Source organism: Rhopilema esculentum, chromosome 10 (assembly GCF_057945365.1).
Source record: "Rhopilema esculentum isolate cy_ngs chromosome 10, ASM5794536v1, whole genome shotgun sequence".
Taxonomy (NCBI): domain Eukaryota; kingdom Metazoa; phylum Cnidaria; class Scyphozoa; order Rhizostomeae; family Rhizostomatidae; genus Rhopilema; species Rhopilema esculentum.
The window spans coordinates 704,094-846,793 of record NC_142824.1 but is presented as its reverse complement, the minus strand read 5'-3'; the positions used below and the strand labels follow the sequence as shown (position 1 = coordinate 846,793).

At 36.8% G+C, this 142,700-nt stretch overlaps 12 protein-coding genes across 14 annotated transcripts; 4 read left to right on the top strand and 8 right to left on the bottom strand.

Annotated features, from left to right (window-relative positions):
* Nucleotides 1-3,215: 3,215 nt before the first annotated feature.
* Nucleotides 3,216-5,226, bottom strand: LOC148959186 (TNF receptor-associated factor 3-like). Its single transcript, XM_089110583.1, has 2 exons — nucleotides 5,009-5,226; nucleotides 3,216-4,584 (listed from the first exon to the last, which is right to left on the bottom strand). The coding sequence occupies exons 1-2, from the start codon at nucleotides 5,155-5,157 to the stop codon at nucleotides 3,285-3,287; spliced, it is 1,449 nt and encodes a 482-aa protein (XP_088966709.1). The 5' UTR covers nucleotides 5,158-5,226; the 3' UTR covers nucleotides 3,216-3,284.
* An 8,605-nt stretch (nucleotides 5,227-13,831) lies between these two features.
* LOC135687766 (eukaryotic translation initiation factor 5) lies at nucleotides 13,832-20,908 on the top strand. Its single transcript, XM_065204408.2, has 11 exons — nucleotides 13,832-13,949; nucleotides 14,253-14,328; nucleotides 15,722-15,995; nucleotides 16,231-16,312; nucleotides 16,898-17,070; nucleotides 17,524-17,669; nucleotides 17,935-18,067; nucleotides 18,192-18,344; nucleotides 19,017-19,175; nucleotides 19,537-19,704; nucleotides 20,585-20,908. Exons 3-11 carry the CDS (start codon nucleotides 15,921-15,923, stop codon nucleotides 20,798-20,800), a joined length of 1,305 nt encoding a protein of 434 aa, XP_065060480.1. The 5' UTR covers nucleotides 13,832-13,949; nucleotides 14,253-14,328; nucleotides 15,722-15,920; the 3' UTR covers nucleotides 20,801-20,908.
* Nucleotides 20,909-24,651: 3,743 nt separating this feature from the next.
* On the bottom strand, nucleotides 24,652-37,974 carry LOC135687767 (elongation factor 1-gamma). Its single transcript, XM_065204409.2, has 7 exons — nucleotides 37,891-37,974; nucleotides 37,636-37,785; nucleotides 28,459-28,522; nucleotides 27,609-28,025; nucleotides 26,177-26,449; nucleotides 25,324-25,526; nucleotides 24,652-24,900 (listed from the first exon to the last, which is right to left on the bottom strand). Exons 1-7 carry the CDS (start codon nucleotides 37,900-37,902, stop codon nucleotides 24,745-24,747), a joined length of 1,275 nt encoding a protein of 424 aa, XP_065060481.2. The 5' UTR covers nucleotides 37,903-37,974; the 3' UTR covers nucleotides 24,652-24,744.
* LOC148959185 (uncharacterized) lies at nucleotides 32,773-36,082 on the top strand. The gene has a single exon (XM_089110466.1). The coding sequence runs from the start codon at nucleotides 32,773-32,775 to the stop codon at nucleotides 34,654-34,656; it is 1,884 nt and encodes a 627-aa protein (XP_088966592.1). The 3' UTR covers nucleotides 34,657-36,082.
* LOC135691031 (uncharacterized) lies at nucleotides 35,337-37,308 on the bottom strand. The gene has a single exon (XM_065208761.2). It carries the CDS (start codon nucleotides 36,894-36,896, stop codon nucleotides 35,337-35,339), a length of 1,560 nt encoding a protein of 519 aa, XP_065064833.2. The 5' UTR covers nucleotides 36,897-37,308.
* Nucleotides 37,975-39,281: 1,307 nt separating the features above from the next.
* On the top strand, nucleotides 39,282-42,323 carry LOC135685841 (uncharacterized). The gene is made up of 2 exons (XM_065201930.2): nucleotides 39,282-39,762; nucleotides 41,033-42,323. The coding sequence occupies exons 1-2, from the start codon at nucleotides 39,375-39,377 to the stop codon at nucleotides 42,046-42,048; spliced, it is 1,404 nt and encodes a 467-aa protein (XP_065058002.2). The 5' UTR covers nucleotides 39,282-39,374; the 3' UTR covers nucleotides 42,049-42,323.
* Nucleotides 42,324-44,426: 2,103 nt separating this feature from the next.
* On the bottom strand, nucleotides 44,427-50,521 carry LOC148959184 (transmembrane protein 53-B-like). Its single transcript, XM_089110467.1, has 2 exons — nucleotides 50,387-50,521; nucleotides 44,427-45,510 (listed from the first exon to the last, which is right to left on the bottom strand). Exon 2 carries the CDS (start codon nucleotides 45,491-45,493, stop codon nucleotides 44,606-44,608), a length of 888 nt encoding a protein of 295 aa, XP_088966593.1. The 5' UTR covers nucleotides 45,494-45,510; nucleotides 50,387-50,521; the 3' UTR covers nucleotides 44,427-44,605.
* Nucleotides 50,522-51,827: 1,306 nt separating this feature from the next.
* On the bottom strand, nucleotides 51,828-60,896 carry LOC148959183 (uncharacterized). The gene is made up of 2 exons (XM_089110681.1): nucleotides 60,308-60,896; nucleotides 51,828-56,145 (listed from the first exon to the last, which is right to left on the bottom strand). The coding sequence occupies exons 1-2, from the start codon at nucleotides 60,726-60,728 to the stop codon at nucleotides 54,770-54,772; spliced, it is 1,797 nt and encodes a 598-aa protein (XP_088966807.1). The 5' UTR covers nucleotides 60,729-60,896; the 3' UTR covers nucleotides 51,828-54,769.
* Nucleotides 60,897-61,265: 369 nt separating this feature from the next.
* Nucleotides 61,266-63,758, top strand: LOC135695746 (uncharacterized). Its single transcript, XM_065214928.2, has 3 exons — nucleotides 61,266-61,605; nucleotides 61,712-61,887; nucleotides 62,755-63,758. The coding sequence occupies exons 1-3, from the start codon at nucleotides 61,266-61,268 to the stop codon at nucleotides 63,235-63,237; spliced, it is 999 nt and encodes a 332-aa protein (XP_065071000.2). The 3' UTR covers nucleotides 63,238-63,758.
* Nucleotides 63,759-70,526: 6,768 nt separating this feature from the next.
* Nucleotides 70,527-91,570, bottom strand: LOC148959182 (protein Smaug homolog 2-like). 3 transcript variants are annotated; one of them, XM_089110575.1, is made up of 14 exons: nucleotides 91,272-91,570; nucleotides 83,738-83,800; nucleotides 79,070-79,316; nucleotides 77,902-78,435; nucleotides 77,488-77,688; nucleotides 77,048-77,157; nucleotides 76,412-76,498; nucleotides 75,663-75,864; nucleotides 74,877-74,962; nucleotides 74,595-74,710; nucleotides 73,997-74,162; nucleotides 73,617-73,695; nucleotides 73,218-73,301; nucleotides 70,527-72,127 (listed from the first exon to the last, which is right to left on the bottom strand). In XM_089110575.1, the coding sequence occupies exons 2-14, from the start codon at nucleotides 83,783-83,785 to the stop codon at nucleotides 72,096-72,098; spliced, it is 1,992 nt and encodes a 663-aa protein (XP_088966701.1). In that variant the 5' UTR covers nucleotides 83,786-83,800; nucleotides 91,272-91,570; the 3' UTR covers nucleotides 70,527-72,095. The 3 variants fall into 3 exon arrangements, with proteins under 3 accessions (XP_088966701.1, XP_088966702.1, XP_088966703.1); XM_089110576.1 differs by having other exon boundaries at nucleotides 73,221-73,301; XM_089110577.1 differs by lacking the exons at nucleotides 83,738-83,800; nucleotides 91,272-91,570 and adding an exon at nucleotides 80,783-81,388.
* A 20,792-nt stretch (nucleotides 91,571-112,362) lies between these two features.
* Nucleotides 112,363-135,773, bottom strand: LOC148959180 (GTP-binding protein 2-like). The gene is made up of 11 exons (XM_089110554.1): nucleotides 135,511-135,773; nucleotides 125,078-125,104; nucleotides 124,301-124,485; nucleotides 122,943-123,048; nucleotides 122,330-122,527; nucleotides 121,538-121,712; nucleotides 121,112-121,328; nucleotides 120,667-120,802; nucleotides 120,063-120,293; nucleotides 116,925-117,086; nucleotides 112,363-113,768 (listed from the first exon to the last, which is right to left on the bottom strand). Exons 1-11 carry the CDS (start codon nucleotides 135,613-135,615, stop codon nucleotides 113,583-113,585), a joined length of 1,728 nt encoding a protein of 575 aa, XP_088966680.1. The 5' UTR covers nucleotides 135,616-135,773; the 3' UTR covers nucleotides 112,363-113,582.
* LOC148959181 (uncharacterized) lies at nucleotides 125,131-135,503 on the bottom strand. Its single transcript, XM_089110553.1, has 2 exons — nucleotides 131,033-135,503; nucleotides 125,131-130,584 (listed from the first exon to the last, which is right to left on the bottom strand). Exon 1 carries the CDS (start codon nucleotides 133,703-133,705, stop codon nucleotides 131,540-131,542), a length of 2,166 nt encoding a protein of 721 aa, XP_088966679.1. The 5' UTR covers nucleotides 133,706-135,503; the 3' UTR covers nucleotides 125,131-130,584; nucleotides 131,033-131,539.
* Nucleotides 135,774-142,700: the final 6,927 nt, after the last annotated feature.

The following is a 142,700-nucleotide window of genomic DNA, read 5'->3' as shown; positions in this document are numbered from 1 at the left end:
GGAGTAGGAGTGGCAAACTCCCCGTGTTCAATGCAGGTGAAGTTTAAAGTGAAGGTTTTTGTAAGGGTTTGGGGGGAGTGCGGTGGCTAGAGTGAGTGGAAACAAAAACTGACACTGATAATATCGCTGCCAGTTCTGACAAATCATTTAAGTGCTTGGGAACAAAAGCCCTTCTTCCCTGAATGTTGCTGACAAAAGATTATTCCATTGGGTGTCTATATTATAGAATATTGTCCACAAAACTTCTTGTTCACATAGCTTGTGATTTCGAAATGCCCTGACCACTGTGAGGTTTTTGCTTGGCAGCGAAAGTTTTTTTGAGCGCCAGGCATAATCTGAAGTTCTACATGAGTAATAAGAGACACCCATAAGAATCTTTCCTTCCACCAGCATTAGCTTGAATCAAATTGTCACGGCAATCCAATGACAACGAAAAAAACTCCATTAAAAATGTAGAGACAAAACAAAATTCTCGGGAATGGCAAACAGCCGGCAATCTGGCATTGCCTCTCCATGCCACCCCTTGGCTACGGGCCTGTACCCAAATTTAGATAAAAGTCCCCTATAAGATGAGGGTATCTCAAGCCACTAGAAAGGACGTTAACAGCGATAATAAAAAGATGGAGCCAGACATGAAACATGAGGTATTCCAAAGCTAACTAACTGCCTCTTGTAATAATCAAAATTCAAAAACGAAGAATGTGCACAAAAACGTTTGACGATCTGACATCCGGAAAAAAGTTTGTCCAAAGCTTTGATGGTCCGAAATCTACTTTTGTCTTTGGTTTAAATTTTTATAAAATAACAACCAGCAAGAAAAATGTTAGCTTTTAACAAAAAATCAAGAATTGAACCAGTGATGTTTTCTTGCAGTTCTAACATCCCTAGCACAAAAATATTTTTAAAAAGTATGTATTCTGTAGGTGCCTCATGACAGTTAAATTCGTTACTTTAGATGCTATGGTCTGGGAGAAAACTCAGACATGTCGAAACTCGAAAACATTGACTTTTGAACGAAATGACTTGACTTCGTTCGATTCCAGAGGCGTTGTTGAAGATCGTGGTTTTTTTGTTTCGGACACTTTCTCCGGACACTTTTTCGAGAATTTTGGACCTTTAAACAGTATTTTAATGATAAAAAATAAATTTTTAAACCAACTGCTCAGATGGTTCAATAAATGTTCAAAGGAGAAATACTTCCCCTTTCATGAATCGGCAATTGCCAAAGGCAATTTATACTATATCAAGGCTAAAAAAAGATTAAATAAGAACCCTGCCGTAGAAAATAAAATTAATTTCAAGACGCAATGAAATAAATGTGTCTCTTTTAGATAAAAGGCAATTAAAAAAATTTTTAAGGAAGCAACTAGAAATGGGACTATTTCAAATAAGAATTCTGGGATTTTGGTAACTCATTCCTTCAAATTTGAGGATTAACAGATGACCAAGAACTGGCAGAAACTTTAAATGATCATTTTATAAATATAGTAGAGAAATCCAGCGGTAAGAAACCCATTAGCCTTGCGAAAAATACTAGAATTTGTGACGACCGCCAAATTGTTCGCTTGATTTTTGATAGGTATATAAACCACCCTAGTGCCCTAGCTATTATTCAAAGCCCAGAGCAAGTCCTGGCTGCTTTCACTTTTCAAAAGACAGGCAGTCATGAAGATGCAAAACTATTAAAATCCTTGGATGGCAGGAAGCCTACTGGTGAAGATCAAATTCCCACGAAGCTTGTATCCCTAGCTGCAAATGAACTTCCAAATACTCTAACTACGGCAATAAACTGTGGCATTCAAAATTTCCGTTTCCCAAACGATGCAAAAAAGCGGCACTTTGCCCACTAGATAAAAGGGGAATCAAATCGTACATTAGAAAGAAACTTCCGCCCAGTTAATGTTCTTAATACCTTTTCAAAGATATATGAAAAAGTCTTAAAAAATCAATTGGTTAAACATTTAGATTACACGCTTTCACTCTTCATTGCCGCGTATCGACAAACGTATGCAACCCAACATGTTTTAATACATTTAATAGAAGACTGTAAGACTAGCCTTGACAATGACTATCTCGTTGGTGCAGTTTTAATGGATCTTTCGTAAGTTTTCAGTTGTATTCCACAAAATTTGCTTATTGCCAAACTGCATGCGTATGGATTTAATGAAGATGCTCTAGTTCTAATTTATTCTTATCTCAAAAGACGGAAACAGTGTGTTCGGATCTATTCAAGAGGTTATGTTTGGTGTACCCCAGGGCTCTGTGCTAGGACCAGTCCTGCTCAACTTTTACATAAACGACTTATTTCTATTTCACAAAACAAGCAACGCTCTATAATTATGCAGACGGCAATACATTAGTTTATTTTTCTAAAAGTATGCCCGATGTTGTAGATACTTTGCAAAAAGAAACGGGGGTTGCCTTATCATGGTTAGAACGAAATGAAATGATTGCAAACCCTGAAACATTTCATACTTAATGCTTAGAAAAAAAAGACAAATACTAGTAAAGAACAAATAATTATTAATGGTAAAAATTAAATCTGAGGAGACAGTGGAACTTTTAGGTGTAACATTGGATTACAAACTTGATTTCGGCCCACATATTTCAAATCTTTGCAATAAAGCTGCAACACAATTAAATGTTCTTAAAAGATTAAAGTAGTTCATTGGTTTCCAAGAGAAATAGATTATTTTTCAGAACTTTGTATAATTCTAATTTCAGTTATTGTCCCTTGGTCTGGTATTTTTCATCGTCTAAATCATTACAGAAAATTGAACAGATACAAGAACGTGCCCTAAGATTTCTCTCTAATGATCATACAAGTTCGTATAACGATCTGCTTGTGATGGCAGACAAATGCAAGATGCTCGTCGCTCGTCAAAAAATTCTGTGCATTGAAATATTCAAAACAGTGAAACACCTTTTATGCAGAGTATTTTTAAATTACGTTCATCAAATTATTCATTAAGAAATCCAAATAACTTAGCCCATGTTAGACCTAATCAAACAACATTTGGATCCAAAAGTCTTATCTCAATCGGGCCACAGATTTTAAACGGCCTACCCAACGAACTGAAATCCGCAGAAAATTTTACATAAATCATATATATAGCAAATGCAGCATTCATAAGCATCATCGAAATTGTGTCACAGAATTGGGACTATTTTTGGTGAATTGCTTGAAGTGTTTGACCAGGCATTAAGAAATGTAATTGATGACCACAGAATAGAAAAAAATGCTACATCATCTTTGACAACAAATTCAAATCAACAAATGATACTCAGGAATAATATGAGAAGGATGGTGATTTGTGTGAAAAATCAATTTTGAAGAAGAGTGCATCATCCCACAGGTATTGACTGGTTGCCAAATCAACATGAGAGACAAACATGTTATATCCAACAGGAGTGTTCATTTCCTGTTTTGGCATTTGGAAGGGCTCAGTATTTGTAGGTTCAATTACCTTTTCTATGTTGTAGTTCTGATCTTTGGCAAGCAAGGTAGCATGCAAAATTCTTGGGAATGGAAATCGAAGCAAAGCATCAAATTCTCCTTTCATTAAAACCATGTAGAAAGCAACATGGGTGCCATAGCCGTCTTCAGAGGGTTTTCCATTGAGGTAAATCTTACAAGAAACCCGGTACCCAAAATTGTCACTAAATAATGGAGGTGAGAATAGCTCAATTATTTTCTTTTCTTTCGCTTCCTTCATTCGACGAATATAATTGTCAATTTTCCATACATATTTGCCATCATAAGTTGTTGCCTGATATAGACGAATCCTCAAATCTGTATCTGCTAGATTTTCCCTTCGTGTTTTTCTTTCCTTTTCAAGGTTCTTTAATTTTCCCACACTGTTGTGAGGTGAAATAGAATTTGGATAAATTTTTAATTGGCTAACTAACTTCTCATCTAATCCAGTCTCTACATGGCCTATATTCAACTTTAGTGCATCAAAATTTTTCCATAATTCTTTGATAACAATTAACATTGTGTCAAGGTTCATATCTTTTTGCATCAAACAAGATTTATCTTCAATTTTTTTTTGCTCTGTCATAACAGCATTTACTTGCAACCATACTTTTTTCAATGCATGGTCTAGCCCTTCCAAAGATGTTGCAATTGCTAGAATACTATCACTGTCTTCTTCAATCTTCTTTTGGCACTCTTTGTTGGTAAATAAAATGCCTTCTTCAAATGAGCTGGCCTGTACATTGACCAAATGCAGTTTTTTTAATACCTTTGCAAAATACTTCAAGTGAATTGCACAGTCTTTTTTATAATGCAAATAAATTTCTTCTTTGGATCCTTTCCTGTTGCAACCAATAATAGAGAATTCACATGTCTCCCAGTCACCAGCAAACATACAATCTCTTTCCTTGTGGACAATGAAATCGATTATCATGCCTACCCAATTACAGCCTTGCTTTTTAAAAGGGCAGAAAACTTTCAATTCTATTATTTGACGTAATGCAGATCTGTCTTGAAAAAAGAAAGCTATTTCCTCCAAGTCTTTAGGGCATAACTTCACATCAGGGCGTGGGCCATTGGCAAGGTTTTCAAAACAAGGTGTACATATTCTACAATGGACAATTTCAAAGAATGTTTACAATAAGGTCAAAAATAAAGATAATAAGTGAAGTGTACTAGTTTGTTAGTAATAGCTATAGCAAGGGCGTTTTTCATTTAGTTTTCTAAGACTATTTTCACACTTGCCCTACACCATAATTTCATATAATTATAAAGAAATTTACGTTGATACGGCCCCCCAAGATAGTTCAGGTTTCTCATGTGGCCGCCCCCTTGAAAAAATTGATTGCCCACCCCTTAAGAGGTATCGCCAGGCCAGGTTTTTGTCCAAATTCTAAAAAGCTTTTCTATGACGTCACACTTTCGCTGGAATTTTATGCAAATTTACTATTTACTTTACATAATAATTGGCAATTAGATGAGCGCAAGAAAATGGGAAAACGCCTGATCATGGGAAAATGGATTAGTTCTCACCTGTGGCCACATTCGAGTTGCAGTGGCGCGATCAGAAGCTTCATACAAATTGGACATTTCAACGATTCGCTGAGTTGTTCTTCAAATTCAAAGTCTCGAAAATAGTTATACGTCTTTGGATCAAAATTTCGAACGTTGACAACTGCCATTGGCTAAGAAACAGGTTTCTAGTTCTTCAATGCTACATTTTTGCCAATGATTCATCCTTAGGCCAAGGGGAAATCCAAATGATCTATGGTCATTCCCGCGGCATTTCCAAACGGTTAAACTTCCCGTCAAATCAAGCCAATCAAATTGCGAGAAATGAGGGATGATGTACACTCCCCTAGCATTCTTTTTTTTGATGACATTTTTTTAAACATTTATGAATTCATCACTGTTTATATACCGATAGGCTGCCGGTTTACAAAATGAAATGAACATACAATTAAGTAACAAACATAATGTTTATAATTAATGATGCTAGATAAATTGTTTCTAGTGTCAATGTCACCCATTTCACCAATAGGGACAACATGTTGTCGGGACTTAGGACCTCTTATACAAATTACTGCAGTTCTAAGTAAGCAAAAACTCAGCTCTCTTTTGATCCAAGCAGAGGTTTCACTAACATTTTGGTGATGTTTTTCAGCAATTAGTTCCGATACACGTTGGAAAAACTTCCTCGTTTCAATGCTCATACCACCATTGCATGAGAAAATCAAAGGGGTAAAAGTTCCGTTTTCTTGATTCATAACAACCTGGTTGTATTTTCTCTTTTTCGCCAGCTTCATAGATCTGAAGGTTGCAGCTAAGGTTTTACAGCGATAGCTAGGAGCGAAGGGGTAAAATACCCTCATATCAACAAATGCTCTTTGCATACGTTGCCAAAAACCTCTTGCACTTGTATCAGCACCCAATTCTACCCCATTCTCAGATTGTTGTAAACAAGGTTCCTTGCACGCATCCTTGCATACAGTTGACAACAAATCAACAGTGAGATCCCTCATTTCATTATGACAGAGTGTGACAAAGCTCCCAATCTTGCATGAAAGAGCATGATCGACATTAAACTTTGCCTTACAAACACATTCTGAAGGAAGATTCTTTAAGTCCCATGCATACCGCAAATGAATACCATCATAAAAATCGCGTTTTGATTGGCTGAGCGACCAAAATTCTGCATACCCCATTAGCCAATCACAATTCAAAAATATGACAACAAACGTGCCTTGCAGCAAAATTTAGGCCAATTTTGGACGTTTTTACCACTACCCACAAAAAATAATGGTGTAAAATGTGCTGAAAGATAACCTAAATTTTCTTTTAGAAATTGAATTTTTGATGAATTTAAGAAAAAACTGCCGTTATACGCAGCAAAAATTTTTCCGCGATCGTTAGTTACGAAGGCTTGAAACTGTCCCTTTCAAAACCTTTGTTCAAACAAGATAACACGTATTTGCTAATAATGCACCAATTCATGGCGACAGGACTCTATGTACACTACCAGGGCAAAAGTATTGCAACACCTGCGAAGGCGATTAATGGCGGATCATGCAATAACTTTTGTTGTTGTCTTAGTAAGCTATTGTTTAATCAGCCAATGGCACGCAAATAAAATTGCAAATTCAATGAAGCGTTAATTCGAATATTTCATTTTCATTTTTCAAAATTTTAAATCAGGAATTCAAGTAACTTTTAATTAAACAGACATTTTGTGGAGATGCTTCTGGCACTGATAAGTACGGAAAATTGCTTTGGATTTGATGCACAAAATTTGTTGATGAAATGCACTGGGATTCTGTTTTATTCTCAATAAACTCTCTAAGTCAGTTTTTGTTTGGACCTTAGAGAACCTTGTGGATTTCAAATCAGATCATTTTTATTGGCAACAATAAATATTCGCTTATTTAAGGTTAGGTCTTTGTGTTGGCCGAGGAAGGACATAGAGTTTGCAGATTTTCAGGTAAATTTGAGTAAAAATGGTCTTGTAAGGGGGATGTAATGCTTTTTATGATAAAAACTGCCTTCCTCATTTTCCTAGCATTGATTTGATTCCATCAAAGAAACTGTTTTGCATTATTTTGTCATGTTTCACTGCATTAACTCGCACGTCGCTAGTTTATGATTTACTAATTTATATGGGCCTAACTGTACCCAAAACAATTACCCAAGTTGAGTTGGAAAATTTCGGGGCTAAAGAAGTCGCAAATATTGACTTACATGTAAAAGACCAGTTACACGAAGTTTATCACAACTACTAACTCCTTATCCTCTCGATATTTTGATTTTACTACTGCAGATATTTTTTCTTATAACTGTAAGATTTCTTAGGTTAATATTGTAATTTTGAGCATTTCAAAATCCTCTATGAACTTCAAAGAATTTGACTACTGGCTTAGCCTGATTATTTTGCTATTTTAATAGGAATATTTCAGCGTAAAGATATTAGTTTACAAAACTTCAATTTCTTTGGATGCCATTTTCGTTTGGGTGTTGCAATACTTTTGTTCTGGTAGTGTATGTAAACTTAAAAAAAACAGACTATTGTAACATAACTCTGAGTTTCATGTGTAAACAATCATCAGGTGTATAAAAGAACACAAATTAACGGCAAGCAAGATATAACGTTGAAAACGAACAATAGAACACAATCAAACGAAGTTAATTGTGTAGAGTAATAAATCGCAACAACTACATTCTAAGATCGAAAATTGCCAATCAAAAGTTTGTTCTGGTGTCTACATTTGCTCAAAAATGCTCTTCCATTATTAAGTATTTTATTGTTCCCTATAGATAGAATGATATAAAAATTTTCTGTCAGGCAAAATTTACAAAAGTTACTCATAGCTTTGCTTTTTATTTTCTTGACAATTCTCCATTTAATACAGAATGATACATTTAATGTAGTTGGTATCTTTCTTGTTCCTTCAAATTCCAAACGTATTTTGAAAGTTCAGTACTCTTTTCATATCTTTCGTGTTTAAAATCTTTCTTTGATTGTGTTTTTGTTAAAGACTTTAGCCAGTTTTTCATCATCAGCGAAGTGTTTCTTCACAAGTTTCAACAAAATTTTGCCCACGTTGGTTTTAGCATTCCTCGAGTAGGGTGGATTAAGCCATTTAATTTTCTCGGTATCTTTGAGAATGTATGTATTTCAATAGATATACGGACATTTCCCTTCTATAAATTTCTTCGGTTGATGATAATTCTGTTTGTTAATGCCTTTAGGTAGTTCTTTTAATACTGTCGGCGGTTGATAAGATTGTTTGTTGATGTAGATAGGATTGTTATTTGGTTTTCGAAATGGCTGAATAGTATCGTTTTCTAGATCCAGTCGAATTTCTAAAAAATCTACTGTTTTGATATTTGTTTTAGTTGTAATAGATATCCTTGAATATTTAGATGATTATTTTTCTTCTGGTCAGTTTTTGATTCTGATAAATTCCTTATAATACCTAACCCATCATCTCTGTATAGCCCAACATTTCCGTTACCCATTACTGAATCTAATTTGTTTAAGATGTAGGTACCAACCAATTCACAAATTTCTGCTCCGTCAAAACAACCCATTGGTACATCAAAATCTTCGTCGCATGGCTTCTTTACCCACCGGAATCCCGAGTTGAATAGTAAAGTTTTCCCTGCTTGTGATATAATGTTTATTTCCTTGTTTGTAATATCTGTTAGGTTTTTGGCATAGTCTATAGCTTTGTTGAATAATTCGGCAGAAATCGATGGGTAAATTGATCCTATGTCAAAGGTTATAAACTTCACGTCTTTTTTATTTCCAATACTATTAAACCACTGGATAACTGTGTCTGTATTTTTCCATTGATGAACTTTTCTTGCTGTGATGATTTCTTTTTTAATTTTATCTAATATTGCTTTGTAAATTTTTCTGATGTCTGATTTGGTTGGGTTTATAAGTCTGCAGGATATCTTGTGAGGGAAGTTTTCTTTGTGATATTTGATGGTGATAAAGCTTCTTTCTCTTGTAAACATTCTGCTCTTTCTTCGATCGATAAATCTTACTTGATTTCTTGTAATCCTTGGTGACAGTTTCTTTCAATAGGAAAATTTAAAAAATTAAGAGAATACTTAAAAAATTCAAGAAAATGAAAAAAACAAAAACCAAAAAAACTGAAGAAATTAAAGAGTTCGAAAAAGTTAAAAAGATTGTAGAAAATTGAAAAAAATATAAGAGAGTCAAAAAATACGTTTACACGCTACCAGGACAAAGGTATTGCAACACCCAAGTGAAAATTGCACCAAGAAATTGGAGTTTTGTAAACTTATAACTTTACGCTGAAAAATTTCCCTTGAAAGAGAAAATAATCATGCTAAACCAGTGGTCAAATTCTTTGAAATTTATTAAGGATTTCGAGATACTTATAATTACAATATTAACGTAAGAAATTTCACAGTTGCAAGAAAAAATACCTGCAGTGGTGAAATCAAAATATCGATAGGATAAGCAGCTAGTACTTGTGATAAAACTTCGTGTAAATGGTCTTTTGATTTTAAAGATTTTGAAACTTTTTTCAGAAAATGATAGCAAAATAGTAAGGGATCAGGGAACAATAAACGAAATTATTACACGAGCACATGACTGTATAGGTTGACCAATCAGTGCCGCTTGCCTATTGAGAATGTTACCAATGGAGTCCTAAGGTGAAAACGAACTCCTTTTGTCTACACAGTAGCGGTTTTTTCGTGCTTATGTACACTTACGTTCAAAAAGTATTGGGACGAATTCGATAAACGAATTATGGCGTTCCGCTAGATTCGGTTTTGCAACGGAAACTTTTTCAGATTTAGGCAGTCTTTCTACAAATAATCTAGGCCCAAGTTTCCCCAAAATGGAATAAAAAGTTAACAAAATGCTTCAACTTATGAAGAATAACCAAGAAAACACAGGATTCTTTCGATTTTCCTGATTATAACAGCAAAATATGCAGAAGGGCTGAATGGCCTAACAATGGCAAAGTCACATGACCTTCCAAAAATTTTAGAGCTGTCCAAACAAATACAACTTTTTAATTTCACGTTTGCATAACAAAAGAAATTATTAAAGAAATTATAAAATCAAACTTTTAAGCTTCAAAAAAAGTTTACTTCATCGACGAAAATGCTACAAATTTATTAAATTATTGCATTTATTCAAGCTACTTTTAAAATTGCGTAACATTAAAGGAGAAGCCATTGTACTCATCGTCGATGAGTAATTTTTGCTTTGAGAGAGCATTTTCTTCTTATAACGCTGGAAAATTTGTATTTTTCATGACTTCTATAGCCATGTTTTTGCTTATGTTCCATTATTTAGCTTCTTTTACATGACAACATAATATCTAGTAAGGATTCAAACCTATTACTTCGCAGTTCCCTCAGTAAAGACCTGTCGTCCCTCGGTGTCGTAAACTTCTTTGGTCTGCAAACCCTTGGTAAATTTTTTTCTGTTCTTGTACGGAAAAACTTTTTACACACCAGAAAAGCTGCACTCATTGAGCAGCCGAGAATTGATGCTATATCGCAAAATCCATTTACTTTATTATAGTAGAAAGCACTTTGTAAGCGCTTCTCTTAACTCAATTCTTGAGTTTTCAGAGCTTCCATGTTTTCGTCTCGAGACCTATAGAAATTTTATGGTAGATGTATTTTTAATTTTTTGGCGTACATAAAAGGCTTCAAAATATCAACAATGTCTTGTGAAAATTTCATGCAAATAACTGCCGTTCTTTTTTAATGAGAAGGATTTTAAAAAAGTCTTTCCAAATTTGTTGCATAAAATGTCTTTGAAGTTTCGAAGTGTGTCCCAATACTTTTTGAACGTAAGTGTAGATAGATTCCAAAACTGCCAGGTGGAACGACGATCGGGCTTTACCAAATCTGATTGGCCTATTTCGATCCACAACTGGGTATATATATTTCCTAGCGTAAAGTTTTTGATCTATGTTCTGACGTTTTAAACTCTGAAGAGTGTCAGACCACTATGGTCAGACGAAAAGCTTTAGTTTACTAAATGTTTGCTTTTTTCAAAGCCATTTACAAGTTTTGTACCACCAAAAGATTGTTTGCTGTCTTTTTCATAAAAGGCAATACATTCCCCTTACAAGGCCTTTTTCACTAAAATTTACCTGAAAATCTGCAAACTCTATGTCCTTCCTCGGCAATCACAAAGGCCTAACCTTAAAATAAGCGAATATTTCTTATTGCCAATGAAAATGATCTGATTTGAAATCCACAAGGTTCTCTAAGGTCCAAACAAAAAGTGACTTTATTGAGAATGAAAAAGAATCCCAGCGCATTTCATCAACAAATTTTGAATTGCTGATTTAAAATTGTTAAAAAAGAAAATGGAATATTCGAATTTATGCTTCATTGAATTTGCAGTTTTATTTGCATGCCATTGGCTGATTAAACAATAGTTTAATCAGACAACAACAAAAGTTATTGCGTGATCCGCCATTAATCGCCTTTGCAGGTGTTTCAATACTTTTGTCCTGGTAGTGTAGATATATATATTGAATTCATATATACACACAATGCAGTTGTAGTGTATGTATGTAATCAATATATATATATATTATATTTATCCATTTCTTCTCACCTCTGGCTGGGCTTAGAAACTCTCATTATGTTATTTAATTAGCTACACTCTTTTTTTATAAGAAACTGGCTATAAGAAACGAGTACTGGACAGTCAGAAAAAACTAAGAAACTTCAGGACTCGAAGCAAAAGAATTAAGAAACTATTAAATCGTGATAAAACTAAGACCAACGAAATTTTGTAAAATCCAAGAACAAGATTGCCCTGTTAGCTGTTTACTTAAGACACAAGGGATGGGATAAAAATATACTTCCCACATCTAAATACAGCATCGGAAAAGAAGCGAATCTCTTGACTTAGGTCACGAACATTTCATTACATCATTCATGACATCATAATTAAGAAACTCTTAAGAAACAATGAGTATTGAAATTTCCAGAACATTAAGACCCCGTTTACACTGTGCCGGATAACATTTATCCGCATAAAACTTTTTCGGATTGATTTGCGTTTACACTGTGCCTCACAAATTTTGTCCACTTTGTCCTCCCGTTTACACTGTGCCGGATAACTGCAGTCACATGACCTAGATCATGCACAGAACGCCAAAAATGAAGTCTTCTCTGGGCAACAAAATAGTTACAAAATTCCCGCCAAGGTAAAAAGACTTCACTCTCTCTTCAGAATCATCTGCTTCTGCTTCTGGTCTAGTTTGTTTTAATAGTTTGTTCATGAAACAAAATGACACTGAACTAGCAACGAAAGTAGGGAAAGCTGACAAGGATGCCAATTTTACGTGGACTGGCAAGATACTGCACTTTTAACACGAGTATTTATCGACAACAAGGCAGCCAAGATGGCGAAAGGTCTTGATTGGGAGACAGTGAAAACTTGACTGGATTAAATAGCCAATCGCTTTTGAGCAAGGTACGATGTGGATAAAATTTATCCCGATAAAAGCGTTTACACTGTACCACATAGCTATCCGAACTAATTTAACCCACTTTCTTAGGTGAACTAATTTTGTTCGGATAGCCGCTCTCAAATTCGTGCGGATAGCGTGGGTCTAGTGTAAATGCGACGCTAAACCGACCTTTGTTTCTTATAAAAAAATGAGTGTATTACTGTTCTTGCTTGTAAAATGTGTTACCTTAGTTCTTTTGTTTCGTATTCCTTATTTTACGCTCCAAATGTACGTTTTAGTTATTCTGAAGAAGCTTACAGCTAAACGTCAAACAAGTTGTTTTTTTGTTGAGAATATATATATTTATATTTATAGTAAGTATATGATTGGTCTACCGAAGAAACATAGTAATTAAACATATATTTTAAACTCACATCCATTAATTATTTATATAGCTTGCTGTCACTACACACTTGTACAAAAATATGAATGCAAATGGGAATTTCTGAAACTTGAAGTGACTTTTGGTGCATATGTTTATATTTCTATAATGCCTATTCTGGGTAGCCTGTGCTCCAAACCTCTACTTTCAAGTTGGGGTTTGGAACACAGGCTAATTACCGGGAAGCCCCAAATGAATAATGAACTAAATTATCACATTTTTTTACAATAGGTCTAGTATTCATGACAAAAAATTGTTGTTTTTGGGTCATCAATCCTTTCCGAAAAAAGCTGACGGTTACAGAAATTTTGGGGCCCCTCTAACGCCAGGGACCCTGGACACAGTGCGACACTGGTTCCTGCATGCATATAACCCCGCCCAAAGAGAAAAACTCCTTAAAGAAATATTTTTTAAGTCCTAACATTCTTCTCCAGTATTTAAGATTATCATTAAACGTAACTCAGTTGTAAACGTGAATAAAAGATTTAATTTTTAAAAGTGAAGGCCAGGGACGCCGGAGAGGGAGGCGCGGTGGCCAACCGCTCCTGTTGCCTTCTTATGGGGGGGGGGGCAAGGAGGCTAAAGTGCCAATTTCATAGAAGTATTCTCGACGCCGGCCTATGGTAGGAAATCATAGAGATCCATATGAAATCCTGACTGTAGTACCTTATCCATGACAATAAACTTGTGAAGAAATTTCCTATGCCAAAAGTTAGCCGATTTTTAAGATACTGACAGAAAATCGAAATAAAATGATGGTTAAAAAGAATTGTTGGTAGCTGGGCATTATTTTTCGAATGCCCTTTTACTCTAGCCTGAGTTCCAGACCCCAAACTAGAAGTATTGGGGTACTGGAGTCTGGGGCTCAGGCTATTTTACTCAAGCCTGCCCTCCTTGCCCCTTGGTCGTTCCGGCGTCCTTGGTGAAAGGCTAAAGTAGCTGTGGTCATTGGTGATTTACTTGACTTTCGAAGCACATTGATAAGTAGCAACATCAAGCCTGCATTTATATCTGCACGGGACTCCAGTGAAAAGTTTGTCTATAGGGGACATAACGTGTCGGCAAGGTAGGTTCTGGGTCATTCTCAGGGAATTGAAACAGTGGTTTAGGTATCAAATTTTCTCATAACAAGTTGAATAGATGCATACAATGGCCCAGAAGTCTGTTTGTAGGTTTCTCTGATTATATTTTAAAAGATTGAACCCTCCGGCAACGAGACTTGGCGAGTTAGGCCATATCTTATCATTGATGCCATGCCACTAACGTGCCTGTGTGGTTGCGTTGTCTACATAACCTAAAATGATATGTGATAGCTAGTTTTGTAAGATTTACAGTTCTAGAGGTTCTGAGGGAATTTTTTTTTCCACAGGTGTGGCTTTTCAAAACTTGAATTATTTTTGGACGAATTAGTCCAAGAAACAGGTGGATGATTTCGTTTGAAACAGGTGAGTGAGAATAACTTCGTGACTTGGAACAGCCATTAGATGATTTGCTCTACTTACGTAGTTTATCAAGTTAAAACTTTCTTTAATTGACGTACTTCTTTTTTCACGTTAGTTATTTGTCGTAAGTCCATTTTGAGCTGTAAAATGATTTTCACAAAACGGGTGCCAGTCCAATCGCCATCGGCCTATTCATCCCAAAACAACCAGCAACAACCTGAAAATTTAACTACGTTTCATTCAGTATTATGCAATTGTTATTCTCCCTAATCGGATACTTTTCAGGATACTGGTGTCATTATTTAATTGGTATTTAGCTAATAAATGCTGTTTTGGCTAAGCTCTTAAAATTTCCCTCACTGCAAATTTAGGCCAGTTCGGGATAATTTCTATATCCATCGGAAAGAAAGTGTGTGTAAAACTTGTTTGAATTATTTTGTAGAAAATAAAAATTAAGATGAATTAAACATAAAGTACTGTTTCTCTTGTCCATAAACAAATTTTGTGAATCTGGACCTAACTTACCTAACTTCCAAACCTAACTTATTTCATTCTGTCGGTGAACTCCTTATGTTGTTTATTTTTCAGAATTTATTTTTCATTGTTAAAAAAAGTTATTAAAAATAGAAGAGAGCAGCAATCTAGTTTTTCATTATCTCAGTCTTTAATATGAGAGAAATATAGTAAAAAATTTTTGACCAAACGGTGTGGGCCATTTAACTTGAAAAACTCTTTTTGGAAAGAGAAGTTTGACATTGAATCCTTATTTCCATTACTCCATTTTGTATGTCTTCATTCCCAAGTAATCTGTTTCCATATTTTTATGAACAGTTTTGATTGCTCTGGCCCACACCGTTTGGTCAAAAGGAAAATGAAGGGGTTCCCATTACTCTGTATTTGTCCGTTTTCATATCCTTTCTAAAGTCACTGTAACCTCATATGTCGCACAGTCCCCTAAATGATAATTTGATCATTTGTGGAAATCGCTCTCTTCGGAATACAGATGAATGGGAAGATATAATTGAGAGAGCTGATGATAAATGCCTCAAGTTGATACAGAGAATGAAAAAAATTATCAAAAAAGCATTCAAACTTTGTCAGAGTCAGACTGTGATAATAAAATCTAGAAACCTGTTCTCCTTGAAGGGACACAAACATAACTATAGAATGAAGCAGTTAGTTCATTATGAAAGTTTTGTCAAGCTTCAGTAGAAAAAACTTTATTGTTCTATTCTATCAAATAAATTTAATTTGTGTAGCCCACTCTTACCACGCAAGTTTTTGGCAGTGTGCATTAATTTCTGAACGTGAAACCCTTGACATTCACTTCTAAAAGCCCTGTTCACATCTGATACTAGATTGCCAGCATATTTTTATCATTTGCCTTTATTCCTAGGCTGTTTTCCAAAGATTTACCACTCAGCCAAAATTGATTCAAAAGACAGAAAGCTTGAGTTTGGCCCTTATCAGTGGCCTTATAGAGTTTGTATGGTTGGAAAAGATTCAAGAACTTCATATAATCTGGAAAATTATTCAAAAAGAACTTTATTATTTAGTAGAAATTGTAAGCATCGGAAACAAGAACACAACTCAAAATGGCTATGGTCAATGTCAACAGGAAAGTTACAGATCAATTCTACCGATATAAGATGCCCAAACTCATAGCAAAGGTATTTTCAGATAGGTTACAGTTCAATTTTTAGACACATATACTTTCAAATCTTAAACTATGTTTGATCATAAGATTTGTAATCAATTTTTTTCACCAAAGGATGACACACATTTACTGTTGGGAAGCAATACTTACTGTTGTTGCCTGTCTTTTAAAAACCAGTCTTTGAAATATGAAGATTTATCTTGTGTGGTGTAAAATTTGTGTTAATTTATTAACTTTAACTAAAACAGGTTGAAGGCAAAGGAAATGGTATCAAAACCGTTGTTGTGAACATGGTTGATGTTGCCAAGGCTTTGAACAGGCCACCATTGTGTAAGTAATGAAACCTTTCTGAATGTTTTATTCAGTTTTCAGGTTCTTATATGTAGTTATTCTCTGTGCATGTTAAAAATAAGCCATGCCTTAAGTTATTCTAAAAGACAATTATTCTAAGGTTTTTTTTCCAGCCAAGTACTTTTTCAGTCTAAATATTCTTTAGAACCAACTTAAAGTTTTTTATGTATAAATTTGAAAGAAACAAATATTTACTAACAAATTTTTGAAGCAGACTAAATTTCCCATCAAAATCCTCGTTTAAGAAATCTCTCTTTTTTTTCTGTACATTTTTTTAAGGTCAGTCTATGCTATTATTTGCTATGATATTGTATGATTTGTAATGATTTGCTAAGTCAGTAAACATGAAAATTGATAATCTGTGAATGCTGTGAAATTGATTTTTTTAACTGGCGTATTGCACAAGAACTGCAAAAGTTATGCATGTAATTGCAAATTGTGTGAACTTCAAATGAAAGAATGTTTTTATGAATCAAATTGTCTTTAAAAAATGCTTGCTTTGGTTATGCTTTCATGATAGTTGTTTTTTGAAATGCTAGCATTTTGGCCAAAATTTATTCCTAGATCCAACCAAGTATTTTGGATGTGAACTTGGTGCAAATACTCAGTTTGATAAGAAGAATGACCGCTACATAGTAAATGGGTCCCATGATGCTGATAAGCTTCAAGAGTTACTTGACAGTTTCATTGAAAGATATGTGTTATGCCCTGAGTGTGAAAACCCAGAGACTAATCTTGTAAGTTGAATATTTTGGGAATGTTTTTAAGTAAAAGATGCTTGACAAGCTTCTGCATATTTTTTATTCATTTACAACATAATTTTCATTGAGATTTCAGATGGCTGATTTTTCTTATGAGTTGATTCTTAACCATGAATAAAAGGACTGTAAAACATATGAAAGTTTTTCACTAAAATGATCCACTGAAATTTTGTTCCTTTCGGTACTTTTGTATAACTGAACTGCACTTAATGGTACAATTTTGTTATATTGAGCTTAGTTGTTTATTCAAATTTTCTTATAAGTCCTTTGAATCATATCACAAAAGTTGTTTTAGAATTATTACTTTCAACAGAATTTTAAGCTTCTCCATTTTTAGCAGATGAAAATCCATAAGATGCACTTGCCAAGGCTAACTAGAAAAATTTTCTCTGTAAATACTGTAAAGTTAACATTTCCTCTCCTTTTTAGTCAGTTAAGGTGAAGTCTGAAAAAATCAGTCAGCAATGCATTGCTTGTGGCTACACTGGATTAATCGATACAAAACACCGTGTTGCCCAGTTCATACTAAAAAATCCACCAGCATCAGAGACTGAAACAGTAACACCTCAAAAAGGGTAGGTTAAGATTTATCAACTGTAAATAAAGTTAAGGCCAAGATTCCTGTTTGGTTATGTTTAATTCCCTATTAGGTAAATTATTTGAGTTTGGTTAGGAATCAATAGCTTCTCATTCAAAATAAAAAAGCTACCAAAGATTTCTGCAAGACATAGGTATAAGCATAGTAAGTATTGGTTTTATATTTGTAGTTTGTTTTCGTATCTTAAGTTTATATTTCAACTTATTGTTCTTCAATTTTGTGTCTTGCTTCTTCTTATGCAGGAAGAAAGGAAAAAATAAGAAGGAACAGAAGACCAATGGAGAACTGCACAGTCCTACAGCCGAAGAACCAGATTCAGTTGACAAACACTTGTTTGGTGAAAAAAGCATGGCCCCACCTTCAGTAGTATGCTCAGTGAGTTCTTTTTTGTTGTTTTCCTGTAAAAAGGTAAGCAAAGTTTGATCATTAGTTGCTAAGTTATGTTATTTTGTGTACTAATGCTTGTAGCACCAAGTGATGGAAACCTCTGTATCATTAGGATGGTTTTGGAGATTGGAGTGAAGATGTTACAGATGAAGCAGTTAAGAAGAGAATGGAGGGCCTTTCTGAGAGTGTCAAAGGACTTATTATGAATGATGATTTGGAAAAGACACCAGAAGAAAGAATCAATATATTTTTTCAGTTTGTAAAGGTAAGTCCGTTTCATTCCAAATGGCTTTGTCAGCTGGCTGTGTCATGTAGTTTCTGTTCCTTCACTTGCAATTTGAAGACTTTGAGAAGGCTGTTACAGTTGCATGTCATGTTTGCTGTTTTTTAATTTTGGACAGCTGCTTCTACACTCAAGGTTTGATGGAGGAGTGCTTGTGAAGTTGTGATATGATCGGGATTGTGATTCTCTTCAATTGTTTGGTGTGCAAATGCACAATAAATGCAAGCCTCATCCTGGTTCTCATCTTTGTCAATAGATTATTAGTCTCTTATATAGTAGATTTCCTATTGTTGTTAAATGGAAACTGTTAGAGAGTGTTAACCAGGATTATTTATATTTCATCATTATTTGTTTGGCAGAAAGCCATTTAAATTCCTGAATTTTTTAAACGGTTTTTAAACATACCATCGATCAAACTAATTTTGTTATTTTTTCAAACATTGATTTATCATATCTTAAAGTATCCATCAGTAAAAATTGTGTTAAACACACAAATAATGTTAGCCTTTTGACTTTAGATAAAGTTTATATATTAATGAATGAAGGACAGAATGGATGACATGGAGGCCCCTCTTAAACAAAAACTTGTGCAAAAAATACAAAATCCCAGAAGCATGTGGTCTCAGGTTATTAATTTATTTTCATTATTTGTAGAGTCAAACAGCAAATGGGTTAGAAGGTCACGACAAGGATATACTTGCTGAAGCAGAGCGCCTTGATATCAAAGACAAAGCTGTTCTTGTTTTGGCGGAAATATTTTTCACTGATAATATGTTGCAGGAGATCAAGAAGTACAGGAAAATGTTTCTTAAAGTAAGTTTCTGGAATTCAGTGGTTCTTTTAAGTGTTCTATTAATATTCAGTGACCTATCTAATCTTAATGTTATATCTAATCTTCAGGGGTTCTGTCCATTCTAATTATATAATAGACTTATCATGGCTTTTGATTCATCTTTCAACAGGGATGAAAAGTTCTTGCTTTTCTACAAGACATACAAAAGCTATTTTATTATCTTATTGTGCTTGCCCAGCTATTGTACTGTTAACCAGAATTTAATGCCTCAATAATCATAGTCAGTATGTAAACATAATCCTAAATTTAATTTCCTTTGTGCTGCTGGTAAGCGACTTTATTGCACTGTAATTAAAACAAACCTTTCTTTTTCTGGACCAGTTGCTAAATAATAACCAGAAAGCACAAAAGTACTTGATGGGAGCAGTGGAGATGCTTATTGGCAAATCATACAAAACACAGCTGATGCCCAAGGTACCACATGTCCTGAAATGCCTCTATGACTCTGATTATGTAGAGGAAGAAGTGTTTTTGCAGTGGGGTTCAAAGGTAATTCAATTTTTATTCTTTCAAGTTTTTAGCATGTGTCAATATGTCAGCCATGAGTAACAGTCAAGAAAGGCAATGTTTTTCGTTTATAAGCCAGTGTGCAATTTGCTCCCTTTGTGAAACTTAATGTTAATGTAAAAAGTTGAGAAACATCAAACAAGAGCTGCACAAGTATGCAGAATACACTGTGCAATCCATGTGAAAAGGAACTTGTAATCCATCATAACAAGAAACGTCTTACATTTTCTTGCTTTTGAAACACTTATAGATCTAGTATATATGCAGCAAAAACCATCTCTTATCCACCATACTTGCACGAATGACTGCTCCAGATGCCAAGTAAATGCTTGCTTTTTGGGCGGGGGGGAATTCAAAAGGATTGCTTATCTGAGAGAAGTTGCTCGTGAAATTTTCACGATTGCTTTAGCTGGTTAGAATTCAGTGCAAATGTCGATTTTTGTATTCTCTTATTAGCTAGACAAACAGGACTTTAATTCATTGTTTGAACTTGATATAAAGTTCAAATGAAGAAAGTAAAATCAAAATACTTACATTTGAAATTCACCCTTGAAATTAAATCATAAATATACTACATTTCAATTAACTGATAATCTGGGACAGGTTACTAAAATATTACAAAAAATGCAGTGAACTTTCTTCGTGAGAACCATGTCAGTGAATCTGGTGGTGGCGCAACAAAAACAACAATTGCCAAAAATTTTCCTTTAGAAGTGTAAAATTAAAGTATACCAGATTTCAAGGTGCAGTTGCTTTTATGTTGAGTTATCGTTGATTAAGCTTTTAATGTATCTGATATAAAGTTAAATTTTCAGTGTCAATGTTCACGTATAAAGTTCAGATTGATTCTGTTTTTGTACAGGTATCAAAACGATATGTTTCAAAAGACATCGCTGAAGCTATTCACAAGAAAGCAGAACCATTTTTGAAATGGTTGAAAGAAGCAGAAGAGGAAAGTGACGAAGACGATGAAGAAAACGATGCAGGAGTTGATGTTGTTTATTCCAGCAAGTCTGTTCCAGCTGATCCAGAGCCTGCTGCAGTGGAAGAAGATGAATCATATATTGATGATATTTGAGTTACATAAATTAATTGTTTAGTTAAAGCTATGCATTAAAGACTGACACATTTTGTTAGAGTTCCTACTTGTGTTTTGTTTTCGTACACTATCGGAAGCTATTTGGAATCAGAGTTTCTTTTTGATTTTACCATCTTTAAATCTCTACATTGGATTTGACCGTATCGCTTCTTTGACCATAACTACAATTTTTCTAGTTCTGGACGAAAATATTTGTCAAGTAAAATATTTTTCAATAAGATATAACTTCAGTGAATCAACCTTCAGTGAACTTTTCGACATCCTCAAATGTTATTGTGTTGATGATTATTTTCAAGGACGAGAAACCTTAGACTTTGGAACTGCCGTTTCTTGTTAATGGTTGTCTTGCTTGATTCACCAACTTGATGTGGATCTGTTCAAGGAAACTATCTAGGAGCTTGCCTTTACCCAAACACCATAATACCAGTTGAAAAAACAATAGGAAACTCAGACGATTTGCTCCCCGTAACTAATTTTCCAGACTGCAGTTTGCATCCTTCACTAAGCAAGCAAAATAGAGGGAAAGGTCCACAATCATTTGGGGGAAAGGTCCACATCATTTGGCTTGTTGGGGTTGGGGTGTTAAACACTTGCAGTGTCCTGTGGAAAACCTTTTGAGTACAGAATTGGTTTTCGCCAAAGAAACCTCAAGAATCAGCTCATTGGAGAGAGCTTAGAGTCCTTTTTTGTTTCTATTTTTTTGAAACCAAAATCTTTGCACGCTTCCTCAAAGGTCAAGACATACATTTTCAGCTCAAAAGTCAAAATAGCTCCATTCCCATTTCTTTCTTTTCCTTCTTAAACACTCAAAAAGCTTAGGCTACTGGGTCTCTAAAGTCAAATCCTTTATTTTGGACTTGATAGCTTGATCTTTTGGTGGCAATAAAATTGTTGAGACAAACCGGGCAAGCAAAGTTATGAAGATGAGATGGGGTCAACTGTGATGACGATAAGGGTGTGGCAAGCATCATGCTCAATTTGCTCAAAATTACCCCGGAAATGGACACACGAGACGCACGCATTGACACTGTATTTCCAGTATGAGCTTGCCTCGCCCCATACCCAGTGTCTTTTAACAAGAGTCAATCCTTGTGCCATTTAAAGATAGCTTTGTTGGCACATGCACAATTTTTTGTTGCCAAAGATGTCACAAATGTTGATTAGACCCGTGAAATCTTCCATTCCAACCGTGATAATAAGAACTCATTAAAACATTAACAGGATAATTAAAGCCTGTTTCACACGTGAAGCAAGAGCTGAAGCAAACGAAGTAGGCATGCGCAGTCAAAACTTGTTGGATGAAGCAAGGAATGAAGCAAAATGTGAAGTAAGCCGTTTACACGCGCAAGCAAATTAAAAAAATCTGATGTAAAAGTATAGACTGCCTTGATCGGCTTCAGACAATCATAAATAAACAGTTACGTGGTCAGAGATATAAACAGGATTGGACGCAGAAGTTTTACTTTCATTAAGATCTTGAAACTAGAACGTAAAATACGTAGACGAAGCAGCTACAGACGAAAACAGCCCCGGCGGGCTCAATGGGTTGGTCCAATGTATACCATGTATTCCTGAAAGTAGAAACTGGCTGGACCCTAACCTTTGATTCTGGGTTGCGTAAAATGTGCTCTTTTCTCAGACTTTCTAACCCTATTCACTGGGAATGTTCAAGCTCGAGCAAGTAATTTCGAAACCAATTCCTGTAAGAACCATTCTATTTCTTAAACTTAGTCGAAAGGTATATTTAAGAGCAGAGTTCACTAAATTTGATTTCAAAAACGATCCCTTGTGACAGCTGTACAACTATAAATGCAACATACATTTGGAACTCAGAAGTGGCTTACTTGCGTGCAAAGCCAAGAAATACCAATTGATGTCTTTTCATCGTTAATTTTTTGGAACCACTATGAAATGAAAATCAAAGATTGCACATTTTCAGGTGGTAAGAATTCACAAATCCTGACAGTGCTTACAAAGGTAAAGGTAGAAAAATATCGATAAAATTAAACCTTGGAATATGTCCAGGGAACATTCTTGTTTTGTGTACCTACAAGTGGTTCACTTTGATCAGCACTAAGAACCAAGATCCATCCATGAATTAAATGTGTCAGAATCTCCGGATCCGCGACGAATAGGGCGTAATTAAGGTTGACAACCGATTCCCGTCGATTGAAGGGTGCTCTTCCTAGTGGGCTGGGTCCAACTTCTTGCAATGTTGGGAAAAAGGCAGGAAGGGGGCTTGTCCGAAATTTCTCCCACTTTAATATACTTGAAATTTGGTAGTGAATACAATAATTTGCACCAAACCACCAAATAGTTTACAAGTTATCCAAATGAACACGTATCAGTTGGTCTTTATATTGCGGATTATATATAAAGGTCCTTGGTGTTCTCCAGACATTCGCGATAAAATACTAACTTCCTTTAACAACACTGAGGCTTAATGTTGTTGAAATTCGAAAAAAAATATGAATAATTGCCAGGCTGTGTATTCAGAGCAAAAAAGGTTGTATGGTGCTAGCATTTTTCGCTTTCAAATATATTTTCATAAAAAAGAAATAGCAAGAATTTGCACTTTCCTTCTCGATTCTTCTCAAATTTAAGAAATATGGCTCAGAAAACAAAGGGGCCCATGCTATTTACAAACTACTCAAAGCCTTATACTAATGTCGATAGATTTCTTTCGCTCCTAGGAAATTGGACTTAGTGTGAACCATTTGATGCTGTTTATTATTTTTAGATATTTGCTTACAACTTACAACAGTTTTTACACGGAGAGTGTTGGGAACGTGCACTCAACAGTTACGTAATTGCTGCGTTTGTAAGTAAACTAATGACCTTCGTAATTAGTAGCTAGTGTAGGACACGTGTTAGAGTAGATTGCTTGCTGCTCTATTGTCAGCTAATTAGAAGCTTCTAGAAAGTTCTAATGATCGCTGAGGTAGAACTTTTTAGCACGCGTCACGTAGAGTTTAGATAGTTGCATGTTTCGCAGTGAACAAGTCGATAGAATCTCAAATACAACATGTTTCGCAGTGAACAAGTCGATAGAATCTCAAATACAACAGAGAGCTTCCTCACCTGACAAGATTCAGAGTGTAAAAGGCGAGAAGAATTGTGAAGTAAAGTTGTAGAATGGAAAGGGCCAGCCACAAAAAGCAACAAATGACTGTTACTGTTTTTGATTAAAATCACTATAACCTTTCAGTCAACAGTTCAACGTTAACAACAGACTTTGAAACGCGTTTATGATAAAAAACATCGAGAAGCAGCCGATTGAATTGAGCTGAACCGATTAAGTTACTTATTATAACAATGTTCTGTTTGTTCCGTTGCGCTAGCCGGCAATTTACATTAACGATATTTACAGTAAAATTAGGACTGGGACCGACCTAGAGGCCATGTTAGTTTTTCGTGATCGAGTGTTGTGTTATCGTTAGAAATAGAGAAGTAATGGAACTTTTTGCGTTTTTACTCAAGTGACGGTGTGCCTTGACAATTTCGGTACATCTGGTGACCCTGCAATCGATTAGAGAAGGTGTACCTTGACAAGCTTTAACAAATTCGGTACAGAGCCTCCTGAAGAAAAAACATAATATTTGCAAGTAAGTGAACAGGAGCAATGCAAACCGACGAAACACGGTAAAACAGAAACAGAAAATGACTCACAGAATGAAAATATCAAAATGAAAAAAGGCAGTGAGAAATGGACATCTTTCCTGCTTGCCTTTTTTTGTATGTGTGTGTGCAAAGTATAGAGAATCTTGGGTAGGGCTTACAAAGTGATGTTCCTTCAGGCACAATTGACAATAAAAAATTCACTGACAGGATAAAGAACTGAATTTCATTGCATTCTCATTTAGCTTACAGCTTTACTTCTGCTTCTTTTACAGGATTATCAACTATTTCAATGCTTGAGAGTCCTATCCGAAAAATTTTGCTTGGTTCACTGGGGGTTTGCCAGGGAAATCTCCATCTTGCTTGAAATACAAATTGATCATTTTTTTGTCTTCTTCGTTATCCCAGTCAAGTTTACGGAATGAATATGATCCAGCATCAATATTCCAATCCTCGTTTAACTGCAACAGAGGGATAAGAAACATACAACAAGATTAGTTTAAGTACATTTTTTGGTTGTCTTCATCATTTCAGAACAGAAAAATGAAAAAAAAACAATACAGGTGTCAGTGCTTGAGTAAAAAAATACACTTTAGGAAGAAAATTTAAAAAAACCATGATAGTATAGCACTCTTGAAAGGCTACAATGCAAGAAACAGTAAACAACTATTTGTCCGAAACAGGTATTATCTCATAATATCTGGAAATGTTAAGTAGAGCATAGGTACTGCTTCAAACCTTTTGTGAGATTGCAATAAATTCTTATTCGGAAAACACATATTTCAAGCTTGCAACTAAACTCTGAAGCCTCCAACTAGACTTTTAAACACTAAGAGTCCTAAAATCTGAAAACATGAGAAGACCAAAAGAACAAACAGTCTTACGCTGAATGCAAGTTCCTGGCCCCTGAAAATCCAAAGACCGCCAATCATGATATTACCATCTTTACCGAATACACACATACTTCCAAAGGCATTTTTATGGAGCTTGTCAAGACGCTGCAACATTCCTGACACAAGGTTGCAAGCCATGAAAATTTTTTTCAGTTCGTCGTTGTAATTATACTCAGCAATCCATGCACTGTAACCTAAATTACAAAATATTTTTAGCACAAGAAACTCGCAGCACAAAATGAAAAAAGGATGTGGAACGATTATTTGCCAACTCATTTCTTTTTTCACATGGGAATGGAATCGTTCTGTTCCACTTTTTGTGTTCGAAATTCTTACTATATGAACAATGCAAGAACTTAGCCAAATTTATAATTGTTCCATTTTTCAAACCAGTTTATCTGTTTACACTGAACGAGAACTGAACAGAAAGATTGCCCACAGTTCCACTTTTTGCATTACTTTAGAGATTGTTCCAATTTTTTGTATTAAAAGGCCTAGTCAAATGATTATCAATATGAAATGTTTTTAAGATTACTAACTGGAAATGTCTGAATGAAATTTAACTGTCTTTGCTATTTGAAATAAAGATGGTGGTCACATTTTACATGGTTCTAATTCAAAACTTTGAAATAAAGCTGTGCTCCCTGGCTAAAGTTCTAGGTGGGTAGGAAAATTTTTCAAAAATTGACGAGCTGTTGGCAACATTCATTGTGAGCACAAAAGTAACTGATGATGATGCACAAGGTATACATTACGGCTAGAGGTGGCGTTGAAAAAACGAAGTAAATGCAAACTGGAGTGTCTAGTGATAAAAAGATTTCAAAATGCCCAGCAGCATAATTACCTTGTTTGTCAATATTCTGCCAAAACCAAGGGATAGCTTCCTTTTCAGTGTCAGTATTTCTATACTTCTTCTTCCATTCATCAAAAACCATGGTAGGTGGGGGAAGGTCAGCAAATGGATCTTTTTTCTTCTCTTCTTTTGGTTTCTCTGGTGCCTTCTCTGCTGGCTCAGCTTTAGCTTTTGGTTCTGCCTTTTTGGGTTCTTGTTTGGGTTCTTTCGCCTTTTCCTTCCCTTTTTTACCTTGCTTTGGATTTAACTCTTCAAATTTCTTGGCTAAAAATGATTTTGATAGTAAAACCAAATCAATGGAGCAATCACATCCTATCATCCCATTATGCTATTAAAAATAAAGAAAAGTGGTAATCCAAAACATTACATCTGGTCATTTTATTATGTTATTAGTCCTGGCAATAATGCATTCGATCACATGTCTCTACACATGCCTAAGAGTCCCTGAAATTTTTTTATCACACATGCAGCATCAGGTTTTGACTGCCTTTCTTGTGCCTCCTTTCTTCTTTTAATTTCTTATTAATTTTCTACAAACTAATATTTTGATTTTGATTTCCTTTGCATGCGTTATTTTGAGAGCATTTCAGGAGGGCAAAATCACTCTTTAAAAAACTTGTATCATTTTCGCCAAAATATTTTGTTTTCCAAATATTCATCCAGAATTCTGTAAACTTTTTTGATTCACAAAAACCTAATATGCTTTTTCAAATAGTAGTACACCCCTCAAGCATATTCACAAGATTATATATAATAAATTTAAACTGTCGAAAGGTCTTCATAAAAATTTTGAAGATTGCACACTATCATAGATTGCACACCATCACATGCCCCAACTTTTAAAGGTCATGCTATCATCGCATGCTAGCAAAATTCATAAAACCAGGACTGGACACTCAAGATATAATTATCTGAGGTTAGAGATCTGTGCCAACCATAGACTTGCTTGGTCTTTCATAAGATTAGCTGTCTAGCTTTGCCCTTAACTTAAAGCATATGCACCAAACTCAATCATATACTTCTAACTTAAAGCATAAGCATCAAATGCAAGGTCCACAGGCCACATCCAGCCTGCTGTGTTATTATGTCTGGCCAGCAAAATCACTTCATTTTATATTTTAGTGTTTATATATATATAAAGTGTGTTCAATTTATAAATGTTTATCCTGTTCAGCCTGAGACTTCAAGTGTGTTTTGGCCCCCTGTGCAATTGAGTTTGACACCCCTGACTTAAAAGGTATTAAGAAACATTCAGAAAAAAATATTCACATTGAAGAAAAAAGCATTCCTTAAAAGATTGTTAGGCTGCTGGGTTATTCACAAACAGTATTACATTTTTGTGAATCTAAGGCAACTGACCACAGTATTTTATGTCATTCAAGGGTGAAATGTCTTAGCTTATCATCAAAAAAGCTTAACTTACCATCAAAAGTAGCAGCTCTAACACACAAAGTTACATCTCCAATCACTTTCTTGAACTGTGGCTGATTGATGCAAGTTAGAAACCATCTGTTCACATTTCCATACTGGGATCGGGTTGCTGGGTCAAGAACTTGCTTATACAGCAAAAGAAGGTTGCAGCAAACACTAATATCTGCAAGGGTGACACGTTCACCAACCAAAAATGTCCTTGTCAGAAGAGCATTGTTCAGAAGTTCAAGGCATTTCTTGATATGTGCTACAGCCTTTTCATGCTCCTGTTTGTTGAATTGTCTCAGACCAAGTGTTGGAAATGTCCAAGCACAAGCAGATGGCAGGATTTCATTATCGGCAAAGTTAATATACTGCTGAACAAGACAGGCATCTAGTGTGTTTGTTCCAAGAAGTGTCTCATTCGAAACTAGAGAAAATGGTACAGTCGTCATCATAGGACAATAGTTATTTCTCAAAGATACTGCATGATTGGCTACATCAAACATAAATTGTGTTATGACAGTTTTGAGGATTATTCAACTGGCAATTTTGGGTCAGTATCTATTTCATGGTAACTTATAAAAGACAAATTACTTTTACATTCAATATCAATTTACAGTTAGATTTCTGCTGTATTTGAAATCATTTTCGTATAAAATGTTTTCATTTGAAATAATAGTTATATACAAGTTATTTGAGGAAAACATTGGTGTATTCTTTTGCCTCATTTCAGCTTCTTTGTTCTAGAAAGAACAAAGGGGTGAAAAGGAAGTAATGAAGGAGGAAGTGTAAAAAAATTTACTATTACATAAAAATTATTATAATTAAAACCATTTATGATAATTTCACAATTAACTCACCACATTGAGCAATAGCATTACTTTCATAAATGCAGTTACCATCTTTGTCTTCAAATGCTGGGACCTTGGGAGACAAAATGGAAAATATAGAATGATTCCTCAATAAAGAACATAAGAAAATAAAAATATGAGAAGCAAAAATATGAGTTCATGATCATTAGCTTTCGTTGAATAAAAAATCTTTCACATTGAAGCATGTGGAAGTCTTTGGATGCATAATTTTGATTTGATTAAATACATAATATTTTTTCTAGATTAGAAGGGGGCAACATAAGATATTTTTTGTGGCAGAATTCTTTGCTTCAGCTTTCTAATTCCTCTAGAAATTCTGCAAAGGTAAAGTTTATGGAATTTCAACTATATGTTCATGAGTATCAAAAACAAGATGAAAATAATTGAAAATTGATTCCATCAATCAGTGGGTTGTTTCTTTAAATTTGCTCAAATTTGCCACAGTCCAATTGTTACCCAAAAAAATTGAAAAGCCCCACCCTTGAATAAGCCCTCGCCTTTACATTTGTCATTGAAAGACATGATTTTTGTCAAGGATAAATCATGTTTTCAATGAAAATAGGAATTGAAAAATAAAGCATTTGAAAGGAAAAAAGCTACAAAAACATACTATTGTCAGGTAATTTGGGAGAAAACTCTTAGGAGCCCTTCAAGGCTTGCATTAGCTCTCCTTCAAATCATGATAAAAGAGATCAAGGAAAACCAATATGCAAAATACCAACATAATAAGCAGACAAAATATTAGCCTTGGAGCATTTTGAAGAAAGAAGTATCCCAAGTATACATAGTAATTTCATCAAAAAAGAGTCACTACTGTCAATCCTCAAATTTGCGCCCTGAGACCTTAACTCACATGGCAAATTCCGCTACACTAATTCCATACAGTTCTCAGAATGCATAAATTTTGATTTAGTGATAAGTTAACTTGTAGGTACGAGCATGCAAGATGAATTTTGACCTGTTATTAGTTTCAGAGGTGGAAAACGATACCCTAAGAACTGTAAGAGGGATTTTACTACTAATTACTGAGCAGAAGTCACAGAAACAATGCAGTCACAAAGGTTACTCCCTAAAATTTCCATAATTTTCAGATAATTAAAAGGGACTATAAAATGGAAATTTTTTTAAGAACTAGAAATTAGTCCAAAGCTCAAGCAGAACAAAACATTCCAAACAAAGATTAGATTTGATACAAAAAAGATCAAATGAGATGTTTTTTTAGGGTCATTTAGCAGTCCTCTAGTTTTGTTTATTAGATATATTCCCAATCTCCTGTTTTCTCAATGCCTTATTGCCAGTGCTAAAGGATACATTTTGAAATTATTATATTCTGATCTTTGGCCAAGAGGGGTGACCTTAAAACAAAACTGTTAAACTGAAGGAGCGGAACACCAAAGCGATATCCATAATAAAGAAGTCCATGCGCACTTTGACAGTAGTTGTCAATATGAACAAGAAATATTTGTGTAAGCAAAACCAAGCAAGCTAAGAAAAGCTGTCAATGAGAGCACAGCCTAACGCTTTTTGTAACTTCTTTACAATTTTCAAGTTCATTTCGTTTGCATTTATATAAAAAAATTCTATTCACCATGTTACCAATTATAGCCTAAAATGGGATACCTTTTGTTCATTAAAGCCCCCATGGAGTTGACTAATAGCCAAAAGTTGTCATATAAGGGTGGGGTCATTCAAAATGAGCTTACTAACAACTTTTTCTTCAAAGATAAGAGCTTATTCAGGTGGGGAGCCGGGGCTTATACGAGGAGGCAATTCGAGAAATTACAGCAAATTAGCAAATTACATTTAAATTCTAGCTACTCAAAACATCAGGCCCGTCAGAACCAGGGGGCTGGAGCCCCCCAATAATTGTCAAACTGTAGTATGTTTCCTTTGTAACAGGGTACTGAATGAGAAGGAATACAATGGAGCCCCCCAATAATTGTCAAACTGTAGTATGTTTCCTTTGTAACTGAATGAGAAGGAATACAACACAGCTGTTACGCCTATTGTTCTCGGGGAAATGAGGACAGCGAATATTTTGCCTTTTAACAGACCGCAACACGCAAATTTCGAAAATTGAGTGATTTTCAATATTCAGTAATAAATCGTACACTTACTCCATAAAGTTGCGAATAATTTTAAAAGATAAATCTACTTTTGCTTCCTTTATAACATAAATTCATTGTTTGCATGATTGTTTCTGGTTTCCGGGAAAAAAATCGAAAGGACGACCATTTTTGTGATTTTCCGATGCGATGGCGATTTTAGGCCAAAGTGTTCCTCATACTTTTCTCTGGCGCTTCCGAACGATAGACGATAAATACTTCATTTTTGTTGTATGAATTGGCCAGTTAACGAGGTTAAAAAACTATGGGGGTGCACAGGTCGGCATACAGTGCGAACCAGTCAAAAATAAGCTTTTCTTGCGTTTGCGTGAAATTTGAATCTCAACGGCTTTTCTGTCCGCTTGTGCAACCCAAAAATTTCATTCTCCTACGAATAAAGCATCAATTTGATACGTTTTTCTAGCAAAATTAGCCTGTCTGTGGAAGCGCGAGCGATTTTCGACCACCCGGTCGGCCTAAAACTTCATGTTTTTGTAGTGATTCTCCAAACTGCGAGGCTCCTTCGCAGCGTACTTCTCTTCGGCTTCTCCGTTAGGTGCGATGAAAATATAAACTTAAAGGTAGCATAGCCGTCAAATCTTTGATTGGCTGAGAGCTCTGTTCGCTACCATATTCTAAGCCAATCAGCACACAGGATTTTCACAACAAAATCGCTTCCAACTAGAATTAGGCCCATTTTCGCCATTTCAGCGTGTTTTTACCACACTATCTACAAAAAACATTGCACGCCTCTACAAAGCAAATTTCCACTTTATTTTTTGTCCAGTTCATCATCATGCGTTGCTATTTAACCTATATTGGTGCCACTGTTCGATCACAAAGAATAATATAAAAAACACCTCGCAAATGAACGATAAATTTTGTGTCGAGTTTCAGGTAAATTACGTTTTTACCTCTCCCCACCCAAAACGCTTTAGAATTTCACATTGAGACAAAATCAATTTTATACTTACCTTAAATCTAGGAATGGTTCATAATCCCGTCAAAGATGCACTCACTGTTCAGCCTTAGATTTGTGGTGATCGCCAATGTAATTATTACAACGGCAGGAAATCTTTCATATTCACCCTCGAACTCAATAAATGTATCTTTGTCCTCTGGAATCAAAATTGATTTCATAAAAGTGAAAAAATTTCAGCAATAGCCCAAAGTAATTTCAATCATGATTGTCCAAAGACAATTGACCATTATTACTAATTTTATGTGATGAAAATGGCGTATACACTCACGCGGTAAGACTGGGATCTAATAAAATTTGAAAACGGCGGGAAAATTTCGAGGGTGCGTTTTCGTCAATTTTTGCGCTGATATGAGCTGATATTTGCGTTTTCGTCATGATTGAAATTACTTTGGGCTATTGCTGAAATTTTTTCACTTTTATGAAATCAATTTTGATTCCAGAGGACAAAGATACATCTATTGATTTCGAGGGTGAATATGAAAGCCTTCCTGCCGTTGTAATAATTACATTGGCGATCACCATGAATCTAAGGCTGAACAGTGAGTGCATCTTTGACGGGATTATGAACCATTCCTAGATTTAAGGTAAGTATAAAATTGATTTTGTCTAAATGTGAAATTCTAAAGCGTTTTGGGTGGGGAGAGGTAAAATAGTAATTTACCTGAATCTCGACACGAAATTTATCGTTCATTTGCGAGGTGTTTTTTTATATTATTTTTTGCGATCGAACAGTGGCGCCAATATAGGTTAAATAGCAACGCATGATGATGAACTGGACAAAAAATAAAGTGGAAATTTGCTTTGTAGAGGCGTGCAATGTTTTTTGTAGACAATGTGGTAAAAACACGCTGAAATGGCGAAAATGGGCCTAATTCTAGCTGCCAAGCGATTTTGTTGTGAAAATCCTGTGTGCTGATTGGCTTAGAATATGGTAGCGAACAGAGCTCTCAGCCAATCAAAGATTTGACCGCTATGCTCTTAAAGGTAAAACAATTGAATAAAACTCTTTAAATGCTATATTCATACATTTCCTACCTTTTCAGAGTGTTTGATACAAAAATATTTCCAATAGACCAGTTTCACAATCCCTAATGAACTCGAGGCATGACATCGAAAGCGAGGATAACGATGATCTCTCTTCGCACTTCTCAGTTGAGTCAACAAGAAGTGCTTCGAAGTTGCCTAAAATTTTTGTTTTAAACGTATATATTTGCGATGGATCAATTTTCTAAATTGATTCCCGATGGTAAGTCAGTAAGCACCTTGGAAGATCTGGCTTCCTTGACAGTTAAGGAATTAAAGCGGATTTTGTTATCATACAGAGAAAAGGTATCAGGAACGAAGGCCGATCTAGTTCTTCGCACATACGCTATCTTATGCCGTGCTCTTCAAGCCGATTCAAAGAATTCCTCGGCAAGTGTTCCGACGACTCCCTCTTCTGAAACAGAAAAAAGTGCCTTGACATATGAGGAAATTTTCCGTTCAAGATGTGGACATTTACCTTGGGTTTCCGACTTAAGAAATACGCCGCCATTTTCTTTTATTCAGTTGTATGAATATCTTGTTGTTAAAACCTTCAAGTACAACCACATTGTGTTAAAAAATACTGCTTACAAGAAGCTAAAATCTTTTCAATTCTTTTACGAAGGATTCATTAAAAAGTTTTCAGTTGCTAAAGATAATGATTGCACTTATTTTGACATCCGGATGAAGGCATCAATGAAAACCACCCTTTACAAAGTGCTTGTTGTTCTTGATAACTCAACTGGAGACGTTTCTTGTGCAGCCTGTACTTGCCCAGCTGGTGTTGGATTGGGAGGTTTTGGTAAATGTAACCATGTTGGAGGTGTTCTTTTTGCATTGGAGGACTTTAACAGAAAAGGTTACCAAGAATGCCCAGAGCCTGTATCTTGTACATCAACATTGTCAGCATGGAATGTCCCTTCATCAACAAAGGTGGTTCCTTTGCCAATTGATGAAATGATTATTGCCAAAATCAGATTTGGTAAAAAAAATGATAAAAACAGTATGCCCCGATGCAAGGAATATGATCCTCGTTCAGCTAGTGACAAAGAAGTTGATGCAAGGAGTCTTGAAGATTTGAAGTTGAAACTTGCAGCATGTAATCCCAACAGCTGTTTCTTTTCATTTCATGATGCTCCTACAGAACTCACTGTTGATGAAGAAATGATATGCCATGAAGTGGTCCCTTCCTTAGATTCACCCTTTGGGAAGTCCAATGTTCAATTAAAACAATTGTTCGCTGTGCAATCCAATGCTCAAGATTCAATACCATTTAATGACTTTTATGACATTTCTTGCCAAAACTTTAAGGAGATGATGGATATATATTGCGAAAACAACTCTTTATTGAGCGAAGAAGAAATCCTAACAATAGAAAGGATGACCATTGGCCAATCTTTAAGCCAAAACTGGATTGAGCAGAGAATGTACAGAATAACTGCTTCAAGGTTTTATTCTGCTTCTGTCAACTCTGTTGAGCCAAGTTCAAAGTTGCAGACTTTCTTCTATTCCTCTTTTTCTTCTCCTGCCTTAGAGCATGGCAAAAAGTCAGAGAGCTTTGCAAGGTCCTTATATTTGCAAACAATGTCTGAGAAAGGATTTCAAGGCATTTGTGTTGAGGAGACTGGATTGAAAATTTCAAGCAAGTTTTCATTTCTTGGTGCTTCCCTTGATGGACTAGTTCATTTTAATGGAGAGAAGTGGGGCTTGGAAATCAAGTGTCCATATTCAAAGTCTTCTCTTTCCTCAGCTTTGGAGGATAAGAAATTCTTTTTAAAGAAAGGAAAAGTTATTTCATTGAAAAGAAGTCACCCTTACTTCTACCAGATTCAGGGCCAGATGTATTGCACTGGCTTAAAGAGAATTGATTTGGTTGTCTGGTTTGGCAGCAATGAGCCCCTATTTATCCAGTCTGTGCCATATGATGACAGCTTTATGGAGAGATCTGTCTTGCCAAAACTGAAATTTTTCTATTGTCGTGCAATCTTGCCTGAATACTTTACAAAGCGTGTAAAACGTGGCTTAAAGTTGTACTTGCAGGGTGGCTGGGAAAATTATGATGCTAAAGAACTCTAAATTGATAAGACATGAACTCATTTTCCTTTTCCATTTATCATATCATCTTTTATTGTATATCTTAGAATAATATTAGTAGTGTAAACATTTTTAATCGAAATTCTGTTAACATAGTTTGGCCAATTTGAAAGTGCTTCCCTCCCCTTGTACATGAAACAATTGAAGAAACAAGTAAGCATATTTTGTATCAATATTATACACTCTCCTCTTCTATATCTACATAATGGGATTAGCTTAGATGTCTTGTGTTTGTAGAGTATTGTTTGCTATTTCCACTCTCCCCCATTTGGTATTATAAACATTACACAAAATTAGTTGGGTAAGCCCCATTAAAGACTTAATTGTGACACATTTGTCTGCAGTTACCATACATATCAAGAGCTGTACATGCAGTTACCTCACAATGGCATTAAGATCAAACTCAGATCCATATATCTATATAAGCATGATCACTAGTGGCATTTTTTGTTGACCTGTGGTTTGTTATTATAATAAGGTAAATTTAAGGATCTTTTACATGATATTTGGACCTTAAAAATATTCAGTATTATTAAAAACGTATTACTTATGCTATCTACCAATAGGTTTTAAAAGAATTCTGACCCCATACAAATATTGGTTTATATACTATATAGCTTGTTAAAAAAAGTTTCATACAAAATAATACAGAAATGTGTTTATTAATCTTTATTATTTGCTGGCTTTACTAAGAAAGGCAAGAAGTTGGTAAGGTAGCAGCAAACAGTAAAAATCTGGTTGGCAACAGGATATAAACTGAGGGGTAATACTCCATCCAGAATGTGGTAGTTCTTAACTCTTCCAATGGCTCTTTCAACATGTATTCGAACAGCTGCGATATTTGCTGTTTCTTCAGCTTCTTGTGGAGTTAGTTGGCTACGTGAACCTTTGAAAGGGGGAATGTTCAAAGAAACTCCACATGGCAAGATATCAAAAATGTTAAATCCTCTGTCAGCCATTATGTTATCTCCAGGTTCCAAGAGAGAAAGTACTCCAGATTTCAGAGTTATCTCTCTGTCCGAAACTTTCCCAGACCAGAGCTTCGAGACAAATATGATAGCCCCATTAGGAGATACACCAATAAGACTTTTCCAGGTATTATGGTGCTTGTACTCAGACCATGTCTGTGACTGTGCTACCATGGAAGAAGGAACCTCTGTAAAGATTTCTGTGCAGTCCAGTATAATCCTTGTTGAAGGGTACATTCCAAATTCCCTAGGCATTAATTGCTGTGTTTTTTGTTTTGATGGGAATGGAAATAGCAAGGGAAGCTCTTTGGCAAGAAAATTTATCCATGTTGTAAATATTTTTGAAGCATGTCCTTTAGAAATACAAAATCTATCAGCAAGATCTGCAAGAAACAAGCCAACTTTCAATCTCATCAAAACAAAAACGAATTCCTCTAAAAGAGAGAGTTTTCTTTTGCGGCCTGGTCTTGAAACATTTGCGTTGGACTCTTGGGTGGATTCACTTGACTTTGAACCACGCCAGTATGACATACGCTCAAGCTTAGGCTGCAAATAGTCAAAAACAGCAACCAGACACGAATAATCTGGGAAGCCAGTATAAAATTTAACTGCAGAATCATCACTTTGCAGCTTCTCTAAAGAAAAGAACTTTTTCTTTAACTCTGTTGTAAGGTGGGTTAAAGATTGTACCTGGGCTTGCAATTCACTAACTTTTTGCTTGAGGCTTGTATGGTCGGACAAGAGACTGAGGAATTGTTCATCATCAACAACACCTCGAGCATAGTCACGTTCAGGCAACACAGCAGAATGATCATTTGCCTCATTGTTTGAAGAATCTTCCAAAATATCAGTGCTGGGTAGAAATTCGCAAGGAAAAGTGAAAGAAGTCGATGTGCGATCAAAAGGAACTTTACGTGCAGGACGCTGGGCAGGTTGAGCGTAAAGATTACGAGACGGGACGGCACCATGATTTAGTCTCCAACGACTGGGATTCCGTTTGATATCTTCATCTTTGAAGTGTTCTTCACAAAGACAAGTAGCGTCGGTTACACGAAAATCATCCATGCCATCAATTCTCTTTATCAAGTTACACCACAAACGCTTTTCCGGGTTCTTCTGGGGGAACTTGAAGAAATGGATGCCAGTTGATATTCCGTCCGAGTTGTAAAAAGTATTGCTGCATCCAAACGCGGCACACTCTCTGCCAAGAGATGGTTTCTTCTTCTTTACATCCGAAAATCGTTCTGCCATCATCCCAGAATATTTTTAGCTGCATCTAAGCCGTGTCGATTGTTAAAACTGAAAAGAGAATCGTTGTTTACCTCCCAACGGCACTTCCATAGAAACTGTTCTGTAAGGTTGATCATCGTTAACCTCGTTTTCGCTTTGTGACCTCAGCTTCAAAACGATTGTGAAACTAGGCTATTATCCTTGTTTGGTTGGCTTTGGCAGTGGTATTGATAGACAAATTCTGTTAAAGAATTTCGCGGGAAGCCGATTTTGGGAAACGAAAATTTCTTGCTGAAAACCGACAAACTCAATTACGATTCTATTCCAAGGTTCTAGTACAGAATTTAATGCTGAGTCCAAAACAAAAAACAGCTTTTTTATAGCTTTTTTAGATTATGAGATATTATCGATTTTCTCCGATGCGGTCAGAGAACGGGCCTATGCTGTCCTGACTTCCGCGGCGTAACAGCTGTGACAATGGCAGCCCCCCCCTCCCCCCCCCCCCCCCAATATGAATTTTGTTCCGACGGCACTGGAACTTATTTTCCTTGAATCAAAGAAATTAATTTAGAGCACTTGCTCAGCACTACAAAATTGTTCAATAATCATTTAAGAAAAATGAAAAAATTAAATGTAGAATCGTCAATCGAGGAAAGTCCACTGAAACTGAAAGCTTTCGAAGGCTTAATTTAAAATCCATATTACCTTCGACTGATAAGTGCAGGACAAACATAAACAAAAATTAGTGGAGTTTTTAACTTACCTTTCCAAGTGGAAACTTTTTCAAAAATTCTGGAGACTTATTGGTCTTGCCAAATTCAAAATTGGGGAAAACATTCACTTTAGCCCCGCTGTATTCAGCTGCTATCAGAGTCTTGAAAGCTCTGAAGCTATCCTTGTAAGTGTACAGTGTCTGAAATTGAAAGAATTTAATGAATTGGACGTAAAATTTGAGAAAAGCTGGCTAAAAAAGATTGCAAAGATTCCACGAGATCTTCTGAATCGATATGCAACGTACCCCAGAGGCCATTTTGATTTGAAAAGGAATATTTCTTGTCACTCCCCTGTGGTCAGCGGCGATTCCGCAGCGGTTATATCCAGAATAACTGCGCAGGAAAAGGGCGCTTTGATGTGTGACGTAAAAAACAAAATAAGAGATCTAGAGCGTATGGGCCAAGAAACGTTTGGGATGAAAGACTCGAGGCGAGAGCGAAAGTAAAGTGCGACTATGCGGAGAGAGCCGTTCAGACAGGTGATTGTGGGGGGGGGGGTCAGAAATTCAGGGGGTATGAGCAAGATAACTTGAAGTCACTGCAGCAGCGTTATTTAGTGGAGCCGGCTAGGGAAATCATCCTTCAGATGGTTGCCAAGTTATGACGAACATTCAAGAAAGAAGAAGCATTCTTGGTAAGAATGGAAGATGTTTTTATACTTACAGAAGCTGGCCATTTAGCCAAGGACTGAATCAATGGCTACAAGAATCCTAGGCAAAATCAATGGCAGGCTAAGATTTCTTTACAGAAAGCAACATTTTCTTGACTTCTCCCTTCCATTTTGACTATGCAAGCAGTGCTTGGTTTCCATACTTAAACAAAAGATTGACCAAAAGAATTCAGACAGCTCAATTGTATCAGGTTTTGTTTGAATCCAAATAACAGAGCACATATAGGAATCAAGGAATTCACAAATATCAATTGGCTCCCCACGAAAGAGATATGAACAGTGTATGACTGCAAGGTTTTCATTTTTTTTGATAATTCAGCCCCACCCTACATGTCAGAGATGTTCTTACCATTTGGCCATAACAGAATCACTCGAAGATTTAAAAACAAACTGAATCGACCTTTCCGAAAGAAAAACATAGGGCAAAATTGCCTCTCATATCTTGGTCCCAAAATTTGGAACAATCTACCGTCAAAACTAAAATCTGCAAAGAACGTCAATAGTTTCAAACACAAGATCAAAGATAAATTCTATGATGATCTACAAAGTCAGGAGGATAGCCCCTGCATATTATATTGAAAACCCAAATTCAGCCAACGAAAAGGTTCTAGCTAACATTTTTCCAGAATAACTTTTTTCCTAGTTTCGGATACAAATCAATTTTACATGTACACATTTTTTTTATAACACCTCTGGAGGGACCATTATGAAAACAAGATCGTATTGACCTTTTTAATGCTATCCCTGCCATTTTTAACCTGGGGTGTTTTAGTCTATGCTTTTAACTTCTATCTGTAAATTTTATATTTCTGTAATTAGATCTTTTTCTTTTTCTTGAGTTTAAATTGTAATTTATTTGATGGTAAAATTATACATACATACATACATTGTTGGATGACATTGAATGGGCAACGTTGCTGCGAAGGACAAGAGATCCTATGCCACACCTGCGCGTTGTGCTCGTGTTTTCTGCGCACACTGAAGGGAGCGACATTCAGACTTTCGAGGATCTACCCTTCTCTCGCGTTTACTCAAAAGTTTCACAGCTTCTCTCGGGTAATGGAAGATCAAACGCACCATGGCCTGCACGAGCATTTGGAGGCGATACAGATGCAAGCGGATGGGCATCCACTGCAAGATAACGAGCACGAGAGTATTGAAATTGCCGCAAACCATCATGCTAGTGTATCGGAGGAAGACATCAAGCCTAAAATTCGCGGCCATTCGCGTTTGTTTACTGTCTTGAGGTGCAGTAAATGTAACAAGAGATTTCGAAACCCCAGTTTGCTACAGCAACATGTCAAGTTGCATCGTGGGTCGACGGTTTACCGTTGTAGGCAATGTCGGGAGAACTTTCGAGAGTTGAACAAATTCCTAGAACATAGATTGGTTCATCCACCATCGAGAAAGCGTCGAAGGACACTGGAAAGTAATGGATTTCAGCTTGGTAAGTTCGGCTGTTTCTCGCTTTTTATAGTGTTTGTAGTTATGTATTGCAAGCAAACCCTGTGGCCTAAGCAAAAAAGGAACTGTTTCATTGCCTGTAAAGCGATCAATTGTTTTCGATTGGATTTCACATCCAGCCATCGTATAACATGCATATTACTTATTAGGCAGGCCATCGTGTCATGTGTTGATGTGACCACCAACGTATTTTAGGCCATGTGGTAAGAACCCCATATGCGCGGTCCCTGCTTGGAAAACATGGGTGGTCCACCGATTTGAGTGGTTTTCTGTCTTTACATTTTTAGAAGAGGTTTATTTCAATAATTCCAACAAAGGTATCAACATGCAGTTTTATCACATTTCTATTGAGCCATTGTGGCTTTATTCAGAGAAACATTTAATCACCAAGAACAATAATTTTTTTATGTATTTTCTGTATTTATTTTTTATGTAAGACTTTTGCCAAAGTATTTTGAGATCTTAGAAGAGGTGGAAGAAGGTTCCTACAACCAAATGGAGTATCAATCTATGTGAGTTTACATGCCAATGTGATTTTGGCTTCAAAGCTCAAAGACAACACCAAGATTTGGAAAAAGATAAAAACAACATGTTCCTTTCAACCTTTCCAAAAACTTTTCACTAAAAAAACAACCACCTCTGGCTTGCAAAGCAACAACTAAAACATGAAAACATGTTTTGTCATCTGGAAGCATTTACTAGAATAACTTAAAATTGACAAATTGACAAATTGACTGAATAACTTAATACAAAAGTGACAAATTGAGGCTAGACACCAGTGGCAAGGATTGATTTTTTTATGGATAAGTGAATTTTTACCAAAAGATGCTGTTATGAAATTTTACTATTATGAAATTTTTATACCATATTGATGTATGACATGACATGGTTATAAACAAAACACTTATAGTAGGGAAAATAAAATAATTTCAAAATAAAGAGCAAGTATATGGTTATGTTAGGCTAGTTGCAAAAGGGTTTGCCAAGCCAAATTTTGAGAATTTGATATCAAAACAATGACAGTTAGGGAAACCACCTTTGAATCCAGTTGGCTGACTTAACAATGGCTTGATCACGCAACTATAAAAATAATTGCCTGATTTGTCATTAATTTTCTTCACAACTGTTTTGATGCTTTTGTCTTGCTAATGTTCATTTACCTCAAATTTTAAAGTTTCTGGTTGATGATTAGAAATCACAATCACCTTGATTTGGATGTTTTAATTTCAAGATATATACTTTTGAATTTATAGTGCATAAAACAACAGAAAATCATCCTGGAGTGGCCGACTCGGTGTCTGCAGAAGCAGCACAGGGCATGGGTTTACCATCAACCTCATCAATCATGAATGCATTGTGCTCTGCGTTGAGCTCTCAAGCTGATGGTCAAAACCAGCCAACATCCACTGTTTCTGCAAAACCTGGAGGGTCAGAGGGTATACAAATTGAACTGCCCACTCAGGTAAAAGCAATTTATTTCAATCACCAGTCACCAAATTTTAGTGAACTTATGAACTTTATGATGATGGTTAATAACAAAATGGATGCAATCATTAAGCATTTTAATGTCCCTACAAATGCTCAGTCAACTGGTATTGAAATACAAACCCTGAAGCCGCAACCAGAAGAACAACAGCAACAGCATCAACCTGAGACCACAACAACACCAACGCCAACACCAACACCAACATCAAGTCAGCAAACACCTCCAGTTGTGCATACACCAACAACAAAGGAGCAGCAGCAACAGGAGTATTATGCCTCAACATTGATCTCATCAACACCCTCAAAACCTTGGTTAAATGTGTTGTCCTCTCCCTTCACATTGAACATTCCTCATATTGCTGAGCAAGCAGTAATTCAACCTGGAGTATTACAAACCTCTTTATCAGGTGCTGCTACAATGTCATATGTCATATCTGATTCTATCATCGAGAAGGTTTTTCTGGAGAGTCGATCACGTGGAAATTTTGCCAAAAATCTAACATTTCAAGTATTCAGTACTGAAGAGAGGAGGGGTCGTAACTGTACTGGACGTGTTTTTGGTCGTGCATTGCCCAAAGGTCCCCTTGATTCCGGAAAACTTAATGCTGTAAAAGAAGCCACTTTCAGGAAATATCCATGCCACCCATCTCTTATTGACATAACATGGAAAAAAGAATGCATAACAGCCATTGATTCAGGATTAAGAAACGAAACAAGAACCAGGGTGAAATCACTTGAAAACCAAGTCAATGTTCACTTTAACGGAGAGCCTAAGGTAGATTAGTCATTGACTGTATATTCAAAGGTTTTAAGTGTTTATGAATGTTGCATGTTTTATTATTAGCTGTTTGATGACAGCATGTAGAGCGTACTTGATAAGCAAACATATCATGTCCATTGTTATCAGCAAAGATAGCTTGAACTTAAATTTGCATATAACATTCTCATTTGAATATTTCCTGATTGCAGCAACAATGTAACTGTTGTCATAAGTTCATTTTTTGTAATGTTCTTCTCAGTTCAAATTATTTTACAAAACATACTTAAATCTTTCTTTCACATCAGAATTATTTTTTGTGAAAAATCTTATGAAAATCTGATTTGACAGAAGGCCTTTTCGTTTGACGCGTGGGATCACTCGTGATCGCGTCAGCACTCGCACAAGCCCAACCACGTGGGCATTTGATCGCTCGCTGCGCAAAACGGTAAATTGTGAGAAATAAATGTCTCATCAATTAACACAATTCTAGTCATCTTTTATCAAACAAAGCAAGTGATATAGACAATACAAAGCCCGTATATCAAAACACAGAAAAAATGCATTTGAAAATCAATCCCACGCGAATGCTTAGGAATACTATACTTACTTATACTATAGTATTTGAACTACAATGTCACTTATGACTTTCTCTGGGCAGTAAAAGCATTTTTAAAAAGGTATGGAACAACATTTTGCGATCATCTAGCAATAACGTCTTTTTTGACCTTCGTGATGTACATTAAGTTTGTAAAGGAAAACGCATTTATAAAGGGGATTTAGTCTTGGAGTGCATTACAGATCATTGTAACAGTTCTTTTTCATTTGATGTTACCTTAAACAAAAGGGTACCTTATAACAGGAACAATTTTTTCACTATCAGAGGGATAGCTCGCACAAGAGAAATCACACAAGCGATGGGCAACTCGCATGGGCTTTTTCTTACGAAAAGGCCTGTGACAGCTACACTTCTGTGATGAAAGTATTTTGATGACAAATAAGAACTTACAGCTCTAAATTTGTAATCCACATTGTTTTGAACATTCTTACAGTGAGGGAAAACCTGTTTGTAAGCTTGTCATTGGTAGGCAGAAATCACAAGAAATGTTGATTTAAGCAAGTCGCAACACACTAATTGTCCAATAACTTACAAAACATAAACAAATTGGATAAAATTTAAACAGGAGCTGGCTGACCAAGAAAAACTGTTTATCTGGGAAGAATTACAAGCAAGAAGTTGAAGAAGCAAACAAAACTTTGGTTGAGCTAAAATCAAATTTTAATCAGGCTTTACCAACAGCAACAGATTAAATTTTCTGTTTATTATCAGGCAAAGACTCAATTATTCGTAATTTTGACAAGAAATGTTAGCTTCTCAGCAGCGGGGTACAAACAAACTCGATTTCTCAAGATGCTAAGTATACAGCTTCCAGTGCACTAATTTCAACCATCTTCAAAAAATTTTCCAATATGTCTTATTGGCACTTTTATGGTTTTGTTGCCATGTTTAGCTTCTTTGCAAGCTCTTTCAAGCAATTTACCCTTTCTGTGTTTTCTTTTCATTTTGTATGACAAAATATACATTGAAAATGTTTGAAGGTCAAGAATGAATTGTATGTTGATGTTAGCTTGCCATGCTTGTGAGGCAATTGTGTTGTAGCAAGATTTTATCTTGGTTGTATACAAGGTTATGGTGATTATTTTGTGTGCGTCTAAATGCTAACAAGTACTGCTGATATGGGATTTGCAATTAAGAAATCCATTATGTGGTTTCCTCTCCAAGCTCCACTGCATCTAGCTGAATTTTCATTTTCTCTCCCAGTAGTTTTTAATTGTTTTTTTAAATTTCTATCTAAAAGCTCATCACCAAAACTGAGTGGTTCAATTATGATGGTTTCAAACGAAATCCTGTCATCACTTTGACATTGATAGGTGATAGGATTTAGCCAAGCAATTGTATGCCACCAGGATTCGAACATTCTTAAATATTTTGCTGCAAATTGTTTACTGTTTTTATCATCACCTAGAGTTCTAGATGTTTTCCTTGTAGACTTTTTAATTTTCTTGATTTATGCAAAATCTCTGAACATTTTAATGTTTTGCTGTTTAGCATGCAGAGGCTGATTTATGCTCAGGATGAGGGTGATTATATTAAAATTTCCTTGTTTTTGACCGTTTTCAAATAATTGCACACTATTAGTGATAAGGTTTTTCGCAATTTCTTTAGTTGCCTGTAAAGAAGTGTGCTTATTTTAATGTGTGCACTTATTTGAGAAAGTATGGTACATGGACCCTACCCCACTGACAGCCTGTCTGATTTTATTCTTTTGCAGTGTTTCCGTTAACACAGGCATGCGATGGGATAGATGCGTGAATCAGAAAAGTAGGCATAAAAACCACTGATGTAAGGAACTGATTAGAACCTTATGCTTATTAATTGAATTAAAACATCATTTCATAGCACTAGCATAAATTTTTCAATACATAAATAGGCAGGAGATCATTTCCATTACTTTTTTTACCACAGCAATTTATTTACAGTTCAAAGCCAGAAAATGATTATTGTTGAGACCATTGCAATCCTCTAGTGTTTCAGACTCTTTATGAACTCTTCCAATACCATAACATAATTTTCCTGGTCATACTTCATATGAGCCACATGTGGTGTGTTCTCCCACAATTTAGCTGATACTGGAACACCACAACTTTTACGGTATGCAATAAAGTCTGTGATGTCTTCATGTGGAGCAAGCTGATCATTCTTTGAGTACAGAAACAGCTGAGGTGACACAATTGGGGAATTTTTTAGACCATCCATGAATGATCTAACAACAGGATTTAGCCAAACTAGTGGGATTGATATAAATCTAATTCCATACCAAACAAAAGCTTTTAGAACTGGGCTCTTTATGTCTTGTGTGAATGCCTTTTGCGAAAGACTGATGCTCTCTTTACTTGGCACAACAGGGCAGCTATCAAACACACTCCCAATCACATTGATTTTACTTTGATAATTACTGTTCTTCTTGCAAAGTTCGTTACAAATAAAATAATACAAGCCACATCCTCCATTGCTAAACAAATAAAACACAACAGGTATTTTTTCAGCACCAAATTCTCTCAGCATTATCCTCAATACTTCTTCACTGATCTTCTTTCCCCTGGATTCTGGAAACACAAGTATATCTGCTAGATGTGGGGTGACTGTCATTGTACTGAATCCTTTTTGCTCAAATATTTCTTTATACTTGCTTAGATGACCTTGCTTTGAATTACCCCATCCAAGAATTACACAGAGTGGTTTTTGTCCTGACTTTTTGGTGCAATCTTGATGCTGATGAACTTTTATTTTTTTTCTCACAGCCCGTAAAGATATGCCAAAATGTCTAGATTGTTCATTGTATCTGAAGTATTCCTTGCAAGGATAAGCGTGCCTTCTTGCAAAAAGCTGTTTTAATCCATTAAATGCCATTGGACCAATTAAGATATCTAGCATGAAGATAACATTATACCAGCATTATACTTTTCCAGAAGGGACATTCACTACACATTCTAAATCTAGCTTCAAAACCTTTCTATGTTCATAAAGAGGCATTGTATTTCCAATAAAATTAGCATTAGATAAATCAGGATAACATAGAAATCAGGGTATTGTGGTACAATTTGGGCCATAAATCCTTTTTGTTTGGAAGTCATACACCCCAAATATTCCAGTGGTTCCTGCCAGATTCTGGAAGCTCATTCCTAAAGTAGCTACACATTATTTTGTGTGGACAACTGGCAGATCCAGACAGATTCCAAAGCAAAGGTGGCTGAGAGTAGAAAAATATTGGCATAAGCCTGCTTTGAGACATAAGCGACCCCCACACAAGGGGTGGAGTTTAAATTTTGATTTACAGGGGAAGGACAAAAAGAAAAAGACCATTTCAATGCGAGGGTTTGGATAACTTTCTGCAATAAAATATCTTACAAAATTATTTGAAGAGACAGGCTCCGTCCCCCAGTATCTGATGAAATTTTAAATTTTGTCACTGGTGTAACATATTCAACTAGATCTGGGTGAATGATGGCTCATACAAAATATACATGGATGATGGCTGTGGCATAATACAGTAGACCCACCAAATGCTGTTCAGAAGTTTATGACAGTAAGCAGAGTGTGACTGTTATGGAGCAATATTGTTTAGTTTTGCAAATTTGTGTCTAAATTTTATAGGACTGTAACTACTAGAGTGACTTTAATTGGATTGACTTTAAGTAGAGTTGACTGTATAGGAGCAAAATCGTCTTTTAATACAGGTGTTTTCTGCTTGGTAATCTAGTCCCAAGGTTTAACACAATAAGACTTTTACCCATGTGTAAAAGCTTCTGCTACTTTACACTGAGTGATACAACATTGAGACACGCAGCACAAATTTAAAACATATCATCTGATTAGAGAAAGAATATGAAAATATTGTCTGTTTCTTTCTGCATAGTTTTGATGCCAAACTATCTACCAGTTGAATCAAAATTAATCACATTTTATGTAGATTGTAAAATCAGCTGGCTTGAAATGATTTCATGACATTGCTTTTTACATCCAGTGTGTAAACTTTGTCAATCAAATTATCCATCAGAAGGCATGACTAGCAAAATTATAGCTAAACATTTTAAAAAATCCAAGAAGTTCAGGCCTGTCAAGTTTCAGTTTTGAAAAAGAATGAGTTTATTTGAAATGATGGGGAAAATTTTGGGGCTGCTATGTGACCTCTAACCTGCGTGCAGACGCCCAAAAAACAGGAGAAGAATGGGAATCCCTTCTAAAACACTTTCCGCAGGTTGTAGTAACCATTTGTCAATTACTAGATGCTTCCAAATTATTTTATATGTTATTAAAGGGAGATCATTGTCCTCTGTACATTTCACCAAAAATTACTGTCTTTCATAGTTGCAATAGAGCTTGCCTGTGATTCATGCAGGCAAGAGACGATGACAATGAACTAGATCTCCGATAAATATGGCACCACTTAACCTGTGGAGATTTGCTTTTATGTATTCATTTCATCTTCTGTAGCGAGGCCTTGTGTAGAGGATTTTTGCTAGGATTCGAAAAAAAGCTTATCAAAATTGAATAAATCAAAACTTTATTGTAGAATGCATTTTCTAGTTGAGCACGAGAACAGGCTGTAGTGCATGTGTTTCATGAAAATGTGTGAGACTTGGAAGGTCTGCAAGTCAATTTCCAGCAATGATTTGTCCTTAGGTGAGGCTCTGTCCACTATCTCTTTGGCTGATGGTATTAGAAAGGTATTAAAAATAAAAAAACTAAAACCTTCCTGCAGTGGCATGCTCCAACAGGACATGAATGGGGAATAAAAGCGTCCTTTCCCTCCACAAGCTTACAGGTCCAGCCTGACCCAAATGGTACCACCTGGCAGGGTTCCCTAGCTCAGGGCTACAAGCGATGGCCAACGGCTAACTTGGCAGGAGACCGACAAGGAGGGCGGAGGAGCTTAGACTTGAGGGGTCAACGGCTTCGGGCAGAAGAACTCCTGGAAAGAGGAATGGTGTCCCTTTAAAAACACTGTAGAGGTGGTTCTGGGGGCCCATCTCTACTATTAGTCTAACAAACCAAAACTCAGATTTTGGGATAGTTGGAGGGTCGTGGTAGCCAACCTTCTGATAGAAGATGGTACCTGATGATGATGATGATGAAAACCTTTCTGCTGTTACCCCATTCTTCTATCAAAGCTCCACAAAGAAAACTTACATCAAGCAGGCCATAAAAAACTAAGAACTTTTGGGACTAATATTCTCTAATAATCATTAGTCTTCAGAGGCTATAGACCAGGCAGAGAATAAGGGAATAGTTGTATGAAAGCGAAATTTATGGGACCAAGCGGTTTTGGTCAATTCGAGGGTGCTGATTTCGAAAATTGATGTTATATGGGATTTTTTTTGGGGGGGGGGGGGTCATCAGCCTCTTTATCGTGTTTGAACTCTTGTATTTGTGTATATTGTTTTTGAGAAGACAGATTAAATGGAAATAAACTGCAATTTTAAAGCTGATTAAACATATTTCTTGCGCATAAATGCTTAAAATTGAAGCTTAAAATAGAATTTCGGTCTGTTAAGGGAGGCCAAAAGCCTTGAAGCTGAAATTACACAAGGAAATTGCGTAATCTGAAAATTTTTATCACTGGAAAGACATCAAAAAATTTTTTTGCATTGTCGTCCATAGGAACTTTGCAGCAGTATTTATTACTAACTGATATATGCTTAATCATGCGCGAGAAATATGCTTAATCAACTTTAAAATTGTAATTTATTTCCGCTTAAGCTGTTTTCTCATTGATTATCTTCATATATGCAAATAGGGAATTCAAACAGGAAAAAGAGGCTGGTGGCCTCCCAAAATCCCTGCATAACATCAATTTTTGAAATCAGTACCCTCAATTTGACCACAAGCATTTGGTCCCATAAATTTTGCTCTCAGAGTTAAAGAATCACACTTTTCTATGAGCATTAGGAAAGATGTAATTTTATGAATAAGAAAAAAACTTGGCTCTTTGAATAGCTGGTCATATGGAAAAATTTTGGGAAAAAGTGGCTCTGTACAGGAAAGAGAAATCTATTGCAATTTTGGAGTGTCAAAGATTCCTTTCTGAAAATAAAAATGGTTTGAGACTCATACATTCAATACCAACCCAAGCTATCCCTGTTCCAAGGGTTCTGGAACCCTTTCAAATTGTCCTGAGACAGGAAACCTCAATCCTATTGACAATGGGACCTTTTACTACAGCCTTTGGTGCTCTTTAAGTATGATATTAAGACAAGAAGTAACTATATTATAGCCATGGTTCTCTTTTGTAACATATATTTCTCTAAAGAGAGGAACCCTGTTGTATTTTTAAAGAAAGGAACACTATCTAGGCTAGTTCAATCAATTGTTATTCATTGTTTTAAGCAGCAAACAAAGGTACCCTCTTGGAACCCATTTTGCAAAGACATTGGAACTGCTTACTTTACAGGTGTCCTGTTTTCACAATATCAAAATAACCACACTATGACAACAGCTTGCTTTCACCATTAAACATGAAATAATCAATTTAGAAAATCACGAAAAAAGTATTGAGGCTATGGATTTTTTATAACCAAGATAACTTTTCAAAAAAGTCTTGTAAACTGTTCTTTTGTTAATAAAAACAGGAATTTTGAAAACATTTTCATTTGGAGATGCAAAGTTTTTATAACTCTGAAACAACAAACTAGGACGAGTAACAACTTTATAAAATTAGAAATTTTAGAAAATGAGATAAGATGATTTGATTTGTCCTAGTTTGTACTTTGAATGCCTAGGCTCATTACTTTATAAGATAAGATGCTAAAACTATTGCTATCCTTTAATGACAAACTTGTTGAATATGTAATCATTATGCCTTGTTTACCAGTTTGCAGAGATCTCTTTTGTTTACCAGTTTGACAAGATCTCTGTTACACCAACAGCCCTGCACCACAAGTGTGGATGCCAAAACTTTGCCCAAGAATGCTGTGCCAAACTATCAACTTTTCTATGTTTGAATTCTATAAAGCTTGTTTTTAGGCGCATCCTCAAAGATTCAATGTCTGCATCTTGGGTGGGCCACCGCAACACTTCTGCATACTGGCCAGGGCCTCTGACGAAGGGGGGCAGGGGGCCATAGAGTTTTTTTCAAAATCTTTTGTTATGAGTGTTAAATTTTCCCTTGCCCCCCTCCCCACTTTTCAACCTTTGTCAGAGCCCATGCTGGCTTGTTTATTGTGCAATCCTTTGGAACAATATATAGCATGAAACTCTGGTTTATAGTGACTCTTGTCAAACGAGAAAATAGTTGTTGCCAACTTTGGGCAAAACAAAAGTCAGGGCATTGCCAGTAAATTTGGGACCATACCCATAAAGAAAGCTTTGTCAAATTCTTGTTTCTCAAATATCTGCCACTACACAAGGGGGTAGTGCTAGGGGGGCTGAGCATCCCTTGCTAATGTCGAAAATTGGAAAATTGCTACTCTTGATTATTGATATTGTTTTTCACAAAATTTTGTGCAAGAACCCCACTTGTTATTGTGACAGCACTACACACTGCACTACACTGTCTACAGTCACTCTCTTGTTGTCAATTGCGTAGTGAGAGGCAAGAGGAAGCAGACCTCCCCCAATGGCATCAAATCTCTTTGGGCGTTTCAAAGAGTGTGAACCCCCATTTATCCCTCGCTGAACTCTCCGTTGCCCTTTTGATTCTACCCTGGCTACGTTACTGTTCTCAATTTTTCCAAAAGGACTTTTCTCAATTTTCCTTAAAGAGTTGTTCTTAATTAAATCGTTACAGAACAAAAAAAATCAAACCTTCTTGCTCCTTCAAGCTTCAAGAGGCGGAAACTTAGCATCTAGCATCAACACACAGGTGATTCAAGCACAAAATTACTGTTCAGTGAACTAGGCCTGCCTAGATCTAGATACATATTATGCCTAGGCTCCTGCATAGCGTCAAAGGTCGGAATGGTCAGGGCCACCATACGGATGCAGGGTGAAAGGTTAATACGCCCACCTCGTCATTACGGCCACATTTCTTTGGTCCGGAAAAATGGCCATACATGCGATCCCCAACTGCCGGATTCTTTATAATTCCACCCCGTTAAAACGGTCATTTGTATCGTGAGGCGATATCTTGCCTTGAAGATGTATTGTGTTTCCTCGAGTCAAAAGGAAAAGGTAGGTATCCTGTCGCTGTGTCCGAAGAATACTGGTACTCTTAAAATGCTGTTGAAGACGGTTATGAATACGAAATATGTAAATTTTCTTTGTACACAAAATTCGTTTATTTGTTTAAAAAAAAGAGATGCGGTGAAATTCTTAATTGACAGGTCCGTCTAGAGTCAGTGATGAACTTTATCTGCCTGCTTTGTATTTTTTTAAGCACAGACTATATTTCAGAGCACTCGGACAACCCCCCTTCCCTTCCCAGGGAAGAGCTAGAGAGGCAAAATGGTTCCTAGAAAAATAAGGGCCTCCTCTACAAGTTTTAAGAGGGAACCAGTAAAACAATGTGCGCTTTACTAAAAATAGGACGTACCTCCCTTGACTCCGGTTCATTAACCCCTACGGTTACGTAATGCGTCAATATTTACAACTTTGACGCTTTAGAAAACAAAAACTATAAGTCCAATTGCGAAATAGTTTCGATTTACGTAATGTATGTCTAGAATCATTTCGATAAACGTCATAAAAGATTTCAGGTAGACAGGCACTTTAAGCTATTAGCCTGAGTTCCAGACCCCTGACTTTAGGTATCGGTAGTAAGTAAGGCTCGGGCTATTAAACTATTAGATAGCTTGTCTGTAAAAGTCCTCTACAGAGCTTTTGCTTTTTGAAGTCAAACCATAAAAGGTGCGTAATGTGGCTTTATTTTAGTTCTATTAACAGTATTACCTGGATGCATTTAGGATTCAGTTTGGATTTTCAGTAATTAGAGTGCGTGCGGAGGTAGCTTCAAGGTAGGCGCACAGGACCCTTATGTGCAAAGAAAAACAATGACAGAATTGACAATAGCAATACATTTCTACCAATCAAAACTTTCACTATATCCGTATCTTGAATTAAATGATGCCACAAAGGGTCGATTGTTTCTGCTAAAAGCTGTCCCAACTTCCCTTCTGGCAATTGGCTTGCTGACGATGTTGAGTCATCATCATTTCGTGGCCCCAAGCAATAGAAATCGGCACACTAATCACAGGGAAACGAGAAGGATCTCCAGTGTTGGCTTCGGAGATTCATCGATTCATCGCTCATTTCATTGGGCCGTTTGGCTCAATGGAATGAGCAGGGGCACAGAATAGCTGTGTGGCGGGGGTCTTTGAAGCAGCAAACTGGAATTCGATTCCGACCGAGAGTGGTTCGATACAATTGGGCAGCACCCTTGTGGAAAGAATTTTCCTCCTGTCAGCATTTGACTGGAACGCAGAACGAACCAGTCAAAAGTCACCAATTTTTTGCAAAATCACGAACATGACTTGGTGATCAAGGCCCAAGAACCCAGGACTTCCGTTTCATTTTGTTTGTGGACTAGTTATTTAACATATTTTTTTATAACTTTATCTGCATTTCCAGATGTCTATTTAGCAGAACAGTTCCAATTTCTGCCCTTTAAACTCCAAAATTTGACCCTTCCTCGTCAATACGGCCACCCCGTTAGTTTGGCCAACTTTTGGTGGCCCATTGGTGGCTATCCTCAAACTAACATCCTTGGGGGCTAATTTTTCAGGCAGTTTATAGATAAGGGCTTATTCGAAGGGGGGGCTTATAAAAATGCCTGGGATTCTACAACTCCATTTGTCTTCAATACCAGAGTGCCAACTCTTGATAGACTAAGATCCAAAATAAACACCCCATTATTCCTAAATAGTCTAAGAACTTAGACAAAGTTAGTTGCTCACCTCCTTCAACTAATTTCAATAATTATTACTTCCTCGTATTGGAGCAAGTGGAAGCCAACGGATGACAACATTAATTCAGTGCGCTACATATTAAGCCCGTTCAGCTGAAAGTTTTAACAATTTTGTTAACTTTCTCACGCCGGACACGATTGCAAAGATGCAAATATTTTACATGTAGCCAAAGTCTGAAAGGTGCATATTTTAAAGACCGAATTATGCTTTATTTCGTCGATAGTGGTGTTTTACTTGCGGCAGAAAGGTTTTTGTCTACGATCACTTTTACTTTCTTGCCTCGGTTTTTATACTTCTTTCATATTTCTTCGTTCTGGCAAATCTGATAATTAAAGGTGAGTTTTACAAAAGTTTTCGAGCTTATCAACAATTTAAAGTACAGAACAATCCCTTGACGAAAATGAGTGTCACATCCAATGCTATCTTAACATTGCACAATTTTCTAGAATAAGTAGCTTACAAAAAGCATGCCAAATAAAATGCAATTCAAAATGCAATTCAAAATGCAATTCAAAATGTAATCCACAATTAAACTCAAAAAACATAAACTACACTCTAGATGAATAAAATTCAAGTGAATAAATTCAATTAGCTACAAGTTAAATTTAGGGATGAAATGCGTGGCTTTTGTTGATAAATCAAGAAAAGGAATTTAAATTGATTTTTCTGGAGAAGAAAAGAATGATATAGACAGCTCATATAAAAGTAAGACTAGGTACAAACGTTACTGAAAATAAGCGTTCCATATTATAACAGATCTATGTGATCAATATAGAACAATCATAGTTATATCACCATAAGTAAACAACAGTTGTCGTTGATCAATTCTCTCAACTCTCGAAAAAACAGGATTAGGGCGCTTATTGAATTTTAATAAAGAGGAAGGGAAATTGTATTAACTTAAATGTTTAAACGTCTTACGTTCTTTGAATGCTCCTAGGATACTCATACAAAATACTGTCAATAAAGGAGAGCACCTCAATTTTTATAATTCTCAACCCAATTGGTTTTTAAATTTCTACCTAAAAGTCCAGCCACATTGCTTATTCTAAACCTCATTCTATCTTTCAATCAGGAATTCTTTAACCCACTAGAAGTATTCCAGCCTAAACGGACGTAAATTGAGGCAGTAGCGAAACAAAGGCTCATGAAGGCCTTATATCTAATTCCAACCATCCTGCCAATTCTGGAAATGACAGTATAAGAAAAACAACGCGTTAAAAATTGTGAACAAATTCGAAAACGACCCACTCTATCTCCTCCAACAAATATTCTGTTGATGGAAATATCTTAAGGCTTAACATAACAATCGAAATTGTTTGCAAACAACAACTAAATCTTTGATAAAGCAAAATAAAAAGATACAAAAATATAAATATACTTCCTACGTCACAATGATTACTTTCAGAAATACTAATGCTGGTTATAAACCAATGTTTATTTTAAGAAATTTTTATCACTGCACATAATCAAAATTTTTAAAGATTTGAGTTTGCCATTCAAATTTGTATGACCACACCTATCAAAATAACTGTATGTGAAACTTTAGAAACACACATCAAAGCCTTACGAGAGATTTCGACAAGGAAAAGTTGTCTAGGCTTAAACATGTTCTCGAGAAAAAAAGGTCTCAAAGGAGAAGATAAAGAGCGAAAGAACTAGAAAGCTTCTAGATCCTGAACAAATTTTAGAGAGATTCAAAAGATTACGATGATTGGTACTGTTATGTTCTTGTTTTTAATACTTTAATGCTCTTTTTAAATGTCTACTGGTAGTTGCTGCAATTTTACTTTTTTATACCAAAACTCTTTTTTCAGTTTTATCATTGCACAAAATTTAATTTTTTTCACTGCAAAACTACGATTTATCCCCGTACAAATTGGTTATCACTGCACATTATAATAAACCCTGGTTTAAACACAATATCAACGCGCTGCTGACCGGGAAACCACGAGATTCTCGCTCTATCTGCTGTCATTATAAATACTCAAAAAATGATGCATACAGCCATAAATTTTAGTAGAAAGAGAGAGACGGCAGAGGATGCATGGTATATAAAAAACGGATAACAAAACAGAAGTTTTCAGTGTATGTACAAATTTCGTAGAAACCATGTTAAGTGATGTCACGGATAACGGATAACAAAACAGAAGTTTTCAGTGTATGTACAAATTTCGTAGAAACCATGTTAAGTGATGTCACATCCATAAAAATTCGCGTATGGAATAGGATAGGAGCACTTTATCTTCCTAGCTGAGGGAGATATAAGGAGAAACCCTTACTGCTACGGTGTATTTCCGCAGAACTGTCTTGAAAAGCTCTCACCAATCTTCTTGTGTGGCCTGTTTTCACCGCGTAACGCTGTATCCACTGCAATGACACACTGCCGTCTCCAGATAGTCTCTTCAAGACCAGGCTCACATGGATAATAATGAAAAACTTTATCCCTCACAAACTGGAGCCTAATCGGATCAAGTGGCGCTTTAGGACCACTTTGTAAGCCAGCTCTTCTACCAAAGCAGTTCTTCCCTCTTCTTTCGTCAGGGGAGAACAAACTAAATACTAAGTGCTTCGCGAAATTGCCACGATTTAAACTTTTGGAGTGAAGGTCTTGAACAACTTCTTCAGGCAGTGCAATTCGGGCTGTATCATATGTCACCGTCTCGACTATCTGACAACCAGAAGAAGGAGACGGTATCTGCTCAGAAAAATCATCACTAGAGATTGGCGTTTCCTGCTCAAAATCTCTCTCTTTCACGTGACGTTCAAGTTCGGGTTGAATGGCTGCCGGAAATCGATCAATGCTCCTATTGTTGCTTCCAGTTACAGATGATGAACAAGATTGCTGGTTGGGTGATTTTGGAGGATAATGGTTCTGTGCGCTAGCTTGTTCTTGACTAAAATCTGGCTCTTTGCTTCGTATCCGTTGGATCTGGCCAATTCTATGTCCGCTGTTTAGCGGAGATGAGAGCATACCGGTGCCAAAGTCCGAAAAAGGAACATTAAAATGCCGTATGACAGCATCTAACTTCGCTGTCACTGTTCGTAAATAGGACAAAATCTCTGCTCTCTCTTCTTTTGCTTCAGAATCATTATCCTCAGCCACGGATGTCATTAAATTCACAGTCCTCACTGTCGCTGGAATGCTTATATTCATATCATCCTGGGTTTTGCTGCATACAGTTGAAGAAAGTCGATGATTACTGGGTACTTGTTTTTTTGGGCTAGCAATCGGTTTTCTCATGTGGCGGGCAAGTTTTAGGTTTCTCCGTGGTGTAGTATGCTTCCTTGTAGTCCGTTGTGTTCTGTCTAGATAGGCTTTGGGTGAAAAAGGTGAGTCAGACCTCAAATTCATTGTCTTACCGATGTTTGCCATTGTTGGGTGGCCAGCGAGTAACGAGCCTGTCATGAAGTTTTGGTCATATTCTCTTTCAGTCAGGCTCCTTCCTTGCTCACTTAATGAAGTCTGACTGCCAACCAGTTTTCCATTACCAATAGACCTTTCAGCCTGAGCATACGTGCTTTTGTTACAATCTAAATGAGATGAAACAGCAGCCTTTGGTGTCAGAGAAGCAGCAGAGACAGCTGCAAGACTCTCGCTATCCAAGACATCTTGCTTTTCTTTAATTTCATCGCTTGGGGTTACAGCTTCTTTGCAGTCTAGAAAAGAGAAAATATTACAAGATTATACAAAATTGTAAATTCATGAAAAACAGACTCTGACTATGACAAATGTAAAAAAACATCTGGATAGAGCACCCCAATCAGCAGTTATTAAATTCACATTGCTTGAGCAAGGGCTCTTGGAAATTAAAAGAATGAACAAACAACGTTTCAACGTTTCATTGTGTGTTGTTCAATACGAATTTAAGTAATTAGTAAAGTAAATATGCTATATCTATTTTAGCTATAATTACTTAATTTGTGAACAAAAGTCTTATCAACATTAGTGACTACCTTATAGGAATCAACTCTCTCATTTCTCAAATCAATTGTTACAGATTACAAGACTCTGTTGCTGTGAACATCTAGGTAAATCATAAAATATTCTAGATAAAATTATAAACTTTGTTAAAGCCTTAGGCCTTAAACTTACAACTATAATTGTACCATACATCCATATGTATTTGGATAGTGAGATGGAGTCCAAAAAGGCAAAACAGGGTTGAATGCATCTCTTGATAATGAATCCTAAATTCTTAAATAAGGGATCCTTGGAATAAGAACCTTCATACCCTGAAATTAATCCAAGTACTTTTCCAACAAGAACCTTCTTTAGCCTGAACCTCAAAAAAGTAGGTTCTTATATGCAGGGATTTACTGTATCACAGCCCTGCTCATGTTTGACTGCCACTTTGAGCTGTGAAGTTCTAGCTTTCAACTTTTTCAAGTAAGTATAATTCTGGTTTATTTACTGAAAAAATATTTCAGAAAATTATCATACCATTCTAGAACTCAGCCTTGATGGGATGTCATTTGAAAAATTTGGAAAAATCTGCCATCAAGTGATTCAAGTGAAACAGACTGGTTACGAGGCTGTTGCTAGCCCCCTGGAGATGCAGAATCACATGTTTCAAATGGATTAGATTAACGCTGGTGCAGATTAAAGAAGATAAAACTGTTTTCAAAGATACACCCCCAGCTACTGCTGCCCCCTAGTGTAAAGAACCTTACAAGTTGCTTGAAGTTGCCTTTGAATTGCCTGATATTTGGGCATCATAATTTCATTTGACTGGTGATCAAATGGAAATATCTGTGATGCAATTTTTAAATGCACCAACAAATCATGCTATGCAGTAGAAGCACATGAAGTACTTACTGTTTTGGCTAGCATTTTATTCGCCACTGACTTCACAGAAATTTGCATTATTTGCTACGAAATTCTTCTCTTATTACATCAATAGTGAAGAATAGTCGAGAAGTTCCACTGATTCAAGTCATGAGCAGAGAAAACAGGGAAGCTGTTGCTAGAATTTATAAGCCTGTGCACTGATGAAAAATCAACTCAGAACAACGAAAGGACCTACTGGACCAAGCCTTGGCAGAAAGGACAAATTATAGAAGATTTCCTATAGGGATGTACCGGACATCCAGTAGGCCGGATAATCCGGCGCCGGATCGCTGATTTTTTGAAAATCCGGTTCCGGCCGGATTTGTTTTCGAAATCCGGCCAGTTGCCGGATTTTCCAGAACTTTAATCATAACTAAGAAAATTTGGAAAACCAAGTCAGACTCCCTTCATACAGTGATTAAAAATGGATTTTCCAGAACTAAACAATATCGACGATAAAACAAGCGCCTTGAAAACAGATTTGAAATGAAAGTGCTGTCATCACGAAACAGGCATAACTGGATGATATAATTCACAAATTTGGTCCAGGGTTGCCAGATCGGCTTTTTAGGCCAAATTTTTCATTTTTGGTTTTTAGATTTAGATTGCCTGGAAAAATTGTTTTTTGCTTACTACTTAAATTTGACCTTGTTGGCCTTTTCAGCAGAACGTCTAAAATTAATAAGTAATTACTACATTCATGGAAAATTTAGTAGTTAACTACAAAGTGTTAACCAAATTTCAAATTTTATCACTTAACCTAAATATTATCTTGATATTAGCAAAGGGTTTTGGAAAAAAGTAAGATTCTTATCAAAGCTAAGAAATTATCTAACAGGCACAAGCGTAGAAATATAACAAGTGCCTGCTCAATGGATTCTTGAGAGAGTTTTTGATTTGGCCTTTTTATGAGCATTTTGGCTTAAATTGCTCACCAGTCTAGGCTTCGTTTGTAAATTCAATCTGGCAACCCTGAATAGGTCTCTTTGATCTTCTCGCTATACATTTTTTCGCAAAGTGGCTCAAAACATTTTATTACTGAAAATTCTATAAATGGTCAGATTATCCGGTAGAATCCGGCCGGATATTCCACGAAGAAATCCGGTAAATCCGGTTCCGGCCGGATTCTGAAAATCCTGATCCGGTACACCCCTAATTTCCTAGGTCAATTTTCAACTTGTACACCCACCAACACAGTTAGTGCCTCAACCTTTTCTCTCAAATAGCACAAATTTGTTGGTGCCTTTAAAAAAATATTCTATAGTTCTTCAGCCAATTTTCTTATTTGTCTCATTTTTATATATAAGTAGATCACCTAGGTAACAATATCATTAACTTCTTATATGATCTTTCTCTCTATTTTGACCAATGATAAATATCCTTTCTATGGTACTGCATATAATCACGAAAAATATAATCTTCAAACTACACATGCCCAATTTACATAAGCAAATGTCCAAAATCCAACTGTGATTTATTCATGTGACTTTAATCACTTTCATACTTATTTGAACTTTTTTGAGACAAGTATTGAAAGCCTAGCCAATTTATTTGATAAATTGTCTTATCAAAGACTGGCTATTTGTACTTATATCTAGTATGATACTGATATTTAAGAAGCGTAACACTACTTGGGTAGGTAGTATAATGCTGCAGCTCAAACATTTTAGGAAGTGTAACTGTGTTATGCCATGTTAGTCCTCCACTACACAACTGGCACCAAAGGTAGTGTTTAGGCCGAATAAGCTGTGCTTATCCAGCATTGTCCTGGTTCCATCATACATTGTGGCTAAACCATGTGATCCCTACACCGAGAACTACAGAAGCTGGTGATTACCTCACTGAGGTTGATACCATGACTCCTACCCTCAGCCCCTTGGACTTCATCTACAAGCTCCTCATGATCGAGCAATTGCAATTTGAATTTCTGCATTCAGCAGGGTTCAGCACTGTACAGACTTTACGTCTCTGCCTATAATATGCTGTATACTGGGCCAAGGATAGTATTTTTACAAAATTTATGGCCTGGGTGTAGCAGGAAGTAGTTTCATTAGGAACAAAAACTGGCTGATAAGATACTTATAAAAGTACTGGTGACTATAAGATGCAATTGTAGAAAAAGTTGTGCTTGAATTCAGCTTTACAAGAAGGACAAAGACAGCTAGTGAAAACTTTAAAAAAAGACAAATAAAGAATAAAAATACAAATATGTTTTGGAAAAACTTCATATATAACACAATTCATTGCCACAATTTATTGTCACTGAGAATGCCACAATTTATTTGGAAATGGCTATTGAGATGAGGCTTATATTGAATGGCCTTTAAAATTTAAGCGTGCCATATTGAACCAGAGGATCCCTAATTTCCAGAAAATTCTAACTAGAAAATAAATTGCTTTCTCTCATAAACTGCCCTAACAGAAACTACATTCTACCATGATTCCTGATTTTCTTCCAATGTATAAAATTTGCATTTGGTTGCCCAAAGGGAACTCTATTTTGTTATTTTCCTTTTTTAACAGTAATATCTTAGGTTTTGTTTCCGACAATTGATTGGTTTTTAGAAGAAATTGTGTAGTTGTGACAATAACTGTGTGTCACGTTATTATTCCATCATATGTTAAGGCTTTACCTAACCTTGCTAACTTCATACTGCAGTGATGGTAGGCGTAGAGAATAGCAAGTTTTTAACGTTTACATACACAAACATTTACCGTGATAACACGATTGAGTTCATTTCATTAGAGAGTTTCGATTGTCAGCGCGTGTTCTGTCATTTAAATTGAGAATTCCCACCCAATACCTTCCGAGATAGCATTAGCTATTCAAAAAGCAATATATTCTAATTTAGGAGAATTGAAAATTTTCGTGCACATCAGCAAATCATTTATCTAGAAGCTTCACAATCACGGCATCCACTCAATTAGGCCACACTAAGGCCTAGGTATAACGCAAATAGCAACATGAAACATGAAACAAATATCACTTACTGTCTCCGCAATCTGAAGAAATTGCTACATCATTTTCACTTGCATTTCCAGAACATTCACTTTCCTTTATAGTCTTTTGACCAGGCGCATCTTCCTTGCAATGCCTGACTGCGTTTGTGGACGAGTGGGGCGTTTCGTGTGGGCCTGTGTCGCCTTGATCGACATCTTGGCGGCATATGCGGGAATGTCGCACGAACAGCGAGATTTCATTGAACGCCAAACTACATTTGCTGCACCAGAAAAGCTTTCCAGAGCTTTTGTGTACTAAGCTTAAATGCCTCTGAAGTCGGACAAATGAAGGAAATCGTCTTTGACAACTGTGGCATTTCAAACTTATGCTGGACTTTTTAGCAGCGTGCCTGAGAGGTCGTGTTGTCTTGCCTTCCATCTCAGAACACGGGATCGCGCTTTCAGGCTTCATCGCACGGTCACTAACCGACCTAATATTTTCCAAGAAAGCTTCTATCTTGAAGTAGCCTGAAGGTAAAAAATACTAAACAATTTATCTTCTCTGGTTTCTCACGTTCCGTAATCCACGAACGCAGAAGTGCGAAGCAAGTGATGAAGGATCGTGGTGATAAATCAATAAACGTGTGCGTGTTTGGCAGGTTGCCCTTTGTGATCAGTGTACCGTGAAGGCTGTGGCTCCTGCGTAGTCCGTGAATTCACCAAGCCCTCGGTAACGTGAAATGAAATGAACATGACACCCCACCCAGGACCGGAAGGCCCCTAGCGACAAATTCGATCATGTCCTACCATTTTGCTAGACTATAAAGTCTTTAATTTGCCGTTGCACCTTCCCAGCTTGTGACTGGAAGTAACCTAATTAAAGCCTAGCGCACACAGCAGATTTTTGTCGCAAAAGACGAAGATTTTTGTCTCAAAAGACGAAAATCTGTAGTGTGCGGGGCAAAATCGCAAAGATTTTTGTCTTTTACGATTATCTTTGAGATCAAAAATGTTTGATATTTGTCTTTGTCTTTTACGACGAAAGACAAAAATCGTGCAATGTGCGGGGTCGAAAGACAAGTTTTTAATTTTTAAACCAATAAAACTTGGATTATATGGTCACGTGAATTCTGTGGAGCCTTTCTTTCCCGCCAAAAGAAAAAAGATCGAGAACGCCATGGAGAATACAGAAGACGAAGTCGGTATATGGACAGCAAGCAAAGAGGAGCAGCTTGTCGATCTGTGGCAAGAAAAGGCTTGTCTGTATATGGTTACGTCTCCAGAATATTCAGACAGAAACAAGAAGCTAGCAGCCCTGAACGAAATTGCAACTAAACTTTCTTCAAACGGTGAGTGAATAATTTTGACTAGCTAGCTAGGCTAGTCCTCTTTTCTTAGGCCTACTCAATTTGAAGTGAAACATTGCTGTACGAATTCATGTTTTATTCATTCTAGTGAATCAAGTAAAAAAAAGAATCGCATCTCTGCGCACGCAATATGCACGCTCCCGCAGAATCCCAAGCAGTGGAAGTGCACGACCAAAAAAGACGAAGAAGACTCAATGGATAGAAGACCGCCTTCAATTTTTAAGCCCATATGTATCCAACAGAGTGTCTATTTCTAATTTGCAGGTACAATACAACACTAGCTAGTTGAGTTCATTATTTTTTGTTGCAACCATACTATCTTGCCATGATACTGATCCAGATGTTGAGCAAAAATATTGTTTCAAAAGCTCACGCTGACCCTTAGCACTTAATGAACAGTTTCTGTTTTTTGTCTTCTGTAACTCAGTTAGAGATTTGTCTAATCTCCAGCTGCCTTGAAAAAGCTCATGGTTGTCTCTTTCACTGTCACATGCATTTTTATATGAAGGCTGCTCATCAATCAGCATGTTGTGCAGACAACAAATTGCCAGCACAATTTGCTTAGCCTTTTCAGGCTCCAACATAATCTTTGTCAGCATCACCCTGAACCTATTAGCCATGATACCAAAAGCGTTTTCGACAACCCGTCGTGCTCTAGAAAGCCTGTAGTTGAAAATGTGCTGTTCATGTAACAGTTGTCTAAATGGGAATGGTTTCATGATATCATTTCTCAAGGGAAATGCATCATCACCAATGATATGATAATGACATTTGATGCATGTTTCCCCAAATTTGCTCAGCTTCTGGAAAGGCAATTGATTTGTCTTTCATCTGTTGATTTAGAGGCGATGTTTCAAAAAGTCCAGCATCACCATTTCTTCCACTTGCACCAACATCAACAAATATCAACTTGTAGTCATAACTTGCCAATGCTAGAAGGACTATGCTGAAATATCCCTTGTAGTTGAAGTACTCTGATCCAGACATTTTTGGTTGTTTGATTGCAATGTGTTTGCCATCTAATGCACCAACACAAAAAGGATAGTCCCATAAATTGTAGAAACCATCACTGATTGTTTTCCATTGATGAGATGTGCTTGGAATCTAAAATACAAAAATATTAAATTTTAGTCTTCAACTGAAAGTTTATCTGAGCCACAGCTTAACACTGGTGACAGTGACTGTGATGGAGACTTGGACGACAATGATGCCCCTGCTGCAGAGACACCAGTTTCAACAAGCAGGCCACTGGCTGCTGTTAAAAAATCCAAAACTGCAAAGCAGAAAAAGGAAGAGGAAGAACTCTCCATTCTGAAGTCTCTTGCATCATCTTTCTCTGCAGATGAAAATTTAGCTGCAAAAAAGGATGCAAAGCCAAGCCCTTCAGCTGCCTTTGGGGAATACGTTACACATGCTTTGTCTGTGATGGATGAGAAAACAAGACTTGTTGCAATGAACAACATTCAAAATGCTCTTTTTCAGGCACAGATGGGCTCTTTCTCAAATGAATTCAACAACCCATATCATGCTGGTCAACATGCTAGAATGCAGTCTTTCAGGCAGTCACTTGACCAGCAAGATATGAGTGAAGGGCCATCGTACGGACAATTCTAATCTTTAAAATTCATACAGTATATTGCTTTCACTGCACTCTTCAATGTTATGTGAGTTGGTTTTAATTAGCACATTAAATATTGTATTGAAAACCAAAAAGTAGAAAACAAAAAATGTTATGTACCTTAAGATATCTATCCTTAAGATTCTGATAAATTGCATCACAAGTTTCTGTCACTATTGATGAAATTGTTCTTTCTCCAAGTCTATATGAAAATCCCAGGCTGTGAAATGACTCTCCTGTAAAGATATGCAACATCTTATTATACCAATCAATATCTAAAATGATATGATTACCTCAATTTCTCCATGTAAGATTATCAGATTTATGATTGCATTCATTTTGATGATACTCAATTCAAAATGCTCATTATGATTGGCATTAAAGGTGAAATGGTTTGTGAAAGATATCAATTAGTAAGAAGTATTGTCATTATTGTTATTAAGTATTGCTACGAACTCTGTAGAAGAAACATTTAGAATATTTAAAGTTATTTTTATTATTCACAAATATATTTTTACTTTTCTCATTTGTATCCTATATTTTCTCTTTGAATCAAGCTGGCAGACTATTGTGAAATCTCACCTGTTGCTAAGTATCGTAGTGTGACTGCAAGTCTTTCTGCTGCACTAATTGATTTTCGCATGTGAGTGTCTTTTCTTTGAATCATTGGTCTTACTTTGGCAAGAAGAGATTTGAAAAGGTCTTCGTTGAGACGAAAATAGCGTTGGTACATAGGTTTATCCTCCGATGCTAACTCCTGAACAAGATTCTGATATGCTCCCAGCTCATTTCTACGCTCAATCCAGGATTTCACCCACATTCGTCTCGCAATTCGCCTCCTTCTTCTTCGTCTTATTAAAAGGATAATAGCCAACAGTGCTTTCTTTTTTGTCAAATTCATAACCTTTGTCAGTTTCTTGAGCAATTTTATTCGTGTTTGGAATTTTATTTTACGCGCCAAGAAGTTCAAACAATGTGAAAAAGAGGTCACAAAACTTAATCGAGGCACTAATCCGAAAAAAATCGTGCTGTGTGCGGGCAATCAGTTTTTATGAAAAAGACAAAAATCTTCGTCTTTTGCGACAAATATCTGCTGTGTGCGCTAGGCTTAATTTACAGTTCATATTTCGATAAACTGCCTTTCTCACGTCTCAGATGCTACTCGACGCACAGACCATGAAAACAGGCACCGAGGAGTGTTGAGAAAAGCGGGGGGTCTAAAAAGTGGGGGGGGGGCTAGAACCTAATAAAAAGTGGCTTGACTCATTGGTAATTAATTTGTAAATTTTTTGCATATTTGGCAAAAAGTGGGGGCTATAGCACCCCAGCCCCCTTCTCCGCGGTGCCTGCACGAAATTATTAGGCATTGTAGAGTAGAAGATGATCCGATGAACATGTAGTGAGAATGGCGACTATTGGTTTTTGAGAGTACTTCTCAAGAAGTCTGCGTTTTGACGCAGGCTACGTTTTACAATGCCTGAACATTAGAAGCTCTGTCTACACGCCTAAGCCGCATCAAATTTTTTATTAAAGACTGGTAGATAGTAATTTTCATGCTTTACAAATATTCCATTTTAAAAGCAGGGGCTGCAGCACCGTAGAAAGGATAGAATTACACGGGATACCATTGGCTGACAGCAATAAGAGCAAAGGGATTGTCCGCTGGGTACAAAATATTTTTAATTTTCTTGATGGGGTTTGGCTCCTTAACAACAATAAACTGGTACATGACTGTAACAATCTAATTCTAAGGGCTGTCAAACTTTTAAAAGCTGATTCTGGATCAGATTTTGATGTAGATTCCGAATTTTGTTATTACCAATTGACAAACTAAAAATGGTTTACATAGGATCGGTTTCCAAAGAATATGGTTCTGATGTGTGCAATGTCTTACCTGCTTACCATAGCATTACAGGATGTGACACTACATCATACCCATATGGTATTGGAAAAATCAAACCTTTCAAGAAAATGTTAAGCCACAACAAAGTGAATTTGCTTTCAAAATTTGGAGATTCTCTTGCTTCAGTCGAGGACTTGAATGATGCTAGAATATTTATGCAAACCATTTTATATGCCGGCAAATCAGAGGAAAGCCTTATTCAGACACGATCAAAGATGTTCGAAAAACAAAAGACAAAGTCTAGCTTGCAGTTACTGCCTGATCCAAATAGCTTAGATCAGCATCTTAAGAGAGCTGACCTTCAAACATTCATTTGGAGGAAATGTTTACTACACAACGTAAATTACGTCTCTGCTGAGGGAAGAGGATGGGTTTCGACAGAAGATGGTCCTAAGCCATTATGGTTAGCTGTCAACAGTTACCACCTAGTTTACCCGAAAATACAAAAAACAAAGAAAGTCTTTAAGTCAAGAATCGGATTATCAAGCGGATGACGATGAAAGCTTTGACGAAGTTGGTGTCAGAGAATAACCACCAAGAAAGAGACAGCGACGAACGGCCATTGATCATCCTTTTAATGTTTACGATGCAGAAGATGAGCAAGAAAAACACGAAAGAAGTGATTCTGATTCACAGACAGAACAAAGCGATGCTAGCTTCTTTGCTGTGTCTGAATCTGAGAGTGATAGTGACAGTTCAGATCACTGACTCTTTCGAGATTTCTCCTTGTCAGTTATTTACAGTTAACTTAATTCTTGTTCCTTAAGATAATTACATTTTTTCAGTTATGTGGTGTTCTGTTCATTCAACCAGCTACAATCTCTAACAGTTCTTGTTTATACAGATATCAGTTTAGTTATGTAACACAAAATCTTATTCTCAATTTGAAAACAAAAAATGTTGATTTTGATTTAATCTCGATTATCTTACCTTTTTCAGAGACTTAAGTTACCCATTTCGATGAAATTTCGACTACAAACTCTATCATTATTTCTACTTTTCAATGTTACACGATGTGTAATTGGAGATGATGACGTCATCACAAAAATTGAAAGGTCACTAAAAATTAACTTGCTATATGTCATTTGAAAGGACTTGATGTCTTCTATTCAGAAATTTATATATTGCTGGCTTTCACTCAAAATGTAAGGTAGTAGGAGTGTAAAACATGTTGCGAGCTGACATTTTATGACGTCACCAAAAATTGAACTTCCATTTGAGATTTCAATTGGTAATAGCAAAATTCGGAATCTACATCAAAATCTGATCCAGACCATCTCGCCATGTGTCCCGTAGCCCTGGACCAGAGCCTATTTTAGTGTGGTTTTTCCCACACTTTGTGGTCTTGGAAATCCAAAATGTGGTCTTGGAAATTCAAAATTGTGGAATGGGTTTTTTCATTTTAGCTATATTTTTGTTATAAATATGCTTTTCTGTTGATAGAGTTTTGTAACTTTATAACATAACAGAACAGTACAAAATATCCATGAATCGTAGCGCAAGTTCCTTGGTCCAAATTAATCTGCTCCATCAGGAGCTAAAAATGTTACAGACAATCAGCTTTTTGCTTTGAAATGGTGTAAAAGCCAATCAGAGCTTGTAAAAGACCCCTGAATCTAGCGACAGTAACAACAATGGCGGCCAAACAGCCACCAAGTTGATTTCTGAAACCTGAAATAATTGAAACTGGTCAGCTTACTCTCTAAGTCCCCCAATAAATGGACTCCCCCCAGTATTAAATTTTTAAAAATCTTATAGCCCCCAGCTCTTATTAGAAACCCCCCACTTTTTGAATTTTCTTGGCTCAGCGTGTCCTTCAATATTAAAATAAGTATGAATTATAGAGCTTCTAGCAATGTTAACCTTTAATTACTGTTACTGTCGGAGTCCATAAAGAATAGGCTTTAATGGAGACATATTTGTAATCGTGTTATGTTGAATATTTTTGTTTTACATAAATAAAGAAAAACGCTTTATACGGCAACGGTCGATATTTTGAAAGTCCATGCTTCGTATACAGGCTTCTTTTCTGAAAGTGTGGTCTTAGGCCCTGCCCTAGACGCAGATGGAGGATTTCTATATCCTTCACAATAGATAGGAAGAACTTCAAACCTCTTTTTTGTGGATGTTAGTTGCGTAGTTCCCTGAAAGGAGGGGCCTTGCAAGTATCATCAATTTTACTTGCAAAGTCGTCACCCACAGAGCAGAAAAATTCATGCTTTCAGGAATTTCTTTTTGCCAGCATAATTTTAGTCTTGCTCCTCAAGTCATACTATGTTAGTACTTTTATATCTTTTATTCAAGAGCTGGTTTTAAGTTCTCCAAGATCATTCATGTTACCTTCCTGAGAAAAAAGTTTGTTAGGAAAACAGTTCTTTTTTAACTGGACATTGAGGATGCAGATATGTTAATGGGGGATGATGTTGCAATATGGTCAATTATTGTTGAGGATGACAAAGTCTCTCTGTTTGGTTCCTTGATCAACTGCTCATCAACCACCTTAATCTTCAAAGAGGCGAAAATCAAAATTTATCCTTTTAAGTTTTTACTATCTTCAGTTTTCCTTTTCTTCATGGCTAAATGCATTTTTCTTCGAAATTCCTATGTAGCTTCCCTTCTATGGTTTAGAAGGATTTGTTCATGGTTTCTGATTTTTCAGTGTTATCGTTAGCCAAGTCCTTCTCATTGTTTTGATTGAGGCAATCCTTTACTCTTTCTTTTCATTCATAGGCGCAAACTTAGGGGGTGCTCCAGGGGTTTGAGCCGCTCCTGACAAAAACTTGAGGGACTCAGCCCCCCTGGGAATTAAGGAAGTTGGCTATCGATTTGTTCGACTAATTTTTCATATTCTTGGTTTCACGAATAAAAATCTACTCAAGAGGTTTAATCGAGATCAAATTACAACGATAATAAACAACGAAAAAGAAATTCGCCTTAGAACCCTTATCTACGCCTTTTTCTACCCTCTGCCGTCGGCAGCCTCCATTAGCAATTGCAAATAATTTTTGAGCCCCCCTTCTCCCTCTGGAAAAAACATAAGTCTGCGCCTATGTTGTCATTGAAAGTAACCCTCTTGACAATTTTCCAGAAGCCACTCCCCTGTCTATCACAATCGCCAAGCAGATTTATCCAGTACTTTTCCAAAGCAATACCTAGTTTTTATATTTACTTTGCTTTTTAACTTCATTGCAATATTTCTCTGTTTTTGTGCATGTAACTTTTTAACAACTTTCTGGTCTTTAAATTGATAAATGGTGGTGAATATTTTTTCTAACCTATGCTCTACTTTGGAGCTTGTGGTGTAGCGGATAGGACTCCCTGACAAGGCTATTGGAAGATTTGCAGATGAATGAGTGGACTTTCTAGCGTCGGACATAACCTTTCAAACTTTAAGCCCCGGCCAAACGACTCGATTTTTCATTCGATTTGTTACTCAACAAGAAATCGAGTGAAAATCGAGTTATTCTGCCACTTTGTCGAATAACGTCGAGTGATGTTAAATGAAGTTTGAACTTTATCAAAAAAGTCGAGTGGAAAAGGTGTTGTCGAATGAAAATCGAATCGTTTGGCCACCTTGTCGAGTGAGTCAAGTGGGCACGTGCGCAGTTATCATCTGATATGCTTAGTTATTTGTAATAAAGAGCTGATATATTCGAAAGCCGGGCGGCCAAAAAGGGGGGCAGGGAAGCATACTACCATGGCGCCTCTAGGTCCAGGGGACCTTTTTGAAGTGATGAATTTTTGAAGTTTTGAAGTTGCATGTAAGATAAGCACGGCAGTCGCTTTGCGTTTCTTTGCCTTCATTTTGTTGGCGTGAGCGAAAAGTGGAGTGAAAAATCGAGCGAAAAATCGAATCGTTTGGCCACCCATGCTCGGCTGCGCTCGATTTTGAGATCAAATGTCCAGAGAAAGATCGAGCTAAAAGTCGAATTGTTTGGCCAAGGCTTTAGCCCCTTCTCGAATGAATTCTCAGAAAACACAGACTTCTTTTCAGCTTTTGAAGTCTAGATTCAAAACAATTTTTGACAGCTGTTAGTGCAAATGTCAATTCAAGTTTCTCTATATAATCGGTTCGCTAAAATCACTTCGGTGATCCCCTTCAATGAAATGTAGATAAATTTTCATCTTTCGTGCATCCTATGAAGCAAAAGTATGTTCAAGGCATAACTAAGCTATGCAGAATTTTTGAAAAGATTTCTACTCCCCCCCCCCCCCCCCCCCCTAATGGCACACACTAGATGAGGACATGGCCCTCTGAGTCTTTGCTTTGGTGTAATCTGTTTTTTAAAACTGTACCGAGACTTAATTAACAAACCATCTGCTCATATAAAAGTCCTTTCCGAATTGACGCTCAGAGCGAAATTAAATTTTGCCAATTTTACATGGAATAACTAAATTTTGCCAAGAGGATAACTGTGTTAGTGCAGGCGTCCTTTGGCTTGAATCAAGCTATAATCTCTTGAAGCATGCTGCTGGTACGGACATACTGCCTTTAGCAGTGTAAAATGTTGTCTAGCACGGAAGGACAGTGAAACCGATACAGCGACACAAAGTTTATCTCTTTCTTATTCTTCGGAAAAAGGTCTTTCCTATAGGTTAATTTTGCCAGCTTACCAAGGACGAAGTAACACACGGCAAGGGCGTAGCCTTTCACAACCGTTAAGGCCTGGCCAAACTTAGCAAACATTTGTCAAACATAGTTGAACTATAGGATGTTTTATGGCCTAGCCTACCCTGGATGCGGAGCCCTGTATGCATCTCTCGATCTCCAACAACTCACTTTGGGTATGGGAGGGATGATGTATGATTTGATGGCTCAAAAAGACACTATTGTGATGCTCCTGCGAGACGGACTACAAACGTTTTAGGAATTATCAGCTGAGCGACGAGGAACGTAACAAAATAAGTGAAGGAGGAAATTAGGGCTATTACAAGAAAATCCTTTAAAAACAACTTCATTTCAAACGAAGTTTAATTTGTTTAAACCAGCTAGAATCATTCAACTTGTCTAAATGTCATCAAACATTCTTTTCGCCGTTGTTTGAAGAGTTATATAATGTTCACCATTCTTAAGCAAAATGGCTAAGGTTAGCTTTGATAGGGGCTTTTATCTAACATCCGTTCGGGACCTCTGCTGCTACACCCTCATCAAGTCTCTATTCCCTTCCCGCTTTTTCATTTTTACCAAGTAGATATAAAAGCAGCATGTCATTATATTGCGAGATTCGCGCGGCCTTTATGTCTGTATACCTCCACTTCACTTGAGATGAATAGAAAAACACTGGAAGGAGACATAAACCTGAAAGCTGCTTCATGCTATTAAAGCCAACACATTGTTCATAGCGCATGCGCATCGAAGCAACAAATTAAACAGAAAAAAAGTTTAAGGTTACTGGCATGAATAGCATAAAATACCATTTTAAAATGAACTCCAATTTTGGTCAATTATAATTACGAACTCAAAACATTTTCAAATTACCATATGGAATTTGACGAGGCATTGTAATTATGAATCAACTATAAGTACTTTCCTACTCTATAATTTCTACGAGAATACTTGTCAGGTGAAGCCTGGTTGCGACCCGTTAACAGCATCTAGCGCCCTCGCAAGTCCAAATCCCTTCACTATATATTGTAGCCTCATTTTGGCCTGCAAAACTGCCTAACGCAAACAGAAGTCATCGAAAGTCTCGATTCGATGCAGGACGTTCTTTATTCAACTGGCAGCGACGCTGATGTGAACAGGCTTTGATATAGGTGACATCAAATATGTTTATTAAGCATTGGGAATTAAAATCTTACTAAAATAAATGCCTTGCAGCTAAATTGCACCATTCGTTTTCACTTTGCACGTAAGGGATGGGTCGACAACGCAACAGCTACATTAAAGTGATCGCTGAGAACAGGGCTAAGAAAACTCGAGGGTTACTTTTCGTCAATTACACCCTATTCTATGTAGAGAAATACCCTATTCAAATGTGTTAAACGGGTCTCTGTGGCCAAAGCATCTAGACTAGACTTACCAAAAGCAAGTCGAGACCTTGGCTACTCTAGATTACGACATAATAGAACAATGATAATAACAATAGCACAAAGACGCCGATTTGAGGTCCAGCTCTAAACTAACAAGAGGACTAATAGCTTACTCAACAAGAAAAGGCGCTGCCTGCTTATGGTGACAACAAAACGGCATTTTGCGTAGCTCCAGCCAGTGGCATACAAGAAAGTCTGTATCTACCAAAAAGGTAAATTAGCAAACCGGTTTAAAATACAAGGCTATACAGCAGAATTATAACTGCTCGGTATAATTTAAAAACTTAATTTCGAATAAAGGTCTACAAGAAATATGAAAAGTAAAAACGCAGTAGAAATGGTATGCTCAGCAAAAATTAAGACAAGGGGATGCACTTTACAGGAACTTTTTTGTTAAACTTTGCAAACGTCAAGGAATAATCATGTGATAGCTTTAAACGCGGTGGTCTATTGGAGCAACTTAAACATTTCTTTTAGGCAGTTTTTACAATGGGAAAAGGGTTCGTATCAAGGCATGGTTGTAGCCAAGGGTGGTGTTGGATAATTCGTATGTACGAACGGCTAATGCTAGGGTAATCATAGGGTAATGCATTCGGCGAGCAGTCGAAAAAGGAGCTTCCCATTACCACAAAACTCATCTGTTCGAACTAGACATTTCTAATACTGCTTAAATATGTTAAATAAGTTGATTTGATTTAAGACGAAGTTACACGACGAACGTAATGAACATTCCTACCAGAGGTTTATTAAGTATCATTTGAAATTTTAGCGTTGCAATACTCCAATGAGAACGTAGCAACAACAGACGTTAAGTGATAAGACCAGCTCCATAGTCAGTTCAAATATAATATGCTCTATTATACAAGCTATATCAGTCATAAACCAGTCTCAATGATTAGCTGCTATGCTTTTATGAGTTCAGAATTGGTCTGAAGACTTCTCTACGGAGTCTGCAATAAAAAGAATCAATTTTTAACAATAACATCAACGATTTTATTATTGCAATAGACAGTTACCACCCAGCAATTGCAATTTCTGCGGCACTCTCTGCCTTCAATTCTGAAAGCAATTTAAGGACGCTTGTCAGCCTAACAACTCGAGCTAATTATTAACTGTGACTGTAATAAGAACTAATTATTAAAATGTGCACAACTCGAGATAAATCAATATGATATGCTTGGAGTGCAGAAAGGAAAATCACTGTTTTAAAAATAGAACAAAACAATTATGCAACACAGAAGCTATCAACGTTTTCAGCGGCGAAGTAATACCGAACAGCAAAAATCAAAACAAGTTGTTGATTGAGTGCGGATGCATTCGGAACTGATGAAAATTATAAATAAATAATGAAGTTGATGCAGCTGAAAAGACAGCATTTGAAAGCCTGCTAAGAGAAAAGTAGCGCACAATGGTGGCATGCTTACTGCAGAATGCACTAAAAGTTGTTTACATCGGCCGATTGGAGGAAACCTATTGAAAGGTGACCTGGATGAGCGTAATAACGGTTGTTTATCTGACATGTCTTTCAAACTACTGATGAACTCCATTAAGATCGTGGTACTGCGATTACACAAGCAATGGTGTGACGTCAAGTGTTGACGCAACCACTTTTGTTTCTTTTGAAATAATACCACTTCGTTGCGTGTGGGTTGCACAGTAGGTAGTTGTTTCAACATCCTAGCAACGAGGAGGCCTTGTCAAGCATTATAAAAACTAATTGTCAATTAGTACGGGGGTTTTCAATGGGAAGATAATGAAAGAATAGATGTCTGAACGCCGAGGAATCGTGTGGTTCCAGAACAAAAATTAAGAGGATATGAAAAGGTTTGCATGACACAATTTTTAATGGGATTAAGACCAGACGGAAATACCAGTTGAGAAAATAATAGCATTTCCCCGACACACGAGAAACAAATTGTTCAAACAAATCATTGATTTGGATTTCTTTGGAAGTTTTTTCCTACCTTTGCTCTTCCAGCAACTTCATTAGCAAGAAAGCAAGAAAATAACTGGACAATGAAAGAAACAAAAAAAACTAACCACCTTCCAATGCATGTTCTGTCATGCTTCTACACAATGTCTCCAAATTTTCAAAACTTTTATTTGGGCCATCTTCTGTGACATCTACAAAATTTTCAAATTTCAAAATGAGAGACGCGAAGAAGTATCAATTTTCTTCAAAAGGTATTTTTAGTTTAAATTACAAGACTGTCTTCTACCTACAAAAATAAGGAAAACGATTGGCACTTATAGCGTAGAAATAAAAAACCTCTTTACTGGAAAAAAAGAAAAACAGGTTTAATAGAGTACAATGTTTTTATGGCTTAAGCAAGAGCTTAAGTAAAACCAAGACTTCCAAACGACAAAACATTTGAATCGTTTCGATTGATTACTTTGCTGCTGGCAAAAAAAGGCTGGTCGAGCTAGCTGAAAACTTACCAGGATGCAGTGCTTGCCCAATGTGGGATGGTCGTATTGGTGCAGATTTGGTGCGGCATACTGACTGGTGGCTTTTAATCTAAATGGAAGGAGTCAAATAAGCTAGAAAGTCGCCAAAACAATCGCCAAAACAATCGGCAAAAGGAAGAGTTCGAGCGGATTGCCAAACAAGAGAACTAAATATTGTTCAGTAACTAAATGATCGCAATGAGGAAATCTATGAACCGTGACAAATTAACTTTTCAGGATGTCATAAACTTCAAGTGACCAGTTGCTTCGCATACACAAGTAACAGGCAATCTTCTGACAGGCTACAACACTTAACATCACCGCAAGGTCCTTCTGATTCAACATAAAAAAGTCTGTACAACGAGACTTACTGGATTGTTGAAGGACACAGAGGCAGATGGCCCAAGCCTTTTATGGAAATTGGCTAGAGGTCCGGCTCTAGCAATCCCCAATCCAGTGCTTGAGGTGCCTTTAAGGGAGCCACCGCGAGGGCTGCGTCTTTTCCCCATGTTGGGGCCGATTGGATCCATCATCCAACTACAAAAAATTATTAAGTATGATTAAATACACCAAAAGTAGACAGGGTGATAAAAAACGAGCGTAAATATGAAACTCAAAAATTAATTAAAAAATCACAATTCAAAAAATTATCTTTAAAAACCATGGCAATTTTTACGATAGCATTGAATTTCTGCATTTTATAGTAAAAGTTTGCTATAATTGTTAAAATAAAGCTGCACACAAAAGGACACTGAGTAATGCCATGGTCTCTGTTCAGATTAAAAGGAAATCATAGTCTATTGCCTGAAAAATGTTGAGAGGGCTGAGGCTGTTGCAACAAAGAAGAGGGGAGGGCAATTCTTGAACATGAACTGATTAGCATATATGTTTGTAAACAAAACGAGGCAAAAAACATCCAGCAAACATACGCAAATAAATCAGACCGAAGTAAATCGGAACCAATCTCACCTTCTGAGACTTTTTTCGGTATTTGCGACTTTCCTGTTGGTAACAAGCTGCTTTGCCATATTTTTGCACTGAATCTTCCAAGATTGCAGCTTTCTCTTCTGGGGAGGAGTAAATGCCTTCGAGAAAAATTATAAGTAATCAATAATCCACTGACGATGGGAATTTAAGTTTCATTTCAATCAAACGACTGAGGAAGCAACTTTATGCAGAGTTTAACATTATATATATATATACAATCAATGACAAATAGGAGTACTGCATTTTCAAGTTCATCATTCTCACCTCATTTGCTAGAATCTTTTCAACAATCCAGAGATATGTTAAGCAATACTCTTCATCCTGCTGGGCCACCAAAATCTGAGTGCAGGCTTTGGAGAAATGATAACATCATCATGAAAATGTCTTCCGGAAGCATTTCATAAGTAATATCACTTCATGCAAAATATCATTTCATGAGAAATACCATTTCATGAAAAAAATATCTTTTCAAAGAAATTTTTAACATTTCTCATCTTAGAGCATCTGAAGTTAAAATGAATAACATACAGTAAAAACCCGCATAAAAGAACCTAGGTTTTATTCTGGCAGCCTGAATAGGTTCTTAATTAACAGCCTGCTATTCTAAATTCCAGTCTAGAAGGTTCTTAACAAGGTTCTTATATACGTACAGGCCTTGAACACATTAACAATGTTTTCAACAGCAAGGATTCTAACAGACACATAAACCAGCCATTTTTTTCATGTTAATTTCAAGCCAATCAAATGAATTTGTGTTGTTAGATTGTCCAATTAGAATGTAACATGGCATAACCTGATTTACTCTAAGCTGGTTTAATTAGACAGTGTGAATAGGGTGTAAAAATACCTTTTCAAAAATACATAAGAACCTTTTCAAATTACAGCCTCTTGGGGGTTCTTAATTATGAGGTTTAAAAGATTAAATTTCAGCCTCAAGGTTCTTATATAAACAGGTTCTTTTATGGGGGTTTCTACTGTACTGTCATGAACAGACAAATTATTAAAGCTAATAGAAAAAAAGACTGTTTTGAGTTTAATATAATATCATACCTTTTCCCATAACCTTAACAATCTGAGAGGGAAGGTCATCTGGATCAGGAGGATCTCCAATGACACCCACTGACGCATTGACTGTATCTGCTGTCTCGCTCTGAGACACAGGAGGCGAGCAAACATGTGGCTTAATTGGGGTTATTACAATCTGTTTCAGCTCTGCTAAGACACTTGGCAATTTCCCCATCTGCAAAACTTCCTAAAGGAGTAAAGAGGAAAATTTAAAAACAAGGAAACTTCATTAAGCAAGTATCGATTGCAGCCCATTGAGAGAAACGCTATGATTTTGGTGGATCTGATAACATTTAAGATAACATCAAAGAATGAAGGAAAAAGTCAAAAGACGTTGACCCTTCCTTCCATACTTCTTCTTTGAAGCAGTTTCTCATTGCACAAAGTATGTTTGGTACGATGAAGATGTAGTTTAATCAGTTTACAAAGTCCATATTCCAATAATCACTGTAAGCTCAAATGAATACAAACGCAATAAAACTTTTTAGAATGATAGATATCATCCTGAAATGACAGAAATGGCATGAAGGCAACGTTTCTGATGCCTCAATAACCAACATTCCGATAAGAACCATAAGGCATTCAGATTGCAAAAAAGGGCCATGAGGCATAAGTTCTTAATCACAAAAGCCATCTCTATTTATGACTTTTTGTCCCTTTTGTCAGATTGCTATGATGACTGATGTTTATGAAAATACAAGGATCACAAAAAAAAAGAATACACTTAAACAAACCTTTTCTAAAGTCGCCAACAATTGTGGCCTTTCTTTGAGCTTTTGCAAGCAGACTAAAATCTTGTTTGTTGCCCCAACGGTTACACCCTAAAAAAGCATTTGAGAAATGCATTAATGGTTGCAAAAGCAAAATACATCTTGACAAACAAATAAGACATGATGGAAAATACCATTCATTCATTGTTGAAAGCCCCATAAAAAACACACAAAAAAGTTTGCTTTCCAGTTAAAATGCTAAAAAATGGCAAAGGAGTCACTGGTGTAATTTTGCTGAAGCAAACTTTCATGCTGGGAAAAATCAGGGTAAAAGTAACATGGACAATTTTCTATAGATATACTTGATTATCAATTTGCTTAAAAAACTTTTGATGAACTCTTTTTAAATTTTGATTAACAATTTTTGATGAAATAGAGCCATTGAAGAATACAACTTAGCCTTTATTTTCACTTTGTCATTAATCTTTCCAATATACACATTATATATATATGTTTGTCTGAAACTTTACACTAATAGAAAGTTATCTAACCTCTATAGAAGTTAAATGTACTGCTAAGTCTGGAAAACTAAGCCAAAAATGTCCAAACTGCTATTACTTATCTGAAAGAGCAAAATGTTTCATGTTAAGCTAGATGTACCTTGCCCTTCAAGAAGTCATCTGACAATCCCAACATTTCCTCGTATGTCATTTCACTGAATATGTTACTGTATTTGTGAAGCCTGAGGCTTTTCAACCATCCATGAACATCTAAAAACAGATAAGATTACTAAAATTTCGAAGTTAGGTTTGGTACTTGCTAACTGAATTAGAAAATCAACATATATATACATAATACAGAATCTTTGGTTTCTAACCCTTACTGAAAAGAGAAAAAAGCTTATAAAAAAATCAATAACACAGCCATGCAACAGCTTTACTATGCTTCTAGAAAAGAAGAGCAGTACATCAATATCTCTACAAATATAACTAAGAGGTCATAGGGTATATATATGAATGGAAAAGCTTAATCCAGTGTCTCCTAACTGCTCTATAAAGTGATTGCTTTAGGGCCCTGAGAAAACAGAAGGGTATAGATACCTTTCATGCCTGGCTGTGCCAAAATTGTCTCATCTGGACTCCCAAATCTTCTGCTCAAAAATTCGTCATCACTGTCCAATGACTGCTGTGGAGAAACTTTTTTGTGAAGATTCTTGGGATCCACTGGAAACGATGAAGATCTTGTTACCCTTGTTTGCACATGCCCAATGTCATCATAAGAATCCAATAGCCCAATGTCACCTATTTTGTCAAGAGAGAGGCAATATAAAATACTATACTAACAATCAGAAACAAAAAAACTACTAAAGGCATAATATTGAATATTGATAAAATACAAATTCACGCACTTCTTCCAAAAGTTTTCTATTATTCTAAATGACATACATTGGATAGCTGTGTTTCCGAAATGTGAATATATCCAAAATGAAAACAAGACATGATTAAAAATTTCACCTGATGCAGGGGACCCTAATTCATCAAAAGATGTGCTTATTCCAGAGTCTTTGTGATCTAGACGCTTTCTCATCTGTGGAACCTGCTGCTGCTGAGGTTGTGTTTGTGCCTGAGTTTGAGGTCTCCATCCATTTGTTTGTCCACCATGAAGAATGTGATTGCTAGCTTGAATTCTCCAAGAGTCCTGGCCTCCTTTATTGTAGTGTGCTGATGAATCAGACAGGGTGTGGTGCAGTGCAAGATTGTGGCGTTTTTCTTTACTCTTCTCTTCTTTTTCAGTGAGATGGCTTAGCCAATGATTTAGTTTACCTTTTTCTTGATGTGTGAAGGCAGGATGGACAACTGCCAAAGAAAAGAGCTGCCTGCACTCTTCTTCATGGACTGACTTTTCTAATGAATGTGACAAAATATGGGGTAGTAGAGTAAGGTATTGCTCCTTTGCCTCATTATTTCCAGGGTGCAATAGAGGCAAGTGCATCAGCAAACTTTGCACTGCAAAGTCTTTGTTTTCTTTGTACAAACTCATCAGGAATTCTGGAGAAAAAAGCATATTTTACATAAAAAAGTATTCTGACTTTTGCAATGGCACATTTTCTAAACATTAGCCATTATATAACAGTCACTGTGCTTGTATCAAGTAAGGATCCCTGGCAGTGATGAAGTAAGGATCTAATGGGAGATAGTCATTGTAGAGTCTGCAATGGAAAAGTTTATTAAACCTACATGAAATATATATATAAATATGTATACATATATGGTAGTAGGAATATTTTGTCATTAAAGTCTGTCTGGTGAGTGCACAAGCACAAAACTCCAAGTAACAGAGAACATGTTTAATTCTTAGCCCATCTTCTACTTTATAAATACATATACATTATTATTTAAAAGGAAGTATAACACTAGGCACTCAAACAAAACATATAAAAAACTAACCAATTTTTTGGTGTCATTTCTAGACTAGAATTATTAAACTGTTCTGAAGAAACTACGGGTTGGCTTTGCTTATTTGACAACCAATTTGCTTCAACTCGAGGGAAGTCTACAAAGATTTAATTATTATATTATAATGCTTTACAAATCTTGTAATACTTTTACACTATCAAATAGATGCTGTATCTGTTGCTTTGGTAAGAAAAGAAATAATGTTAAATGGAATCAAAAGGCTGACCTTTATTGTTGGCTTCCTGTTCCAACATTTGAACATCATTGGCACTGTCTTTGAAAGTATGATCAAGAACCAATGATAAAAATCTTGCTTGAGTTGGTCCCAGCCTTCTCAGCAAAAAATAACAAGCAATTGTCTGCTCAATATCATTCCAGTTGCTAAACCATCCATTTACAACATTGACTTGATCTCTGAAAATGTGGGCAGGCTTCATGATTTCCTCACGTGGGTGTGCTTGATAATGATCAGACTAAAACAGAAAATAGTTGAGAATCCTCAAACTATGAAGAAACAAGAATGTTTCTAGCATTTGAAGCATTGGGGCTGTGTTAAAATGGGCACTCTGCTAGCATCCTGATTATAGCATAATAGCAAAAACTGAAATTATAAAAGATGATGATTATAGCATAATAGAATCTTTGTTAATTGTAATTCTAAACTGAATATGTATAATCTGTCAATTTTTTAAATTTTACAGTCTAAAAAACTTGATAATTTAAAGAAACATTAAGTTACAGACAATTAAGCTATGTAGATATTTTATATAATCTGGTTTTAAGGGCATTTCTAATTATTGTTTTTGCATCTTTAATTCATTCTGATCAAAGTTGTATAGCCTTTAAAGTAGCTTCAATGATTTGAGATTACAGGGGGAAGGCTTGGGACAAAACACTTTATGAAAATCGCATAACAATTGATAGAAACCCTTTTGTTTCATGTGAAAGTCCCTTCAAATCCTTTTGGTTTTGGTGGAGACCTCGTACACTATTTTCAACAGTGAATTGTCCCTAGCGAAAAGGGATTGCAGCGAATGACGTCATACCATGCGAGGGAACAAATTGCAGCAAGCGAATAACTGTCCAATTGGGAAAGGGAGATGATGACTAGAAAATGGTTTATCACATTAAATTGAGTATCATGATTCATTCAGGTCAGTAATTGAATGCAGAATTTCCAATGGAGGTTTAAGTCCCATGATCGACGACTGGACACGTCAAGGAAGTGTTCCGAGCGAGTCTCTTCCGATTGTTTGCACTCGAATACGCATTTCCCCTGAATACGCTTTAAAAACAATGCATTCTTCAAGGGCGTGAAAGACTTTGAATGCACGACTTTCGAAAATTTTGCAAGATAGCTGTCAGCAGAAGTCGCCCATGAACCGAATAAGCGAAGACGGACCGAAGACGGACTGAAGAAGGACCGAGGACGGACTCAGAAAATATTCCAAATGGTCAAACTATTCAAATCGCTGAACGTCTACTGTGATACCGCAATTGTACACACCTCGGGGTTGTATAAGTGCTTACAATTTTGTTATTAAAAATCGTCAACTTGTGTTGGAAAATTACTAAAAGAATAAAAAGTCAACCCAACCAAGGTTTTAAAAAGGTTTCAGAACAAATATAACTTTTCACCCGAAGAAAGGTTCCAGGTAATAGCCATGAAACGCAATTTTGAATTTCAGTGTGATTTTGAGAAAAAACATGTTGGATATATTGTATGTTCAAATAAAAACTAAAACATAACACACTGTTAAGGAAATAGATAAAGGGAATGTGCGTATGACGAACTCCTGGCAATCTGATCTTTCCTTTGTTTATTAGGAAAACAAAGCCAAATTGCTATTCAAAATTGATGTCCTAAACGACAACAAAGAAGCGACACCACTACCGTTTTTCTCGGGCTTGAATAATAAAGAAAGAAATAAAAACCTACCAACATGTCTACAAGAAAAGGCTTGAATAGGCCAACAGAATCTGCTTCTTTGTGAACGTTGAAAGGACTCCTCCTTAAATATAGTCTGGCTTCGACAAAAGCCAAAAGTTCATTCCTCCGAGAGTTTTGGACTCAGCGCTCGTCAGATATGATCCAGCAGTAATGTTCTGGTTAGCGAATCAATGAATAATATTTGTAGGTCCAAATTGATGAGCGATTCGTTTTACACCTTTCTTAGAGCTTGATTCAAGAAGAACTGCATCGTGTGGGCCTCTCGCCCACTCATTCTTCCAGCTGCTTTTGTTGAACTGTGAATCCTTCGGTTCGCGGTTGTTTAAAGGAACGGTACGTCGTATGAACCTCCAGGCTGTTTTAGGGTTTCCCCTCTTATTTAATCCACACCTTCGTAAATCGATTCGAACATTACACACAAAATGCTATGGTTGGTAGTCCAACTGCGACAAATGGAATTTACGTTTTGACTGAACATAAAAGTAAATGTTTTCTAAAATACGGAACAATGAAATACGGACTCGCCAACTTCGAATGTTTTGCTTTATTATTAATTCATCCTTTCACAGCTGACGTCAGTTGAAATTTCCCGTATCTACGACAATTGTTGTTGGTTTTAACTGCAAAATCAAAATTTCCTGGCTGTATTCAAGGCGCATGAGGGCTGTACACGTACGTTGGAACGCAAAATTTGAAAGTTGGGGCAGGGCTAACGAAAGTGAAGGACCAGGTTTTTTAACCTTTTATTGCAGCTTTGAAATTACTTGCTTGGCAAAAAAGTTGTCTTTTGTGACATGACCGGACATGACAAGTACCAAGCAAGACATGAAGTTAAGTTAAGGCAAAAACAACTTCCATTAAAGTTAATAATGCTTTGAAAGCATTGTTAACATTTGCATTTTATCCAGGGGCAGTGCTATGAGGGTGATGCCCCTCCCCCAAAGAGCCATCGGTATTATTTACTGCTTACTTTGCAAACTTGTTCGACGACAAAGTCAACCATTCACCGGACAACCCCTTGAAAATTCTCCAGGAACGCTCCTGAAGTTCGTTTTTTTCAAATTCAAGTGGCCATAAACTCAGCAAAAAGCTATTAAATTTCCGGTTCCGGATATAAAAAAATATCTATAACCTACATAGTACTTGTAAACTTTTTGAAAGGCAAAGTGCTTGTAAACTGGCTATAGAAAAATCGCCGAGAGCTTAAATTCAGCATTTCGGCAAATTTTGTTGGCAGGAGTATCACAAGTAAATATTTTCTTTGTGTTACCGAGACTTTTCATCGAAAATTACATTCACCTATGCGTATGCGATCACCGAAGGATTTCGCTGCAATTTATGACACATGACTCATTGAATTCTCAGTGGCTATCAGACACCCAGCGGCGTTTCTGGTTCCATGTTTTATGATAGCATTCATGGTTAAAGATTCCACGCCGCGTGTTGTCTCGACGAAAGCACGCTCTACAAATAGCAACGGACCAGCTGCATTCAGGGTTGAGGAAAACGAGGACCAGGTAGCAGGAATGTAGCAAGACAGCCCGTATAAACAAACAAAACTGGCAAAACCCCTACCGTAACCTTAGCACCATGATAAAAACGGTCACCATTTAGAGAATTTTTTAAGTAATAAAACAAGATGTTGATATTCATTTTTAAAAACTCGACAGTAAGAGCTTGACAAAAAATGAAAATTCTTGTTGTTAAGATGTCATTAACCGTCGAAACAAGCTCTTCTGTGCTCATTACTTTCTGAATCTGCATGATGCAACCCCTAGCTCTTTCTTTTCCAAAGCTACCCTTTGATAGGCTTGGGTACTGGGGTGCAATATGCCAGTGGCGGAAATTCAGGCTTTCATTCCGGGGGCCCAGGCCTACGATTTTCCGACAAGATAACATCATGGACCCATCATGGACCATGTCTAATTTTAAAGAAACTGCACATTTTGATAAAAATAGTTGATTTTTCAACGGGACTCTTTAGAAATCTTTGCTGACCACGCCACAATTAAGTAGCAAGAAGAACAATCCATTTATGATTTTTGATATCAAGATCGATATCTCATCTAAGGCAATTTATGATACAAGAGGTAGACCGATTACACTTTGACAAGTCGTTCATGATAACAACATGATTGTAATTGTAAAATTCATTTTATGCATTTTATCTTGTTTTCGTCAATGAGAAATACGTTTGAAAATAACTATTATTCAGAAGAATCCGATGAAAATTTTGGCCAATCTTTACGGAATTGAAATTAAAAATACAATTCATAAGCAGTTTTGATATCGGTCATATATTGTTGATTGATTATTTAGTACTGGCTAATATTTCATCAGCTTTGCTATGTTCAAATTTTGCAAAAAGGGCACAGAGAGGTAACAGCGGCCCCTGGGGTAAAAAAGGAAAATGCAGATTACCTGCGAGCAAAACGAGCAGAAAATTTGGCAATTACACCCTTAAGATTAGCTTAAAAGTCCTTTTTAGAACGATTTCTTGGAGTAATTTCGACACGTTAAACGGTTCTCAATTATCCGACGAAAGCCCGATTTTTCAATGACATCGCTGATTGGGGGGGGGGGGGTTTGTCTAAATAAGCCCTTACACTTAATAGAGAAAGGGGCGAGACAGCTTATGCGGAAACTATTCAATGAAACACTTGACACACGAATAGCACACGAATAGCAAACAATCTATGCGAGTATTGGCTGCAAATTAATGGAACCGGCTTTTTAGTTCTTGATGCTTGCAGTTCTAAAAATTTTTCAAATCGAAAAGTTTCTTAGAGACTTCGTTTTTAGTAGTATAAGTTCTTTAAATATTTCGGCCTTCTACATGTAGGTTCCTTATAAAGTGGTTCCTTATAACAAAAAAAGCGTGTATTGGACATCATATGTGATCAGAATAAATTTCAAAATTTAGAAAATTCAACAAACACGAACCTCTTTAACAGAAGGCAACTTGACGTGAAAATATACATCTGGCAACATTGTTCCTCGATGTAACTGCAAAAGAATGTAGAATAATGTTTGGAAGTGACTGATGAATGAACCGAAAATTCTCTTTCAATCAATGAGGGAAATTATGTCACCGCAATCAGGGGCGTCACTTCATACTTTTTGTTGGGGGAGGCGGTGGCTGCATGTTTGCCCTGCAGAAAAAATTTGCCCTGGCAAAAGTTGGAAGTGCTGGGAACTGCCCTCAGTTCCCGTAACACTAAAATACTTCTTAAGGAAAGTTGTTCCCGCTTAGGTCCTTGCTCAGTGTGTCCACAAGTTCACCGACGTGTTTGCTTACCCTTGGGGAGTGAGGCAGCCCCCCATCCTGGATTCAAAGAGCATGCGCTCATTTTTTACAACACATTTCGATATACACCCTAGCATTTCACAAGATGAGGGTATCAAAGCTTCCCTCAGCGCCATAAAAAATCATTGTGGGGAAGCTACCCTGCTACAAATTAAGAACAACCTGAGGCGGAGATTCTGTAAAATGTAACTTTGAACAGTGTTTCTTCTCAAAAACGAGGAGTTTTTTGCCATTTTGGGATACCTTTTCGGTGAATATTCAAACATGGCGGAAAATGAAGGTTTTCTCACGCACATTGTTAGCAAATGAGACCTGGACACCTCCCTAGAGCGAAAAGATAGCAATCGCACTGCTTATACCCTATGAATTTAAGAACAAATTAAGAGCAATTCAGCCTCAGATTTTCGAAAAATTTAAGAACAACCAGCCTGAACCTCAATTTACTGACTCTTATAAAGAAGAGTGTAATGGTGAAATTTATTAACCTCCCTTAAGGCACCGCAATGGGGACACTCTTTGCCCCAAATTATGCAACATATTCATGACAACAATAGAACAACACATCTTGAGAAATGCCCCGATGGGGCGTAGTCGAATATTTTGGAAATGATTTTTCGATGACATAATCTTCATCTGGCAAAAACAAGCTTGAAAACCTACAGGAATTTATACAATACACCCTATATCATCCACAAAAGATAGATATAAAACCGTATATAGTGGACGCCCTTCTTAAAGTCACGCTTCTGGTTACAGTCAAAGGACCCAAATATGCAAAACAATTCATCAAATTTTGACCCAAATAGCCCCGTTTACAGTGTCTTAGTTTTCTGGCAAGCGGTGCTTGTCTTTTTAGTATGGTCTTTAAATAAGACAAGGTTTTTAAATAAGATTAGTTTTTTAAATAGAAATCTAGACCTCCTCAAGTGACGCCCCTGACCGCAATGCTGAATGCAAGTGCAAATCGTCTGTCAAATTTTGTTCAGTAGCAAGAGTTGTTACAAAGAGGAGCGAATGTGCACTCTTTTTTAAGAACAAGTAAATTGAAGTTCAGTCTGGCTGATTTCTTAATTTGTTCTTAAATGATAAGCGCGTAAGCAGTGCTAGCTATTGCGTTCTACGGAGTACGGAGGTGAGGCCTCGTTTGCCATTCTTTATTTGCCGAAAAATTTGAAAATTCACTGAAAATGCCCCTAGATGGCAGAAAACTCCTCGTTTTTGAGATAAAACATTGTTCAAAACAACAACATTAGCTCATACCTAAGCTTGTTTTAAATTTGTTATAAATTTTTTTACTAATTTTGAGCGCATTTAACTTTTAGCGGTAGACGGCTTTGCCTTTTTGGTATGAAATATCTGACATGCAGGGTTGTATAATCAATATAAAAGCATGTTTAGCCCGGGGGCCTTAACGTAACCGCTAGTAGCAATGAGAATATCCGAGCAAAAACTACAGACTGGCCTGAAGCGATCCTTGCCGCACTTCAAACTGGCCTCTTGTGCAATTTGCATTCAATTCAATGATATATATCAGTGTTTCATTTTGTGTCCTTCAACAGTGCAGAATCCACTTCATATCTATTAAAGGTGCTATGGCAACCTTAATAAACAGTTTCTAACCGACAAAAAGCTGCCGATTTGAAAATACTCTGCACTGCAATACAAAGGAAACAGGCCATAGTCTCAAGTGGGAGAATATTTTCCTTGAAAAAATAATGAACGTGGGCGAAATGCAGCTCTCTTAAACAACGTGTTTTTAGCATTTGCGGACAGGTTTGCATAAATTACAAAAAATAAAAGGATAGCAATATAAGAATATTTCTTCAATTTCATGTCATTATGTATGATTGCAGGAGCTGAATGGGAAGTATCTTTTCAACGATCTGACCAACTAGCTCATAACGAAGTACTCAGGAAAAAGAGCAGATGATCCTAAATTTTTGAGCAAAATGCGGTACTATTCAGTTTAGGTCGGAAAATTCAATAGTATCGCTGTTAATATTTGTTTAACCTCAATTCTAGTAAAAATTTGTCCAGTGAAAAGTTACCGCTGATCGACTTCTTCATATTACCGCTGCCCACCTCATTGCCGCTGCCCCATATTACGGCGCTCTGCACCACCCTGGCTCCATAGTTGTGCGGACACTGCGCGATAGGGGCACCGGCAGGTGTGAGCACAAAGGCGAGATTTTAGCACATACTGGTGAAAGAGGGGTCGTAAAATCAAAATGGATGCAAATCTAAACGAAAGATTCACTTCAAGGAAAACAATTCCATGGATATGTCCACACATGCTAAAAATTGGCTGCAGAGACTTTTGATGATAAATTTTTAAAGTTTCTTATTCGTAGCTTTAAATTCGAGATATGCAGATAAGCAGGTGTTTCGGCCCCCTGGCTTCTATACCACTGCACAGGACATTTGCCGTATGTACAGGACAGTTGAAGAATTTGTGAACCTAATCGTAATGTTGCCTTATTCTTTTGCCAAGTTACGAAGCAAAAGCAGTTTTATAAGTTCTAATTACGAGATAAAACGAATGAAAAAAAACGGAATCTCTAGGTATTATTGTGGACGAGAATCTCAACTGGAAGAAACACTTAAAATCGCGCTTGAAATCTTTGAAAGGAAAAGTAGCAAGTGATCTGTCTGCGATGAAAAAACTGAAGCACATTCTTTCACAACCTACAATATGTGAGGTTTATTATGCACATACCACGTAGCTGTAGATGTCAGCTAGGGTGGGCAAACTCCAGTAAGAATCATACCTGAGGGGAAGCAGGCTTTAAAACAAGAGGATGATGGAATTATAATCATGCCGGCTTTTCAAAATATCATTTGGAAAAAGTGTAGCCAGAGGGGGCAAGTTGTTGTCAAAATTTTCATTTGGGGGCACAGCCCCCCGTGCCCCCTGCAGCTGCTTGGCTGTCATGCGCTAGTTAAAAGTCACCTCTGATGCGGGAATGTCGTCTGGGGTAGCCTGTCAAACACGAAGCTGCAAACGTTTCAGCGTCTACAGGATGGGGCATTCTCAATTATTGAAAATGCCAAACGAAAGAACCCCTGGAACAGTGATTGGCTAAGCGTTGATCAGATCATCTCTTCTGATAGATCTATCATAACACACAAAATAGTCAATAAACAGTGCCCGAGATCCTCTGGAACAAGTATAATCAGAGGATTGAAATTTCTAAAGAAACAATAGAAATCTCGACATCCCAAAATTTTCTGATTCAGAGTACAAAAAAGGATTCCACCACTCTGGGCTTAAAGCTTGGAACGAAATACCCATAGAACTAAGGGAGACCCCCTCGCTCTATCAGTTCAAACGAAAATTAAAAAAAAAACAGTTGAAGAGCTCAGGAAACCAAAAATAAAACATGACTCCCTGAAAGATCAGACGTCTTATTTAATTCACTAAAATTATTAAATAATTTTTAAATTTTTGTCTTCCATTATTAGTTTTTCAATTTATCATCTTAGGTTTCTGATGGGATATCAGGTTGAAATGAGAATTTAATTAAAAAAATAAAGTTACACGTGCACCAAAAAGCTGGTATATTGAAACAATTTACGTATCGGTCAGTTTTGCTTAAATTATCATCTAGAAATCTTACTCTAGTTATTTTTCAGCTTTTGTAGCAAATGACAGCTGATGCGTCTGAGGCGTGTTTATTGGGGTTGCCTCGGGGTATATTTGTTGTTCTCTGTAAAAGGTGAGTTCAATTATGTTACACTCTTTTTTTATATAAACACGAGCCTCAAAATTGGTCAAAAGTTAAGAACATATTAAGAACAAGCTGAAGCTGAGCTACTGTAAAATGAAATTTTGAACAACGTTTTATCTCAAAAACGAGGAGTTATTTGCCATATGTGGGTGCTTTTTCGGTGAATATTCAAACATGGCGGCAAATAAAGGTTGTCTCACGCACTTTGTTGGAAAAAGAGACCTGAACACCTCCCCAGAACGAGAAGCTAGAAGTCGCACTGCTTATACCCTATAAATTTAAGAACAAATTAAGAACAATCTAGCCTCAGGTTTTCGAAAAAATTAAGAACAATCAGCCTGAACTCAAATTTACTGGTTCTTATAAAAAAAGAGTGTAGATGGTTGGAATTTTTAGAGCACAAATATATATCGAAAACTCCAGCCTCAATATCAAGAATTTCTCCATCCTTGGGTCCTTGTAGCTGTTTGAAGGGAAATCGTGTAGAGAGATCATCAAAGGGTCTCGTGACGTTTGGATGACAAATTAGGTCACAGGTTAGGTCATGTCATATCTAAGTCTTGGCATCTATGGCAACATCTTATGTTGATATCAGCAATTCACCATGTTGAGGGGGAGCGGTGGCTTTAAAATGGTAAGAAACCAGAGGTGCTCCCCCGGAACAAGTTTTGTTCATTGGTGCCCTGCAAGTGATCCCATTGCCTGAGTTGACCTTTCCTTCATGCAGAATACAGCACGCACAACAGCGAATAGCGGGGACTTTTCCATCTGAAATTCCGCACTACACTCTTTTGCAAGACAAGTTAAAAAAAGGGCGCATAAGCAATGATTTAGCTATTTATTAACGTTTCTGGCACTTATTCAGGAAGCTAAAGATCGAAAGAAGTTGATAAAGTTGCTTTTTCCAAAGATTTCTGACTGAAATGTACGGGCCTTTTCATTTTACTACGCAGCGAAGAAATTTACGATATGAAGATCTTTACAAAATCAATGACTTGAACTGAGCTAAAATTACTAACAAAAAGCACGCAAAAATACATTGCTAAGAAATTTTAGCAAATGGTCAGGACCATCACTGAAGCCCCATAGACTGTTAAATCTGGCCTTTGTGGTGCTACGCTTGTGTATTGCAGTAAAATTTAGACAAAAAATCTAATTATTTTTCTCTTTAACTCTGAGTCTTTCATTTGCAGGTAAAATTTACCATTGTCAGAAAAAAAATCGTCTTAGACAATAAGCCAAAATGTTAGCATCATTTAATATCATGGGGATGTAGAAACGGTGGGTTAAATGAACTTGCTTCGTACCAGGGGGGCTCGGGGGCATCCTCCTCCTGAAAAATTTCAAATTCAAGACTTTTTCTATAGCGCTGATGTCCTCATGTTCTCAATCTGGTTTTGAAAGTTTAATCCATTTTGAACGAAAGAGACAGGTGTATAACGAGACTACATAAATGGGGGCTTTTGGGGGTGCTGCTTATGTGATATCAAGCAAACGCATTTATCAAAACTCCTTAAATGTATCGTTAACATTCTCGATTTTCCGACAGGACGCCAATTTTGTTGTATTTGCTTAGGTAGTAGATAAAATTCGAATTCCTTTTAATTTTCAGAAAAATTACCCAATGGTTTTCACTACAACCTACCTTCACTACCTACACAACCAACCGACCGACCTAAAATATAAAAACACCTAAAAAATAAATGGCCTAAGTATCGATGATGGATCAAAGTTTACACAGCTTGCGTTATGAAAGCAAATTCGAACGAGGAATTATCCTTTGACTGTAAACTGTGTTTTGCGCGTTTTTTATTTTTGACATACAGAAGCTAGACGGTTTTCTTAAATCCATGTTAATTGGCCTAAAAAACCTAGATTGAAATTTATGCTAAAACTGTTCACTTCCATGTCATCATTTTCAAAGTTGAAGTTCGTCTCTTGCTCATCTAAAAATTATTGCATTTCAAGACATGTTCATGGACTGTCTTGGGTCGCCTGGCCGTGACATGCTGTACACAGGTCCTTCGCAGTGATCACCTTGAGAAAACTGCCGATCAAATGGCGAGAGTGCAAGTTCACCTTTAAATACAAACTGAGGACTTTTCTCGTACTTTCTGAACGCCACAGCCCTCTTACATCGATGTAAATTCCCCATTATTGTGAATGATCAAAAAAGTGAAACAGGAAAAGTTGGATGCAGGGATTTCAGTCGCAGTCTTGCAATTCCGGGTAAGCGCATTCAAGGAAAAAAGAAATATTCCGCGTCAATGGCACCAGACGCTGCAGGGAAGTTTACCCATGTAAGCATGCTGCTAGTACATGATAAAAAGTCGGATATGAGTTAGGTTTTATGTTCTATGTTTTCGTGATATTAGTTGATCGAGTCAAAAGGATTAACGTGCATTTTTGAAAGTTTCCGATTCAAACCGATAAAGCACGTGCATTACACACTTAATTTTCAATTCTTTTAAAATTATTACTTTAACCCCTTCCTAAAATTTGATCAGCGATACTCTATGCTTTGTAGGGATTGGCACATCTTGACCTTTATTCTGGAACTACATGAATGGAATCTGAGAACAATTAGATCTATCAGATGTGGCTAAAAAGTAATGAAGTTGCAAAAGGGGCGGGTAGCGCTTGAAAGGGGCTAGGAACAGGGGATGGAAAGGGGAGCAGCATAACCCAGTTTTGAAATCAAGTGCCTATCCTAGAAATATAAAGGGATGTTGTGACTTATAGAAATAAAACTTTTCGGACTACAAACTGACGGCTGGTGGAGAGTAGGAGATTTTCTCTCTCTCTCTGCTGTACATCCTGCCCCAACAGCAACGATCATCGCGACACATTTATTTGTCAACCAGAAGGTTATAAAGAGCAGTGTCCCCGGGGGTAAGTGTATCACACTGTCTTACCTGGTTTAGATGACACAAACATTTAAGCTTATATTACCCAAAATGTTTGGCTAATTTTGAATTGCATCCTGGTATCTTGCAATTAATTGATTTCGGTGAGAAATAAAATCTTCGCTTCATTGTAAAAAAATTGACGTGAAAGAAAGCTGTGAAGTCAAGACACTCATTTTTCTGCATAACTAGGAGGCGAAATCTTTGTTGGAAATGGATGATTTTGCCTTTAGCGCCCCCTCCCCCACCCCACACCCTACTTTCCTACTTGCATTGAAGCCCCTGACAGAGCTTTGCAAAACTTCATACCTTCTACGGCATGTATCATAACTTTCTGCATTGACATAGCATTATGGCATAACGAAGTATCCAACGCTGTAATTGAGCTAAACTTGCGGGCAATGTATGCAGGGTTGGCAATGTCTAGATTGTCGATCTCGTGCCGGAAAAAATATCTTAAAAGGAAGTAAACACGTTTCAAAAAGATAAAACGTTAAGTTCATAATATTTTACTGAAAAAAGTTTGAACAACTTACTCTTTGCAAATTAATGCTCGATGCACGATCAAGCTGCTCCTTTCAGCAACCTCGTATTTGCATGTCATACATGCATTTTCAACTTGATGTTTCGAACAACGTACGCGACTTCCGCAGACTTGTAAACAGAAATCTAGGCCTTATGAGATTTGAATGAGCTTCTTTTGCATTCAGCATACGTTTGCACTCAAGGGAAGAAAGTGAAATTTCTGTTGGTTTTGAATATCATCATTGTGAGTGGGCAGAGGCGTTCGGCTCCTTCGCTTTGCGTGCATGAGATCCTTCTGCGTGGGCATGTTGTTGATCTTTGAATGTGTACGACTGTTGTCAGGGGGTAACCTCGAGCCCGGTGCTAAAACGCGATTTTTTTATTCTCATTGAAAGCCAGCCAGTTCTCTTGTGAAAACAATGATTATTAAACGAATGCAAATTTAGCACCCAATCCAATCGGTATCTTCGGCTTTGCATGATTCTGAGACATCGGAAATAAATTGTGGGATGGAGAAGAAAAGAAAAGACTTTTCGCAAGTTTGCCTTTGGATAACTCAAATTTGCTTTGTTTTTTGTTGGTAATCTATTCAAACAGAGTCTGTTGTTGAGACAAGAAAATCATACATCAAGAAAAGGCTTCTTGGCTGGCTACAATGCCTGCCAAAAGTACTCGGAACACCCAGCAATTTACGCTGTATTTGATATCTTTCATTCCTTTCATGAAAAGAAAATTACTACTTCCGCCCCTTTCCCCCTAAAACAATTTTGATGATTTAGAGAAATATCATAGAAGAAGCGCAAAAGAAAGTGCTTCCTAAAATCCTAACCCATTTGATAGTAAACCAACATTGTTCTGTAGGGGAGAGGGGGATGATTGATTTTGACCTGGGAAATTGACGTCAGTATTCCAAGACTTTTGGCAGGCATTGTACCTTTATATTATGATAGATATACTTCTTGCACACCCCGTTTTTGAAAGTCAAGAAGCTCTTCTATAGAAAATCTGAAGTTTCTTACAATTCTATAAAAAAAATTTTGATCTGGTTTTAAAAGTTCTGTAAAATCTCTTTATAATGCATAATCTTATTGCACACAACACACAACACACGCGCGCACACACAGTATAGGGGCATCATATGCCCACCCTCATAGCAGACGCTGCTATAGGCATAAGATGCACATGCGCAGACCATTAAATTACACAAGCTTTGCAAACCATTTCCCTCTTAATGCACTAAATTAGACTACACTTACGTGACAAAAGTATTAGGACGATGAATAGCAAAATGTCAGCTCCAAAACTAGCATTCTAACATTGATTGAACAAATCTTGCTGTTTTGGCAGGATTCTAGAAATGGCGTCAGCACAATGCGATTCCTAACAAATTCAATTTATTTCCTACCTTTCTATGATAGAAAAGTAACAAAATGTCGGAGAGAAATGGAAATATCAACTTTTTAGTTTCAATGCCGAAAACACAAAAACGACCAGAAAGAGTACAAGAAGCAATAAAATTTTTAGGCCTAGCGGGTCATTTGTTTGCTGGAACTGCAAGAAAGTTTGGTTGCAGCAAGTCTACAACACATGTTATTTACGAGGACAATAAGTTAACAATGCCGATTAAAATTAAAAGAATGGTAGGCCAGGGCAGGCCGACTATTGGTTGGGCCTAATGGCATATGCAAGCTGGCGTTGTTTGCGAAGTCAATCAATGCTGAATATTTTGTCGAATTATTTGTGGAAAGTCCCCAGGCAAGTACAGAACAAGTAAAGATTCTTTGCAAAGACCATTTATTTTTAAGCAGGACAATAAACCTAGTTATGTTGCAATTGTGACAAAAAATTTCAAAAATAATAACGTCATGGTCTTTCAACAACCCCGCTAAAGTCGAAGCCTTGATATAATTGAAAACAACTAGGTTTTGTGAAAAAATCCAAGAAATGGAATCTTCTAAGACCAAAAATAAACTCTTTTAGAATTTTCTTGAGATTTCGTACTGTATCCGAAGATATTTCGTTGCAAAATTAATTCAGTGAGTTCCAATGCCAATGGCGGCTGCCAGATTCCTGGAGGACATCCGATAACATATAAGATAAATATAAGATAAAGCAGGATAAAGCATATAAGATAAACATATAAGATAAAGCAAATTGTGCTTACCGAAGAAAGTCTATTTATACAATTTATTAAATATATCTTTATTATTACAATTGGGGTTAAATTGCAATTGAAAATCTCAACTAGCAATCTCGTTATGTTCCACTCGTATATGATCGCTCGAAGGACCTCTGATATCATTAAACGACCTAAAGGAGTGTGTAATAATGACAATGAATGTATGTAAATTGTACCAGGAAAAAAATTGATTAAAAAAATAACGACGTTTTGAGCATAGCCCGTTATCAAGTAAAATTGAAAAGCGATGATAGAACTAAAAAACGTTAAAGGAATATGGGATTCGACAAATGCAAAAGAACAACGGATATAAGAGCATGGAAAAGAAATATATAAAAAGAGCTGAAAATTATTTTATTTGTATACATACATATACACAAATACAGAATTTATGTATATGCATATATACACATACTAATATGAAAAAAAGAAAAAACAAAGAAAATGGAGGGGGTGTTATTGAAGATACGTAAACTGTTTATTAAGTCCAGAGGGATATAAAGTTCCAAGTTCCAAGTCCAGTGTCTTTCTCTTTGCACTGTCCGTTGGAGCAAACAAGAGGCCAAGAACTGACATGCCATCTTCTGTGTGATTCGCCAGGTTGAAATGTTTGGACATGTTGCTATCAGGATTACTGTCGTGTTTGTTATTGAGGTGGATCTTGTTCCTATCATTACTTAAATGCTCACCAAACCTGTTAGAAGGAGGGTGCCTCGCTAAAGGTCCAGTGACAAAAAGCAGAGAAGCATGGCAACCGATCTAATTATCTGAATCTATCCTATACAGTTCAATACCAGCAACTGCAGTGTGTATTCAGCTTGATTGAATGAAATTTACCCCTATAAAAAACACAATATAAAGCTTACTCGAGCACTGCTACAATAAACACAAACTCCACAATTGTGCAATCTGTGCCCAAAAAACAAAAGCCCAAGAGACACCTAAAAGGCGTACCCTGTCACATATTAAACGTGACTTAAGCAACAAGCGTGCAAGTGTGCATTGGCCTTGGGTATATAAATTTTGTCTTAGCACAGTTTCATTCTCACACGTTGCACGACAACTCAAAGTTGGACTTTCGAGCGGAAAGGTTTTTCCTTCGCGACCCTGCCCTCCCAACCCATGTCTAGACATTTTCAGCAGTTTTTATTTACATGCATGTTGACTTTCTACTTCTTTTTTTCGTGCATTAGTTAATGGCCGTATGGCTTGCGACTTTTTGCATGAACAAGGTGGTGCTAGTCGGCGGAAGAAGGCCATTGTTCTTCTTCTCAACCCCCTCAAAAACGGTTGGGGTTTTATTTATGGTTTATTTATGGCCGTCCTTGCGATTGGCGCACCGACAGCCCAAAAATAAATGGTTCAAATGATGAGAGAACACCACCTACAGTTTTATGATTGACAATGGTAAAACATTCTGAGGACCATCTTACCCTTATTTGCTAATGTTTTTTGTTTAGTAACCTGGAACAAATATTAACTGTGTAAAATGTCGCACTCCTTACAGGTCATCCATTGCGCTTGTCCACTTTAGTAGCACACAATATCCAGAAAAACCCTCAACCTTTCTTAAAATGACATTATACCCATACTCAATAATTTGCCTTACTCAATAGAAGAATTTCAGTAGAGGCATCTAAGGTCGTTGCTTTTTGTCCGTAAAGGAAGAATTCGTGCAAAAATATATAGCAAATCTGAAAATTTTAACTGTATGAATTTGATGAAATTTAAGGTTATAAAACCAAACCTACAAATCTAAATCTACAACCGAAAACATCGTCTCCCCGATAACAGGATCAATGCTGAACAAAGATATTTCTAGACGCAATCATTGAATTCAAGGTCCTTCTAATCTGCGTTATCCGGGCCTGCTTCGATGCTTTCCTCTCAATTTATATGTTCTTGTGTTGGGTTGGAAGCACTTGTCAATTATTTTGCTACATTGCTCTGCAGAGTGAGTTGAAGAGAATCTAGGTATAGCGGCCAGGTCTGGAAAGAAATCAGTCTGAGACATGGTAGGCTCCAGGAAAACCTCTCGGCAATGCCCTCAAAGGTATCGGAAAACATGGTCAAAGCCTTTTCAGATGTATACATAGTGTAGTTATACAATTTACATGTCCTTCTTATAACGAAGTCTTCTTACCTTCCATACACAAAACAAACATTCTCCAAGCACATTTACAAATTTTCTAGTCTGGCAGATGGTTATGGCCAAAAATGTAATTTTTGTACCTGATTTGGCGGTATGCCAAGTTGAAAATGGCATCTATTCGACCAAAATATCTTGATTCAGCCATGCTTCGGCTGTTGAGCTTTCTATTGTGCTGCAAGCATGTGTAATTGGCTACTTTATGCATATTAGGCGAACAGAAAACCAACTTTCATACTGGATGAGGACTGACAATTCAAATCATTGGTAATTTTTGGCGACAGCGCTTCTCAAGCCACCACCCATCCCTTCGCCAAACCAATATAGGGGCAATAGCTTTGGCATATTTATGTCGATAAACTGTTATATGAATTTCTTTGCGTTTGAATACAAAGAGGTCATATACACCCAACGTCACCCCCAGCTATCGGCCAGTAGCCAACTTTAATTGGAGAAGACGCGGGCTTATAAAGTAGGCAGTTTTGCTAGCAGAGAACATAAAGATTGCAATGAAGAAATCAAGAGGAGAAAGAGTTAGGCAACTGTGTTGCTGCTATTTTTCTGTCCACTATCATATTTATTTCAAATAAATTTTCGAAAGATCTGCAGGGTATTATAAAAGCAAATCAAATTAGATTTTGAATGTGTTTTGTAGAATACAAACAAAGCGACAACAATTTCTCTACCTAGGTGCACAGCCATGTAATGTGACCAGAAGTTTTCAGTGATTCAAAATAAAGCTCTATAACTAGTTCCTCGTAAAAACCTATCTTAGCCCTTTTTGAAATCTGTCGAGGACCTATTTTACCACCCTCGAGTAGCTGCCTAGGTTTATCACTAATAGCTTTTCATTAAAAATTTGAAAAGAAATGTAAAACAATTAGCTTTAGTTTTAAAGCTAGAAGTTTGAAAATGGCCCTCTTTCTTTGCGTATATGGTCGTATGTTGGTTCATATACGGTTCAACTTTCGCAGTTGATGATAAGGCCTGGGAAGAAGTTGTCATGGATTGTCAAAAATGGTATTCCTAATTTTAAGGTGCAGTGATGACCAATTTGTGAAGTGATAAAGTGGTTTGTGCAGTGATAAACAGGAAAACCGCGCAGTGATAAAAGTACAAAAAAGAAATTTGATAGCTTGAAATATCCAGGGCACAAAGAGAGGAGGCAGGGGACAAATTATCCAATGCCTCAAAGGGTTAAAGGACTCACAAGATGATGAAATTCATTTTAAGACTGGAATTAACCAAACGTAACAATTTATGCATACAAAATCTTTAACGGAGCACAAGGACATTACTGCAAAAATAGTTCTAAAATTTATTTGAAGGTAAAAAGATGAGGATGCCTCGTCTTTGCATTTTACCCTGAGGCTTGCAAAACCTCTCGGCAACGCTGAATATACCTCATGAACAATGACCCTGTATCCAGATCATGAATCCAGATACGATTGCACAAAGATTAGCTGAACTTTCCATCGAATTTTGCTAAAAATGAGTGGTTTCGAGTGTATTTTCCAGTGAAGAAGACATTGAAGCTGATGAGAAATAGAAAGGACCTTTCAAGTCATCAAAAAGTGTATTTCAAAAGGCCAAGTTATTTTCACTCTTTACTGTTTCTCATGCCAAGAACATTTTAGACTATGTTTTCGAAACTTCAAACGATCCGATACAACCAAAATTCATAAATGAGTTCAAAGTTTTTAGGCTCATTTGCTCGAAAGCTCATGGAGTGAATGCAAAATTTAATTGCAACTGTGAAGGCATTAAAAGCTGGAAGCACTGAGAAGAAACAAAGAAGACTAATGTTTGACACTTATCTTATGGCGCCTATGCCAATTTTTAGGCTAAGAAGAAATGATGCATGATTTCGCAACATATTGCGCAAAGTTATCAAGAAATACGCTCAAAATGAATGCCCAGAGCGTGATGGTAAACTCAAGCCCACAAGTTATGGTGACATGTTCGTATCACAAGAAAGGTTGCCTAAAACTTGGATCAACCAGTTCTGTAAGGTGCTGAAGACATCTATTTTGCACTAAAGGAAAAGGTGTTCAGGCGTCTATTTTTACAAAAAAGAACGAGCCTCGATGCCGGGAGGAGGCTATGAAGAAAGACCTTTGTTTTGTCTTTTTTTGACAATGACTCTCTGTGTTGGCGCCTTTTGATGCATAGCTTGGATAGCGCATGCGGATATCATCAGATCGTTCAACCCAGGTTACGTTTACACTGCATTTCGAAGATCTTATCCGGGGGTCGAACTAGGTTCAACCCACCTCCAGAGTAGGATTGGCCGAACCTAGGTCCAACCCAGGTTAGCTGAGCTAACACTACAAAATTTCTAACCCAGATTAAGGTCAACGCAGCTTCAACCCAAGTTAAAAGTTGTAGCGTAAAGATGGCTTTAATCAATATCAATCGATATTCTACTGCAAAGCAACGAAATGAACAAAAACGGTATGACGTAATTTCAATTGAATAATCACAGGGAAACGGGGTGGTGGGCTATGTGTATGGTCACGTGTCACACTGAAAGATACTCGAAGCAAAGTAAAGCATTTGTAAGGCTGCTGGTATCCATTATGTTCGAAAATTGTTTTCATGAATAATAAAGGAATCCCTAGCCTACTTGAAGATGAGTGACAATGGAATCAATGACTGCAATTTTCCATTTGATTCTAATGTAATGTAGTGATCAACAAGAACTAGAAGCAGATTTACGTGGAAGCTTCAAATAGTTTATTGAAAACGAAACGAAACAAAACGAAATGATGCAAAATACAATCCTTTGTTGTTCAGAGTTGCATCTAAAATGTCAGTGTCACCTTGAAAACATTTAGATAAAGCTGGCCAGATGCTCGTGCACGAGTTGTACGCAAAATTGTATGGAGCAGATGATATGTGAATGCAAATTCTACCAGCTAATGCACATGATATGGGAGAGATACACTTGATACATACTTTTGCATTTTGCGTTTTTGCAAAAAAATAAGAGGCTCTTATACCTTAACAAATTTCGAAAGTAAAAAATAAATCCACAGTTTAGGGATTGCAGCTGTGATATGTAAGATATTTAGGAACTTCATATTTTTTATAGATAATTCATCCACTAAATTGAGAGCCAACTCAATTATAAATTTATTTCATTTGATTTATCATAAAAAGTGTCGGAGTTCGTCTATTTCTATATTAAGGTGTAAATACGACTATTCATTTCTGAATTTTTATTTGAAATTCGCTCAAATTTGCTTTGAGTAGCCATCATCCTTGCCTAAATTAAAACCGATCGATTTTGAATCACCTGCAAAGCACTCTTTGAATCTGAAAAGAAATCTCTCAGGTTTTGGCAAAAAATTGATATCAATGATCATTCACAGAAGTTGTCACTGTTGCTCTCTTGGTCTCCATAGCAATCTGATTTCAAATAAGAGGTCGAGAAATCGAACAATTCTTCTTTAGAAGGTCTGGGGCGGTGACACCTCCGAATAAGGCAATGTGCGATTCTGATTACCGACATCTTCCCACCCCCGGTGCAAAGTGCCTTTAAAACGTTGTCTATCAATCCACGGGTGCCTCTGCAAACTGTCTTTGTGATACCAGCTCCTTTATTTGGCATTTGTGAAGAAAAACGATTATTTCTCTTGCTCTGTTTACATCTATTCAAGGAACCAGCCATAAAGTACCTGCTAGAAGGGGCCAGAGGAGAAACCTAGATTCAAGGCCTCCAACAAAGGGGAGCCGAGGGTATGGTCCCCCAAATTTTTTACTAAACAAAAGAAAGTTATGGGTTCTTGGCCCCCCCCCCACTTTGTAAGGTTTTCCCTCTCAGACACTTCATCTAATAAAACCTTGTCAGGCCTCAACCCAACAAACAGATGGATGGCTTGTGGATTATACTAGCTTCGTTTAAATGCAAAACAAAGTCGACATTATTTCTTCCAAAATTCACAGGTTTCGAAATTTAAAGTCATTTATAATTTGAGCTATCATTTTAATGAATATTAGACTATCATTTGAGTGACTACTTAGCATCTGTTGGCGGTTGGAACTTTAAACGAAGCATTGCAAAAAACTTATCTGGCCTGATATTTCGTAGGATTTTATCAAGTCTCTAACAGTAAGGGTCCAAGTTTGTTAAAAACACAAAAACTTGAACCAATTCCAGGTTTGACGGATCCATTTCCAGCAAAAGCAACATTAAGTGTGGTATGCCGAAGGGGTCGTGTTTGGGACCCTTACTCTTTATACTATGCATTTTTGATTTTGAGAATTGTCTAGAAAGCACGATCTTAAATATGTATGCTGATGATACACGTGTGAATATCGCGCCAGAAATCCTGAATGAACTTCTAACAGATTTACGATAGGCGACAACTAAACAAGGTAGGTAATGATTTGCCAGATTTTGTCCTCAATAATGAAGTTATCAAAAGGGTTGACAAGACAAAATGCTTAGGGATCAACATCGTCGAAAGCCTTAATTGGAGAGAGCAGTACAAAACTATCAAAAATAAGCTGAAAGGGGGCTTGAACTCCATAAGAAAGCTGAAAACATCCTTCCGCAAAGGAAACTTTATCAAGTTTACAAAACTCTCTTTGAAAGCCATCTTCGCTATGGCAACATTGTTTGGAGTGCTCTCTCCAACACTAAACTATCCCAACTGCAACGATTACAGACAAGGGCAAAGAAGCTAATAATGAAAGCCAAGTTTAAGGGCGGACGGACTTGAAAATGGCTCACTGGAAAGTCTTTGATCTCCTTTGAACAAGGAGTCATGACATATAGGATCTTGCATGACCATGTCCTGAAAATCTTCGCCATAAGTTCATGGAAAGGTCCATGATTTCAGAGTATAGGACCAGAAACCGTGGAGATCTGCAAATTCCCAAAGTTAGGTTAGAATATGCAAACCGAAGTCTCTACTTCTCTGCTGTCAAAAACTGGAATGACTTCCCTTACACCAAGGCAATTGGGGTTGCGCGTAGCCGCCTCCTTTTCTTTTATATTTGAGTTCAATTAAAACGATAAGCTTGAGGAGATGGCCAGTTGAAGCAAAATCTCTTCTGATGATGGGTAAAAAGACACGAACGAACCTCTTTAAAGTCAGGGCAATCAGTATTATGTAAATAAAGGAAAGGCCAGGGGAGCAGGCTGTTTGATGGACTTTAATGGAATGCTTGCGGCGAAAAATTGATGAAAAATCCTTATTTTCTATATTTTAATCAGTATTAACTCTTGCTTTAAAAGGAGAGATTTGAAGTAAAAAACACACAACGCAGAACTTGTTAAAGAGGCTTTCCGCACTCCTAGAAAGCAGGGAATGTCCTTGGCTGAAAACACAATAATGATATGTGTGCATTTGCTTTGATAAGTTCATTTACTTGCTTCAAGGGCGAATAGCATAGAAGGAACGCTTTTTATTTGAGCTTTTAACCTAACTTACTTAGAATAAAAAAGTACTTGAAGACTAAAGCAGAGCTTACCCTGACTAAAATGCTCCTGAAGTTCATGGTTGCCATTATGACAAGCTTCTTGAGATGAATTTAATTTTTGACGAAAAAAGACGATCCTCTCTTGAGGGCGTGAGAATAGCCCCAGAAAAAACATTAAAAATTCAGTCCCTACTTGAATATTGTGATTGTTTCAGCAACGTGAAATAAAAAGCAGGAAAATCTCTTGACCTCCAAAACATTAGTCGTCAACATACACCCGTATTGCAAGCGTCAATAGAACTCTCTCTGGGGTCAAAATGGTCGCAGCAATGATATATCGTTGGGTCGGATGAATCTTATTTCATTTATTTGGCTTTTTGGGGCAAAAGCTCTTTCTTGGCAAGGCCACCTTTCGCATGATAATTCTGTTTAAAGAAATAATAAAGCGCTTGATAGAAGAAAGGCTAGATACATTAAAGTAACGGGAAAAAATTACAGATTTTCAAAAGAATTTAATTCAAAAAATTTATTCTGAGTTAATTCAACAATTGAAGATATCGGATTTTTAGATCTCAAAAGTACAAGATGGCACGTGATATTGATTGGACAACTTTACCAGTCATGTGCTTGCGTTTTTCTGATTGACCTATTTCGACCCACAAAAGAATTGTCAGATGAAAGAGCATGAAATATTTTGTAAAATGTTTGCTTTTTCAAAGCCCTTTTCAGATTTAGATATCTTTTCTTGCTGAAAGGTTACTAATAGCTATTTTGAAATGTTGATTAAAAATTTACTGAAATATTTTTGGACTTGCATTTCAAGTCTAAAGGGCAAAGTCGAAAAAAAATCATGGAATAATTTCACCCTCTTTTGCTTTCCTGGTGAAGCCCTGTTTTTCTTTGCCCAGTGACTTACATTGTTAACGTACGTTGAGGCATGCATGCCACACATCAAGAAAGTTGATGCTCGAATTTCTAAGTAGCTTTCCTTTTTTCTAAAATTCATCAGCTTATCTGGCATACCAGAAATTTTCTAAATTCTTTGTTTTGTTGGAGATCCTAAAATTAAATGTAGAAGAAAGAATTGTATTGTCACCAACTGTGGCCGACAAGCCATGAAAGTCCACCCGGACCTCTTGATGGCTTCTTTATGCCTTCTAAGAATAAAGCTTTTTGGCCTATTTTGGTTTATCAGTGGGCGTCTTTGAAATTCAGATTATCCTAGTCATATCTCTAAAAGCCAATTATAACCACAGAAGAATAAATCTGGCCCGAGGCCAGGAATAACTTTCTAGGGGGGGGGGGGGGGGGTTGTGGCTATAATTGAAAATCTTGAAAAATTTTAGAAATATGTTATTCTAGGAATGGCCAGAAAATGCATCTAAAACAAGGGCGTAGGAAGTCTGTACAAAGAAGGGCGTAGGAAGCATTATAAAGATGGGGGGAGGACCTGTTTAAAGGGGCACCCTAACAAAGATTCCACAAATTTGAGGAGTTCATGAAATCAGTCGGCAACCATATTTATAATCGTAGGACACTTTTTCTGAGATTGTCAGCACATCATGGTTTGGCTTCTAGAGCCACCCCGGGGTATAGGCCCGTTCAAATCGACTATTCTAGAAGCAATGGTAGAAAAATGAACAGACACGAGTGTCTTTTAAACATGTTAATGTGAATACCATGCACTTAGATTTTTCAAATCAATGTATTCTGTATTCCTGGTTTTTAAATCTTGGCATGGCATGAAGAAATTAATGCACATTCTAAGGAGGTTAATTCGTTCTTGATCTGCTGACAGCAAGCCGCGAACGTGTGTTTGAGATTGTGGCTAATCTTTTTCTTCTGAAATGCTATTTGTGGCAGTGGTTGTCTTCCTGTTACATAGAAAAAATGGAGTGTGGTTAGCCATGGTCTGGTCACTCAACTCCTTGCATAGGCTTAAGGACTCATTGCTAACAGCGAGCATAGGCGCTGCGCAGCTATCCCACAATGCATTTTCAGACAGTCTTAAATCGATTATGGTCGATTCGTGGAATTGCCTGGATGAATTGCCACCGCACGCAAGGCTTACTGTTGGGAATGAGTCTTTAAGTACACCCAATGGAAGTTGTATGGCATATGGGATAAGATATAAAGAAAAAAATTCAAAAAAGGAAAAAAGGTTTAATAAAGTGTGAAAATCATAATATCCTTCTTTTCTCAATACTGAATAATGAAAATTGCGCTTAGAAAAAAACAGTTTTGTAGATATGATATATAAGCAGGGGAGTAGCTAGCGGGCGCTGTCAAGGTGTGAACCCCCCCCCCCCAATTCTTCATGTGTTTGTCGGTAAGCCTTCGGTTGGTCCATTTAATCGTTAATTGGTTGGTAAAATTGCCTAAGTGAAATAGCACTTAAATGTTTCTTAATCTATCGTGTTCATCGCAAATTCTGCTCTCCTCCCCTATCCCTCTCCTCCCTTAGTCTGAAGAGTCATGCTATGCCGCTGTATATAGAGCGGAACGAATTAAGATCAATGGCGTTAAAAGTCTTTTTGGTGTCAGAGCTTTTGATATTTTTTCGAGAATTTTCTGTGATTTGAGTCGGAGCCTGAAGCTACGGGGACAGGGAAACAATGTCCATGCAATAGCAACAAAAAAATTATTTGTTGATGTTTCACTGTGTGCCCACGTTAAAGGCCCATATTTTTCAACTTTTTTCGCTTGAAGTTTTTTTTGCTGAAAGAAATAAAAAATTCAAATCGATCTGAATTTTTCTTTTGTTTCAGCAACAAAAACTTCATGTTGCAAATGGGAATCTTAAAAAAAGCCTCGTGTCCCCGCAGCTTAAGAACATTTTTTTTATTTTAACCAATCAAATTCGTACAACTCACAACAGCAATATTTCATTAAAATGGCAAAAAGTCAACACATGCAGTAGCCTAAGCAAAATTTTTCTGACGAAGAAAAACATAAGCTTGTCAATTTTTATAAAGATAACAAAGCACTCTGGTCTTCAGAAGTAAACTTTTGGAGCAAGGAAGAGAAGGCCCAAGTCAAAGAAAAATTAACCAAACTATTTGATGGCAAATTTACGGAAGCATTCCTTGATAAATCCTTTCATGCTCTTCGTACTGCTTTCAATCGAGAGTCGAAATAATACAAGGAGAAAGAGCCAAAGAAGAAGTGGAAGTTTTTTTATCAAATTTTTTTTTTATGGAAAAAGTCGAGAAAGTCGAGAAGAAAGTACATTTTGAATTCGAGGAGAAAGAAATTCTAATTGACATTTTCCAATTCAAACTCATCCCTTTGGAACCACCACCTCACCAAGTACCGAGATCGCAATTTGAGGGACCCTCTTTATAAAAAACTGGTCGAGCTATTCGTTGGAAAGTTTTCGAAGGAAGACATAAAACGATAATGGCATAACTTGCAAACAGTTGATAAAAGAGAAAAAGTGAGAGAAGAAGGCTCAAGAGTTTCAGGTTCGGGTTTATGTGATGTGTATGTTTCTACATGAGAACTCTTTAGTCGAACGGAGTTCCTTGACGTCACAGGTGATGTGGAAACGTCTTATACATCTCTTGAAGGGTATTCTCAGCCACCAAAAAGGTTCAAGAAGCAGACAAAAACCACAGAAGAGGCCAAAAAAGATGCCAAACAGAGTTGTGGAAATCATTTGCTGCTTCTCTGAAGCCACAAGCAGCACCACAACAAAATACAGCAAAGAGTGAGTTATACGAGCGTGCAAATTTATTTGGAAAAGTTGTTGCAGATTCACTCCTGTAATATGGCCCTGAAGATTGGTCATATCTAAAAAAGAAAGTGATGGACGTGTTTTACGTCTTCGAACAGCTGAAATCAGCTAGCCGTTCAAATCACCGGGACCATTCTTTTACATGCTCGCCAATGAGTTTGATCCTTTTTCACCTTCGCCATCATCTTCTGATGCTGTGTAGGGAATCAAAGAAAGACACGTATTGTTAACTAAAAAATTCTGTTTTTCCTTTACCTTAAAAAAGAATCCAGTATTCAACTGTCGTTTTCTATTTCTATTGTCTTAATTGGTGTTGTTTATTGTCTTAATTAATTAGACATCGAGTCTCTCGTCTCTTCTGTTATCACGTCTTCATGGTCAACAAAATCCTTGGGAATATAAACCTTTCCGTAAGTAGAATCCTTTCGTAGCCAGTTATGAAGCGTGATAGCAGCAATTGGGATATTTTTAACCTTTTCTGGTCCCAGTGAGAATGGTCGTCTAAACACTCTCCAACGATTCGCTAAAATACCAAATTCATTTTCAGAAATACGCCGCATCCTGGAAGTCTGTAATTGAACACACGTTTTTCGAAGGTCAAACCTTTCTGAGGGTATGATTTCATCATAAAGTTAGAGAAAGGAAAAGCATCGTCACCTGTACATACATGTGGTACTTTTTTAAGACGACCAGGAAGTGGTGTAGTAGAATCTGGCGAATTAAGAGTGCCAGACTCTAAGGCGAATTTCAGGTGACTTTGGGACCAATTCCCACCGTCTAAATTTCTACCATTCATTCCTACATCATCGAAAAGAAACTCATACGCTGGTCCAATCATTCCCATTAAATGATAATATCACTTCCTTTGTAGATTCTATAATGCGAGCCAGAGTTCTTGGGTTGCTGCAGAACAATGTGCTTTCACCGCCTAATCCATTTGGAAAATTCCATCGGCGATAATATTTTTCCGCAATTTCCATCCATTCTTCTGTTGTTTCTGGTTTTTTGAAATGATCTTTTCCCAAAGCTTCAACGATGGCACTACACACCCCCATAACTATATAAGATATTTGATACTTTAAAGATCTGAATGATTCGCCACTTGCAAGATATGTTAATGTGATGCAAAACATTTCCTCGTGTTTTATGCATTCTCTCATGTTGGTGTCTTGCTTATGTAAGAATGGGCCTAGCAGATTGACCAGCTCATCAAAATGATTCATGTCCATCCCTACATAACCTTTAAATCCTTCTGGATCTCCTTCTTTTAATTCGAATAAGGTGTGAAAGGCCCCATCGATCTTCCTACGTAGTAACTATGGCCTTGTCCAGATAGATCGTGTGGATCGTGTTTTTATTCGTTCTTCTTCTTCGTCGAGAAGATATGCTATCATCACATTTTTACTAGCGACCGCCATTATTAAAACACTGTCTCATATTCATATTCAGATCATATTCACATGTTTTGGTTTCATTAATTTTGTTTCATGAGCTGGAACCCATGCGACACGGAAACAAATTTTCATGGGATTGCAACAGCACGTCCACCCCGAAGCTCGAGGAGGAATACTTCCTATCTTGGAGTATATATGAGAAACACTTCCTATCTTGGAGTTCTGGCACTTATTTATTTCAATCTTAGTTACATATTAAAGGCGGCATTTTGAGCAGATGATAAATTTTTTATAATCAGGTTTTTTCTATTTTAGCTCTGCAGAATAGTTAAAGAAAACTTTTCCTCCATTACAATGAACAGCAGCAGCCTGTACAGATAACTGCAAATAATCCCCCGTAAGGGTCTTTACCATTTATACGCGAGAACATCACTTCGAAACAGCAAAATGGAAGACTGCAGTAAAGGTCCCGAATAAGTCGCTTTTTTCTGGCCCTTATTTTTCATTGCAATGCTCAAAGGAAATTTTTTTGTAAAGTGTTGTAAAACAACGGCAGAATGAGAACCACTGATCTCAAAAAACAAGTCTTTCGTTTGTCTTCATTGTTGGAACTGGTGACAGAAAATATTTACGGGGTATAGAGGTTGATGTGGTTTTATCTGATAAGGATGTTAACGAAGAAATAGACAGCCAAGATCAAAAGCTAAGGTGTTTTTAGGTTAAGGGTTGACTGACTATTTACTATAATTCTTCTTTAATGTTTAGCTTTTGTTTTGGTTTGCTGCATGAATTTGCCTTTTTTTTATCTCCCAACGATTTCTACGTGCTCCAAAAATTATTCAAGATGATTGATTTTCTGCAGCACCACAAAATTAAAATCACTACACCACAAATCAGAGTTACAATTTCAGAAAACGGCAAGAATAACCCCTGATTAGCGTAATCCAATGAGTAATCTCTTTCGGACATATCAGAATAATCTCGAATTGATTAACGGAAGCGTGGTTTGGAGGACAGTTGCCGTTGTGTTGTTCTTCGTTACGTTTTTGGCGAGTTTGTTGAATTTGGTTATCAAATCGCACAATAAGCATAGTCACATTAGCGTATAAACTAGACAGCATTTTTGCCGCTCAGTGGAACAATTTTGCCGTCAAGTTAACTGAAAGTTTTTTCTCAATGGGCGGCAAGGGCTTCGATATATTGTATCAAAATGTATTCACATTGGTATACATTGCTAGTTAATCAAAATGGTTAAACTTGACCTTTTTAACGTTGAACAGACAGATTATTATGAACAATGCCAGGGGGCTAGATCAGATTTCGAAAGAGGTTTGCGTTTTAGGTAGGGGTTAGTTATGCGCAGAGACGTAGAAATCGGGATGGCACAGGGGGCCCACCTAAAGTCCCCCTTTGCAGCTTAGAGAGTTTCCTTTCTTGCCAACTGCTGACGATTGGCTTATGACAAGTGCGAGCTTGTTTGTGGAGGAATAGGCTACTAAAAAGACCTTGTTGATCAAATCTTGTTTGTAAGAAAACGAATTTGTTTTTTAGGGGGGGGAGGGGGGAGGGTGGAGGTGACAAAACTTGTGGGTATCTGTTTCTCCACCTCAATTTTGTACTGGTAGACTTTGAAAAGTCACGCCCTAAATAGGGACAGGTGGTCAATGATTTCTTGTAAACCAACCCGCTAATTGGCCTAGACTCTAGAACGTTTAAATGTATAACCCCCGTGAAAGCATGAACAGATGGTATAGAGTTATCACCGTATGCTCAAGTCTCTGTGTATAAAAAGAGTTCTCGCATCAGGTGATTTTCAGACTTGTGCAGCATTCTGCAATAAGCAAATTTTTTAATAAAAATCGAGGCTTGCATTTGTAGGTCTTTTTCACTCCTGCTCATCAATAACTAATGACAAGAACCTTGACACGCATTGTTGGCTCTAGATGTTACAAAATATGATCTGCTGAAATGTTACGCCATGACCTTGATAAATATTTGCCATTTTAACCTGACGTTTTAAAACATTGAAATAAAAAACTGGAAAGATGAATATATAAAACTTCTAGGCCACTAGAACAGCGGCTAAATTCAGCAATCAGTCACTTTTCTGTTCTGTTTGAAATCCGTTCAAGATTCCAGCAATGATGAATTGAAATCCAGAAAAAAAACACGACATATCCCACTATCAAAGAAGGCAAAAGCCACAGAAAACTCTTGATTGCTGGCAAAAGCTTGTGTCATTCCTCTGAAGACAGCAATAGTTTTTTTTAAACTAGTGGTTGTGGTTCACCTTAATCCAACATTATTTGTTGTTTGGGAGGAAGTTTGCAATCAAATCTTACTTAAAACTCACCACTAAGCTTATCCAGTTCTTCAAACCAGCGAGCTGACTCCTTTAAAAAATACAGAATATATCTTATCAAGAAGAGAAGGGCAAATAGCTTGGTTCTTAGGGCCGGATTAAGGACAAATGAGGCCCTGTGCTGGTTAAGGTCCCTAATTTCTCCCCTGAATAGGTCCAGCATGCATACACAGTCATTTCACCATATATACGTAGAAAGTTGAAAGTAGTTAATTAAAAGATTACATATTTCCTGATAAAACATAATCATCAATATAAGCAAAATTCAGTAAGATCAGGTAAAAGATATAAGTAAAAGATCAGGGCTCAGATTAGGAGAATAATTTTTTGAATTTTAGGAATATTGTATAGGCTATAGGTTGAACATGTGTACGAAAACAAGTTACTGTTACTCTTACTCCAGAAAACTGTTACTCAAAAACTTACCAAAAATTCGTTGTATTCGCTATATTCTTTAAGTTTAAATATATCAATTTGATTTCAAGTCACAATTATGTGCAAAAGCTTTTTTAACTGAAAAAATATAATTTGAGGCAAATTAGCGGATTTTGGAATCTCCATTTAAAAGGAAGATTGAGCCCCTAGACCGATGGGGCTTTGTGCTTAAGCACCATGGTAAATCCATAGCACATAACAAGCTATTTTCCCACCCCTCATTCAAAATTCAAGGACACCTTGGATAGAAGCAAAAGATATTTCAGGTAATTGAAGATCATCCAAAAACAACATTGTTTTTCCTGGTGTAAAGCTGCTCAAGCTTCCCCAGAAAATAGAACGAGCGGCGGCTTAAAGTCAACAGTTTTCGCTCTTTGATATCATTCATATCCGATGAGGATGATGATGATGATTGTCACTACGACTATTGTTTTTACCGTAATGGTTCAGCTGAATTCAAAATGATTGACAAAAATTGTTTATGATATTCTTTATCTAAAAGTTTAATTTTGTTGAGCCTCAATCAACAATATCGACTATTGTTGGCAATTTTCACTACTTCCCCAATATTTTGCTCATAATATCAACTTTTATTGTAATAGAAAAATAATTGTTCGTAATTTAGCTGCTCTCAATATTTACAATTTTTCACAACATAAGCTAATATTGGCCATGCTAGCTACTGTTTCTAATATCAACTTTAATTTGGAAAACATCTATCGTTTGTAATGTCAACTATTGCTCATCATCTTTTGCATTTTACATCAACTATTAAACGCAATATCAATTTTAATTTGCCTTACCAACTCTCGTTAGTTATGTCAATAATTGCTCATTATATCAGCTGCCGTTTTGTTTGTAATATCAACAATAAAACTCTTGATGTCGTAATATCCACTTTTTTATATTTGTAATATCAACTATTATTTATACTGTCAGTCATTGTTCATGATATCAGCTATTGTTTTTAATATCAAATTTGCTTATAATATCATTAATTAAGCATAATATCAACATGTATTTGTAATATAAACAATCATTAGCAACTTCAATTGTTTTATGTAATATCAGCTATTATTCAAAAACACGACTTCTGTTGGTAATATCATCTATTGCTCGTAACAGGAACTGTTGTATGTATGAATTTGTATGATCATATGTATGGAGCCTTTTCGTCAATTTGCTGCTTTTGTTTCCCTTTCAACTAATATAATTCTACACCACGATGACAACTCTCGACACTATTAGACTTTAGGAAAGAAAATCGCAAAACAAGGTTCAGCCTTCACGGGAAATGCTCAACAAAAATTCTCCGAGAAGAAGAGATACTGAGAATCTGAAGATGCCTTTTGAAGCAAAAAACCTGGAAATGAATTAATTAGCTACAACTCATATGAAGTCGTGTGTTACATTTTGTTAATGCAACGATAAGTAAAACGATGGTAAAAAATAAAAAAAGAACTGTTTGGGAAACACGTGAATATAGTAATGCTTGATCAGTAGAGAATAGTACAAAATTTAACTAAGAAACGTTTGATTGAATGTCTAAACATCTATTGGTTTGCAGAAATGCTGAATCGGGTCACTAATTAGACTGTGGACAGAAGTTGCAAACCATCTTTAAAAAATTTAGCCATTGATTTGTTCTAAAGACTTTCGCTACTGTATTCTTTTACGTACGAAAATACAATCAAATTGATTGAATTTTGCTTACCAAATTCAAGGTTGTTCGTGAGCCTTGCATATCTCATTTTTTAATTCAGCTTGAAATGCTCAGTCTACACGATGCTTCTTAAAAGTCTTCTAGAGATTCAGGTGCTGTTTTCTTCTGCTTTTCTTTGACAAGGGAATTTCCTACAAAGAGAAAATGACAATCTTGTATCAAAAATGAGCACATGGCTTTGCCATTGTTGGAGATGGTCGTATGCTTTCCGAATCTTATACTTACATTCACACTTTTAATTATACTCTGTTTATAAACTTTCATGCCATATATATATATAGAGTAGAGACTCTTTGAATTCTAATGGCATCTCTTTTGAGCCACCTTCGCATAAACTGAGAAAAGATACCGCTTTAATTTGGTTTTCCTGACATGGTGTTCTGTGTGAAAAAGCTGCCTGGGGTTGAGTTGAATTCCGAACGGGTGCTCAAGTCAAGCCCCCAAATTTTCATGAAGACAGCCCCTATAGAGACAGCCCCTATAGAGACAGCCCCTAGAGAGACGGCCCCTATAGAGACAGCCCCTAGAGAGACAACCCCTAGAGAGACAGCCTCTAGAGAGACGGCCCCTATAGAGACAGCCCCTAGAGAGACAGCCCCTAGAGAGACAGCCCCTATAGAGACAGCCCCTAGAGAGACAGCCTCTAGAGAGACAGCCCCTATAGAGACAGCCCCTAGAGAGACAGCCACTAGAGAGACAGCCCCTAAAGAGACAGCCCCTAAAGAGACAGCCTCGAATACCTTGTAGTTCCCTAAACCTTCCTACTCTGTTTCACCAATAAACATCATAGGTGAATTGCAGGAGCAAGATGCAAAATTAAATATTCGAATATTTTCAAGTTAAAATGAAAGCGAGCGCTTGAACTAGCACTTTGCTTTTGTCTCTTGGCTTTTGCCTGACTATTGGCTACTGTTTGCCCCATTGACTGTTACATCATGGTCATTTTGACTCTAGGAAGCTGCAGCCGTCGCGCCATACGCTTATGGTTTCATCATCCACGTATAGTTAGTTACCTTATTGATTTCTTACTACATTACTTAGAAGCAAAGTGGCGCGCTACTAAGTAACTGGAGCGCTTGACTGCAGAGTTGGAGGTTCCTGGTTCGAAACCTGGTTCGATCGGACGCTCCCGTTCTGTTCAAATACCAACAGATAAGTAGGCGGTGGCAAAAAGGGGTTACTAAAGGTAGCGAGGAAAAGAACTGGTCATCCCATTACATCATGTTGCCAGCCCAGGAAAGGTAGCTCTTCTTAGGCGCATTTATCCTACGTACGGATTCTATACAGGGCGGGACTCGCCTGCAACGCGCGACGAGAAAAGTTGTTAGAACATATTTGAGTTGTAGATCATATTTATTTGAAATTGTATAATTGTAGTTAACTAATGTATTGTGGTGTTTCAAATCAAATCAGCTCCGAAACTTCAAGCTCGTCGCTGCTCCAACATGACGGCTTGCCTCGCTGGTTCGCCAAGTATGAATCACTTTAAATGATCTACTGGCAATGTATGAATAAATAGCACATCTCTATGATAAGAAAACGTAAGCTGAAGTTTCTGTTACACCGTTGTAATCCTGTCAATGAAATAGCAATCAACAAACACGTTAAAGCTAGGGATCATCATGTCAACACAGAATTAAAAAATTGCTGATCAAGAACGTGTAGCAATTAAAAATTGAGAAATAAACGAACTGTGCAAAACGCAGAGAGTTGAATATAAACACAATTTTACATGAAGTACTTCTTACGATAATGGCGTCAAACGGGAGTTCAAATCGAAGATAAGTAGCGATGGGGGCTACGTGTAGATCGACTAATTCGTATTGGGAATTGTTGTCCATGGCGAATCACAGGTGGAGCGTGGGTAAAAACATTACAAAGCGAATCAAGTTCTACAATTCTCGTTATAAGGGCACAGGGCGAAGAGGAAGCAACACTCAATTTGATTAAACAATAAATTATTAACGATCTGGACTTCTTTAAGCTACATATAGACAGCTAGGCACATAATATACAGTATACACAAAATCATCTACATAACCTAAATTATACTCGATAAAGGAAAATTCTACTGAATAAGAGGTCATTGTAAAAGCGCTCTCCTTTGAGAGAACAGGATAGGAGCGGGCGGGGAAAAATACTTATCTATCCATGAAGTATTTAGAGGCCAGCTCAAGGCAAGAGGGTGAAAAGTTTTCTGAAGCCCGGAATTGAAACAGAAAGTGATTCAAGTAAAGCACTAGCATATCCTTGGGGATGAACTGATGAACAGGGCATTTTGCTTAGCTTTGGGTGTGATTTTAGCAAGCATTTGAACGGTCAACGATGATGGCCTGGTTCCCCTTGGTTTCTTACACACAGGGAAAAATTTTAAAACATGTTATTACATCTAAATCGTAAAACTTATGCTAATGGAAAGCAGACATTTCTAAGCTAACTAGCTGAGGCGATATTCATTACTTAAATAGTTCATTAGATGAAAAAAGCTTGATATAAAATAGCCAAAAAGTAGGTTTATCAAACATCCTTTTAAAGCGGCAATGGAATAATCTATAGATAGTTACACAATTCATGGTATGTTCTAAGTCTAAAACGTGCTTCTTGCCAGTAGAATTACAAGCTATCTAGGAAATAACAAAACAGCGGCTACAATGTGATTGGTAACAATACTGCGCTAGATGCGAGCTCCAATTGCTGGTTGCTGATTGGTGATTTCTTCGAAAAAAATAGGGGCAGTAAGCTAAATTAAATCAATCATTTTGACAGAAAACTACAAAAATAGATTTCTTGGATATGGTATTTGGTAACGGTGGTTTGGTAGCCAAGCGGGCATGCTCGCATCGAAGATCCTGGATGCACACTGGACTGCATTATGTATGGAATCTTACATTACACTAAAAGCTAAGAGCTAATTCTAAAAAACCTGATTGTAATCGCTCACAATTGAGGAGCCCTTCTGGAAATAGAAAACTTGGGTGACCTCTCCGATTCCCTTTGTCCTTCTTTCTCTGAACAGAATGCGCGCACCAGTCTTGATGTACTCTGGTTGCTTTATGAATCTGAATCGAATTTTGGCTCTTTGGCCTGTCCGCAAAGGATCCTGGGAAAGGAAGCAAACCATGGTCAATGGACAAATAACTTTAAATGCCAACCGAACGCAAAGGCTTGTTATGACAGATTAAATGCTTGTGATTCTCCAATGCCATCTCACTTAATAAAAGTTGATAAATTCTCTTCAAAGCATTTTACTCCTGGCAGAGGATAAAACTTAAAACAAGAGAGTGCGCATAGCTAAGTTACATGAAATCATGCCAGTGTGATTCTGGCTACGTAGGACTCACAACCCAAAGATTGAAGGATAGAATAAAACAGCATGTCCCTACTAGCATTCAGAACAAAACTCTCCCCCAAAGAGAACAGCCACCTCGGTCTTGCATATCTAAAATTACAACTAAAATCTGCGATTCTGCTATCGGGCAGCATTTACTGGAAAACCCAGATTGTGCAAAAAACTATAATGGCGACATGTTTCGGATAATTAGTAAAGCCTGATCGTCGTTCCATTTAACAGTTTTGGAATCTACCAAAAGATTGATTAGGAAAAACCTTATTTCGTACAACTTATAAGATATTTGCCTAAAATATTAAAACTCTAGGGGAAGGTAGCAGAAGTGGGAAAAGCAACGAAAAATATAAAAAAGAAACAAAAATTTCCAAGTAATTCGGAGTGATGCTCGATGTGACTTTGCCAGACGTTGTAAAAACCTGCTGTCGGAAATCGAAATTTCAGCGCAGAATTTTAAAACCATGATTAAAGAGCACGTGGGTAGAGGACAGCATGAAATATTGATTTGAATTCAATTCAGATTTACGTCAATCTTTAGAATGAGCAAGGACTTAAAAAAGGATCACCGTCGAGCTTTAAAGAAATGGACGGAAGCGGGGGCTGACATTTTAGTAAATAGTCCTTCAGTTGATGGAAAAATTAATTGATGGTAACCTGGTTTTCAAGCTGCTTATTGACTTCTTTTGTTGTTTGGAAATTCCCAAATCGTAAAGATCGTTAGGTTTGGTTCTGCATTCAGCTGGCAAATTGGCACGGTAAATTAGAAGGTTGTGGGATTCCTGTATACACATGATTTATCTATCTCTTGGTCTCCTCTTTAATGATTTAATCAAGAAAATCGTCAAAATATGGTCGCAATGACCTTTTATAGCTTATGTTTTTGATTTATCAAGACCTTATATTTATCTTATATGATCATGAAATGCATACCTATCAAATAAACATGTTTTCTCCAGAACCAGCGGTCCCTGCTTGGACAGGCAGCTATAGCTTTTAGGTCTCATCATCTCCATGTTATTCATTTTAATTCTTAACTTATTTTAAGCAGGTTACAAAATCAGAACTAATATCTGCTTAACAAAGAACCTTGTGAACATGTTTAAACTAATTTATTCAAATTAACATATCGTACAGTACCATATGATAAAATGTATTAATTCTTAAAAAAAACTAAAGAAATAAACCTAAGAAAAACAGAAATGAAAAAGGAACAATCAATGCTACAAATCTTTGTAAATTGTCTGTCTCACTTTGAAACAATGACATGAATGTAAGACAAATTTTAATTTTCTTTAACATAGTTCTCTAACATCAAGCAACATATTGACTATGTGACGTGAATGTGTCCGATTAAATTCCTCTTTTAGCAGTGAATGTATGGCTATTCTCCGTATAGTTTGACTTGAGCTGCTGAGCGACTGTTGGCACATTTGTCGTTTGTTTGCTCTTTCGTGATCTAAATTTAAACATGACTTCTAACAGCAACCTGATTTCTTCACTTAAGTTCAGGGGCATACTGGAAAAACCAGTATGACCCGATCTATGACCCCTAGGACCATTAACTACGAAGAACCAAAAAGGACCCTTAACTAATACATATTTGCGGCTCCCCCAGAGCCATGCTTTTTAACTCATGACGCACGCACCAATCCTAACGGACTAATGACAAAAAACACCATCGACGCAAGCATCGAAAATCACTTCAAGTAACTGACCAGACAAATGAAGCAAAAACATTTCATCTAGCCTTCAAAAAAGTACTGTGCATGAGATAACGGAGTTTGTCAGAACAGGGTTTAGGGGGCCTTAAGAGGAAAGGGAGAATGAAACAAATGGACAAAGTGGGCAGAGCAGGGTGCAGCTGCAGAGCACTAGAATTCGTGGCAAAAAAGTAGTCAAAATATTAAAAGGCGTTTACACAACCCCAAATCAAAAGTCTTCCATTAAAAAGTTCCCCGAAGTTCCGCATTTCTTTAACTTCCCCGCCCATACAGCAGCACACACTGGCCACGAGGAAAATTTCGCAGCCAAATCGCAGGTGAAGATATCGAGGGGGGGGGGGGCGCAGTTTTGATTTTTGACTTCGAAAGGAGTTCTAATTTCACAGCTGCGAAAAATCAAAAGGAACTTTTGAAACAAACTCGTAGCGAAATCGGTGCGAAATTCACCTACTGGAAATCATAAAAGGACAGGAGACAGACGATTGTTAAATGACAATGTTAAATGTTTGAGCCAAAGTCGGAACTGCTAACATGCAATGTTTACTTAACTTCCAGTCAAGGCGATTCTAAATTTAAAATTTGTCATGCCCTAAACACTCTGGCTAATCTGACAATATTCCGTTTAAAGGAGTGGAAACATGCTTCGCAATAGTATAAGTCTCATGAATGACTCGGGTCGGACATGCGTACATAGCAACTGAATATGGGGAAATCTGTGGGCTTTGGGAACGAGGACGGGCCACTCATTAGAGTTTAGCCGAGTATACAGCTTCATCATTTCCCTCAAAATAGGACGCCTTTTTTCTGAAATATTTTAAAATTCAGTTTTGTATTTTGATAGCTACCTCTGGCAAGACCCCTGTTTGTAAACCTATTTCAATGCCTTATTCGAATGAAACATCGATTTCCAACTTCATTTTACCTGGCAACGCCAACTATTATGGTTTAAGTAAGCAGGACTCTTAATTCTCACGACCAATTCTTAAATCTCTAAATAACAGAAAGAAAGACAGCACAAATTGATGCGCGATGTCTTTAGATGCTCGTTGCTTTGCCTACAGAATGCATGTTTGCACTAGTAAAACGAGAAAGGTTTAAAGGAGCTTTGTATCTAGCAACTAGACATTGATTCGTCCTGTGCAGTTTGGAAGCAAGATGAGGTGCAAAAAATAAAAAGATTAAAACTCACCCTGCTAAGATCGACAACGATCGCTGTTTGTATGACGTTTCCTATATGTACGGTTGCTTGGAAACGTTTCGAAATCGAGGTTGTGTGAAATAGAAGAAAGACGTCTGCTTCGAACTCAAGACAGCAGTATGGTGTTGTTACGGCCTCGAGTACCACCAGTCCCTGCGTAAAAAGAGGCTGGTTAGAAATTTCTAATCTGCAGCTGTTGTTCGTTGTATAAAGTTCTTACTTAAGAAATCATTATTTAAACTTATTTTAAAAAGGCTAAATTATGCTGTAAGAAAACAGCGAACGGGTTGGCTATAATAGATGGACATTGTTTTAAACATAGCGAATCGACAAGAAGAATTAAGGGACGCTCGTTCCAACCACAGAGATCCTATCGGATTTGGGCATGATTTGAAAACTGCAATATCAAAGAGTAGGTCAAAAATAACAATAAAGAAGAAATGGCGCGTTTGATTAGCTCCTTGTTTTAAAATATTTTTTTTTAGTTTTGATATGGACAGATCGACGACACCCAGTGTGCCAAAACCTTTAATTATGTTGTAAATATTTTCTTCTGCATCGGAGATAAACGGAGAAAAGTTCACTTAAATTTTACTCTAAACTGTGCTGTGCTGGTGGCCTCAAATTTCATTATTATTTCACTTGCTTTATCTTGAGTGCAGTTGTAAATCGTACACTGACTGTAAAGTAGTTTGTTTTTTTACTGAATCATAGTTATGTAAAATGTTTGTATTGTAATTGAATTTGTTTGAAAGAGTTTCAAGACAATGCCCAATATTCTTGAAATTGACATAGTTCGATGTATTGGAGACGTGTTGAGTCGAGCAAAATGTTATCATATTCTGAAACTTGGTCTATTGGGCAATGCGAATTTAACAGCTACCATGTTGTTGGTTTTATTCTGGTGAACTTTCTGTTTGGTTCTCGTGGAAGTATATATTTGCAACCAAATCCTTGCTTCCTCTGCTTACTAGCTAGAATTTGGTACGTCACTGCCTAAGTAAAACGTCATGAAAAACAACTAACAACAGAATTTAACAAAGTTCACAAGAAAATAAAAGTATGGAGTGAAACAAGGCTGTAAGAGGTTGGTTCTCTACTCAAAAGAATCACTCTTGACAAAACAGGTCACAAGAATATACGTTTAAAAGAAGTTTGAAATTCAAAGTGCACGTTGCAAAGCGTAGGATGAGAGCATGGAAGATAAATGGATAGACAGGCTTTTCCAGCGTGGTCGAATTCGTTTTTTAGGCGTGGTTTCAAAACGGCAAATTTTGGAAACATTTACATCAAAAAGCAAAGATGAGCAAAGAAATAGTTGATCCATGTCGAGTTTGCGGCAAAGAAACGTCGCAAAAAGAAGGAGAAACACGCCCACTCATTGGACATACAGCAGGGAAGTGCGCAGAAAACTGATTGAATACGGCTGATAACTTTAAAAGCGACAGAGAATTGACGGTTTGACGTTGATCATTGTGCAATATAAGAAATTGACAAAAGCATTCCCACGGAAAAGCACAACACGAGTTTCGTCTTTAGTCAAAAACTGAGTAGGCAGCCGTCGACTTGACTTTGAAAAGTACCTGTTTTGAAATTGTTAAAGAAGATTGAATTTCTAACATCCCAAGTAAATGATTTGTGGCTTCAACTAAGCTTTTAAACTTATATCTTCTAGTCAAAGCATGCTTAAAGCATAATTTTTCTAAAGTTCAAGAATTATAAAATACTGAAAAAAATAATCAGAAAAAAACATACGCCAATAAAATATTGAAACTGAATAACATAAAATAAGGTGGCAAGAAATTTAGCTCTGCAAACACCTCAACGTTGTGAATTCAACGTCTTATTACTGCAGGATGTTGTTACTCTAAAAATGATGCTCTAGAGTCTAGGAATTAACGAGGTACACTGCTTGAGTAGGGGTGACCCCTTCGAGAACCTTACGTAACCACACACAGGCGATAGCCCATTCTTGTTACTTGAAATTAAAGGATATGGTTCGTTTTGACTAAAAGGCGCCTCGAAACCTACAAGAAATCAACATCCATTCGATCGGGACGAAGCTTACGGCCATACCCGCTCGAATGAAATTCTACGAGCAGGAAATAGCAAATAAATGGAAAATTCCACATTGAAGAGAAAATAATAAATCTAATAAGTAAAAGACATTTTGAAATATGACGAAAAGCGGAAAATAGGATATTTAAGTAATTTTCATCCGACACTGTAGAATAAATACCTGATAGTAAGCATACACGAGAGTATTATCGTGTTTCTCTGTATTTGTATTGTTATATTGCACATTTATAATTTTCTGTATTGTAGCTGCGTCATAATACTAGAATTGTAAAATCAGGTAAGGGCAATCTCAGCCTAGGCATATCTTAATGAAAAACTGCGACTTTCTAGCTATTGAGACAACACGTAACCAATCCCCTTGATTCTTGTCATTCTTGTTGATTTTTGATCAATTGCAAAAGTTTCTGTTGATGTCATGTAACTCATAAGAAATACAATTATTTTGTATACAAGAACGAGCGCAGAAAAAAGTGGAATTGTAGCCAGGAAAAAAGGGCTAAAACATGAATTTGCAAAATTTTAACAAGAATAAGAGAGTGATCGATATACGAAGAGCGGCAAATGATTGCATACAAATATCAAGAAAATGAAAGGTAACTGCAGATTTTTAGGTGCCTGTAGTTATCCAAGAATGCCAAATAAAAGTGGGTTAGAAATGCGCTGCGAAAAGTAGCATTTAGCTTAAAAGAAGTGCCGGACTTTTCCATTATATGATACTTTTCCATGGAGGAATGCTTCAAAGTTTATGGACATCAACTGAGCCAATGAGAGACACACCATCATACAGAAGAACCAGCTAGAGCATTTGACCAGGTATTTCCCATCGGTCACCAAAAAACTTATAAAAGGTAGTTTTATGAAGCGGGAGCAGCAGAGCTCAATGGATGGTGTCACGAGTGTGCCAAATAATAAATTACAAAACAGGTTCTGCCAGAGTTATTTATCATTAGATCATCGATATAAAGAAGATAATAGCAGTATGCTGAAAGCGACCTGAAGATCGTACCCAGTACAAATGGCATCTGTGATTGTAAAACATTGGCTACTTACTCTTCTCAGCTGATGTCTTTCCACATCTGACAGCGCTATAGATGCAGCCTGACCAGCCCGTATCACACGTGTTGGTGCCCTGTTCCGATATATTGAAGTGACGGTGACAGGATAAAACTCCCCAAGTTCTGATGGACCAACACATAGTTTGTCACCTTCACGCATCACACCTTGCGATAGCGTACCACCTACAATAGTGCCAGCTTTGGTCCGGTGGAACACTTGGTCAACCTAATGTCAACAAAAGAATTAAGGTGAGATTTGAATTGAAGTTGATGTGTTCTAGTTTCCCCCAAAGTCTTTATTAAGATAGAAAAGTCAAGAACCGAGGATGCCAATAAGGGGAGGCAAGTGAAGTGATTATAATTTGTGCTTTCTATTCTCAAGTAAACAGCACCTTGAGAGACTTTCTCAATTTTCCACTTCACCGATTAGAAATATGATATCAAAGAACACACAGCATCATATATAATATCAGAGTCCACTCCAAACTGCCTATGTAAAACACTTCAACGCTTCAAACTAAAAAGGGTTATAACCATAAAAGCCACTTAAATACCATTGCATCTTTCTAACCGATCTTGAAACAATCTTAATTGCAAACCTGTAACTCTGCTGGCTGCTGCAACAGTTTTTCTTGTTCCATGGCAGACGAAGTTGGAGGAACCAGAAAAAAGAATGATTTGAGAAGATCCAGGTTCTTTCCGTTGACACAAGAAACTTTAAAGACAGGTGTAACTCTAAAAAAAGATTGGTTTTAGCAATGATTGATGTCAGCGAGACGCAGTGAAGCTTATTAGAGTCAGCTAAACTTTTGCCAGCAAATACAAAGAACAAGTAAAGGTCGTATGACGGAAGAAAACAAGTAGAGTCAAGGTTTTGGGAGAAGAGTTGAAAGCAGAATTAAAGTCTCTCTTGTATTTCATAAATATTTTGCCAAACTAAGAATAAAAATTCGGTATTAAAAAGATATTTAGAGATTATTTTGGAATTAAAGAGAGTGTATCACCACAATTTGTACATTGATAGTGGAATAGCTAACTACTTACTGTCCGGATGGGAAGTTGTGCGCAGCGGTGGCGACATCATCATGATCATTGACTACAATAGGAACTTTGTTGCAGCCTGGGGACTTCAGGATTCGCTCTAGTTGCATTGTTGTTCGATCAAGGGCTTCTTGTCGACACAAATCGGTCTTGGTTATCACCACAAGCAGAGGAATTTTCAGGGCAATTGCCAGGCCAAGATGTTCACGCGTGGTTCCAGCTAAACAACCAAACAAACAAAATCATAAACAAGACAAACAATATTAGCTGGTGTATGGTGTGCAAAGAATATAAGTCGCTGATAGTTGTGGAAAACGATTCCTTGTTCTTGAGTTTAAATTTCTGCAAAAACAAATTACGTTTTGCTGACATCTAAACACGCCCAATTGATCACGCAGAAAGAGAAAGGAAGTTTAAGATTACACTCACCCATGCCAGTGTTTGCTCCAACCACGAGCATAACCGAGCCAGGAAAATAGCCGGTAAGACCAAATATTGTTGTTTTCATGTATTTGTAATGACCGGCAAGGTCGATAAATGTTATCAACTTGGAGGCAGCGGAACATATGTCTTCAGCAGTGCATGAGTCGTTGTATGTTATAACCTCAAATACAAAAAGTATTCTATTGAGTTATACATATTTCATTTCCATATACATCACGGTGCAAGTGCACATGTACGCTTCTGTCAGCATCTATTGGAATTCAGCAATAATGCAATAAATTCTAAGTAAAAACACTCGAAAAAACAGGTGTGCATGTTAGTGCAAAAATCGAAAGCAAATACGGGACACGTAATTATGAAACTTCGGCGTACTCAGAGATGAAACAACTGAGCGGTTCGTAGGCATAAAAACTTGCCCTTGTAGCAAAAAGAAAGTGACGAGAAAACAGAAAAAAATGCTGCAAATATTTTTGTCACAGTATACGCCGAAAAACTACAGCTTATCCCAAGGCAAATATGTTATTTGTAGCCAGCCTGAAGCCTAGAAAGACATTGAGAAGAAAAGGCAGCATCGTCAGCATAAATGACAGATGACTTCCCTTTTTTCAGGCAGAATCGCAAATCATATTTCACATCATATTATGAATAGAAATAGGCCAAGACAAGAGCCCTGTGGCTACGACAGCTTGGGCCTTTATTCAATATCAAAATTGAATATTCATACTTAATTGGTCACCCTTCCTTTCGGTTTCTATTCAAGTTGTCATCAAGGCTTACCTCTCCATCATTGTCAAACCCGAGAATTTCATGACTTATACTTGAAGTTCTACCAGACTGGATTTCATGTAGATGACGAAATAGATTTAGGCGGGCTCTGCCTCTTCCATTGTCATATTCACCATGAGTAAGTACACCCAAAAGAGTACTCTTGCCAACGTCAACATTGCCAATGACAGCTACTCTTATGTCTACAAACTGTAGAATACAAGAATTTTTACAGTGTAGGCCAGGAAAAGAACAGCCCGTAATCCACAAAGGCAAATAATACTTACAGGCCATTCTAAATGTTTTAAAAACCGTTGCTCTCTCAGATAAATTTTGCTTTTATAAAATTCAATTTCAATTGATGAGAAGGCCAGACGAATGCTTAGGCAATTACGTTAAATTAGCCAACAGTTCCGTTAAATTGCCATATATTTTTCAATAATCTTGATCTTCCTTTCGCTTTGCATGAATAGAATTTCATCTAATGGTTTCATTGACCATCGAACAATTCTTTATGTTCACGGTGGCATGTAAAGCAGGAACCTTCTGCAAATGAGGGCAATCCGGTTCTATCCAAATTGACTACTTATGGTCAAGCAAAAACTCAGGTTTAAGTGAAACAAACCTCTTGGTCATCAGGTATCTTCCTTACAAGAACTTCTGCTGCAAATCTTGTTTGAGCATCATCTTTTATTTCCTGTTTTCTCACAATTGTTGTTTCTGCATCAAGTCTAGAAAGATATTTATAGTAATAATAAGATTCCTTCTAATGGCATTATCGGTTGCTGTAGAAAGGCTATATAGCTACAGTTGCTGGTTATAGTAAAATTTCTGATTTGCTGCCTTGATAAACTGTTGATGATGATGATGTCTCAAAAACAAGATAGGACAACAGTTATGACAAGCAGCATATGGCAGGGTCTATTTGAATTACTGCAAAAATAATGTAGTCTCCCTCCTGGGGATTCTTCTATTCTGTGCTACATCTTCTGTTGAACTGAAAGGTGTTAATGGGACCATGATGATGATTCAGAAAATTTGCAAACAGGCAGTCAAATTGGCTGCTTGTCATCAATGTTGCCCTTTACTGTTTATGAGACAGCACATCAAACTGAAGCGCAGCAGCTGCCTTTCTGCAAATTCTAAATCCCAGCTGCAAAGAAAGAGTTAAACTTCGAGATCATGATGCAAACATAATCCTTTTTTGTACACCTGTTTATATTCTGATATCTTCTGTTCCTAAACATCAAGCATAATCACTGGTGATTATAAAAGAAGGACAGTGTAGACTAAAGAAACTTGCAAGAAATGTATTTAGAGAATGTTCAAGGTAGGGGGTGCAGAGTTAGGCAAGGATGTGTCCTTTCTCTAGATTGGTTTTCAATCTTTTCTGATATATAAAGGAAGTTTACTTAAAGTACAAAGAACAAACCAAAAAGTGCAGTTATACAAAGTTCTGGCCTTATCTTAAGCAGATGACAGTTCCTCAACTCAACTAAATTTTGGTTTAAATGACTTCTAGCAGCAAAAAGTTTCAGAAGCAGAAGCATACTGGAACATCTTGTTTAGAGAACCTTTGTCTCATGCATGCTATGCTGTGCTATCCCTGAATTTGATGCATAGTTGGTATGATTCCTGTCCCTTGGAAAAAGCTGCAAGGTTGAGAACATTTTGTTACTGTTAACCAAGAACAGAACAGAACAGAACAGAACAGAACAGAACATAACATAACATAACAGAACAGAACAGAACAGAACAGAACAGAACAGAACAGAACAGAACAGAACAGAACAGAACAGAACAGAACAGAACAGAACAAAACAGAACAGAACAGAACAAACCAATTCTCATTCCAAGAAACACTTAGGCCCTGCAATTGTGGTGAGTGGGTTGGATAGGTATGAGCTGAGCTCAACAGGCAGAAAACTCTGTTGGGCATTGGATTCACCAAACAATAGAAAAAAAAGAACAAAGAAAGCTGACCTTCCAGCCAAGGTTCTTATAGTCTTGAGTGAACAGTCCAATTCATCTTTTGTAAGTCCAGTAAGAGTGCCATTGTCTTCAACACCAATTTCGTATATGGCTTCACCTCCCCCTTCTTTAAGACGCCATTTCATCTGTGTAACCAAGTGTTCAATTCTTGAGGCTGAAGGACTTACAAGCTTCAGCTTGGACAAAAAAGATACATTCTATCATGACATTAGCATAGAAAATAATAAATGTTCTGAGAGGTTCCACATTTCTATGGGGCCACAAGCAACAAGGGGTTTTAAGGTTTTATGGAGACACCAGCAACAAAAGGTTACATGGTACTAAGAAGATACAATCTACTAGGGTAGGAAGGTACCATAGAAAGGGGTGGGCCACCTCCCTGATGGCTATTTGATGTCTGGTAGAGCTAATAAGGTGGATGTGAGGTGCAAATTCCTGCCATAATAGTCAGGACTGATGATTAATTTGGCATTGTGTGCAACTTAAACTCATATCTGGCATGAATGTTGAGACAGTTTGACAATCAAAATTAAATAGTTATTAGTAATTTGTTGACAGAGAGGTACAAGCATCTTCTATTCCACTGAGGATCTGTACTTCCATTAACCTACACTATATGTCACTTAACCCATTATCAAATGAAACAGATTTAAAAATGCAGTACTGCAAATCATTTACAGAAGAACATCCATGAGTCACATAACATGCTAGCATGGATAATATTAAGATGCAACATGCAACTCTCTTGAAGGTAGAATTAAGCATTACCTTGTACTCTATGTTTCCTTCTTCAACCTAGAGAAGAAGCATATAAATTTTAAGCATTTCTAAAATTGAAAAATATGAAAATTTCCTAAAACTAAAACCAGCAAGTCTGGAAAGGTAACATGTTAAGCTATTGCTGATGGCAGAGAAATACTTTAATGAAATAAAGAAGATATGGGTTGAATGGCAGGAAATTTTTCGAACTTTACAAAGAGCTGGCCCAGGGAGCTCTTTAAATGAAATCTAGAGGAATTCCTTTTCTTCTTGAAGAAGTGTAATTGATACCAAGGTAGCAGAATACAACCATTTTCAATGAATTCTTTATTTGAAGCGAAATTTTGTTAAATTTCCTTGTCAAGTATGCTTTTTTGAACATTTTTAGACAAAGAGAAGACTGAAATCATTGCCAAAAGTACTTGGAACACCCAGCAATTTGTGATGTCTTTTTATTCTTTTCAATTCTTTTCAATTCTTTTCCTGGATACTCCTATTTCTGCACCCCTTTCCCCTAAACAATATTGATGATTTAGAAAAATATCATAGAAGTCACAGGAAAAAAGCGCTGTTGTGTAGTAAACCAACATTGTTCAGAGGCAGGAGAGGAATGCCTGAATTAACCCTTGGAAACAGACGTTAGTGTAGCAAGATTTTTGGCAAGCACTGTTTGAAAACTATTTAGAAAACCGATAATTATGACAACAAAAGTTTATGTTACCATGGGGTTTTTGATAGTGCTGATTTCATTTCTGCCAACAAAAAATTGAAAATTTACATACCAGGGGAGTTAAATCGGGGGAGGGGTAATTTGGGCTTTCCACAGTGGCTTCAGCAGACACCTCTATTAAGAACGATATTCTTCTGATTATTTTCCAAAAAACATTTTTCTTTTTCCCCATGAGACAAGAAAGAATATCATGTTCAACAGCAATTTCAAGATTCAATAACTTCATCCATTACAAAAAGCGTTGAACCAGTCATTATAAAAAAAGCGTTGAACGTGCATTATTTGCAAATTTGCAGCTTTTAATTAATTTTTTGTTCAACAGAAATTTATCCAGCACTACACATCTAGTTACACACCTATTACACATGATTTGCATTGAGTGATGACATAATTTTTTGATATGTTAAATGTCAAGCAAACAAAAGCAGCAACTAATTATTTATGATATCATCGGTCCAGTGCTTTTGTGAATACAAAAGTAGTAGGTACAGTCAAGCTTGCAATGGCAATTTGGCAAACAAAGATCGCAGGAACCGGTCAGGAACCGCTTTTCTTGGCGTGCTTCTGAAGCAGGCAGTTTAGGGCACAGAAACACAAGTGGTAAGTCAGTTGCATTTTAGTTCTCTTACAACCAACATTGAATCATAGATTTTCCAGTTGGGGACTCTTTTGTGGAAAAACAGGGTTCCTTTTTACGAGTATGATATGTTCATTGCAAGTTGTAATTTTGGAGAATGCAAAGCAACCAATTATAACAATGCAACCCCTATTCCTGTTCCTTTTTCATATTTTGATTTCTTGAATAGTTAATTGGCTGTGAGCCTTTGCAAAACTTAAAAATATCATTTTAATCATGTTAATCAGAAATAAACATCATTTTATCAATCTTCATTATTATCCAGACATTACATGTAGCTTTTTGGGGGTAGCTTACGCCAACCCCCAAAAATAAACAATATTGGTAGTATTGTGCACTCTTCGATAACTCCTTATTGGTAATACACACGATCTGAAAATCTGGTCTGGATTTCATGGCAGTTTTCGATGAGATCTCAGTAGTGCACAAGCTATTACCAGGGAGTACAAGAGTGCATTTGTGACAAGTGTGCACATTTGAGTGTGCATCAAATTTATCAGTGATTTATGAGTGTGTGCATATTTTTTCCAGCACTGTTCCTGTTTACAGCAATTTTACATCTCAGAGAATTTCAAAGAGCTGAACTATGCTTACCTTCCACTACCATCAGTGGCTGCTATCTAAATTCCTAAAGGTTTAGAGATATAGAGAAGAGAGATATCCAAGTAAAGAGATAATTTAAATAAAAAGGCCAAAAACTTTAGCATCCCAAGAGTGTCATGAGGATGATATAAAGCAGGGCAACCGACAGGAGGACAAGGGGGCAAATTGCCTAAGGGCCTCAATGTCTACGGAAGATTTATAGTTAAATGATAGAAATCGGTTTATAGAATGGAAATGACATTAAAATGTGACAGTAAAAAATTTAAACAAAGTAATATTGAAACAATTGCAAGAAAAATGACTGCAAAGAATATTCTGATGTGTATTTTAAGCTAATCTAAAGAATGGGGTGGCAAACATTTTCTGCTTGCTTCCCTTGCAAGGAGCTTAATTTTTAAGTGTGGACCTGTAATTGTAGAAAGTGTGGATCTGTAAATAATGTATGTTCTTGAAAGTGCAGCATAAAATGACAATCGAAATGCCTAAGAAAGAGATGGGAACATTTTTTCAACTCAAAGTGAATGCCCAATCCCAGCCTTACGTATTGCACTCATTTTTTATAAGAAAATTGCGATAAGAAATGAGCAATGGACAATAAAAAAGTAAGTAAGATGAACTCTGTATACAGCTTTAACTTCAAGACATCATATCAATTTAGTTTGCTTTTATGACTTGCTTTTAAAAAGACACTGAGCCTTAAGACCAAGACAGAGATTATGATTTCCTGCCCGTAATGTATTTTGGGGTTTTTATGTGATATTTTCAAGTAGATTTCAAAGAAAGTCATAAACCATTTCAACTAAGGTGTTTTAAATTGGAAAAGCATTGGAAAGATTCCCCTCAAGGCTACAGCAGCTGAGCGATGATAAGCCTCTCGGAACTGGGAGGAACATTCAATTGGGAATGTTGCATAACAGGGACTATAGTCCTCCTCAACTTTTTTGCAATAATAGGTTAGAAAATGTTTTGAAAGTTTACGCTGACAAACGCATTAGTAGCAGTTCTTCTGGGAACATGTTTTTTGTTCTTTTTGATGGTGCTTTATTTTGTGTTTTCAAAGATAAATTTGTATTTTATCTAACTTGGTTTTGTATTTTTATGTTAATTGAAATCTTCTTTTAATCATTATGTTTATGAATAAGGAGAGAAAAAAGCAAATATTTTCTGAAAGGAGTGGTTTCCGGTGTTTCAAAGGGCGTGGCCATTAAAAAAATTTAGGGGCAAGCCTGCTAGTCCCATTCCAGCCGCTCCCTTGTGGGCTGGTGCCAGTGTGACCTGATCTAACGTAATATTAACATGATATTGGCCAAAAATCGCCATTTAGCATAAAATCTAGCATAATTTGGAATCTAGCATAACTCTGGCATAATTCTGATATTATTTAAAAGAAACATTGTTTCCATTGATCCTTTTCGACCGTTACCAAATGCAAACACTTTACACCAGCATCTGTGGTTTCATTTTGGGTGTAAATTTTGACTTTCTACCTTCAGGTTATTGCCAATTGTTTTGAATGGTTGGCAGCCACATATTTTGTGGTTGGCAGCAAAATGCAGCCAGCTAAACGCAGTATACAAAAAAACTAAATTTTTGCTAATTATTGGGAGTGATACCATAATCAAAATTTGCTTTGTAGGTTACAAAAGTTTTCACTTGCTTTGATCTAAAACTGTCTGTTATCTTTAGCTTTGTTTCATCATTCATCATTTGCAATTTCGAAATTATTTTAAAAAATTTTTAAATGCTTTTGTTTCCTTTGCATTTTTGTTGTTTTTTGCAATATGCTGCCAGAATTCAGCCAAATGTTGCTTCTTTGGCCAAATCAATTTATGACGGCAAAGGGGTTTTGAGAAACTGCCAAAATGGAGAAATTTGGCCAACAAACCATGGATCTAAATTGCCTTTTTTATGAAGAATGAGTACACTGGGTTTTCAAAATGGCCAAATTGCAACTCTGGCCACTTTTGATATTCTGAGCATGCATTAGCCTCTTTCTCGAGCAGGGTTGCCTTGATTTGAAATCTAGCATAATTTTTGCAAATCTAGCACAATTTTATGACAAATTTGGCATAATTCCAAAATTGAGATATGGTGCGTGGTTTCTGCATTATAAACAAGATGGGGGTAAAGATCATGCTTTCAAACTGGGCGAAAAAAGAATAAGAAGAAACAAGCACAATTTGTACCATCAGTGAGAGAAGAGTTTATTTGCCATCTGTAGCGAGGTTTTCGTTTATAGTATCAAAACTTTTTGAAGAACAGATTTAATGGCAAAGAATTTGATGGGCTGAATGCAGTTAAGAACTTTCCATAAGTAAACAAGACTTAAGAAAGCTTCACCCAGCTTTTGTCCCGGACATCAAAGCAATCCCTAATTCTGTTGATGCAGAGAGGCTGATTCCCACCAATAACAAGATAGAAGCAGGTGGGGAGCAGCATAGCTCCAGAAAACTTATCAAATAGATAAATATTGCAATTAATATGCTTGATCTCCCAAGTTTCGAGTTCCGAGTTCCGAGAAAAGCTGCAAAGATATGGTTCCAAAAAGCCAATAAATACCCAAGTCTGGGAAGCAAGGCTGATCTAAGGGAGTTTTTGGAGGTGAAAGGGGAAAAAATAATTTTGACAGAGACCTGAACAAACCAAGAAAAAGAGTTTTCCTTCGATAACTTTCCGCTCACATATCTAGACATTGCTATAAGTAGCTAATTTTCTTATTAACCCAATCCATATAATGTAAAGAATCAGATTTTGCTACTGGGTCATTCCATGTCAAAACAGCATGGTCATGTAACCCACCATCTCAGATTTTGTTCATTTTTGGTACATATGAAGGTATGAACAAAATATAGAAAAACCCCAAATTTCAGCTCTATATCTTGATTGGTTCCTGAACTAGAGCATTTTCAAATCTGCACCTTGATAGGCATTAAATTTTCAGCGACGTCCTTTTTAACCTTACCGGTTTATGTATAAATGCCTCTAAAATTTGATAGAATAGTCATATATCCTTGAAAATTGATAACTAAGGGTAATCAAATGTGCTGATTTCAAAAATGCTAACAGTTATTAGCTGTAGATTATAGAAAGCTAAAAATTTTGACCTTGAAGCATGAAAATTTGTTTCGCAAAATTTGCGAACCAGGGCTCAAAGAACCCCAAAAATGGAGATGTAGATGATGTGATATGGAACTTTGAAGTTCATTTTCAAATTCAGCACACCTGAATCTATCAAAAAGGATTAAACCCTTTGTTTGTATATGAAAGAGTGCCAGAATATAATAACTGGAAATCAAATGTTCATTTTGGCAATTTTGGTTATGATTATGATGATTACCAAATTGGTTTTATAAGAAATTTCACACCAGGGGCTGTTTTTTTCTGGTTTTAAAATTTTGAAATACCTTGTCTATAATGCTTTACATTATTTTTTGCTTCTCTATAGCTGGTAAAGTGATAAGAAATAATGCAGACTAGCTTTCCAGAAAACACATAAAGTTAAATCATAATTCAATGGTGCTTATTGGATTTCTATTTCATTGCCACCTTTTACAAAGCACACATCTTATAAACTGCTTGATTTTGGTTGTAATATTTGGTAAATGATTTAAGAAATTTGTTGTAAATCCAAGACATGTTTTAAACAAAATCTTTACTTCTACACCCCTGCTTTATTCTGACTTAACTGTGTCTTAGAAATAAGGAGATTCTGTTTGTCAAGGGTGTGTTTTTCATGCAGGGTTTCTATTGAAAGCAGGTAAAGGTAAGATTTCCTTTCAAAGGAAGTTAAAGAAGATCGCTATCAATTCATCATTTAATCCATGTAAGGATAATGTTTTTCACACCTCTTTGCTAATCTTTTGAGGAAACAAAACAAGTTGACAGGAAATGACAAAATTTGTTTTTCTTGAATCCAGTTGATATAAATCACTCTTAAAGTTCCTTTCACCTCATTTACATCTATGTTTGTCGTATGTATATATTTCATTGCCACCTTTTACAAAACACACATCTTATAAACTGCTTGATTCTGGTTATAATATATGGTAAATAATTTAAGAAATTTGTTGTTAGTCCACACAATTTCTAAAATTCAAATCACATTTAATCTTACTATATGATACTTATTTCAGTGTTTTGGAAAATATACAATTAATGATTAAACAAAATTAGTCACAATGTTCTGAAAATCATTCTCAAAAATGTTATATGTTCTCTCTGTTACTGTGACTGGGGCATTCAAAGGGCAAATTATGTCTGTATATGGCACCCAACAAGTGTCTGCTTTTTTCGGCCAATGGAAGTTTCGTGTTGGGCCAGGTGGGTGTAGAAAGTTGACTTTACAATCCTGTTCCTCATCATTAATCTCTTCTACCACTCCAATCCACCATAATTTGTCATACTTGCATGCCACAAATTCTTGTCTAGTTGGTATGCATACCTTTTTTAATTCTTGTCCAGCAAATATAAACTCGCCAGCAAACTCCTCATCTTCTGAGGTTCATTTAAAACTTATTGTGCTTGTGTTCATTGGACAAAAGAAATCAAAACCTCTTGTACCTGGGATAGTTTTACCAGTAGCAAACCTCTCCTGTAAGTCTTTACGAACTACAACCATATGCTCCTTTGTAATCAACTGAAATTTAATATCTCTCATTGCATCTTTGCAGAAAGTCAGCATACCAAATAAAGTTAAAATTTGATTTGATAGTGACCGTTGCAAGCTAGCATTTGCAGTTAAGCGTTTTACAGTGCCACCAATTCCATCGCAGACAGATTTCCCAAGGCTAGTGGCAAAAAAGCTCCAGCTTGCTTGTAGCTTGAAATCATTTTCATGGTGACATAAATTTAGCATATTTTTAAAGTTCTTATACTGTGCAGCACAGCCATCTGAAAAATATTCAACTCTTTGTATCCCGGGCATCTTCTCTTTGATGTAAGTACATATTTCACGTTGAATTGCATACACAAAATTTGTATCATGCTCCAAGTCATCTGATAAAAAGCAAAAAGACTGATGTGAAAGTTCATTTTCCATTTTGTAATAAACAACAACAGGATGCACTGTGCAGTAGCTTTTGTTCCAATGATACGATTGCACTTCGTCCTGAACAACAAATGTGTAGTTCTCGGCAAAGTCACCAAGGACTAGTACTGAATCAGTTTCCAAAGTTTCTTTGCGGTCTTTCAAATACCTTCCCTGGCGTCTGGCAATAGAGGAGTGTGAGGTCAAATTGTCAATTGCTTCAATAACTAACTCCACAAAATCTTCCACATCTAATGATTGTTTTATTAAGTCCATTCTATCGGTACTCTGCCACTGCTGAAAAGTTACTTCATCATCAAAAACTGAAAAGTGACTTTCCAGAAATGTCTTGAGAACCTCACTCCCTGGACATGCAGGGCAACGGTGTAACATGCACATTCTATTGTCACTATCGCAAACAACCATGTTTATTAGATCCTTGTATGTCAGTCCAGTTTTAGTAGCATCAGCAAGAAGAATGGCATTCTGATGGATGGCACATACACAGACGGCGTGAGTACCACTTGAGCCTACATTTACACACCGTTTTGGCCGCAAGGAGCAAAACTTTGAGAAACCCACTTTGCACTCTGGATATTTGCTTTTGTATAGTTTATATAATTCTTTCAAATTACACAACAGCAGACGTTTTTGCATGTGTATATTTTTTGCAATACTGACATAGTCTTTTTTCCCTGGAAGAAGTCTTGAAAATTGATCGTCTTCATAAAATCGTTTTACTTGGTTTGAAACAGTAACTGGCAGTGATTTGCCTTGTTTAGCAGATGGCATTGAGCAAATTCCTTCTTCATCCTTGAATTTCAGTGCTTTTTGAACCAGGTAGCGTGAGACATCAAAAAAAGAAGCTACATGGTTTATAGTCCATGATTTAGGAGTCAGTGTCAAAAGCTGTATCTTCCTTCGAAATGTAGACACTGCCATTTGGTTTTTTACTTCTTCCATTAAGTGGTCTAAATCTTGGGCTTTTTGTTCCATTTCTGCAGGAACATCGCCAACTGGTAGTGAAATCCCATTTGCTGATACACCTATCGCAGTTGCAACATGGTGCTGAACTAATTTTGCTGCTTTGTCTAGTTTTTGGTTGGCATATGTTAAGCGCCTGTGTTTTGGCATACCATGAGTTTTGATTGGGGATTCGCCAATGGCTTCAAAACTCTCATTGATTTTGGAACGAATAGAGCTTTGTGCCACTTCATTTTCAATTTCAGAGAAATCCATTTCATTGTCTGAGTCATTTGCATTTTCTTTTAAAAAGTGGAAGTGTTTTTGGTAGCAGTTTCTACATAATTGCCATCCTGGAACACATAGTATTCCTTTTTCCATAAAATCTTTTGCAATTTCGGTTGAGATTTTGTGCCCACCTTTTACTTGCTTCTTGTGTAGCTTAAATGGATCACAGCATTTGTTGAATCTTTTTTCAAACACTGAACCAAACTTTGCCTCATGATGAAAGCAGATGCTATCGATGATGTTATCTCTTAGTCCTGATCTCCACAGCAATACATCTCGTGCCTCTGAATCAATACTGCTAAAAAGCTTGATTCCAGGCTTACGAACGTGATGAAGTTTGTGGCAGTCTTCCTCCAAATAAACACCAAAGTCACACTTTTCAGATTCCATGATAAGTTTTTCAAACGGAAAGCATAGACGAACATAGATGTAAATGAAGTGAAAGGAACTTTAAGAGTGATTTATATCAACTGGATTCAAGAAAAACAAATTTTGTCATTTCCTGTCAACTTGTTTTGTTTCCTCAAAAGATTAGCAAAGAGGTGTGAAAAACATTATCCTTACATGGATTAAATGATGAATTGATAGCGATCTTCTTTAACTTCCTTTGAAAGGAAATCTTACCTTTACCTGCTTTCAATAGAAACCCTGCATGAAAAACACACCCTTGACAAACAGAATCTCCTTATTTCTAAGACACAGTTAAGTCAGAATAAAGCAGGGGTGTAGAAGTAAAGATTTTGTTTAAAACATGTCTTGGATTTACAACAAATTTCTTAAATCATTTACCAAATATTACAACCAAAATCAAGCAGTTTATAAGATGTGTGCTTTGTAAAAGGTGGCAATGAAATAGAAATCCAATAAGCACCATTGAATTATGATTTAACTTTATGTGTTTTCTGGAAAGCTAGTCTGCATTATTTCTTATCACTTTACCAGCTATAGAGAAGCAAAAAATAATGTAAAGCATTATAGACAAGGTATTTCAAAATTTTAAAACCAGAAAAAAACAGCCCCTGGTGTGAAATTTCTTATAAAACCAATTTGGTAATCATCATAATCATAACCAAAATTGCCAAAATGAACATTTGATTTCCAGTTATTATATTCTGGCACTCTTTCATATACAAACAAAGGGTTTAATCCTTTTTGATAGATTCAGGTGTGCTGAATTTGAAAATGAACTTCAAAGTTCCATATCACATCATCTACATCTCCATTTTTGGGGTTCTTTGAGCCCTGGTTCGCAAATTTTGCGAAACAAATTTTCATGCTTCAAGGTCAAAATTTTTAGCTTTCTATAATCTACAGCTAATAACTGTTAGCATTTTTGAAATCAGCACATTTGATTACCCTTAGTTATCAATTTTCAAGGATATATGACTATTCTATCAAATTTTAGAGGCATTTATACATAAACCGGTAAGGTTAAAAAGGACGTCGCTGAAAATTTAATGCCTATCAAGGTGCAGATTTGAAAATGCTCTAGTTCAGGAACCAATCAAGATATAGAGCTGAAATTTGGGGTTTTTCTATATTTTGTTCATACCTTCATATGTACCAAAAATGAACAAAATCTGAGGTGGTGGGTTACAAATTTGAAAAATATGTGCTGTTTTGACATGGAATGGCCCTACTTATACTTCATTCATTTAAGAATATGCCCAATTAGGACATACTATTTGCACTATGATGGCAGTTTCTATATTTACCACCCCCATGATGCCAATCCCAGCAAAGTACCACGCCCAATTTTTATAAAAAATGTGGATCTGTAAAAATTTCTTATTTTAGGCCCTGCATGGAATCCATACTTGATCAGCACCATTGAAAGACTTAAATCAGTAGGCCTAGGCCTGGAAAGCTAAAAGATGATGAAATGAAAATGTGTAAATTTTAAAACAAATCAACTGATTTTGGTGATATCCGAGAACCTTCCGTTTAAACAATAGTAGCTAGACAGTATAATTTATATAACAGAAAGGCTGGTAGGTCGGTGCAAGGATTTGATCAAACAAATGAACAGAAGAGTTTGTATCGAGTTTGCATTCGTCGTAAAAAGTTTGTATCATCACTTACACTTTCTACAATGCATGTGAAACTCTGCAGCTTTCCAAAACATATATATAACCTGACAGATAACTGTTGAAATGAGCAATTGGGTGTCAATTTTTAAGTATCAAGAAGTTTACCTCTGGAGGAAGACTTGTACTTTCTGCTTTCATTATTGGGCCTTTAGGTTCAGTTGGTATGCTGCTTTCCGCCGTTGCACCAAACAGACTGCTGAATGTCTCCATAGCTAATCATATGCATATGACATTAAAAAAGGACTTTTTCTCAGTTTACAAAACTTTGTACCTTTTCGTGACTGTTTACATTTTTCCGCGAAAATTATGCTTCAAGGCCGCGCAGAGCCCGCCATTTATGTTTTTCGGCGTACTGTGGTGCAGTTTCCCGGATGTTTATATGATGCAAAATGGTGAAATCTCCTTTTGAGTTTGCCACGTGACAGATAAAACAGGACGCGATCTTGCCGACTGCCTGATGCAACTTCGTAACAGACCGTGCAACATCATTCCACGCGAAAATCCCGCAAGGGTGTGTGTGTGTGTGTGTGTGGGGGGGGGGGGGGGGGTTGTGATATCCCCTCAATCTAAAAATAGTCGGTTTCGTAGGGCAATCGAAGATTTTATAGGGCGCTAAGAAGAATTTTATTGTAGCGCAGCCACAGAAACGCCACCACTGAAGCTTCCTGACATTGCATTTTAAGCGAACGGAACAGGTATGTCTGGAAGAGCTCAGTTATTAACAAAACGAAAGCATTTCTAACTGAACTGTCATAGCCAATGGATGCAATGATGGTTGATGTATATGTTTATGAGGACAATGTTGAGTCCACACAAATTAATTTAAGTTGTAAATTATTTTCATGATAGACAGAGCGCCACTGGGAGGCTAGAGAGCTGGTCAAGATAAGAATATTTTTACCAATTTTCCGTTACTTTTTAAATTTTTCCCATTAAACAATAATCAGTTTTCTCGAGAAGCGTCGAATTATCTTTCCCAAGCAGTATAGTATTTTGCTAAATTTTAGTCTGGGAGATGCTTCTTAGCTCTCCTTTTAGAAATTTTCTTTAACGTCAGAGCCAACCATGGTGGGTCCTCCTACCTCATTAAGCTTGATTCTTAGCCCCCCCCCCTCCCCCCGCGCTCAATTTCGTGGCGCCGTCTACATAATGTAGCCAAAATCATATGCCATAATCATAATTTACGCTCATGTAGAGGAACAGATATTTCATAGGCAATGAAGTTTCAAATTTGTTTTTATTGCTTGGAAATTTATCCTTGGTAAAGATACATACATACATACACACATACATACATACATACATACATACATACATACATACATACATACATACATACATACATACATACATACATACATACATACATACATACATACATACATACATACATACATACATACATACATACATTTTTTATTTTTTAAGCAGGTTAGAAAGTCTGGCAACTCAAAAGAGCTGATGTGGACCTGCTATAAATTAAAGGCTAAAAGAAATAATTATTACATCATGTAAAAGATAAAAAAAATTTAAAAATTGTTTACTAGCAGTCTAGTAATATTTAAAATCATTCTCTTTGTTTAAAAATCCAGTTAATCCTTTTTGAAAAGTGAAGTTATTTATTGTCTGACGCGCCTTTTTTAGTCTTGTTTTGAAAGTTTGTACACTTTCTGCGTCCTTAATTTGGTCTGGGATGTTGCTATGTATGTGAAACTGTTTCTCCCAGTCTTTGTATTATATCTTTTCACTTCGAACTGGAGTTTATTTCTTGTTCTTTGTTTTTCCGGGTCTTTCTTTTGAAACATCTGTGCAATTGATTGATCAGCTGATCCAAAGTATATCTGGTGCATTAATGTGAGCAGCCTCCGTTTATACAAAAATGAGATTGGCTGCCAATTTGCTCCTGCAGGGCTCTCTTCATTACTTAAGCTTCGAGGTAGATTGTGTATTAGCCTCGCTGCCCTAGCATGGTTATCCTCAAGCATAATAAATGTAGCTTCAGAACAGTTTCCCCACACCAGGGCCGTAAATCCCGGGGGGGACGGGGGGGACTGGACCCCCCCAAAAAATCTGGAGCAAAACGATTTTTTGGAGAAATTACCATCATTTTCCTTGAAAGAAAGAAATCCCTGGTAGCCGGGTTAGAACCAAACTACGTTTTTCTGTGTTATTGCAACAAACCTCAGGCAATAAGGTTATTTTTGTAAGCAGAGTGGTTTTTATAATTTTTACAAGATAAAAACTTACCGTTTTTTACCGTTTTATTTTTGAAAACAAAGTACAAAATAAAAAGAGAGCAATCTGTCATTTTATTTGACCTATTTACTAACTTATTTACGTGCATTTCTATTATTTGTCTATTATTTGCTTTTATTCAGTAAATCACTTTTTGTATCATTAAAATGTATTCATTTTTGATCTGTAAACATGGCCTACTGAAAGCACTCAAAATAAGGAAGACGCACATTTCTGTTCAGAAAGTAAATTTCTACCAATCAATACAACAGCGTCTCACATTTCCCCAAAGTCTGTCACTAAGGTTTAAGCATGATTCTTCCCCTCCAAAATTTCACCCAATAAACAATAATCTGTGTTCTTCTGAAAAACGCCGAACTTTCTATCCTGAGCGATTCTAGTTTTTTATTAAATTTAGTCTGGGGGAGGCCTTTCTAGAAGATAAAATTTCAAAAATTTTCTTCCGCGTCGGACCCAACCATGGTGGGTCCCACTACGACAGTTAACTTGATTCTTAGCTCCCAAGGCTCAATTTCTTGGGGCCATCTCTGAAAAATGTTATCCATCCAATTATCAACACAAGTCAATGTACTAAGGAATATCTGTAAATACCTTCTATAGAGCAGAAAGTCTTGAGAAATCCAAAAATATTGACTTTTGTTTTTAAAGTAATTTGCCCCTCAACTGTTTCCATAAAGCATAACACATACCCTTGTGGTGCCATGACCCACTGCATACTTTATATTCATTCGCTCTGCTGACCCCCCCCCCCCCCAATTCACATGACAGATTTACGGCCCTGCCCCACACTGAAATGCAGTACGTTGTCCTGGCAATGATTGTTGTGTAATATATTTCTTCTAAGACTTTTGATGGTAGGCGTCTCATTCTTTTCAATGCACCCAGTTTCTTGGAAAAACTTCTGCATACATTTTGTACTTGAGGCTTCCAATCTAGCCTGTTGTCTATTCGCAATCCAAGACAAGTTGATTCTTGGACAATCTTTATGTGGTCGTCTCCATACAAAATGGGTCTCATTGGCCCTATAAAGGGAGACCTCATCATGAACATTGCCTCACATTTTCCTGGATGTACTTTCAACTTGTTCCATATGCACCAACTATGTATCTCATCCATTATGCCGTTTAATGTGTCTACAACACTTTCCAAGTCTTTGCCTGTGCAATAAACGGTTGCATCATCTGCAAAGAGATACATTTCACCTTGCGTAATTGCAGATGGTAAGTCATTGACATGTAAACTATACAGCTTAGGGCCTAGTAAGGATCCTTGGGGAACACCAAACTTTACATGTTTTGTTGAACTGCACTCACCATTAATCTCAGCATACTGAATCCTGTCTGTAAGATAATTCATAATCAATGCGTGTAAATTTTCAGAAATTCCAGCTGCTTGCAATTTATACGACAAATTTCATGGGAAACCGTATCGAAAGCTTTTTGGAAGTCTATAAACACCACACCAACAATCAAGCCGTTATCAACTGATTGTTTCCATGACTCTGTCAATTTTAAGAGGATACCCTCCGTAGATCTTCCTTTGGCGAATCCCCACTGCATGTCAGTCACAATGTTGTTATCGTCTAAATGGTTATCGACAGTGTTGCAGATTTGACTCTCTAGTAGCTTAGATGGGATGGACAACATTGAGAGAGGCCTGTAATTTGTTCTCTCTTTTTTCTTTCCTTTCTTGAAAGAAGATTTAATCCGTGCTATCTTCCAGCATCTTGGAAATACACTCTGTTGGAAACTTGATTTGAAAATAATATCCAGGCTGTTTACAATGCTGCCTTGAAGAATTTTCAGTTCTCTGCTGGTAACTGAATCAGGTCCTGACGCTTTATGCGGACTTATTTTCCTTAACTGCTTCAAGATAACATCTCGAAGAATTGTCGTAGCTTGGATCTTGTACTGTAGGAGTTATTCTATATACATGTTCAATTTCTTGCCATTATTTTGTGTGAATGTTTGTGATATCTCCCTGCCAATATTTGCGTAGAAATCGTTCATAACTTCAGCTTTCTCTTTGTCGCCAACAATTAGCTCTCCCTCTTTCGATTTTAATGGGCCTATTTTCGTTCTTTTTCCCTTATTGGTTACTTTGCTATAAATCTTCCAGAAATCTTGCTTGCTAGTTACTTCACTGAACTGCATTGAATTACTTCACTGAATTGGAGAGAGCAGTTCAGTGAAGTAACTAGCAAGCAAGATTTCTGGAAGATTTATAGCAAAGTAACCAATAAGGGAAAAAGAACGAAAATAGGCCCATTAAAATCGAAAGAGGGAGAGCTAATTGTTGGCGACAAAGAGAAAGCTGAAGTTATGAACGATTTCTACGCAAATATTGGCAGGGGTTTCCTTAGGAGTTTCCTTGCTTCATTTTTGCCCTCCGATATTGGTTCCATTCGTTTGACGTCTTTGGTGTTCAATCGCATTTTCTTAAAAGTTTGTATCTATAATTCATCATCTTTCTGATCTTGCTGTCAATCCAGGGTAAGGAGTCAGACCTGATCTTCGCTTTTCTTCTCTTGATGTGGTCCTCAACTACATTCTCATACATTTTTGACCAGCACCATGTCATATCATCTATATCATCAAATGTTGAGCATACCCACCAAGGAGCATTCTCTATATCATTCTTGAATGCTTCTTCATCTAAAAGTTTGTAATTTTTGACGGTGATAATCTTTGGTTTTGCTTTACTTCTCTTTAGGGTGTACTTTACATAGACCAATTTATGATCTGCTATGCAGATGTCTTGGACACCACTAGTTACCACCTTGGATGCGTCATTAACTATAACAAGATCTAATACAGTCTTTATTGTCTCAGTTACTCTTGTGGGGTCTTTGATCATGTTTTTAAGGTTGTAATTATTTAGTATCGTTTTTAATCTCCTTCCCTTATCATTCATACCATTTGGTGTTAGATCAGAGTTCAGATCTCCAATGATCAGTAAATTCTTCCTTGTTTGCCATATTTGCTCTAATACTGGGGGAATAAATGTGCATTGGTAAAGCTTTCACTAGTAACCTATAAACAAACCTTTGCTTCGAGGTCTGAAGGGCACCACTCAATTTTGCAGGGCAAAAACCCTTTTCACGCCCCCCCTTCAAACCTATTGGCCAAGTTACGCCACTGGGTGCATCATCGACAGGGGCGGTGCTACGGTAGAGCTTACTCTAAGGAAAATATCCAGCTCAACAAATTATCACTATATTCTTAAGCGATGAATTGCCATTGCTCCTCTTTACTCCATATTCGCAAACCGAAACCTTTATGGCCTTTAGGTCCTATCCTTCAATTTAACAGTAAAAATTACGGCTAAGGTAATAAGTCTTGTCATATTCTATAAAATGAAGGTGAATCAGCCATATCACCTGACCGGTACAGTTCTCTACATCATCAGTACAGTCGAACTATTTCATTCAGATGCAATGTGATGAGAAAAATAGTTAAAAAACAAAGCATTTCATTTCTTTATTGTTTTGTCTGAATTTTCCAGCTCCACATTTGGAATTCCAGCTCTAGGGGAGTGGGGGTGTGTGACCCTCCAAAAGTTATGAATCTGTTCTTTACTCAGCAGATTCGGCTCATATGATAGTCTTCGCTCCTCGGCATGTTAATATTTCAACTGTTATTTGGCAAACTGAAACCAGTGAGAACTGAGAATCAAACTTCACATAAATGGTGTTATGTCACGAATGGAAGAATTACATTTTGGTGTTCCACAGGGATCTTTTCTTGGATTTCTCATTCCAATACTTTGTATCAACGAGTTCCCGTTTGGTCTAAAAAGCTACTAGGTTAACAGAATCGCTAAGAAAGCGCTTTTTTCTTTAAGAAAAATCTTTAAACTTTCTTCTGTTGAGTCTTAACAAAATCTCCATTCGATTACGTTTGGACATATCTATGTGGTACTTTCCATTAGCTAGATCATATTGGCCTATTAACTTAGGGTTACTGCAAGGCACAGTAGAAGAAAATTTATTTTCGATTGCAGGCATCATGGTAGATCAACCCTGAAGGGCTTGATTTCCATTGAACTTTACAATCATTTTGGACTCGATTTAACTTTCAGAATTTTAGGGCAATATCACGTAACTGCTTGAATGTTCTATTTAAGCATGGCATTTGGTTGCCACATTCAGAAGAATTTTTCATTTCCCCTACATTTGTTTTAAAACTCAGATTCACCTGAAAGTTGATTCGTCAGTAATACCATAGTCAATCTTCATTAAACATTTTTGCCGCTTGAATAAAAAATGTTGTCGAAACGTTAACTGCATGAATTGATATAAAATGCATCAGATAGGTAGTCTTGGGTTAACAATTATACTTGAATAGGGGGATGGGGCGCCCCCATCACTACATCCCTGCATTAAGGCTGTTTCTACCAAGGTCTTTCGTCAAGGTCGTTTCTATCGCTTAGCCCTTTCTGCCTGAAGAGAATTAAAAAACTCTTTAAACATGCATTAAATGAGCGCCAGTTGGGGTTGTACTGGGTCATCAGACATTGACCAATGACAAAATCTTCACAATCGTGCTTCTAGAATAATCACAAAAAGCAGTTTTGAAACCTAATGCAAACAACTTCTTGACAAGTTGGGCTGCAAGTATATGCAAGAACTACGGTCTTCAAGTTCCTCAATGGCTTGGCTCCACAATACTTGTGTAACATTTCCACAAGAAAAAGATTAAAAATGCTCGTTCCGTAGCCTATGCAATGCTAAGCGGAATTTTGGGGAGCAAAATTCCATAGAGCTTCCCCACTGAATTCCAAGATAACTTTTTTCGTAAATAGTGTCAAAAATAAAATTGTTCAACCCTTTCAATTCTATTGTAAATATTGTGTAATTGTGAGTGGTTTTATATTAAGGTTTTCTTACACACCAGCAAATTTTATATTGCATTTACATTTTATCGGAGGGTCCCTTAAAAAGAGTTTCTGCTGAAAGGAAACCCTTCCTTGAAGTAATGCAAAGGGGTACTAAACCCCCTCAGTCCCACCCAGCCCGGTTCCTGTGCCTATGGAGGATA

Excerpts from the sequence above, each read along its gene's own strand:
- LOC148959186 (XM_089110583.1), bottom strand. The coding sequence starts at position 5,157 with ATGGCAGTTGTCAACGTTCGAAATTTTGATCCAAAGACGTATAACTAT. Across the intron at positions 4,585-5,008 it reads CAACTCGAATGTGGCCACAG|AATATGTACACCTTGTTTTG; the intron begins GTGAGAACTAAT and ends TGTCCATTGTAG.
- LOC135687766 (XM_065204408.2), top strand. The coding sequence starts at position 15,921 with ATGGCTATGGTCAATGTCAACAGGAAAGTTACAGATCAATTCTACCGA. Across the intron at positions 17,670-17,934 it reads ACAGTAACACCTCAAAAAGG|GAAGAAAGGAAAAAATAAGA; the intron begins GTAGGTTAAGAT and ends CTTCTTATGCAG. Across the intron at positions 18,068-18,191 it reads CACCTTCAGTAGTATGCTCA|GATGGTTTTGGAGATTGGAG; the intron begins GTGAGTTCTTTT and ends CTGTATCATTAG.
- LOC148959185 (XM_089110466.1), top strand. The coding sequence starts at position 32,773 with ATGGATCAATTTTCTAAATTGATTCCCGATGGTAAGTCAGTAAGCACC.
- LOC135691031 (XM_065208761.2), bottom strand. The coding sequence starts at position 36,896 with ATGATGGCAGAACGATTTTCGGATGTAAAGAAGAAGAAACCATCTCTT.
- LOC135687767 (XM_065204409.2), bottom strand. Across the intron at positions 26,450-27,608 it reads TAGAGCTGCTACTTTTGATG|CCAAGAAATTTGAAGAGTTA; the intron begins GTAAGTTAAGCT and ends AATCATTTTTAG. Across the intron at positions 25,527-26,176 it reads GCAGAATATTGACAAACAAG|GTTACAGTGCATGGATTGCT; the intron begins GTAATTATGCTG and ends TTTGTAATTTAG.
- LOC135685841 (XM_065201930.2), top strand. The coding sequence starts at position 39,375 with ATGGAAGATCAAACGCACCATGGCCTGCACGAGCATTTGGAGGCGATA. Across the intron at positions 39,763-41,032 it reads AAGTAATGGATTTCAGCTTG|TGCATAAAACAACAGAAAAT; the intron begins GTAAGTTCGGCT and ends TTGAATTTATAG.
- LOC148959184 (XM_089110467.1), bottom strand. The coding sequence starts at position 45,493 with ATGGCATTTAATGGATTAAAACAGCTTTTTGCAAGAAGGCACGCTTAT.
- LOC148959183 (XM_089110681.1), bottom strand. The coding sequence starts at position 60,728 with ATGAAGCCTGAAAGCGCGATCCCGTGTTCTGAGATGGAAGGCAAGACA. Across the intron at positions 56,146-60,307 it reads TTCTTCAGATTGCGGAGACA|ACTGCAAAGAAGCTGTAACC; the intron begins GTAAGTGATATT and ends TCTCTTTTCTAG.
- LOC135695746 (XM_065214928.2), top strand. The coding sequence starts at position 61,266 with ATGTTTGATATTTGTCTTTGTCTTTTACGACGAAAGACAAAAATCGTG. Across the intron at positions 61,606-61,711 it reads AACTAAACTTTCTTCAAACG|TGAATCAAGTAAAAAAAAGA; the intron begins GTGAGTGAATAA and ends TATTCATTCTAG. Across the intron at positions 61,888-62,754 it reads TGTCTATTTCTAATTTGCAG|TCTTCAACTGAAAGTTTATC; the intron begins GTACAATACAAC and ends ATTAAATTTTAG.
- LOC148959182 (XM_089110575.1), bottom strand. The coding sequence starts at position 83,785 with ATGTTGCCAGATGTATATTTTCACGTCAAGTTGCCTTCTGTTAAAGAG. Across the intron at positions 75,865-76,411 it reads TGTTGGCGACTTTAGAAAAG|GAAGTTTTGCAGATGGGGAA; the intron begins GTTTGTTTAAGT and ends TTACTCCTTTAG. Across the intron at positions 74,963-75,662 it reads TGTTAAGGTTATGGGAAAAG|CCTGCACTCAGATTTTGGTG; the intron begins GTATGATATTAT and ends ATTTCTCCAAAG.
- LOC148959181 (XM_089110553.1), bottom strand. The coding sequence starts at position 133,705 with ATGGAATCTGAAAAGTGTGACTTTGGTGTTTATTTGGAGGAAGACTGC.
- LOC148959180 (XM_089110554.1), bottom strand. The coding sequence starts at position 135,615 with ATGGAGACATTCAGCAGTCTGTTTGGTGCAACGGCGGAAAGCAGCATA. Across the intron at positions 125,105-135,510 it reads GTACAAGTCTTCCTCCAGAG|GTTGAAGAAGGAAACATAGA; the intron begins GTAAACTTCTTG and ends CTTCTTCTCTAG. Across the intron at positions 121,329-121,537 it reads TGGAGCAAACACTGGCATGG|CTGGAACCACGCGTGAACAT; the intron begins GTGAGTGTAATC and ends TTGGTTGTTTAG.